Source organism: Musca vetustissima, unplaced genomic scaffold (assembly GCF_032173495.1).
Source record: "Musca vetustissima isolate MV318-11 ecotype Yass unplaced genomic scaffold, APGP_CSIRO_Mvet_v1 utg11591, whole genome shotgun sequence".
NCBI lineage: Eukaryota > Metazoa > Arthropoda > Insecta > Diptera > Muscidae > Musca > Musca vetustissima.
In genome coordinates this window covers 376-144,554 of record NW_026873785.1, presented here as the reverse complement: position 1 = coordinate 144,554, position 144,179 = coordinate 376, and the positions used below count along the sequence as shown (strand labels likewise).

General features: G+C 33.4%; 3 protein-coding genes across 3 annotated transcripts in view; 1 reads left to right on the top strand and 2 right to left on the bottom strand.

The window, feature by feature from the left end:
• The window catches only part of LOC133328070 (uncharacterized), a 12,697-nt gene extending 5,859 nt beyond the window's left edge, over positions 1 to 6,838 (bottom strand). Inside the window, 4 exon segments of the mRNA XM_061536621.1 lie at positions 3,471 to 3,605; positions 3,919 to 4,010; positions 6,299 to 6,493; positions 6,693 to 6,838. Coding sequence (XP_061392605.1) covers positions 3,471 to 3,605; positions 3,919 to 4,010; positions 6,299 to 6,493; positions 6,693 to 6,834 — 564 coding nt within the window. The 5' untranslated portion in view covers positions 6,835 to 6,838.
• A 39,693-nt stretch (positions 6,839 to 46,531) lies between these two features.
• Positions 46,532 to 114,805, top strand: LOC133328060 (estradiol 17-beta-dehydrogenase 11-like). Its single transcript, XM_061536610.1, has 8 exons — positions 46,532 to 46,736; positions 90,133 to 90,286; positions 95,064 to 95,188; positions 110,453 to 110,563; positions 110,864 to 110,989; positions 111,189 to 111,310; positions 114,392 to 114,508; positions 114,577 to 114,805. The coding sequence occupies exons 1-8, from the start codon at positions 46,554 to 46,556 to the stop codon at positions 114,803 to 114,805; spliced, it is 1,167 nt and encodes a 388-aa protein (XP_061392594.1). The 5' UTR covers positions 46,532 to 46,553.
• Positions 114,806 to 121,833: 7,028 nt separating this feature from the next.
• On the bottom strand, positions 121,834 to 134,205 carry LOC133328050 (integrin beta-nu; the record flags this gene model as incomplete). Its single annotated transcript, XM_061536602.1, has 7 exons — positions 121,834 to 122,197; positions 122,258 to 122,826; positions 123,981 to 124,156; positions 124,217 to 124,412; positions 124,643 to 125,393; positions 129,812 to 130,001; positions 134,129 to 134,205. Coding segments are annotated over 7 exons (2,321 nt in total), but the record flags the coding sequence as incomplete, so codon positions are not given.
• Between the last annotated feature and the right edge of the window lie 9,974 nt (positions 134,206 to 144,179).

Here is a 144,179-nt window from a genome sequence, read left to right as displayed (position 1 = left end):
TTGGTAGCCCAAAATGTCGAAGATATCTCAGGTTTTCCCATTCCTTGTTCTTCCACAAATGTCATCACAACGTATTTTGGACAAAGACTAAGGGCCTAGAGCTTATAAAGTTCAGTAAACACAAAAACCTCAAGGTGAACGTCAATCTACAACGTCGTGTCTTTGATGATTGTGTTCTTAAAATTTTTACAAATTATGTTGAGGCTCCATCGGGAAATTACCTTGATTAATGAAGCCTATTTCAACCTCTGTGTCTAGTTCAACAAGCCAAATTGCCTAATATGGGACTAGAAACCCAAGCCTCGCATTCTGCAATATATGAATGTATGGTCTTCTTTATGGTACGTCAGAGTCAGAGGACCGTATTTTTTACTGGGGTTGGGCCAATATATACGAATAATGGATTTTTTCTCTTAAAAGTGGATTAATTTTTGTTGGTCAGAGTTTTATTGGTGTAGCCAAAAAGACGGCGCTCAGACACAAGTAGAGAGAGAGGAAACCAGTGTGCGGAAAAATATATCGGACTAGGCCGACTATAATACCCTACACAACTATTCCAAGCCTTTTTATTCCAAGCCTTGGTAACATTACGCAGGATTTTCACTCAATTGACCGATTAGAAATTAACAAATCCTAATAGCCTCTTTCCAGAATCGCGTTTTTCCGGAGAAAAAATTTACTCTATACAATTCAAACTTTGTTATCTTATACAAAAAGTTTCGGTTAATTTGACCCGCTTAATAAAGACAGTTATACGAATTAGTTGGTCAAATCGCCTGACCTGTGTAAAATTTGTGATGATCGAATTATAATTGTGGCCTAGACTAGAAAAATAGACAGAAGTAAAGTTTTCTGTTCATTTCATCCGCTAAATATCATCTGATGATCATCGAAAATTATAGTTGTTGTCTTGACCATAAGCGGAACCTTAAGCAGTATTTCTTAGCCATCAGCGCTACATTTCCACCCTCTAATGTGGTAATGGTAATACTAAATCATATCGGAATACGTAGATCACCTTTAATATTTACGTATAAGGGCAACCACTCCTCTTCAATATACTGTCAACTTTTCTGTTCTATGTTTTTAAGGTGTAAATATATTCCCCATAGATGACAAACTTTTCACGCAAAAGTCAGGGTCCATTTGACCCGCTAAATATTGACGGATCTTTATCAATACAGTCACGGTTATTCTTTAGCCTGATTCCCTTCCTCGTGTAAAATTTCGTGATGTTCGGGTCATAATTGTGATCTCTAGGGCGACAAAAAATTAAGTTTTTGGTCTATTTTAAATAAATATTGAATTTCAACGGATCATTATCTAAAACAATAGAGGTCTTATTTGGTCCGAACCCATCCTACATGCCAGGGACGTACGCAGGGGGCGGCCCGGGGGGCCCAGACCCTTCCCGAAATGAATTTTTTCACCGTAAATTTATGTTTGCAAGAGCGAATTTTTTCATTTTGTACTACCGGGCCCCCACCCAAAAGAAAACCTGTGTACGTTGATGCTACATGCAATATTTCGTGACGATTGTTCCATAACTGTGGTCTGTCGAGTGTTAACGAATTATAATAGACAGACGGACGGACTCACATGTCTAGATCGACTCAGCTAGTTGACATATGAGGATCGGTATACTAAAAGGACAAAGTTATAATATTCTGACCACATAGTTGTGTGGGGTATAGAAACCATAGCTTTATAGTTCTCTACAAAATATGCTTTAAAAATACTTAATAATTCGTAATGCTTCCAATATACTTTAAAATCCACAATAGCAAAAAAATGTTTTTTAAAAATCCACATTTACAGCCTTCGTAATTTTTCCAAAAACTATATTTTAAAAAATCAACACTTTATCCATGTAAATACTCAATAAAAAATCCTTGATAATAGCCTTCGCAATTCTTATTTCCTTCCAATAATGTCCTTTAAATGTTTATACTAATAGTCTTCGTAATTCTACCAAAAATATCCCTTTAATAATCCACACCTAAAGCCTTTGTAGCTCTTCCAAAAATATCCTTTAAAAATCCACGCTTGTAACCTTCGCAATTCTTCAAAATTTCTCATCTAAAAATACACACCTTTTGCCTTTGTAATTCTCTTTTGAAGATTATTCTCCTAGAAATTATCTTCAAAAATCCACGCTTGTAGCCTTCGTAATTCTTCCAGAAATATCCATTAAAAATCGAAATCCTTCCAAAAATATCCTTTAAAAATCCATCGCAGTTCTTCCAAAAATATCATTTAAAAGCCCCTCAGATATCCTTCACAATTCTTCTCAAATTATTGTTTAAAAATTCACCTAAATATCCTTTGCAATTCCCCAAAATCCTTTGTTAATCCACACTTATTGCCATCGTAATTCTTTCAAAAATTTCCATTAAAAATTCACTCTTATAGGTCCCGTAAGTGTTTCAAAAATATCCTTTAACCGTCCACGCTTGAGCCTTAAAAATATCCTTTAAAATCTGCATAAAAATATCCTTTAAAATCTGCCTAAAAATATCTTTTAAAATCCAGGCTTATAGCTATTTGATAATTCGGCTCAAATATCCTTTAAAAATTGAAGGCTTTATATAGCTAATTTAAAAAAAAAATATATTATTCAACATCCACGCTTATAGCTTTTGTAATTCTGCCTAATTTTTCTTCCAATCTTCCAAAAATATCCTTTAAAATCCACTCCTATAAATGTGATAATTATTAACGTATATCCTATTGAGGTCCATATTTATAGCCTTGATAATCCCTCAAAAATATCCTTCTATATTAAATCCTTTATCCATTAAAATTCATCAAAAATTATCGTTTAAAAATTCAATTTTTAATATTGGCATTTCTCCAAAATATATCCTAGGCTTATATATTTCGTATTTCTTCGAAAAATATCAATTTAAAATCGACGCTTTTTTTTGATAATTTTTCACTTATTGAGCTTTTAAATCCCTCTGAAAATATTTTTTGAAAAAAAAATCACGCCTATAGCCTTCATTATTGCTGTCCTTTGAAAAATCCTTTATTGGCGTTTTATCCCATTTCTCCCTAAAATATCCAAAAATCCTCGCTCAATTAAAAATACGTTTTAATTATTTTTGATCTGAAAAGTCCTTTTGAAATTTGTCCACGATTATTGTTTATTTTTAAAAATTTCCATATATAAAACTTAGTATTTCCCATTCACACCAATTATGTGTACAATCTCTGAATTACCACATATGCTATTTTTTCCGGCAACAACAACTACAACAACATTATTTACACAAAAGAATTCAAATAAATAAAAAACTAAAAGAAAAGATTTCCAAGTGTCCTTTCGTCAACTGCAAGTGAATAGTGCTGTTTCTTTGCGTAAACACTTCACTTGCACTATGGCGAGCACATGAGAAGTTCTCGCTGCCTGCTTATTTATTTAGAAAACACACACACACATACAGCAACAAAAACAATATAATACATACACTTTTGAAACCACTCGGCTGCAATAGAGTCTCATGCCAAGCGATAGCATCGCCATTCCACCAGCCAACGGCACTTAAAATGGCATTTAAACCGAACATGGCCAATGCCATTATAAAACTGAATGCCTTTGAATGCTATAAAAAACACGAGGAGAGAGAAAAGGAGAAGGGAGAAGACAGTACGTGAGATTAAGTAGAATAAAAGAAAATAATATATAGAGAAAAAAATAGATGTATTAAAAATTCATTCACCTAATAAATAAAATATATTATGAAAATTCACAAAAAGCGCCATCACCAACCATGGAGATCAAATTGTTGGCCACTAGGGGGCCTTTTCTATTTAGTTTATCTACACCCGTTGGGGGTAAACTACGGTCTCCATGATTACTGCAGTAACTAATAAAAGTATGCCGAGACGAAAAAGAAGCAGTAAAGTAATACATACCTCTAGGCCTAACATAAACATGCCGGTCACAAGAAATACCACAGCTACTCCCAAGACATCTGGCCAGGGTTCGTTGGCTGGTGAATTACGGCCTAAAAGTATGCAAAGAAAAATAAAAATTTATGTAAGTAAGTCGAATGAATGTTTAGTGGGTTACAAAGATTTCAATAAACCCTACACCATTATATATACCCCAAATAAAAAATATTCTTAAATTTAAAAAAAAATATTCTTTAAAAATCCACGCCTTGTCTAAGGTCTTAAAAAAATATTCTTTAAAAATTCACGCCTAGTCTAAGGTCTTAAAAAATATTCTTTAAAAAGCCACGCCTTGTCTAAGGTCTTAAAAAAATATTCTTTAAAAATCCACGCCTTGTCTAAGGTCTTAAAAAAATATTCTTTAAAAATTCACGCCTTGTCTAAGGTCTTAAAAAAATATTCTTTAAAAATTCACGCCTAGTCTAAGGTCTTAAAAAATATTCTTTAAAAAGCCACGCCTTGTCTAAGGTCTTTAAAAAATATTCTTTAAAAATCCACGCCTTGTCTAAGGTCTTAAAAAAAGTATTCTTTAAAAAATCCAAGCCTTGTCTAAGGTCTTAAAAAAATATTCTTTAAAAATCCACACCTTGTCTCAGGTCTTAAAAAAATATTCTTTAAAAATCCACGCCTTGTCTATGGTCTTAAAAAAATATTCTTTAAAAAATCCACGCCTTGTCTAAGGTCTTAAAAAATATTCTTTAAAAATCCACGCCTTGTCTAAGGTCTTAAAAAAATATTCTTTAAAAATCCACGCCTTGTCTAAGGTCTTAAAAAAATATTCTTTAAAAATCCACGCCTTGTCTAAGGTCTTAAAAAAATATTCTTTAAAAATCCACACCTTGTCTCAGGTCTTAAAAAAATATTCTTTAAAAATCCACACCTTGTCTCAGGTCTTAAAAAAATATTCTTTAAAAAATCCACGCCTTGTCTAAGGTCTTAAAAAATATTCTTTAAAAAATCCACGCCTTGTCTAAGGTCTTAAAAAATATTCTTTAAAAAATCCACGCCTTGTCTAAGGTCTTAAAAAATATTCTTTAAAAATCCACGCCTTGTCTAAGGTCTTGAAAAAATATTCTTTAAAAAACCACGCCTTGTCTAAGGTCTTGAAAAAATATTCTCTAAAAAACCACGCCTTGTGTAAGGTCTTAAAAAAATATTCTCTAAAAAACCACGCCTTGTCTAAGGTCTTAAAGAATATTCTTTAAAAATCCACGCCTTGTCTAAGGTCTTAAAAAAATATTCTTTAAAAAATCAACGCCTTGTCTATGGTCTTAAAAAATATTCTTTTAAAAATCCACGCCTTGTCTATGGTCTTAAAAAAATATTCTTAAAAAAATCCACGCCTGTTGTAGGTCCCTGAAAAAATATTCTTTAAAAAATCCACGCCTGTTGTAGGTCTCTGAAAAAATATTCTTTAAAAAATCCACGCTATGTATGGATGCTTGAAAAAATATTCTTTAAAAAATCCACACCTTGTGTAGGTCCCTGAAAAAATATTCTTTAAAAAATCCACACCTTGTGTAGGTCCCTGAAAAAATATTCTTTAAAAAATCCACGCCTTGTGTAGGTCCCTGAAATTATATTCTTTAAAAAATCCACGCCTTGTGTAGGTCCCTGAAATAATATTCTTAAAAAAATCACGCCTTGTGTAGGTCCCTGAAAAAACTATTCTTTAAAAAATCCACGCCTTGTGAAGGTCCCTGAAAAAATATTCTTAAAAAAACACGCTTTTTGTAGGTCCCTGAAAAAATATTCTTTAAAAAATCCACGCCTGTTGTAGGTCCCTGAAAAAATATTCTTTAAAAAATACACGCCAAGGATGGGTACTTGAAAAATTATTCTTTAATAAATCCGCGCCTTGTGTGAATCCTTGAAAAATATTCTTTAAAATATTCGCGCCTTGTGTGAATCCTTGAAAAAGTATTCTTTAAAAAATCCGCGCCTTGTTGGGTCGTTTTCAAAAATATTCTTTAAAACATCTACGTCTTTTGTGGGTCCTTTTCAAAAATATTCTTTAAAAAATCCACGCCTTGTGTGTATCCTTTTCAAAAATATTCTTAAAAAAAATCACGCCTTGTATGGATCCCTTTCAAAAATATTCTTTAAAAAATCCACGCCTTGTGTGGATCCTATAAAAAAATATTCCGTCCTTTACCTCTGATGGTCATTGAAAAAATATTCCCTCCATTTGTCCTTTGTCCATTGTCCTTCTCAAATATTCAGACACGGTGTAGGGTACATTATTGCCTTTAATTCCTTTGAATATTTTTGGGGCATCATCTCCCTACTTATCTCCTACTTAAATGCATATGTGTGTTTGTATGTGTTTTTTTGTACTTACCCAAAATCATAATACGTGCCAAACCACCAGTCATGGCATCCAAACACATGCTCAGCGTTCGCGTCAGTGCCCCACAGGCACACAACACCGACAACATTTCCATCCATGTGGCCAGAAAAAGGCAACCGAAGTCAAATTTATTACTGGCCCGTATATAAGGCATTTGTAGGGATCTCAGACTTGTTTTGCAGCGTGCTGGAGGCGTTTTAGAAAAATTGGAAGAGAGTGAAAAACAAACCATAATAATTTAAGTATGTGTAATCGCGCAGTGGTTACAAAAAATTCATGTAAACATTAAGTAATTGAGGTGGTTTTTCTTTTTTGGTATGGGAGTGTGGGAGATGGGTGGGTAGGTAGGTTAGCAGACATGACTAGATTTTTTTTGGATATTTACCCGCCAAAGCTGCATACATTGTAGCGGCCATGGTGGCCAAAACCACACATGGTGCTGTCGTTTCATTGTAGGCAATCAAATAGACTAAAACGGCAGAACCCAATGTCAGACGAGCACCATTGCCATTTGAGAATGAGTCCATAAGAAAACTAGAAGAAGAAGGAAAGAACAAAATGTAACACACTATAAATTTATTTTCTTGTTTATGTATCAATAAAAATGGAACCGAAAAAATGCTTAGTCATTTTTGTGTAAGAGGACATGAAAAAATTCTCCCAAAAACTAATGGCAGAACTATGATATCATCAAAGAATAATCAGATATTGGAGAAAAAAGGCTAACACAATAATTCATAATAAAGACTCTTTACGGAAAATCGGTCTTTATTTGCGATCTGATGGTCAGGAGATCTAAATAGTCGTGCAGAATGGCAGGGAGTCTTTAAAGAAGAGCTGCATTTCGAGAGTCTTCATAGGCGAATTGAAGCCAGGAGAATTTTTCTAAAAGAGCAGAAGTTCAGGGAATCGTTGTAGACGAGCTGAAACTTAGGAATCCTCAAGGGGCCCCTAAAGGCGAGATGGACCTTTGGAAGTCGTGGTAGGGAAGCTTAATTTAAGAAAGTCTTTTTAGGCTGAATGGTGTCATTATAGACTTGCTTAAACTCAGAGAGTATTTATTGGAGAGCTGTAAACTGAATATCAGGGAGCCTTTATAGGGAGTGTTTATAGGGGAGATGAGGCCTTTATAAGGGAGATGAATCTGTATGGACGTGCTGAAGCTCAGGGAGTCTTTATAGGCGAGCTGAAGCTCAGAAAATCTTTGTAAATGAACTGGAGCTCAGAGAATCTTTATAGGCGACCTGAAGCTCAGGGAGTCTTTATAGACGAGCTGATAGGCAGGGAGTTTTTATAGACGAGCTGGACCTCTGGGAGTTTTTTTAGACGACCTGAAGCTCAATGAGTATTTATAGACGGGATGGCGCTCAGGCAGTCTTTATAGACGTGTAACTCAGGGAGTCTTTATAGGCTTGCTATAGCTTAAAACCCGGCGCTTAAAGCTCCAAATATCCTTGATTATTCTTTAAATAATCCAGAACTTGTCTATAAAAATCCAGACCTTCTTTAAAAACTCCAGACCTTAAAAAACATTGTTTAAATAATCCAGGCCTTGTCTAAGGCCACCAAAAAATATTCTTTAAAAAGAAACAGAACTTGTCTAAGGTCTAGAAAAATATTATTAAAAAAATCCAGACCTTGTCAAAAACCCTCTAAAAATTTTCTTAAAAGAAAATCCAGGCCTTGAAAAATTTTTCTCTAAAAAATTCACGCCTTGTCTAAGGTCTTGATGAGCTGCAGCTTAAAAACCAGGCTTGAAAGACTGAATGTCCTTGAAAAATATTTTTTAAAAAAAGCTTTGTCTAAGGTCTTGACGAGCTGTAGCTTAAAAAAACAGTTTTAAAGGCCTGAATGTCCTTGAAAAATATTCTTTAAAAAATCCACGCCTTGTCTAAGACCTTGACGAGCTGTATTTTAAAAAACAGGTTGAAAGTTCTGAATGTCCTTAAAAAATATTCTTTAAAAATCCACGCTTAAAGGTCTAAATGTCTTTAAAAATCCACGCTTAAAGGTCTAAATGTCTTTAAAAATCCACGCTTAAAGGTCTAAATGTCTTTAAAAATCCACGCTTAAAGGTCTAAATGTCTTTAAAAATCCACGCTTAAAGGTCTAAATGTCTTTAAAAATCCACGCTTAAAGGTCTAAATGTCTTTAAAAATCCACGCTTAAAGGTCTAAATGTCTTTAAAAATCCACGCTTAAAGGTCTAAATGTCTTTAAAAATCCACGCTTAAAGGTCTAAATGTCTTTAAAAATCCACGCTTAAAGGTCTAAATGTCTTTAAAAATCCACGCTTAAAGGTCTAAATGTCTTTAAAAATCCACGCTTAAAGGTCTAAATGTCTTTAAAAATCCACGCTTAAAGGTCTAAATGTCTTTAAAAATCCACGCTTAAAGGTCTAAATGTCTTTAAAAATCCACGCTTAAAGGTCTAAATGTCTTTAAAAATCCACGCTTAAAGGTCTAAATGTCTTTAAAAATCCACGCTTAAAGGTCTAAATGTCTTTAAAAATCCACGCTTAAAGGTCTAAATGTCTTTAAAAATCCACGCTTAAAGGTCTAAATGTCTTTAAAAATCCACGCTTAAAAATCCACGGTCTAAATGTCTTTAAAAATCCACGCTTAAATGTCTAATGTCTTTATAAATCCACGCTTAAAGGTCTAAATGTCTTTAAAAATCCACGCTTAAAGGTCTAAATGTCTTTAAAAATCCACGCTTAAAGGTCTAAATGTCTTTAAAAATCCACGCTTAAAGGTCTAAATGTCTTTAAAAATCCACGCTTAAAGGTCTAAATGTCTTTAAAAATCCACGCTTAAAGGTCTAAATGTCTTTAAAAATCCACGCTTAAAGGTCTAAATGTCTTTAAAAATCCACGCTTAAAGGTCTAAATGTCTTTAAAAATCCACGCTTAAAGGTCTAAATGTCTTTAAAAATCCACGCTTAAAGGTCTAAATGTCTTTAAAAATCCACGCTTAAAGGTCTAAATGTCTTTAAAAATCCACGCTTAAAGGTCTAAATGTCTTTAAAAATCCACGCTTAAAGGTCTAAATGTCTTTAAAAATCCACGCTTAAAGGTCTAAATGTCTTTAAAAATCCACGCTTAAAGGTCTAAATGTCTTTAAAAATCCACGCTTAAAGGTCTAAATGTCTTTAAAAATCCACGCTTAAAGGTCTAAATGTCTTTAAAAATCCACGCTTAAAGGTCTAAATGTCTTTAAAAATCCACGCTTAAAGGTCTAAATGTCTTTAAAAATCCACGCTTAAAGGTCTAAATGTCTTTAAAAATCCACGCTTAAAGGTCTAAATGTCTTTAAAAATCCACGCTTAAAGGTCTAAATGTCTTTAAAAATCCACGCTTAAAGGTCTAAATGTCTTTAAAAATCCACGCTTATAGGTCTAAATGTCTTTAAAAATCCACGCTTAAAGGTCTAAATGTCTTTAAAAATCCACGCTTAAAGGTCTAAATGTCCTTAAAAATTCACGCTTAAAGGTCTAAATGTCCTTAAAAATTCACGCTTAAAGGTCTAAATGTCTTTAAAAATCCACGCTTAAAGGTCTAAATGTCCTTAAAAATTCACGCTTAAAAGTCTGAATGTCCTTGATACAATTTTCTTTAAAAAATGCACTCTTAAAGGTCTAAATGTCCTTAAAAATCCACGCTTAAAGGTCTGAATGTCCTTGATACAATTTTCTTTAAAAAATCCACGCTTGTAGGTCTGAATGTCCTTGAAGAATATTTTTTTTATAATCCACGCCTAGAAGTCTGAATGTCCTTGAAGAATATTTTTTTTTTATAATCCACGCCTAAAAGTCTGAATTTCCTTGAAGAATATTTTTTTTATAATCCACGCCTAAAAGTCTGAATGTCCTTGAAGAATATGTTTTTATAATCCACGCTTAAAAGTCTGAATGTCCTTGAAAAAATATTCTTTAAGAAATTCACGCTTAAAGGTGTGAATGTCCTTGAAAAAATATTCTTTAAAAAATCCACGCTTAAAGGTGTGAATGTCCTTGAAAAATATTTTTTAAAAAAATCCACGCTTAAAGGTCTGAATGTCCTTGAAAAATATTCTTTAAAAAATCCACGCTTAAAGGTCTGAATGTCGTTTAAAAAAATATTCGTTAAAAAAATCCATGATTAAAGGTCGGAGGCTCCTTGAACAAAAAGTCTTTAGAAAATCCAAAAAAAAAAAAATTCTTTAAATGCTCTTGAAAAAATTTGTCAAGCTTATAGGTTGGAATATCCTTGAAAAATAGTTTAAAAAGTACAACCATATAGGGCTGAATATCCTTGAACAAATCATGCTAATAAATCCAGGTTTATAGCTCGGATTATCCTTAAAAATTTCAGGTTTATAGCTTTGAATATCTTTCAAAGAATATGATTTCAAAAATCCACGCTTATAGCACTAAATATCCTTTTTTTATAGAAAAAAATATTAAACTTTTATAGACTGTCTTAATGTCCACTATATATCACCTCTATTAAATCTCCTTATAAAGCCTAAATAAATTATTTGCTTCTTCTTCTTTTTCGTCCTGGCATATTAACATTCTTGCCAAAACCAGATTTCGTAATTGTTTGTGAAAGTCCTTAGCAAAAAAAGAGAGAAGAATGTTTATTCGCTGGCATCATAAAAAATTTATAATTTTTTTTTGCTTGTCAAAAAATGTTTACATAGTTTTGAATTGCCGATGTTGTTGTTGGTCTTCATTTTCGTTGCTCCAGCCGCGTTGTCACCGTCATCGCCATCATCATCATCAGTTTAGTGGTGTTGGTTTAAACGAGAATAAGGACATTATTTTATGTGCACATGCCGTGAACATTGTTGAATGGCTGATGGTAGGTCCGTCCGTCTGTCTGTCCGCCTGTTTGTTTGCTTAGTTAAATATGTACATTCGCATATATGTAGGTGGTGGTGTATGAGTGTGCGTGCCTGTGTGTGTTCGACATCCGGTTTGTTTATTCTTTCTACAACAATCTGTGTAAATGTTCATTCCCTCACAATATCCTGTTAACAAAGTTATGTCTCGGTGTACGAGAGGAAGTGAAGGAAGGTTTGTGTGTGTGTGTGGGTATATTTCTGTGTGGGTGTTTGTGTGTTGTCTTATTTAAATGTTTGATTTGGCGCCATTTGTTGTCATTTCGTGAATAACTTTGTAGCTTTTATGTGTGTGTGTGCGTTCGTGCATTCCTAATGTATGGACTCGTGGGTAGTAGATTTCTTTTACGATTGTTGTTTTGCTTGAGTATCCCTCTTGGTGTGAGTGTGTGTGTGTGTGGGTGTTCCTGCCTACATGTTTCGTTGCCATTGTTGTTAATTGCCACTGTTTTATGGGTGTCAACAGTGTAAACCCTTTTGTCTTCGAATGGACACGCATTAATTTAGCCTCATTAAAGCACTTCTAATTGCTGCAGTCTCTTTTCTATCTGTCTCTATCTGGCAGAGATTAGTTGTGATATCATTTACATGATTGTGATTACGTTTCCTGTTTGTCTATGTCTACATTAACAACTATACAAACGGTTAATTAACATCGTCTAGATGGACAAAGTAGAGGAGGATTTGAATAGAAAATACGACATAATAAGTTCATTTTGAATGAAATAGATTCTTGAGGAAAAAATAAATAAGTTTAACAAATTCCAAGAGATTGTTGTCAGGGATTTAGTGAAAGCAATCAATGTTAGACATGCTTGATATAAAGAAATAAATTATTTCTTGGAAATGTTGCAATCTGCCTTCAATAAATGTAGATAATATAAAGGAAAGCATTTATTAAGAAATTTTGTTATAAGTGGTCCTTAGAGGAAAATGGTCCTACAAAGAAAAATAAATTCCTAGAAACCTGATACCTGGGAAAATAGAAGAATTAAATTCAGGTGTTTATAATGGACTTCTTTTGAATATTTTGGAGACAATTTAAGAAACAACCTATCATGGTTTGATTGGAAGTGAATGTAGAAGCATAGAGATTTTATGAAACTTATTTTCGTTAAACGGGAAAAGGAAACATGATTTCTACAAATAAAACATTGACAAGTTTTACAAGGCCTTGGAAGATATTATTCAAAATAGAGTAAAATTTCCAAAGATAAACCAATAGGTGTCCAACTCTATAGATGGAACCAGTAATGATCCTCGATGAATTTGCAGAAAATATCAAACAATGTATTAGAAACCCCAAAGCAAATATGCAATGTATGCCAGGTCCAATGGTAAAATATATGACAGATAAGCCTCTAATAAGAAAGAGATTTCAGGCCCTTCCATATCCTCTTTAAAAACAATTTTGCTTAAAATCGTGCACATAAAATCGAAAAAATCGGTGATATAAATAATCCATAAATCTAAAATCAAGACAAACAAACGGTCTTTAAGGGAACGTTCTTTATGAACTTGCAAATTTGAATTTAATTGGTAAAAGCGCTACTGCACTTATCATTGAATTGTACCATTACACTAACGAACAAAGTCTAAAAAATTATAAAAAAATATTTTCCAACTTCGGAATCGGTTATCGAAGATCGTAAAATTCCAATTTTGGTCCTAATCCTCTTTCCAGGAAAAAGGCAAGTGCAAAAACAAGTACAAAAATGAAAGTCGGCGTTGCCGATAAATATATGCTCTCAGTCTATGGTTTGGGAGGTTTTTAGAATTACACACAGGTTTTATTATTCGCTTTATATAAGATATATTTCTTATCCAAAAGGGTTCCGGATTTAATGTCGATCAAATCTTATATTCAATTCGCTTCACATTAACTTTAGAAGTTTATAACATATTGCCCATTTGTTAGGGAGGTACCAGAAGGAGTGCGTCAACTGGTCCCACCTTCGGGCTTAATGTAGGCTTGGTAAAGATATAAGGTTGTACGAAGTTTGGTTCAAATCGGATAGTCCGTTCGCACGATGTTATGAAATTGAGTTTTAGCACAATTTTAATCATTTTGTGGGGGAGGTACCTGAAGGAGAGAACCAACGGGTCTAATATTCGGACTTAATCTAGGCTTGGTGAAGATATTAGTTTATCCAATGTTTTGGTTCAAATCGGATATTCCATTCGCATAATATTGAAATTATAAATATTAAACATTTTGACCATTTGTGGGAGAGCACCAGAAGAAGTGGACCAATTAGTCTTATATTCGGACTTAAGCTAAGCTTGGTAAAGATAATAGGTTGCACAAACGAGTTCCACCTTTGGACTTGATCTAGACTTGGTAAAGATATTTGGTTGAGCAAAGTTTGGTTCAAATCGGACTTTAAATTTGCATAATATTGGATTTATAAATATTTAAAAAATTGACTATTCGGGGGGGGGGGGGGGGGGGGGGGGGGTAGGTACCAGAAGGAGTGGACGAATTAGTCCTATATTCGGCCTTAAGCTAATATAGGTTGTGCAAAATATGGACACTTTGTGGGAGAGTTACCAGAAAGAGAGGACAAAGGTTTTAACCTTCGGACTTGATCTTGGATTGGTAAAAGTAATAGTTTGTGCAGAGTTTGGTTCAAATCGAGCATTATATTCGCCCAATATAACATTTATAAATATTAAAAATGTTGACCATTCGTGGGGGAGGTACCAGGAGGAGAGCAAAATGTTGAACATTTTGTGGGGAAGGTACCAGAAGGAATGGACGGAGTATTTTTCTATGGTATTTGTTTCATATACTCGCCAAGGTCTTTCATCCCCAATAGGAATTTTCCACCACCCGACCATGGCTTCAAGTTTGTCTCACAGTGTTATAAAGATTCATCCGCGTTCCGATCGCCGATAAATACTCACGACACTATGCTCGTTTATAAAGAATAACAACTTCTAGTCCATCCGGTTGTTAGTTTATAAAGAGTTCATGCTCTTTAGAGTTCAAAGGTTCCTTGCCTTTCAGTTCAACTCTAAATCCTGAGCTTCAGCAGAATTATAATGGCTTCCTAAACTTCACTTCGTTTCAAAAACTTCCAACTTTCAGCTTTTCATTCCCTTTTACTAAGATTCATTCCTTTACCTAAGATTCACTTGGTCTGTAAAGAATATCTGATAATCACCTCGTCTATAAGGAATACTTAATTTCCAACTCCTTTATAAAGATTCCCAGAGATCCAACCCTATTTATGAAGGCTCTCTGATATTGACCTAGTTTATATCGACTGTATGTTTTTCAGGTCGTCTGAAAGGCTCGGTGACCTTCTCGTATATATCTCGTATATAAAGACCACGTGACCTTCTGCATATACATAACGACTCTCGGAGCTTCTGCTCATCTAAAAATACTCCATTTTGGTGTATGATTTGAGTCTGATCATCGGCTCGGCTATAAAAGCTCTCTGCCTTTCAGGATTTCAGGTGCTGCAACACACCTCCTGGTATATAAGACGTTCTGTCTTTCACCTTATTTATAGTAACTCTGTTGTCTTCAGCAAGTCTCTAAAAACTCTCTAATATTTAGTCGTCTATAACGACTCCCGGGTCTTTAGTTTGATTCCTGAGCAATGCTTGTCTATAAAGAATCCATACAGGGATGCAAAATTCAGTACAATAGTACTTTTTTCTGTACCTTTTTACCCAAAAAATACCGTAGTACCCCCGTGACCATTTCAGTGCCATTCCAATCCTCCATTAAAACATGATATATATAAATTTTTTTGGATTAGAATTTGTTATGGATTTGACCTGCAAAAGTATTGCAGATAAATATATTGATGTGATTGCAATATTCTTCTTAAAAAAATTAATGGGTTTACGACTGACTTTTTTTTAAAATATGGTGACTTTTTGTACCTCATAGAATTACGTTTATTATAAAAAATTCACCAAATTTAGAAAAAAAGTGTCATTAAATGCACAGTTGCGCTTGTACTTGAAATTGGAAAGCGGTCAAAATGACCGCCTTCGGCGTCTAGTGTTAATTAAACAAAAAATTTAGTAGCATTGTCGGTATTTTTACCATTTTTGTTTAATAACAAATATGCATTTTTATTTATTTGTATTTTTACCCACCACCCACCTGTCTAGTCTATTTGTTTATTCCCATTAATTTCAATAATACCATATTAACTCTATTTACATTGTTTTTGTTTTATAGTAGAATATATAATATATTAAATACTATTAGACATATGTTTTACTACTTCACCACAAAACATTGACATTTACAGACACTGTGCGGTAAACTGCACTAGGCACGCGATGCATGTGGTGCCACAGTGCCACACAAAACTGCCACTGCAAATTTTGTTTTATGGCCTACTTGGCATGCCTAGGAAAATAAAATGAAAAACCAAAAAAAAAAAAAAAAAACAAGAAAAAAATCATACCGACCAAAATAGAAAATAATGAACAAATTGAAACAAAAAACGAACGGAAAACAGAAATATAATATATAAACATAGCGAGCAGATACGAAATTAGCGCAAAGAGAAATTTAAGAGAGGAGGGTAACTGAACTATTATTGAATCAAAAGTACGAGCAAATAAAATGGGTCGTTCGGTTTAAAATATAAACATAATAAATTAAAAACTTCGAAATATATTGAAATAAAAACGGTTGTTAAAAATCTATTTCTTTATTTTTAATTTTGAACCAGTGAATCAATACTTATTTTAGTAACATATGATTTTTAGTAACTAATTCTGATTCAGTCGTATCGAATTTTATGAAAACATATACGTTAAGATTTTAACCATATTTATTTTTACGGAACACCCCAATATATTAAACTGCCGTTGAAAATATCTGACTACCCCCATACAGAAAATTGAAAAAGTTCTATATTATTATCCATACCATAAGAAATGACTGTAGCTGACATTTAGACATTTATTTTTTGCGTCAAGAATTCTTTTTTGACAGAGGAGACAAAACGGGACTTGTATATAAATTGTTATTAAATTTAACATCATTTATATAAACAAATTGAAAACAAAAATTAAAATTTCCTCTGTAATCTGCATTAAAAATTAAATATATCTTAAAAATAAAAAATTGTATTTGGTTGGTATTACATATTTTTTTTCCTATTTTCGATTCCTATTTTACTGTACGTTTTTAATCATGTCATTCATTAAGTCCCACATTGTGTATTTCAACGTGTAATCAATATATTGATTACATGTTAAAAATATATATGTGTGTGTTCGCGTGGTGCGTCGAAGGGTTGAGATATGGCAAGTGGTTGGATATGCTCGTATGAATATCAGTAATCAGTAAATATTGTGAGATATTTAAAGCAAGCATGTACTTTATATCAGTAATGAAATTATTTCATAAATAATTGTCAAATAATTAATGAAAAATAATAAGTAACATTGAGCTATAATGTTTTAGTGTGTGGAAATTTCATTGATATCCTTAAAAAAATAATGTTTTTACCATAGGCTTAAACGCCAATCTGCCGAAAGAAATAATTGTATTGTGACATTTCAGACTTTTAGTATATAACAAATATCTTCATATGAGCTGTTGAATATACAGGGGCGGAAAAGTAATAAAATGTAATTTCTTTCCACTACTGGAATGCTTCAAGCTTTTTTTTACTAAATGTTTCTTATTGGAAACCAGCGTATATTTTACATTTTTTAATCTAACGGTATTTAATAATTTGTTCATAGTTCCATTTATTGTCTGATAAAAAACATTGTCTGAAATTTCGATATTTATAATTTCTAATAAGGATTTATATTGAGGTTTTGCTTATATTTATACCCTGACAACACAACTATGTTGTCAGGGTATTATAGCTTTGTGCAGCCCCAAGAGTTTGTAATGCCGCGAAACATGTGTTTCCGTCCGTCCGTCTGTGCATTATAATTTGTAAACACGATACAGGCCACAGTTATGGACCAATCTTCACGAAATTTTGTGGACCAATCTTTACGAAATGTAGGATGGGTTTTGGCCAATGAAGACCCCTATTGTTTTTGGTAAAGATCAGTTAATATTTAGGGGATGCAATTCTTAATTTTTGTCGTTTTTTCTGGTTGCTCCATAGACCGAAATTATGGCCCGAATATTGCGAAATTTTACATGTTGAAGGGGATCGGGCAAACGAATAAGCATGCCTGTTTTGATAAAGATCAGTCATTTTTTAGCGGGTTAAATGGACCCTGAATTGTTTGTGAAAAATGACAAAATTTGATTTCTATGGCGTATATATATATATATATATAATTAGTATTTAAAGGTTCATAATCTTTGGTACTTCCTTCACAGACTCTCATAATTTGCAAAAATTGTAAATTTGTTAAAAATTTCCTTCCATAAAGTTGACTTTCGTAAACCAAAATAGCATACACATATTAATCAAATATGGTTCTAATATGAATCCAGTAAATTCGGCCAACATTGACCAACCAGCACCACCTGGATCTATACTATAACGCAACGAATGATTTTGTAATTTATATCAAACATTTCCATGTAATGAAAACATCGAGGGATCCGAAAGCACCGTGGAACTACATAGAAAATTTTGATGAAAAAGTCACTTGGGTAGTATTTTTTAACCATGAACCAGTATTAATTTTGACGCGAGAGATTTACTACCCCCTCAGAATCCAAAATAACAATGTACGATGAATTCAGTTGAAATTCGTGTAAAATATCGTCGGAAATTCGAACAATTTATAGGTTTATGCTATAATAAAGACTGGGTTAACATTAATAATTTTTGGTAGGAAACTTTTTTACCAAATATATCAAAATACAACGAATTCAGTTGAAAATGTGTCCAAAATTGCAGTATAACTGTATGTGATGCACTGCCATGTCGAATCATATTATATTTCGTAGAAAAGTTTGGTTAATATTTTAAAAATACATACTCAAGGGATGTATGGGGAACCACCTCATCCTCGGTTTCAAAAAATTGAATTTTGTTTTTTATTTACTTCAAACTTACATCAGTTCAGGAATGTCCCGAAAATATCAACAACTCTTAATGATATAGCCGAGTTATTGTGTTAGCATCAAGTGACTGCAAGAGCGTTTTTTAAGAATGGCGGGCACGATAACTCTAGAACTAATAAGCCCATCGCTTCCAAACATTATTTGCACGTTATTCTATACATACCATCGCATTTAGTATGAAATCGGCCAAGATCTTCCCTATTTTCTAATTTGGTTTTAGTCGAATATAGGGCATTTTTCAAAAATCCGCAATTTTGTTCATGTACAGAGATGTACTCTGTACTCGCCATCGAAAAGAAGGACTTTTATTTAATTACAAAAACATCTACAAAACAACAATATTTTGTCAATAAATTTTCTTATAATTTAAGTCTTTATATGCAAAATTAGAAGTCTTCAGTATAATCCACCTTCATTTTCCTCCCGCTTGAAAATCTCCGAAATTTTATCTTCGCATTTGACTTGACTGTAAAAATGCGCTAAGCATTAAAAAGTACACACTTTGTTAAACCTTTAAACAAATAAAATAAACCAGTAAGGTATCGTCGTACATAGGGGAAGGATACAGGTATTGCGATATCACTTTTTCTCTGTTGCAAAAATAAACTTTTTGTAAGAAAAAACTAATTTGGGATGAAAGTTAGACCATCTGGATTCAATTCGTTATGATATGCAATTTTTTTTGTTTACCAGACAAATTTTGTATATGAAACGATTCAATAGAGTTCATCCAATGAAATGAGCATTGTAATATTTCATCGTAAATATTAATTTTGATATTTTGGGTTCATACTGTCTAGAAAATGTTCCGGAGTATCCCCATATAAAACCTTGAGCTGGTTTTTCAACTAATCAGCTATGATTTGGTATTTTGGGTTCGCACTAGGTAGAAAATAGAAACATTATGTTGTAGCTCCCATATAACGGTACAGATATATTTTCGGTATTTTAAAGGCTTTGGCCGCATTTTTCCACTGATGTGGTTGTAAATTGTTTTAAAGGATACATAAAGACTGACAAACATATACACAGAAAATTACACATACAGGTTCGTGTTTCCCTATATACGGGGTAGATCTCCATTGTCGGCATTTTTAACGTTTTAGCTGTGTTTTCTCATTGTAGTGTTAGTAATTTAATATTCCCTGATATTGAAGATTGTCTATATAGGTCCCAGATTTCAATATTATAACGGTTTACCCATTTTTTTTTAACGAAGTGGCTATAATTTTTTTAAAAGAAAGTTTTAAAAGACCGCCTATACGAATGTACCGTTTACTTTTTGGTGTGTTGAAGTTCCTTCACCAAGTTTCCAACCTGAGTTTCAGATTTCTCTAGAAGTGTAGAACTATATTATTATATTTATTATCCGAATAAAATGAAATTTGGCACAAATCATTTATTTGTCCCAATGACGAACCCTATTGAAATTATAGATATAGCTCCTATATATATTCTCGTCCGATGTTAAGTAAATGGTGCACCAAAAACTCAAAATTAGGCCGATTGGTACAAAATTTTCCACAAAGTACTGAATTTAGTATAGTCCAACGTGTGTCGAGCTTAAAATCAGTACAGATTTAAATATAGCGATTTTATGTAAAAGGTTAAGATATAGAATAGCCCCATAATTATATTCGCCCGATTTAAGTTAAATGATTAAATTAAAATTGGTTCAGATTTTGATATAGCTCGCATATATATTTTCGCCCCATTTTAAGTACATATTGCTCCATAGACTTAAAGTTTGTCTGATCGTCATATCATTTTGCAGAAATTGTCCAAATGGTTTAAACGCCGGGTAAGTTGGGTTGAAATCGGTTCAAATTTAAATATAGCTCCCATATTTATCTTAGTCCGATTTTATGTACATGGTGTCTGAAGTATCCAATGCTTCTCCCATTGCCCCTAAATTTTGCACACGGTATAAAACTGAGCCTAGACTATTGCGTTCTATAAAAATTGTTTTTTCTAAATTAAAAATGATTTGTAATACGTTTTTATATAGAAACTCTTGGCTGACTTGAGTATATAGCTGAATTGCAACTAACATTAGAAAAACTTCGCTGAATCGTATTTTTGGACAGAAATCCTCTGCTAAAATGTGATTTTCAATAGAAAAATCGTAGCTGAATTAGTGTCTTTGTTAGAAAACTTTTGCTGAGTTGCGGTTATCTGTAGAACATTTTCACAAAAAGAAGATTTTCTTATAAAACTACTATTCTAAATTTCATTTTAATAAGTAAACTTTGGCTGACTTGTTAATCTGTATTGGAAATCGGAGCAAACTTATAATTAACATTAAAACTACTTTTCTAAACTAAGGTCCTAAATATAAAAATGCTGCTGATTTACGTTTTTCCATAGAAAATCGTAGTTGAATTGAGTATTTCTAATGACAAATCTAGCTGAATTGAGATTAGCATTAAAAACATTTCGCTAAATTGATATTTTTAATGGAAAAAATCTGCTGTATTGTGTGAAAAAAACATTGCTGAATTGCTACATTCGTTAGAAACACTTTACAATAAATATATTTTTAAGAAAAAGTTACCAGAATTCATATTTTCATTTTAAAAATTTAGCGGAATTAATGGTTTCTATAGAAAAATAGTAGCTAAATTAAGGCAAACATTAAAAAACATATCTGAATAGAGGTTTCGTATAGAGAAACTCTGCTGAATTGCGATTTTCAATTGTTGTTTTAATTAGAAAAATGTTGCTAAATTATGTTATTCCATACAAAAAAATTTCCAGAAAGAAATGTTTTTTTTTCGGTTCAAAATTGACTTTAAAAAAGCAATGACAGTTTTTTATTTTATATTTTTAACAAACAAAGAAGTCCATAATTTTTTTATTTTTATCTTAAACTGCCTATATTTATAATATTTAAAAATTTGAATTTTTTTTGGGCCACAGTATGTAGTATTCAATTATTTTTCTACCAACTCATAATTTACACAATCGGATGTATTTATTTTCATGGAATTTGATATGACTTCAATGGTATCAAATATGTGTTGTTGTCATAGTTATATTTAATAGTATCCAATTTACTTCGATATTTCTTTTTAAAGTGCTTGTTACCTAGAGTTACACACTTTTAAAAAATTATAGAAGAATACCCCCACCTAACAATTTACACATTAACAACATTTACATCATTGACTTCAGACGCTTTCCCTAAAAATAGCTAAAATCATATTTGAACCTCCCAAAAATATTATGATTTAGTTTTCAGTTTGTGTGTAAATATGTGTGTATCGAAATTTTAGGCATTTTAACGACATTTTATGGTATCTACCCGCCCCAAGCGTATAGTAGACTAGTTACGATAATGTTTTCAATTGAAACCCACAAAGGTCATGTCTCAACGACAAACATTTATGTGATGGTGGTTAAAATGACAATTAGCCATTGGATGTGTATATTAGGGGACTTTGGAATTGGCTATAAAAAATACAACATATTAATAATATAGGCATAGGGCAAAGTTTGATGTATCGAGCTAAGCAAAGACATAAAATAAAAAAATATGTAAATTGTATTTGTCCCATAGCAGCATACAAACCTTGTTGAGGGCATTTTTCTAGCAAAACCAGTATTAGCAGGGGCAACGGCAACAGCAAGAATTGGGACAGATGACAAGAATTCGTCTTAGGTTTGAGAGAACAAACCAAAAACACAAATTTATTGGCTTTTATCCAAATATGGATTTTTTGATCTGTTGTTGGTTGGTTGGTCGGTCGGTTGTCAATATATATATTATTAGAAGAAGGGGATTTTTTTATTTTATTTTGAACATAGTATATATGATAATATGTTACATACATATATAACCGAAAACTTAACAATTCACATGGTATTTTGTGTGTGTGTGTGTCATCAAATTTATGAAATCACATGGTTTTCCTCTTTTTTATTATTTTTATTTTTGTTGTTGTTTCCTTTTTTGTTATTTTCTTTATCGCTGTTATTAGTTAGTTGCTTGTTTTTATTTATTTTGTTCCATTATGGGGTTTCGTTTGATGTTATATTTCGAAGTGGGTAATAAAAATATTTTCAATAACATTTCATTTCCAAAAACCATTTACATTTCCTTAATACAGGCAATGGCTCCATTTCCCCTCCAAAGTAAAACACTAGAACAACAAAAATAACAACAACAAGAACTCAAATTAAAACGACCGAATACACTTTTAGGTTTTCAAGGGGTACTCATACCGCCCCAATGCTCTCCCTCATACACTTAATTATGTTTAATGATATCGCTTTGCCAACACATACATACATATGTTTTCTGTTGAGGTACCTTCAAGGTGGTCGTAATTTTTCTATCCTCTTTAATTTTTTTGTGGTTGTTGTATTATTGGTTGCACTTTTTTCCTTTTTTCTTTATTATTACTATTTGTTATTGACCTTTTTTGTGCCACCACACACCCATTCCCCACTAAAAATGGCAACGGAACAACAGCAGTATTGGCAACCCCCCTGCAATTGCTTATTTGTTTACCCCTCACTTCATTAGCCACACGGTCACGCTTTACATTTAATGTTAGCCACTTCGGACGCTTTGAATTTCCTTCGTGTTAATAAATCCGTTTCGACCAACAAACAAATAATAACTAAATACAAGTTAAAGGTTCGGTTCGGCTAAAAGCTTTAGGGATTGTGGACAAAGCTTTATGGGGGTGACCATCACCATCAGCTGTTAATTTGGAGTATGCGCCCATTCGCAAATCGGGCTCTCTGTTTATTGTGCATTTTTTTTTGAGATTTGTGTGGAGGAAAAAAGCGCCAAAATTGGCTTTTGTTTACTTATTTGATTTCGTTATATATGTATATGGAAGTGGATGAGGAGAGGCCACTACATGTGAAGGACTTTAGGAAAGGAAGAAGGATTTTTCAAAAAAGGAATGATGAGAATTTAAAAATAAGGGCAATCTCAAGAGGCGTGGATTTTTTAAAGAATATTTTTCTTAGGGCTACAATAGGCGTGGATTTTTTAGAGAATATGTTTCCAAGGGCTATAATAGGCGTGTCTTTTCAAAGAATATTTTTCTTAGGGCTACAATAGGCGTGGCTTTTTAAAGAATATTTTTCTTAGGGCTACAATAGGCGTGGATTTTTTAGAGAATATCTTTGAAAAGGTTTCATACAAAGCTTGGATATTGTCAAGAGGATTTTGAAAAGAATCCAAACATTGCGAGGATTTTGAAAAGAATCCAAACAGGGCGAGTATTTGTTTTTTCAGGACCTGGATTTTTATACTCTTCACCACACTGTGGTACAGGATATTATGTCTTTGTGCATATGTTTGTAACAGGCAAAAGGAAAAGAGATAGACACATGGTTCCTTTTGAGAATATACATAGGATCACTTTCTAAGTCGATTTATGCATGTCCGTCCGTCCGGCTGTCTGTCGATGTTAAATTGTAAACAAAGTACAGGTCGCATTTATGATTCCAATTGGATGAAATTTGGCATAGGTAATTTATTTGGCCCAAAGACGAACTCCTTTGAAATTGAAAAATCGCTTCAGATTTAGATATAGGTCCTATATATATTATTCGTCCGATCTAATGTACCAAAGTCCCTATATACAGGGTTGCCCATATTCGACGGACCCATGTTTTTTTAAATCAAAGAAAAAAAAAATTGGCGTTTGGCAATGTTAAGCATTTAATTTGTTCCAAGTAGATTTGTTTACATCAATTTTTGAATATGATATCTCTCAAATGGTCACCTCTGGCGTTGATGACGTATTTTGCCCTTTTTGCTTCATTTTCCATCGTTTTTGCCAACATTTCGGCCGGAATAGCGGCTATTTCTTTTACGGTCCTTGGCTTGTTAACGTAAATCTTTGACTTCAAATATCCCTACAAGAAGAAGTCAGGCGGCGTCAAATCGAGCGAATGCGGTGGCCAGTCCAAATTACCAATTTTCGACATCAAACGGTCCGGAAACAAATTCTTCAGAAAATCGATTGTTATACGACTTGTGTGCGGTGGAGCGCCGTCTTGTTGAAACCAGAACTGCCTCATACGCTTTCGACGAATAATTGGCATCACAGAATTGGTCATCATGTCGCGATAACGCTCCTGATTGATGGTAACATCATGGCCGTTTTCATTTTGGAAGAAAAACGGCCCAATGACCATTTTCGCACTAACTGTGACTTTTTCGTCATGAAGAGGCACTTCTTGAATCTTCTGAGGATTTTCAGTGGCGTAAAAACGGCAATTTTGCTTATTTACGGACCCATTCAATGTTAAATGGGCTTCATCGGACATGATAATTTTGTTCCAAAATTGCTCATCTTCGGCCATTTCGATGACTCTTTGGGCCCATTCCAATCGACGAGGCTTGTCCGCAGGCAAAATTCTTTGCGTCAATTGATTTTTTTACGGGAACAAATGCAAATCAATGCGAATAATCCGTTGTAAAGAGGACCGAGCCATGCCCAACTGCTGAGAACGGCGTTTTTGGGATGTTCTTGGGGACCTCTCAACACTGGTTCGTACGGCAGCGATATTCAGCCGATCGCCTGGTCGACTTTTATATGGCCTCTCCGGATTAGAAAGAGCCTTACCAATCGAAAATTGTTCGTATAAACGCTTAATTTTTTTTTAAAGCACGTTGAGTTTTCACAATTGACTTCTTCTGTTGAATGTAAATTTCAACTATTTCAGAGAGCTCGCGTGGCGTTTATTGGTTCATGGTGAAAATCTGCTTGGACTGACGCTTCAAACGCTGTATGTCATTAAGCGATGTGACATCTCTGTCAAAAGTTATGGCGTTGCCAGATGGGTCCGTCAAATATGGGCAACCCTGTATCTTCCGATTTGCACAAAATTTGGCATAGCGTACTGAATTGAGTGTAGAATGTTGTGTGTACAATTTCTTGAAAATCGTTTCAGAATTAGATATAGCTCCCATATATATGCTCGGCCGATTTAATGTAAATAGTTCACCAATGTCCCTATATATCTTTCGATTTCCACGAAATTTGGCATAGCATAGAGTCTAGAATGATGTGTATAAATTTTCTTGAAAATCGGTTCAGATTCAGATATAACTCCCATATATATTTTCTTCCGATTTAATGTAAATGGTGTACCAAAGTCCCTGTATATCCTTCGATTTGCATGAATTTTGGCATAGCGTACTGAATGAAGCCCAGAACGATGTGTGTTAAGTTTCGTGAAAAATGGTTCAGATTTAGATATAGCTCCTATATATTTTCGCCCGATTTAAATCTGCAGGAAATTTGACAAAGCGTACTGAATTGATGGTGTGTGTTAAGTTTCCTGAAAATTGTCCGATTTTAAAACCCAAAGTTAGGCCGATTGCCACACAATTTTGCACAATGTTCTAAAGTTCGGATTTAGATACAGCTCCCATATATATTTTCTTCCGAATTTAAATGAATGGTGCACCAAAGACTCGAAGTGAGGCCGTTTGACACAAAATTTTCCACAACGTACTTAAGATAGTAGAGCCAACCGTTTGTTAAATTTTGATGGGATCTGTCCAGATTTAGATATTCAACGGGTGCCCGATTGATATTTGCTTTTAATCGATTTACATAATTTTGTCCCATTATAACAAACGAATGACATTTTTTATGGATTGATCTAAGCCGATTCACATTTAGATAAAGGTCACATATTTTAGTTCATTCAATTAATAGCCCTTCTGTTGCATCTTTTTAATATACCCAAAGTGGTGAAGGGTATCACATTGTCGGCCCGGTCGGCCTTTACTACTTTCCTTACTGTTTTTAAATAATATTTGTTCAAGAACCCAGACAAGGTGTGTATATTTAAAAGATTATTTTTTAAATGTCTTTTTTTAAAATGAATTTTCTATCACCCCAAAATAATTTTAAAATTCACCATTCCCTAAAGCATTCACCGACATTCGACAAACAAAAAAGGCTAAAAATGAAAAATGAAATGGCAACAACGTGCGTTTGTGTGATATACAATGTGGACCATGTTGGGTCGCAACCAAATCCCCATGCTTGTGTATTTGCGGATTTGACGGATTTACTTTTGTTGCTATTATTTTTTCGCTTTTCATTCGTTGTTTGCACATCAAATGCGTTGCGTTGTTTGCTTAGAAAAAATCTTCTCCCTCTCTCGGAGATGTGAATGGGCCACTTAGTCTGAATAGGTTTACGTTTGTTTTAAGTAACAAATACAAGGAGCTGTTTGTTTATACAGTTTATTGTTTGACTTTTGTGTTGTTTGCTCTTCTAAACCTCCCTCCTTTAAACCTAAACCTCGACAGGTATTGAGCGGAGTGTTTGTCCATTGAATTTAATTAAGATTTTAAGGTCAGGTAAATACAATGTAAAAAAGGCAATAAGAACCAGTGAGCGGAGCAGTATAGTCGGACGGGGCCGATCATACGATACCCTACACAACTTCCATGAAAATCTAACTTTCTGTGGTTCTATATTCTGAGATTGGGCAATATTTCGCGATATTTGCACACTTTTGACTGGATAGAGGTCAGCAAATGTTACTAATAATCAGTACAGCCCCTCTAATTATTTGTCCAGATTTCCTTCACAGTGGGTTGTGTTGTGATGTTCGGCTTTCGACACGAAAAGTACAAATAATTAAGTTTTCGGTCCACTTCATCCGAAAAATTATTATCTGATCATCATCTAACATTTTAGGCATTGTCCTTGACCATAACTGGAACCTCATGGAAGATTTCAAAGCGATCAGAGCTATACTTCCGCCCTCCAGTGAGGTAATAGGTTACTAAATAATATATGAATACGTAAGCATATGTCAATATTTAAGTGTGACTCCCGCATCCGAGTACCTACGACTATATAATTGGTATCAATTTAAAGGTCAACCACTCCTCTTGGATATACTATCAACTTCTCGGGTCTATGTTCTTCAGTGGTAAATATATACGCTATAGAATACAAATTTTGTCATTTTTCACACAAAAGTTAGGGTCCATTTGACCCGCTAAATATTGACCGATCATTATCAAAACAGGCATGCTTATTCTTTGGCCCGATCCCCTTCTCCATGCAAAAATTCGCGGTGTTTGGGCCATAATTGCGGTGTTTGGGCCATAATTCGCAGTGTTTGGGCCATCTGGAGCGACCAGAAAAACCGACAAAAATAAAATTTTTGGTCCATTTCATCCCCTACATATTAACCGATCTTTTCCAAAAACAATAGGGGTTTCCTTGGCCAGAACTCATCCTACATGCAAAATTTCGTGAAGATTGGTCCATAACTGTGGCCTGTATCGTGTTTACAAATTATAATGGACAGACGGACGGACGGACACACATGTCTAGATGGACTCAGCTAGTCGAGATATGACGATCGGTATACTTAAAGGTGGGTCTAGGACCAATATTTCGCGGCGTTACAAACTTTTGGGGCTGCACAAAGCTATAATACCCTGACAACATAGTTGCGTAGGGTATAAAAATATTAAATGGAAAATAAGGTAGGTCTATGAACTGTAGAAGCTTTTTTTTGAATAAATTCAGTTAAATATTTTTTGCTAATGAAATGTGTATATCTACAGGACAAGAGACGAGCTGAAGGGTGTCTTTATATACGAGCTAATGAAGTATCAATAGACTGGAGCTCAGGAAACTGAACCGAGCCTTCATAGACGAGATCAAGGCAGTCTTTATGTAAGAGCTGAAGTCAATCTCTATAGACAAGCTGAAGGGAGTCGATATAGGTGAGCTAAAGGGAAAACGCCCCGTTCAGTTTGTCTGTTTTAAAACTCCCTTCAATTCGTCTATAGAGACCATCTTCAGCTAGTCTATAAGTCGGTTCATCTCTCTATAGATGGTCTCTATAGACGAATTGAAGTGAGTTTTAAAACAGACAGACTGAAGGAAGCTTTTTATAAACCAGCTAAGGGGGTCGCTATAAACGAAGTTTCTATAGATGAGGTGAAAGGACTATCTATAGCCGATAATGAGTCTAGCTGAGTCATTGACAATTTGTTTTTTTCCTTCTTTAATAATAAAATTATTACATGTTAAGTCGTTATAATTCATTTAAATAATTTTTAAAAAATTTAATAATTTTTCTTTTATTAAAACAATTACTTAAGCTCTTTAAATTGTTTTTAATATTTTTTTCTGTCGACTCTGACCTGTCCATTAGAATGCTTTGTTAATGGTTGCTGCTTAAAAAAAATTCATCGGAAATAGTAGCAGCAATAATAATTACATGTATATATATGTATATTTGTCTGTGTTAAAATAATTAAAAATACTGTCTTAATTATCGTGATAATAATTAAATTATTATCTCTTTAAGAATATTAACGGCAATTATGTATTTTTTTATAATCGTGTGCGATTGTGTACTTCCCCCTTATTTGGGGATCAGGAAATATACGATTTAGAATATTTAAATAATTTATATCGTATTATATGGTGAAATTTGATAAACTTGATACAGGGTATACCAAATCTTGGCGATATAAATGTTAGGTCCCAGTTTAACAAATACAACATTTCCAGACCTAATTCATTAAGCTATGCCAAATTTCGTGTAAATCGAAAGATATATAGGGACTTTGATGCACCATTTACATTAAATCGGACGAAAATATATATGGGCGCTATATCTAAATCTAAACCGATTTTCAGGAAACTTAACACACTTCATTCCAGACCTAATTCATTAAGCTATGCCAAATTTCGTGCAAATCGAAAGATATATAGGGACTTTGGTGCACCATTTATATTAAATCGGACGAAAATATATATGGGAGCTATATCTAAATCTGAACCGATTTTCAGGAAACTTAACACATCTCATTCTAGGCCTAATTCATTATGCTGTGAAAATTTCGAAATCGAGATATATATAAGGACTTTGGTGTACCATTTACATTAAATCGGTCGAAAATATATATGGGAGCTATATCTAAATCTGAACCGATTTTTCCCATTTTCAATAGGGTTCGTCCTCGGGCCAAATAAGTGACCTATGCCAAATTTCATCCAAATCGGATCATAAATGCGACCTGTACTTTGTTAACAAAAATACATGGACGGACGAACATGCGTAAATCGACTCAGAAAGTGATTCTATGAATATTCTAAAAAGGAACCATGTATCTATCTCGTTTCCTTTTGCCTGTTACAAACATATGCACAAAGACATAATACCCTGATCAACAGTGTGGTGAAGGGTATAAAAAATAATAATAATTACAGCACTATTCGTGTTAAAAAATTATTTTCCAAGGACTAAAATAGCTCAAGGCATTTTGGATTTGTCGTGGCTAAAAACCACAATTAGAGAACATTTTCAAAAAATTATCCATATTTTGATATAGCTTCCATAAACAGGTCCTGATAAATTTTACGTATTTTGTTGATGCTAGGTGGGTGCATCGAAGAGTCTGTCATTTTTATTTCCGAGTATTCAAACTTATTCGTAGAAAATTATGAATATACATCAATATTTCGATATAGCACCCATTAAGAGGTCTTGACCGATTTGAGGTGTCTTGGAAGACTTTAGACTAATTTTTCCATCTTATTGGCAATAATTTGCTATATCGGGTTCTTGTCAGATAATACCATCAGCTTGTTCTTTTTGTCATTTACTGCCAGTCCCACTTTGGCAGACTTTTTTTCAATTCGTTCATTATGTCGATGACGTCGGCGTAGGAGAGTAGCATATGCTGTTTCGTGTACAGAGTGCATCTCTTATGATCTTTGACAGCAGGATGTTAAACAGTTCATACGACAAACTGTCACCTTGTCTGAATCCTCGTTCGGTATAGAAGGGCTCCGAGAGGTCCTTTCCGACTGTCCTTGTGCTAGTTAATGCTATCCTACATAGTCGTATTAATTTTGCAGGAATGCCAAAGGCAGACATGGCTTTAAACACCTCTGAACGGATAGGGCTGTCGAATGTGGCTTTATAGTCGACGAATAGGCGGAATAAGTCTATATGTTTTTCATGGGTCTTTTACATGATATTTCGCAGAGTGTAAATCTGGTAAATGATGGATTTGCCAGGTCTGAAGCCACATTGGTATGGTCCAATAATGCGATGGGAAGGAGACTTGTTCCAATATAATTGCACATATCATCTTGTCTCTTTGTTCCAATCATTGCTAATCAGATGGTGCATGCTCATGACCAGTATCTGACCACCATTCTTAAATAGTTCGGCTTGTAACCCATCGACTCCTGCTGGTTTATTGTTCTTAAGCCGATTAATTGCTTTTATGACCTCATCTTGGCTAGGTGGTATACAAACTATACCGACATCTCTTATTGGTTCTGGGGTATCTTCTTGACCGCCACTATTTCATAACAGAAGATTTTCAAAATGATCCTTCCAGATCCACAACAGGCTATCTGTACCTGTCACCAGTTTTTCATCTTCATCTCTACAGGAGGATGTGCCTGCACCAGAGACCTTCGACACTCCTGATCGTACCACGGTTTTCTTGATGGTGGTCTTTGGTACCCAAGTGTTGCTTTTGCTGCAGTTTGCCATTGTGCTTCTGTATTCATATCGGGACCAGCAGTGCAGGTGGGTAAGTTGAGTGGGGTAGTGTTTGCATTTTTTCGACGTGGAGTTTCCGTGTTGCGGGTGCGAACCTTGGCTGCCTCGGATCGATCGAACGTCTAAAATACTGGATGAATGCCTTTCGTGTATCACAACATGATCGATTTTATTTTTCGTTGCTTGATCCGGAGATATCCAGGTGGTCTTGTGTGTATCGAAGTCAATCAACCTCATGCCGTTTTCGGATGTTTCTTCGTGGATGCAGAATTGTTCGACTATGGGACCAAAAATATTTTCCCTTTCGATTTTTGCATTAAAATCTCATGGCCAGGGCAGCGCTCATATGTTGTTTCTAGGCGCTCGTAAAATTTGACTTTGGTATGTTAATCTCTCTGTTTTGTAGAAGAACTTCGTTTTTATACGGATTATAGCAATTCGCTCATGAGTCTGAAAACGAGGTATTTTATTCTCCTATTAATCATAAATCCGCCGCCAAGGCAAAAACTGCGCCTCATTGTGCAGACTCGCAGGTCGTGGTCCTTAACACTAGAACGCCGAAGGCGGTCATTTTGACCGCTTTCCAATTTCAAGTACAAAAGCAACTGTGCATTTAATGACACTTTTTTTAAAATTTGGTGAATTTTTTATAAACGTAATTCTATGAGGTACAAAAAGTCACCAAATTTTAAAAAAAGTGTCATTAAATGCACAGTTGATATTGTACTTGAAATTGGAAAGCGGTCAAAATGATCGCCTTCGGCCATTTTTATGGCTTTTTAAAGTAGATTCCTAGGGTGATACCGCGGGGAGGTCAGTGTCAACATTTGAGATAAAAGAGGGACCAAGAGCCGTTGCTTGGTATCTATCATCGCTAATTCACCCATGAATCCAATATTAAAAGAATGAAATGTTCGATTTGAACCACACTTTCGCCATCTATTATCTTTACTAAGCCTAGATCAATTACTTCTGGTACCAATGTTTGTTTTCTTGTTTGACAAACTAGTATTTTTTTACTCTTGAAAATTTATCGAAGACCATTTCTCAAAATTGAATAACAACAAAAACAAATCAATAGAGTTTTAAAGAACCTATAAATAATGCAAATTATAATAAAAATTAACATATGTAAAATAATTAAATGCAGACAAAAATCTTCTGTTTGGCTCATTTAATATTGGGAATTGTTGTTGTCTCAATCATGGGTCGTGCCTCAAACAAAAGAATTAGCAAACCGGATAAACCTTACCTTCAATCAATAAAACGCTACGAAAATAGTTTATCACACAGAATTAGAATGGCCAATAAAAAAAACAAAATTAACATCTTGTGATATTGTTATCATTATGGTATAGTTGTTGTAGTTGTCTTTGTCTCATTTTAATTGAGACAAATTCATGGTCAATGTTAAATATTGATTAGTTATGTGCATACGTTTTTTGACGACAATAACTGCCACCACCTATAAACCGTACGACACACACAATAAACTTTATAGCCCATTCAGACAGACTAAATAGAAATATTAAATATGCCTGTGATCAGTTTGAGGGACCAAAACATATTGTGCATAATTTTTGTTTTTTAAAACACACAGTTATGTTTAATTAGTTTGTCGAGAGTGGTGATAAAGATTGTAGCTGCTGGTAGAATTTACTAAGAACTGTTTAATTGATTCATCTGATGTGGAATTTTTCGTAAATGTATTCTATAAACAAGGCCTTAAAATGCGGCGTGTAAACATATCTCAAGGCAAAAGTCATTTTTATTACAGAAAATTTGTGTTCTCAGGGTCAACAAATTATTTAAATATGTTATTTGATACACAATGTTTGAGATTCAGATCTTAAATCATAATTTTATTCCAAACGTTTTGAACAAAACTTGATTTTACTTCAATGCATTGGCATATATAATTGGTTAGCAAATTTCCCTGCTAAATTATGAATATTTTATTCATAATTTCTGGGATTTTCGAAACGAGATTTTTTTAAAGAATATGTCTCCGATGCCTACCATAAGCTTCAGTTGTTTTAAACACATTGGTTCAGGTAGATTGGATTTTTTAAAGAATAGGTTTTCAATGGCCATCTAAGGAAACATCGGTTTTTTAAAGAATATTTTTTTCAAGGACATCTACAGACTTGGATTAAAAAATATCAGGAATTATAGTGGTTAAAGAATGCTTTTTCATATCTGTCAAAAATTGTTTAAAACCATTAAGGAACGTAGTAAAGTCGGACTGGACCGACTATATGATACCCTTAACACTTTGGGTATGTTGTACATGTGTATCCTTACAATTGCATGTCACTGTTGCTTCGAAGGAACATGCTCATGTCTTTCTGCAACCTATGATAAATTTAATTTCATTGGGGCAGACTGGTGCATCTGCACCAATTTCAACAAAACACAATAACGTCGTTCAAGTCCCAATTTGATACGTTATGCGAAATTTCGTGTTAATTGAACAAACATTAGGAGTTTGGTGCACCATTTATGTAAAATCGGCTGAACATATTTACATATGTTGGAGCTATATCGAAATCTAAACAGATTTTCCCGAAACTTAGCACTCATCATTTTAGACTCAATTCAGTACGCTATGCCAAATTTTGTGCAAATCGAAGGATATATGGGGAGCATGGTGCACCATTTACATTAAATCGGACGAAAATATATATGGGAGCTATATCTAAATCTGAACCGATTTTCGCGAAACTTAACACACAAATCTCAAGACTTCATTCAGTATGCTATGCCAAATTTCGTGCAAACCGAAGGATATATAGGGACTTTGGAGCACTATTTACCTAAAATCGGACGAACATATATATGGGAGCTATACAGAAATCTGAACCGATTTTCCCGAAACTTACCACTCATCATGTTAGGCTCAATTCAGTACGCTATGCCAAATGTCGTGCAAACCGAAGTATATATAGGGACTTTGGTGTATTATTTGTCTAAAATCGGACGAAAATATATATGGGCGCTATATAAAAATCTGAACCGATTTTCCCGAAACATACCACTTATCATTTTAGACTCAATTCAGTACGCTATGCCAAATTTCGTGCAAATCCAAAGATATGTAGGGACTTTGGTGCACTATTTACCTAAAATCGGACGAAAATATATATAGAAGCTATATTTAAGTCTCAACCGATTTTCACGAAACTTAGCACACATCACTCTAGACTTAATTTGGTAAGATTTAACATGGACAGACGGACGGACATGCATAAATCGACTTAAAAAGTGATTCTATGCATATTCCTTTTGCTTGTTACAAACATATGCACAAAGACATAATACCCTGTACCACCGAGTGGTGAAGGGTATAAAAAGGGGATTTTGTTGTTGTTGTAGAAGAGTGTTTTTTTAAGAATATTTTTCAAGTACCCTGCTAAGAGGCAAGGATTTTTTAAGAACTATTTTTTAAGGGCCATCATAAGAGGCATGCCCTTTTTAAAGAACATTTTGTAAGAACCATCTCTTCAATAGTCTTGGATTTTTTGAAGGACTGTCGCGCGTAATTTTATACCCCACACCAACAAGGTTGTCAGGGTATTATAGCTTTGTGTGGTCCCAAGAGTTTGTAACGGCGCGAAATGATGACCCTAGATCCACCTTTAAGTATACCGATCGTCATATCTCGACTAGCTGAGTTGATCTAGACATGTGTGTCCGTTCGTTTGTCTGTCCATTATAATTTGTAAACACGGTACAGTTCACAGTCATGGACCAATCTACACGAAATTTTGCATGTATGATGGGTTCTGGCCAATGAATACCCCTATTGTTTTTGGTAAAGATCGGTTTATATTTAGGGGATGAAATGGACCAAATACCTAATTTTTGTCGATTTTATGACCAAACATCGCGAATTTTTACGTGGAGTATATATAGAGTATATATTTACTCCTGAAGGACATAGAGCCGATAAGTGTATAATATTTCCAAGAGGAGTGGTTGGCCTTTACGTTGACACCAATTATATTGTCGTATGTGGGAGTTACGCTTTGAAATCTTCCATGAGATTCCAGTTATGATCAATGACAACGCCTATAATTTTCGGTGATGATCAGATAATAATTTTGGGATGAAGTGGACCGAAAACTTAATTTTTGTGTGTGTGTGTGTTTTTTTTATTTTTTTTTTTTATTCTATCTTTAGGCCACAATTATAAGCCGAACAACAAACGGTGATGGGAATATGGACAAGTAATTAGAAGGACTGTACTGATTATTAGTAATATTCGGAAAATACGCCCGTGTAAGGAAGAGGTGCTGTTGACCTCTAATCAGGTATTATGCCTTTGTGCGTATGTTTGTAACATGCAAAAGGAAACGAGATAGACACATGGTTCCCTTTGAGAATATGCATAGAATCACTTTCTGAGTCGATTTATGCATCTCCTCCGTAAGCAAATGGTGCACCAAAGTCCCTGAAAATCATTAGATTTGCACGAATTTTTGCATAGCGTACTGAACTAAGTCTAGAATGACGTGTGCTAAGTTTCGTGAAAATAGGTTCAGATTTAGATTTAGCATTAGGAACAAAACGTGCTGATATTAGTATAACCTAATCTGTGACAAGTTTCGTTGAAATCGGTTCATATTTGAATATAGCTTCCGTATCTATATTCATCCGATATTAAGTAACTGGTGAACCAAACTCCTCATGTTTGTAATATTGACATGAAATTTTGATTGAAATTCAGTATATTGATATTTGCTTTAAATCGATTTACATAATTTTGTCCCATTATGACAAACGAATGACATACTTATAGATTGATCTAAGTCGGTTCACATTTAGATAAAGGTCACATATTTTAGTTCATTTAATTTCATGTTCAGTTAGGATGCATTCGTTAAATATACCATAGTGGTGAAGGGTATCATATAGTCGGCCGTGTCCGACTTTACTACTTTCCTTACTGGTTTAATTACTGTCTGAGGCGTGGATTTTTCAAAGAATATTTTAAGTATCATTGCCTAGGTCAAATAGCCACAATTAGGATACCGTTATTTGGTGGTTGTACTAAAACGTAGACTGATCTTAAAAATTTGCTGTATCAATATCTGACATCTAATGAGAAACTAGAATATCAAATTATTGTCAATTTGTGTGATAAACCCAAACTGCTGAATAATGGGTTGTACTTGGATCTACCATGAATCCTGGACAAATAATGATATTTTTGGTAGGAAGATTTTGTGTTCAATAAGCAAGTTATCAAACTAACTACAGCCTCTTTGTTTGAAAATAGCGACATTTTATTCTCTCTCATGTCATTCTCAAGAACTATAGGACCAGAGCCTGATTATTTATAATTTATAATGGATAGATGGATGGGTGTTACACCGGAACCCATATGTATACTTATGTTTCCTTGAAAATATTTTCAAAATCTTCTTAAACGGCATGTACACTAGAACTTTTTCACCGGGTTAACCTACTTTATGAGGTTTTATTTGACATATATGCAAAGGAATTGACAATTGAAACCCACTGGGTTAACGAAATCCGGTTAAATGTAAACGTACTATTAAATAACGGCTTTCAAAAAATTTCAATTTTGGACTTCAGTACATATCACAGTTGACTATTTTCGTATTACTACTACTAGGGGTAGTGTTACTACTACTTTTTCATAAAACGGATCCACCCTTATGCTTCATCCCCTAAAATCGTAAACAACAAACTGAAGAGGGTATCTTTCTCTTGCACACCGAAGCAACATATGATATGGCTCATAACAAATCAATGCGCAGGACCAACAAATGTCAGTTTATTCCTGAGAAATCTGGAATTCGTTGCTGTTTATCGCCAAAAAATATCTATGTCGCTTAAGTTGCACATTCTTACAAACAAACAAAGTGAAAAGTTCGTAGTGAAAATCACCGGCAGTAATAATTATTAAAACAAAAATAAATTGAATTAATAGAAACAAATTAGATTTTTGTGAATTTTCTAAAAGCGGAAGTAAATCGAATATCAATTACAAGAATATTGGTGAATAAATACATGAAAAAAAAACAACAACGCAAAAATATAATATAGCGGATAATCATTATTAGTGACTTGCTGGATTTTAAGTAAATTCCCTTTCGCATTGTATGTTGTTGTTATTGTTTGTGTGTGACCTTAAAAATATTGGAAAGAAAAAAAAAAACACACACACACAAATCGCAAAACAAATTAAATTTTGCGGCTGTCAGAATTTAACAAATGATTATTTTTAACAATTCTAACTAAATATTCTAATGATTGTTTTTATATGAAATTGTATATGTGTGAGTGTGTGTGTGTGTGTTTATACTATTTTTTGCTAATTTCGTTTTTGTGAATACGTATAGAAAACATACGAGTCTGCAATTATAGTAGGAAAGTGTTCTAAGCCATCGGACCGACCCTCATTTCCTGTTTTCCTCTATTTTATTTTGTTCTATTCTATTTATCAAATTCCGACTTGGCACCTTATTTCGTCATAGAAGTCTGGCGCTATGCCAATACCTGTGTTGTATCACGTTTTAGTGTGTTATTATTAATAATTCGTGTGGACTTTGTATTTTCATTTTGTTTTCGTTTGTGCCTTTTTATCTTCCATTTTGTTTAAATGTTCTGTTCGTAATATTAGTGATTTCTAGAGATTTTTTTTTAATTTTGGACATCTGATTATAAATATGTGGTATCCGCAATAAGAATTCAAAATATCTATAATATACCAGGACATTTATATGGGGTCTATGTCAAACAAATGCATACTTAGCTGGCTTGTGACAGAACGGTTGTTCCATAAGCCGAGCATAAAAAATTTCCTAGCGCGTCGGTCTTCTCTCTTCTCCAATTTGAATCGATCTTCTCCAATTTGAAAGACCATATTCCGTGATGTTCTCTTTCACTTGATCTTTCCATCTAATTCGTGGCCTTCCCCTTCTGTGTGAACCATCTATAGGCTCGCTTTTGTATGCATTTTGATATGGGGCATTCTCATTCATTGGCACAACATGGCATAGCCACCGTAGACGCTGTAGCTCGATACGACTTAATTTATCGTTGTCTGTGTATAGATTGTAAAGCTCGTGGTTCATTCGATACCGATATGCACCTTCGACGCAGATCGGCCGTAAAATTTTTGGAGAATTTTTCTCTCAAACTCATCTGCTTGCCCACGCTTCAGATTCATATAACAGCACGGGTAGTATTAGCGTCTTGTAGAGTTTGAGTTTTGTCTGGCGGGAGGTGGCCTTGTTTCTAAACTGCTTATTTAGATAGTAGCATCTGTTGGTCATCGTTCATCGTTCACTACCTCGAAGCTCTAGTTTTCAAGTTCCACAAGTGGTCCGAGTCTACTGGACGTCATGTGCGTTGATACCATCAGATTGGTCTTTTCGTCATTTACTGTCAGAACCACTTAGACAGACTTGTTCTTAAGGCAGCTGTTACCGCTCGCAAGGTTTGACTCATTATTTCGATGTCATCGGTGTAGGCGAGTGGTGTACAGAGTGACATTTCTTTTCCAGCAGGATTTTAAAAAGATCACACGACAAAATGTCACCTTGTCTGAATCCTCGTTCGGTATTAAAGGGCTCCGAGAGGCCCTTTGCGACTTTAACTGCTGACTTTGTGCCAGTTAGAGTTATCCTGCATAGCCATATTCATTTTGCAGAAATGCCGAACGCAAACATGACTTTAAACACCTTTGAACGGATACGGCTGTCGAATGCGGCTTTATAGTCGACGAACAGATGGAATGTGTCGATGTGTTTTTCGTGAGTATTTTCCAGTATTTGGCGCAGAGTGAAAATCTGGTCAATGGTGGATTTACCAGGTCTGAAGCCGCATTGGCATGGTCTAATAATGTCATTGACAATTGGCTTCAGTCGTTCATACAGCACGCTGGATAGCATTTTATATGCGATGGGAAGGAGACTTATTCCTCTATAATTGGCACATGTCGTCTTGTCTCCTTTTTTGTGCACGGGACACAGAATGCTGAGGTTCCAATCATTGGGCACGCATTCCTCTAATTAGCTGGTGCATGCTCCTGACCAGCATCTAACCACCTGTCTTGAATAGTTCGGTTGATAACTCATCGGTTCCTGTTGCTTTAATACTCTTCAGCCAATTGATTGCTGTTCTGAATTCATCCTGGTACCAGAAGATTTTCAAAATGTTCCTTCCAGATCCTCAACGCGCTGTCTGTATCTGTCACAAGGTTTCCTTCTTTATCTCCACAGGAGGATGTGCCTGAACCAAAGCCTTCGGTTTAGTGCTTTACACGTTGGTAAAATTTTCGGACTTTGTTCTTACTCCTGTACATCTCGATATGTTTCCGCTCACTTTTTCTTGTTCTCTCTCATTTCTCCCGATAATTCTTTCTAGCATTACGTGTCTGGAGGGGCATATACGCTGCGTTTTTCATATCAGAAGCATTACGACACTCCTGATCGTAAAACGGGATTCTTGATGGTGGTCTTTGGTACCCAAGTGTTGCTTTTGCTGCAGTTTGTAGGGTGTATGCAATTCTTTGCCCACACCCTACAAATGCTCAATGCTTCTATACTATTATCGGGACAAGAAGTGCTTTCGTCAAGCAGGTGGGTATGTTGAGAGGAGTACGCCTCTGCTACCTGTTGTGTTTGCCGCTTTTCGACGTAGAGTTTTCGTGTTTTGTGAGATCGCACCTTTGCTGCTACATTAAGACGAGTCCAAACGTTGGCTGCTACAAGGTAGTGGTCCGAATTGATATTCGCTCCTCGAATCGATCGAAGGTCTAAAACACTGGATGAATCCCTTCCGTCTATCAAAACATGATCGTTTTGATTTCTCGTTGTTTGATCGGTAGAAATCGAGGTGGCTTTGAGTATATAGAGATGCTTGAATATGGTGCTGCATACTACCATTTTTTTGCTGCCGGTAGTCAATCAACCTCATGCCGATGTCTGATGTTTCTACATGGAGGCTGAATTTTCCGACAGTGATGCCAAAAATATTTTCCCTTGCGATTTTTGCATTAAATTCTCCTATCAGAATTTTAATGTCATGGCCAGGGCAACGGTCATATGCTGTTGCTATGCGCTTGTTAAATGTGTCCTTGGTTTGATTTACTTACGCTATTGCCTTTCCATCGCATTTTCTGCAAGGCAATAATATCGGCTTTGTACTTCCTGAGTACATACGCCTTTATACGATTGCGGATGTCGTCAACATTAGGGGGTTGGTTTTCTATTTGTTGATTTTTCGTAGTAGGAGGGGTTTTCCGCGTGTGGGCAACTAACCCGACGCCTCAACCCATTTTTTATAGTTCTTATGGGTGAACTCGAGGAACATATCAACGGGTGATGAAAATAGCTACCCCAGGTGACACCATGGGGAGGTTAATGTCCACAATTGATATGGAAGAGGGATCAAGATTAGCCTGGGCTTCGCCATGTTAAAGTCAATCGGAGCCATTCATTACAAATGTATGAAAATCTTCCATTATTTTTCTAGCGTATTTTTAAAATCATTATAGGTGATCGTTAGAAAAATAATGGAAGATTTCCATACATTTCTAATGAATGGTTTATTTTTTTCGAAATGTTTGACCTTCTTTATCATATTCTCCCTTGAACTGTTCTGTTTATATTTTATCATCTTTTTCTTTGGCATATTATTAAAAATATAAAAAATAAACTGGTCAGAATTTTTATTTTTTCAACATAAAACAAAGTCCATAATTTCGTTATTAAAACAAACACTCATTAACCTTGAACTATTATAAAATAAGGAAACTGTCAATGTGTGTTTGCTTGTGTGTGCGTGTTTTATTTCTATTTCATAAAACACATCACAATTATTATAGATGCTTATTGTAGATCTTCTTAATGTGGAAAGAAACAATCCACTTAAACAGGCCAGCTGTTGGTCGTTTATAAATTATCTGGTTATTAGATGTTCTTTTGAAAACCTGCAATAATTGTTTGCTGATGACCCGGCAAAATTTCGGAATTTTGTTTGGTTGGTTATTATCTTATCAGATATCGTAGTTGGTTGATGTGACGTATGAAACCAGTTTCTGTTTGCATAGCTTCTTCCTCAATGCATAATTAAAATATTTTCGGTTTAGATACTGCATTTTGAAAGTTTTGAATTTTGGTTGAAAATATTGTTAATAAAATTTTTAGAAATATGGCCCAAACAAAAAAATAAAATAAGTCCTCAAATTTGACGTACATACCCAAAATTGAATGTAAACCAAATACAAATTTCAGCAATTTGTAATGGATATTTTTCCTAAAAACCCCAGAAAGTGGTCCGATATTGACGACGCAAGGTAAGGTGCAATTAAGAGGTCTCCAAAAGGCTGCAATTAAGTGGTCACAGTTATATAAGGCCATCACCAATATACACAGGTTTTATTTCGGCCTAATTGAGAACAGATATAGCTCTATTTCGAAATTAACATTTTTGCATCAGAATACATTTCTTTACGCTAAATGTTAAAAATACTAAAAATCGGTAGGTATCATTATATGGGGGCTAGGCCTAAATGTATAGTCCAACGTTCTCGATATCCTCCGCAGGTGAAATAATTACAACATAGTCTTAGAACCAAACCCAAAACGCGGAACAAATCAAATAACTATTTTAATATAAAAAGGGGGTTATATGGGGACTACTCCTAAAAGGGGGTGAATATTAATATTTTTTGGTAGGGAGATTTGTTACCATATACGACTACAAAATACCAAATTTCAGTGAATTCGGATGAAAAACGCGCTTAAGAACCTCAAAATACCGAAATTTGGGGGTACCCTTATATGGGGGCTACCAGAAAAAATGGACTTATAATTACAATTTTTAGTGGAGATATTTGGTACCCAATAAGAACCCAATGTACCAAATTTCAGCGAATTCGGTTGAAAAAGTCAGTCTGGCTATATCGTCATAGAATTTTACGCTGATCAATAATATATATATACTTTATAGGAAATTATTATTTCGATGAGTTACAAACGGAAAAACAAAATTAATATACCCTCCATACTATAGTGGATGGTATAAAAAACGTTCCATTTGACTCCAAAATATCAGCCATTGGGTTGAGTATTAATTTTTCTTATTGTTTCTTAATAATTTCCGAATTTTTAAGAAATGAAATATTAAAAATGAGAATTATTTCATTTTTAGATTTTCGGGAGTTTTTTCATAATGAAATAACTCTCCAAATTTTAAAATAAAATAAATCCATAAAAAAATTAATAAGTCCCCACATATTGTTTTTTTTTTTTGTTTTGTGTATAAACACAAGCGGGAAGTTATTACATTTTTTGGTTTGGGGACTTATTTCGTAACGCCCACCTATAGGAATCGTCATATATTGACTAGTTGAATCGTGTGTCAATTATAATGGTATGGACCAGTTTATTTTTAGGGGATCAAATGTACCAAAAACTTAATTTTTTGCATGGTATAGGTGTCAAAAAATGTAATTTACTTTTTTTATTTAATTCGAATCTACAGAATGTCCCTACAAAATTTCAAGTGGAAATCTCAAGAACTCTTGAAGATATAGCAGATTTATTGTGTCCGATTTATTGTGACGGCAAGAGTGAATCTGAAGCTTTAAACGCATTTTTCTCGCAGCAGTGTTTTTACGAATGGCAGGCACGATAACTGAAAAACTAATAATCCAATCGGTTCCAAATTTTGACACGTTTCTCTGGAAGTGTATAGCTACCGTATGAACTAGGCTTTATCCTAGTGAAGAACTTCCTTATTTATTAACTTAGATTGTGGTAAAAAAAAATCAAAGGTCCGCCATTTTGTTAATTTTTAGGCGAAGTTAATAAACCTAGTTCATACGAAAGCCTGACATGTACCCTTTCTAACACCCTTAGAAATCCCGATGTTCCAGTGAGGAGGTATTATGCCCGCCATCAAAAATAATGACTTTTCTTTAATCACTAAAAACAACAACAACTAAATTTTGCAAATTATGTTTCTTCTCCTTTAAATCCTCAATTGTATATGTGTAATGTTAGAAACCTTAACACGCATTGGTATTTATTTACCAGTCCTAGACTGAGCCGTTCGTACCTCCATTTAATACGGAGGCGGGAAGCATCCGTCCATTTCTTCTGGTATCTCCCCACAACGAGTCAACATTTTGAAAATATTTAAATAAATATATAGCAAAGGGAATTTCCGATATGATGCAAACTTTGCATCGTAGATTAAGACAGAAGATGAGATCTATTGGTCCACTATTTCAGGTACCCTCTCCACAATGGGTCAAAACATTATATAAACCGAGTCGTCAAATTTGTGTGGTCTACAGCAAGTACATTTTAATATTTATATTAGAAATAGATTTTGTGAACTATCGGATACAAAGATAAATTTTATATATAGTTCCCACATACATTTTCTTCAGAGACCCAGAGTTAGGCCGATTAACACAATGTACTACAGTTAGTATAACGTAACGCGTGCAAAGTTTCGATGAAATCGGATCAGATTTAGATATAGCTTCCGTATATATATTCGTTCAATTTTAATAAATAGTGTACCAAAGACACAAAATAAGTATAGGCTCAACATTTTGCAAAACGTACTGAAGTAAGTATAGCCTAACGTATGCCAGGTTTGTTGAAATCGGTTCATATTTAGATGTAGCTCTAGTTCATATTTAGATATAGTATATTTTTCACCGATTTTAAGTAATATTTTGTCCGATTGCCACAAAGTGTTGAAAAAAAGTGCCGATGTTAGTATAGCCTAACGTATGTCAAGCTTTGTTGAAATCGGCTGAGATTAACATATAGCTCCCACATATATTTTCTTCCGATTTGAAGTAAATGGTGTACAAAGCCCCGAAATGCAAAACGTACTGATGTTAGTATAATCTAACTTGTGGCAACTTTCGTTGAAATGGGTTGAGATTTCGATATAGCTCCCATATATATTTTCATCCGACTTTACGTAAACTATTGTTTGTCAAATTGACACAAAATTTTGAACAGTGTATAAAAATGAGGCTAACATTGCGTTATTGCGTTGTAGAAATTAGTGCAGATGCATATTAATTGTGCACCAAATAATCAATGGGTGTCCGATTGATATTTGCTTTAAATGGACGTTCATAATTCTGTTCCATTGTAAACAAACGACTTTAAATCTGTCACCTGTTGATTCTGCCTAAAGTGGTAAAGAGTATCATATACTAGTCTCGTTTCTGCTTTTATTGTTTTTATATCCGTCTCCACACTGTGGTACAGGGTATTATGTCTTCGTGCATATGTTTGTAACAGGGAAAAGGAAACGAGATAGACACATGGTTCCTTTTGAGAATATGCATAGAATCACTTTCTAAGTCGATTTATGCATGTCCGTCCGTCCGTCTGTCTGTCTGTCCATGTTAAATTGTAAACAAAGTACAGGTCGCATTTAGGATCCGAATTGGATGAAATTTGGCATAGGTCACTTATTTGGCCCAAGGACGATTTGAACGAACCCTATTGAAATTGGAGAAAAATCAGTTCCGATTTAAATATAGCCCCTATATATATATATATATATATATTTAACCGATTTAGAATTACGTAGTTGCATTTTCTAGAAGTACAGACATAGCCCAACGGATGACCTATTTATATTTGTTTGAAGTCGATTTACATACTTTATGGATAGATCTAGGTAGATTCACATTTAGATAAATATCACATATTTTATTTCATCCAATTCCATGTTAATAGTCCTGTTTAATATACCCATAGTGGTGAAGAGTATCATATAGTCGGCCCCGTCCGACTTTACTACTTTCCTTACTGGTTTTTTTGAGACATTAGATTTTTCAGAAACTCACAGACCAAATTTAAGGCCATCCTTCTATTATTTGATAAATGAAACATGGAAATTATGGAACTACACTGTAGAATAATACATACCTACAGATATATACATACTTGCTTAATTTCCAAATGTTAGCTCTATTTGATCATAATATGTGAATTCCAATTTTTATACATATTTAGTACGATTTGTCCATGATCTATAATCGATCGATCACCGATCACTCAATACAAATGTTACCATTGACCCTTTTTAAAAATGTCATGATTTGAAATAGGGGAGATTGGGGCACATTCGGCACTTTTTGTTTAGAGCTCTATATCTCAGTAATTATAGTTTTTTCTATCGCATTTTCGTCAATAGAAGCACGTTTGCTCTTATATATGTAATTTGGAGCCATATTAAAGAATTATTTTTAAAGATAAACGCAAAAACATGTTAAGGAAATAATTTTGCACTATCTGCATATGAGCGAATGTGCCCCACATTAAAATGTCGAATGTACCCCGAAGGTACTTTTTATAGATATTTTCATTTTCCCTATCAATCTTCTAAAAACATTATATTTGTAATTATTTTTATAAGTCGTGGTAAATAGCGATGTACTATATCAATCCATGAACAGACCACAAATCGTACTCTTTAAAACTCCTAATAGAAGTCAATAGTCTTATAACTATCCAAGTCCTAACCTATTTCATTTTGTACCAATTTTTCCAAACTATCCAAATCCTAACCTATTTTCAACCAAATTTGCCCAACTATATCAAACCAGTATGCAATTGACCGCTTAAAACCACAATTACAAAATAATAAAATAGGCCAATAGCAAATAATGAAAACACAACTAAAGAAAAAATAAAAATAAAAGAAAATGCAAAAAGCAAAAAGCTAACTCAACTGTGGCGGCTGCATGTTATGAAAAATAAACCTGTGATACAATGGTCAGTTGAAGAAATTGAAGGTCTAGTGTGAAATAAAAGCATTTTCTTGTTTTGTTTTCTTTTTGGCCATTGTGGTAGTCTTGTGAAAACTGCACACACTCAAACACACACATTGTGTGTTTTCTTCTAATATGCCCACAATCAAACCGTGCCGTATTTGAAAGCATTTACATTTAATTAAAGCTTTACACAAACAAGAGCTTAAGTTATGACGTCACAAACACAACCTGGCTGGTAGTAAAGCTTCAAATAAGCCACACGATCAGGTAGCAAAAAATCACTTTCAATATTAAGCGGCAGCAACCAAATACTGAAAACAAACACACACATACGCATACAGGTGCAAAACCATCATATTAAAACCAGACTTAATACGTTTTAGCCAGACAGCCAGTGTTTTGGGGGTTTTCAGTTTTGTTGTGATTTTTTGTGAGGCTGCTTTTTTGCCATTGCTTTTTCACTTTTTTGTGTTTTGTTTTTGCTGCCTTTTCGTCTTTTGTATTTTGCGTTTGCCATCTGTGTTGCTGAAGTCGAGAAGGCTTTGCATTTTGTCTTAACAATCACAAAAGTTTTTTACGCTCATGAGAGCGGACGTGTAAACGCGGCTAATAGCAACCCAACAAAACATATCCAACCCCCTTGGTTTTTTTAAGAAAAATTACAACAAATTATAAACATCGTTTTTTCAACGTGCAATTCGATTATTTTTTTCTATTCTAATGCAAACAACAACACCAACAACTTAATACAATTTTTTCGAAATTACAACAAAACTAAGAAAAAGAAAAAATTAACAACGTTAATTGTTTTAATGTTGCAAATAATTTAGAAAAAGAAACAAAATATTAAAGTGAAAAAAATTACAAAAAAGATCTAAAATAACACAAAACAAATTAGTGTGAGAAAAAAAAATTATTAAAAATTTAAAAAAAAGCGAAAAAATATATTTTTTTTTAAAACTTAAACCCCACAAAAATTCCTCCAGAATCTTTCATCATGGTTGAAGAAAATAACAACACAAAAGCTTCAGAAAATGGCCATTTGGCCAATGCCGCCACTCCATTGGCGATGGCCGGCAAGGCTACTCCTTTGACTTTCTATGAAAATATGAAAAGTTGGGTGGAAGCCATTGCCGATGTAATGATGTTTATATTATGCTCCATTGGCTTTATTTTAAAGGTGAGTAATATATTTCGAGTGTGTGTTTTATTTCAAATGAGTTATATATTAATTTGATATTCATATATGTTGAAATATCGTCTGACCATAAAAAAACTGTCCGAAAATGGTGTTGTGCCATTCGAGTTGGATTTTATTTTTATAACCATTTGACTACACTGAGCCAATTATAATTTTATAAATAGCCATCACACTTGAATTGTAATGTTAAACTTGTGAAAAAAATATAATAATATACACAAGATAAAACCTTGACATTTAGCAACTTAAAAAAGTCGGTTATGAACATATGTGATATACACCGAAACAATGAAAGGAATGGAAATGCACTAGGCTTAAGTGGGGAATTTTTGCATGTAAAAATTATTCTAAAAAATACATATCGAAACACTCCTTTATGAAATTATGCGAAAACTACCCCAAAACACTCTGAATATATCTATAATTTAGTTTTTATACCCTGAGCCTTATAAGCTAATGAGGGTATATACGCAATATTGGTTTTAGATTCCATGTTTCTTTGGACCAAATCCATTTCAGAAAATTTGGATTCGAATTACAAATGTTCGTCCGTCTGTCTGGCTGGCCGGCGACACGATAAGTTCCACTTCGTAATATTTTTATCAAATTTACCTCCTTTTGGTACCTCCCCACAAAATGGTAATTTTGCTAAAGCTTAATTTTATAATATCAATCGAACGGACTATTATGTTTGACAAGCCTAGATCTATTAAGGTAAGGTCCATCTATTAAGATGGGACCTTATCTGTTATCTTTATCAAGCCTAGATCAAATTCGAAGATGGGACCCATTGGTCTACTTCTTCTGGTTCCTCGCCCAGAAATGATCAACGTTTTCAATATTTATAAATCCAATATTAGGCGACCGAAATGTCCAAATTGAAACAAACTTTGCACAACCTGTAACCTTTACCAAGCCTAGGTCAAGTCCAAAGATGATATCGAATGGTCAAGTTCTCTCCTAGAAAGCATCAATATTTTATAAACTTACAAATTTTATGAAATTGTGTAGCAAATTAAATAACCGATTTGATCTGAAACCTCTTAAAAAAAAAACATACCATATGTAAAGCGATTAACAAAACCTGTGTAATTCCGAAGACCTCCGTACACCATAAGCTGATGGTATATATCTGTCGCCAACACCAACTGACACTTGTTTTCTTGTTGTAATAGAAAGTTAGGAAAGAATGTCAAAACCCGATGTCAATGTAAATGTAAACTTAAAGTATTTTACCATCTGAGGAGATTACAGGTTGATCCTAAAATTAACATTTAATTCACCTTATTAGTACCTTAGATAGAATTATAAATTAAACATGAATTAATCGGGGCTGCATAGTCCTATTATATTACTGCATAACAAAAACCAGTAAAAACAGTAAAGTCGGACTGGGCCGACTATATGATACCCTTCACCACTTTAGGTATACTCTACACATGTATCCTAACAGACGTCGCTTTATCGAAGGAACATTGTCATGAAATTGAACGAACTTAAATATGCGATCTTTATCAATAAGTGAAACGACAATCAAACAACAATCCATACACATGCCTTTCTGCAACTTATGCTAAATTTTATTTCATTCGGAAAGATTTTGGGTCGTTTTCGTACAATGGGAAAAATTTATGTAAATCGATTTAAAGGAAAGTTGATACACGCTATTCGTTATGACGCACAATTTACATAAAATCGGACCAAAATTTATATGGGTCCTATATCTAAATCTGACCGATTTTTCCCAATTTCAAAAGCTGTGCCAAATTTCAATTCAGTGCACTATGTGCAAATCGAAAGATGTATAGGGACTTTGGTGCACCATTTACATTGTATCGGACGAAATTTTATATGGGTGATACACCTAAATCTGGACCAATTTTTTCCAATTTCAAGAGCTGTGCCAAATTTCATCCAATTTAGATCATAAATGCGACCAGTATTTTGTTTACAATTAAACATGGATGGACGGACGGACATGCATGAATCGACTCAATATGATCAATTTCCAATACCAGTAATGATAATATGTCCATTTTTTAACTAATGACAGAGCAGTATAGGCGGACGAGGCCGACCATATGATACCCTACATAATTATCACTGAGCTCTAAACTTCTGCGGATCTATATTCCGAGCCGGGCAACATTTCGCTATATTTGCACTCTCTTGAGCGACTAGAGTTCAACATAGGGATACGTAAATTGATTTTCGAATAGTCTATAAATCGACTTTTTGCATTGAAAAGTCTAAAAGTCGAAGTCGACTTTTGATCTTTGAGGAAATCGCAGGGTCGAATTTCTCTTCGAGAGTTATTATCTCAAAGCCGAATTACTCAATAATTACACTTTGTAATTTATCTGTTGACAATAATTAATTACAAAAATTAAATTTTTAATCGATTTTGCATTGGTCGTAAAAGTCAAAAATCGAAGAGACGATTTTTAGTCGAAGCCAAATATCGAAAAGTTTAAAATTCGACTTTTTAGTCAGCGAAATCGAAATGTTCAAAAAAGGACTTTCGTCCTCGACTACGTATCCCCACTTCAACGGCTTCTCCGCAGGATCATTTCATTCCTGAAATATCAACTGATACTTATCGAAAAGTATAGGCGCCGTTCATGCAAAATTTGGTAGCCCTCTAGTGTGGTAGTGGTAATACTAAATAATTTCAAAAATACATAGACACATGTAAATATATAATTTTAACCCCAAATACAAGTACATACATCAATATAACGGGTTCAAACTTATCCTGCCTACGTACTTGGTAAATATATATTCCATAGAACAATAATTTTGTAATTTTTACACAAATGTCTTGGTCCATTTGACTAGCCATACTTGTTCAGATCCCCATACTCCATGTAAAATATTGTGATGTTCGGGTCATTGTTGTGACCTCTAGAGCAAAACAAACCAAAAATATGGGTTTTGTTTCATTTGATCCCCTAAATGTATAAATGTCGACTTTGGTTACCATCGAATCTACATTAATTTTTTTTGACGAACGGAACTACATACAAATTTCACCTCCATAACTGCGATATATAATTTGATTACAAGTTATAATGGACAGATGGGCGGACACACATAGAGGTCGGTGTACTAAAGGTTGGGTCTAGGACCAATATATCTTGAGACATACATAGCAATAATATACGCTTTAAGACCTTTCACCTGGAAAAGGCTTTTTATAAAGACGGAGGATTGTAAATATCAAAAAACACGATTAAAAATTACAGTAAAAAAATATTTTTTTTTTACTTTTACGTTTAACAGTATCCATTTGGGATAATCACGATTTTGGTATATATGTCAAACTTTGCTCTTGATGGTGTAAAGACTTCCTCGCAGAAAATTGTTAATATCAGTCTATTCTTCTAAATATTTTGTATTTATTTCCAAATTATGTTGTAAAAAACGTAAAATAAATTTCCCGAAGTGTACCAATTCAAATTATTCTGTAGCCAAATTAGAGCTGTCATATCATATTCGAGAGGAGTTACGGCAACCCTGTCGGGAAACCAAATAAAAGATATTTAATCCGTAACTTAGTCATTTCTATTTAAATGTATTTACAAATTTTATGCTAATTGTTTTGAATTCATTTTCCCCAGATTCATACACTTTCTTCACAACCTTTTTGACTATCAGGAATGGATGCTGCCAAAATATTTGCATTTCGAACTAATGGTACTATTTTTGCAAAGTTATGTATGATTTTTTTTCATCTGATTAAAGCCCTTAAAAAGTGTGGACTAGAACTCTAGAACTGTGATACCCTTACTGAATTGTATGAAAAGAGTAAAGAGTTCATACAATAAGTCCAAATATCCAATACAATATAGGATAACAACTATGATTAAGGGCTTACTCACAATTATTGAGAGGACAAATGATTTTTTCCGAAATTTGATTAATAATTCTCTAAATGGATAAATTAATAGCTACTAATATACTAGCCTCAAGCCAATACAATGGAACAACAAACCTCCTGGCGTAGTGTACGAATAGAACAAATATAACAAAAACAAATCAAATATACAGCAGCTCAAGCATAAATGTTCTACAAATAAACAATCACAATTAAATATTTTTATTCATTAATACATCTTTTTAAATTCTATTTGTTTTTTTAACAACAATTGTTTACGTTACTCAAACATAATAAAATAAAATTTCAATTAAGCGTAAATACAAATTGCAGAATCAATTAAATATTAAACAAAATATAGATGTTATGATGGAACAATGACCTTCACAATGAAAGACTTAGAAAACAAACTTTGTTGTTCTTAGTTCCGAATAAGAAAAAAAAAATTAATAGCCATTAATGACGACACTGTCTAGCGGGTTGAGTTACTTCCTTAAAAATAAAAAAAAAATATAAAAGAATTTGGAATCAAAAATGAAGAGGTTCTTGTGAAATCATATATATATATATATATATATATATTAATATTTGTTTGTTGTAGAATCTTAAATATACATATATTTTTATTGACATTTAGTTCTCATATTGATTCATATTATATAGATTTTTCTATTTTTTTTTTCGTTTTTATCGTTCCTTGTTTGAACTTGAATATTTCTATGAATTATGTATTTTACCATAGTCAAGATGATCGGATTGTTGACCTTCAATTTTTTTATTTCTAATGCCCACAAAGCGTTATATTCCTTTGGTTGGACAAAAAAACAAGTTAAATTAGCATAATATGTTAATTGATTCTCTAAATTGATTAATACACTAAAATAAAAAAAAAAAAATAAATTTCGATTAATCTAAGACTCATATGATAACCATACGTAACTTTTAAGTTAGACATATTTAGCAGATTTGAATTTTTAAAGAACCTATTGGGCACAGGGAATATTAAAACCGTGATTGTTCTAACTTCTCTCGTATTAATATTCATTATGGTGCAAAGACTAATCCCGCTCATTTTTAGGACAGAAAGAAATGCCAAATTACGGCCATTCAATAGGCGTGGATTTTGAAAAATATTTTTTTCAAGTCTTTAATAGGGCTGGATTTTGTGAAATGTTTTTTTTCAAGTCTCTAATAGGCTTGGAATTTGTAAATTTTTTTTTAAAATCTCTGGTGGTACTTGAAAAAATATTCTTTAAAAATCCACGCCTTGTATCTCTGGTGGTATTTGAAAAAATATTCTTTAAAAATCCACGCCTTGTATCTCTGGTGGTATTTGAAAAAATATTCTTTAAAAATCCACGCCTTGTATCTGTGGTGGTATTTGAAAAAATATTCTTTAAAAATCCACGCCTTGTATCTGTGGTGGTATTTGAAAAAATATTCTTTAAAAAATCCACGCCTAGAGCTCTGATGGTATTTGAAAAAAATATTCTTTAAAAAATTCACGTCTAGAGCTCTGATGGTATTTGAAAAAATATTCTTTAAAAAATCCACGCCTTGTATCTGTGGTGGTATTTGAAAAAATATTCTTTAAAAATCCACGCCTTGTATCTGTGGTGGTATTTGAAAAAATATTCTTTAAAAATCCACGCCTTGTATCTGTGGTGGTATTTGAAAAAATATTCTTTAAAAATCCACGCCTTGTATCTGTGGTGGTATTTGAAAAAATATTCTTTAAAAATCCACGCCTTGTATCTGTGGTGGTATTTGAAAAAATATTCTTTAAAAATCCACGCCTTGTATCTGTGGTGGTATTTGAAAAAATATTCTTTAAAAATCCACGCCTTGTATCTGTGGTGGTATTTGAAAAAATATTCTTTAAAAAATCCGCGCCTTCTGTGGTTGGTAGTTTGAAAAAATATTCTTTAAAAAATCCACGCCTTCTGTGGTTGGTAGTTTGAAAAAATATTCTTTAAAAAATCCACGCCTTCTGTGGTTGGTAGTTTGAAAAAATATTCTTTAAAAAATCCACGCCTTCTATCTGTGGTGGTATTTGAAAAAATATTCTTTAAAAATCCACGCCTTGTATCTGTGGTGGTATTTGAAAAAAATATTCTTTAAAAATCCACGCCTTGTATCTGTGGTGGTATTTGAAAAAATATTCTTTAAAAATCCACGCCTTGTATCTGTGGTGGTATTTGAAAAAATATTCTTTAAAAATCTACGCCTTGTATCTGTGGTGGTATTTGAAAAAAATATTCTTTAAAAATCCACGCCTTGTATCTGTGATGGTATTTGAAAAAATATTCTTTAAAAATCCACGCCTTGTATCTGTGGTGGTATTTGAAAAAAATATTCTTTAAAAATCCACGCCTTGTATCTGTGGTGGTATTTGAAAAAAATATTCTTTAAAAATCCACGCCTTGTATCTGTGGTGGTATTTGAAAAAATATTCTTTAAAAATCCACGCCTTGTATCTGTGGTGGTATTTGAAAAAAATATTCTTTAAAAATCCACGCCTTGTATCTGTGGTGGTATTTGAAAAAAATATTCTTTAAAAATCCACGCCTTGTATCTGTGGTGGTATTTGAAAAAATATTCTTTAAAAATCCACGCCTTGTATCTGTGGTGGTATTTGAAAAAATATTCTTTAAAAATCCACGCCTTGTATCTGTGGTGGTATTTGAAAAAATATTCTTTAAAAATCCACGCCTTGTATCTGTGGTGGTATTTGAAAAAATATTCTTTAAAAATCCACGCCTTGTATCTGTGGTGGTATTTGAAAAAATATTCTTTAAAAATCCACGCCTTGTATCTGTGGTGGTATTTGAAAAAATATTCTTTAAAAATCCACGCCTTGTATCTGTGGTGGTATTTGAAAAAATATTCTTTAAAAATCCACGCCTTGTATCTGTGGTGGTATTTGAAAAAATATTCTTTAAAAATCCACGCCTTGTATCTGTGGTGGTATTTGACAAAATATTCTTTAAAAATCCACGCCTTGTATCTGTGGTGGTATTTGAAAAAATATTCTTTAAAAATCCACGCCTTGTATCTGTGGTGGTATTTGAAAAAATATTCTTTAAAAATCCACGCCTTGTATCTGTGGTGGTATTTGAAAAAATATTTTTTAAAAATCCACGCCTTGTATCTCTGGTGGTACTTGAAAAAATATTTTTTAAAAATCCACGCCTTGTATCTCTGGTGGTACTTGAAAAAATATTTTTTAAAAATCCACGCCTTGTATCTCTGGTGGTACTTGAAAAAATATTCTTTAAAAATCCACGCTTTGCATCTCTGGTGGTACTTGAAAAAATATTCTTTAAAAATCCACGCGTTGTATCTCTGGTGGTACTTGAAAAAATATTTTTTAAAAATCCACGCCTTGTATCTCTGGTGGTACTTGAAAAAATATTCTTTAAAAATCCACGCTTTGCATCTCTGGTGGTACTTGAAAAAATATTCTTTAAAAATCCACGCGTTGTATCTCTGGTGGTACTTGAAAAAATATGCTTTAAAAATCCACGCCTTGTATCTCTGGTGGTACTTGAAAAAATATTTTTTAAAAATCCACGCCTTGTATCTCTGGAGGTACTTGGAAAAATATTTTTTAAAAATCCACGCCTTGTATCCATGGTGGTACTTTAAGAAAAAAATAAAATATTTTACAAATATCCATATTCCGCTCATAGTTTTTTAAACCAATTCAAACCAGATGTCTGTGATCTGAATTCAACATTCCAGAAACTTCCGCAAACCATCCAAAACAGCATTCGTTTAAATTGATGTTTTACACATCTTCTCCAGCTTGAGGCTGACACTATTTCCTCCTCCCTCTCTCCCGTTAAACAAAAGACCACAATACAAATCCATAAATTACTCAAAAAAGCATAAACTAATATATTTTATCTTATTTGATGCTTACATGCGATTAACTCCAGTTAAAGATGCTGTTTTGGTACGCCTTCAACATAAATTATAAAAAAAAAAATAAATGAAACAAAAAAACGCAGACACCAGAAAACAATCAAACCTGTCGAACATCCACTAAAAATAACCTACAGTAACCGGTAACTGGTTAGGGAAGGTCAGTGATGGTTTGAAGAAGAAAAAAATACCAAAATGCTATACAAAAACAAAAAAACAGTAACAAGCAGCTTCGTTTGGCTACTTTTCGGCTATGGTTAAGCTATTAAGCATCTTGACAGACAAACAAACACAAATGAAAAAAAAAACAGCTAGAAACATATTTATTCTTACATTTGTCCAATCTTCTTCTTTGATGCATTGACCATCCACTAAACGCGCGTGTTGCATATAATTAAAATAATTTCAATAATTAAATAAAAAATTGAAACGTTTTTAATGACAAACAAAAGAAACCACCGACCGCACCGCCAAGAAATTTTCCATATCACCGTCTCCGACTCATCATCATTGCCAAAAGGGCCAAAATCACCAACAAGCATCTAAAACCCCCCATTATTTTCAAGATACCCAAACTGATCAATTAAATTAATGATGCTCTCAGTCATATCAACACCTAAAGGGGAATCCAGTAAGTCGAGATGTATTACCAGCTACGTAAAGAAGTGAAGTAGATAGCAAGCAATGTGCATAAAAAACAACAACAACGACAGCCAACTGCTAATGACAGTTTACTAAAGTACATAATGTTTCATTTATGAAAATATAATTTACTAAACAGCTGTTGTCGCTTCTTTTTTTAGAGTTTTTTCTGTTTCATTTTTGTGCTGGTTATAGCAGACCATAATTATGTTTTTAATAACACAAGTTTACAAATATTTTGAAAATAAAGCAAGATTGGAAAAACCCCGCCATAGCCTGATCTGCTGATTCTTCTTAAAACAAATGTGAGTAAACCCCACGCTATCATAGCTGATAATTCCTGAAAATTGTTAAAAGCCGCCTTACAAAAACCTGCATCGTTATAAGAATTTGGTCAGATTCCATTAGGCGTGTAAAATATGTGATATTCTGCATATAATAATGGCCTCTAAAGCGACTAGAAAATTGAACAAAAATAAAGTTTTCGGTTCATTTCAACCCCTAAATATAATCTGATCATATAACCGGAACTCATGCCCAATTTCATAGGGATTTCATTCGCACAAAAGTCTGAGTCCATTGACCCATTAAATAGTGACCGATATTTATCAAAACATCTAGAACGACTAGAAAACAGACAAAAATAATTGTTTTGATGCATTTCATTCTCTAAATATTAACGGATAGGGGCCAGAACCCGTCCTAGGTGCAAAATTTCGTGGCTATTAGTCCATAACTGTGGCCTGTATCGTGTTTACAAATTACAATATACAGACCAAGATGTGACGACCGGTAGATAGGACCAATGTTTGGCTGCGTTACAAACCCTTGGGGCCACACAAAACTATTATACCCTTACTTAAGATAATATTTTTAATAAATCTATGGTAGATCAGATCGTACTTAAAAAAAATATTCGTTGAAAAGAAAATATTTGTTTAAAACCCCACGCCTTTTAACTCTGGTGGTACCTCACAAAATATTCTTAATAAATCTACGCCTACGTTGGGCCTTGAAAAAATAATCTATATAAAATCTACGCCTACGTTGGGCCTTGAAAAAATAATCTATATAAAATCTACGCCTACGTTGGGCCTTGAAAAAATAATCTATATAAAATCTACGCCTACGTTGGGTCTTGAAAAAATAATCTATATAAAGTCTACGCCTACGTTGGGCCTTGAAAAAATAATCTATATAAAATCTACGCCTACGTTGGGTCTTTAAAAAATAATCTATATAAAGTCTACGCCTACGTTGGGCCTTGAAAAAATAATCTATATAAAATCTACGCCTACGTTGGGTCTTGAAAAAATAATCTATATAAAATCTACGCCTATGTTGGGCCTTGAAAAAATAATCTATATAAAATCTACGCCTACTTTGGACCTTGAAACAATATTCTTTATAAAATCTACGCCTACTTTGGGTCTTGAAAAAAATATTCTTTATAAAATCTACGCCTACTTTGGGTCATGAAAAAAATATTCTTTATAAAATCTACGCCTACTTTGGGCCTTGAAAAAAATATTCTTTATAAAATCTACGCCTACTTTGGGCCTTGAAAAAAATATTCTTTATAAAATCTACGCCTACTTTGGGCCTTGAAAAAATATTCTTTATAAAATCTACGCCTACTTTGGGCCTTGAAAAAATATTCTTTATAAAATCTACGCCTACTTTGGGCCTTGAAAAAAATATTCTTTATAAAATCTACGCCTACTTTGGGTCTTGAAAAAAATATTCTTTATAAAATCTACGCCTACTTTGGGTCTTGAAAAAATACTCTTTATAAAATCTACGCCTACTTTGGGTCTTGAAAAAAATATTCTTTATAAAATCTACGCCTACTTTGGGTCTTGAAAAAAATATTCTTTATAAAATCTACGCCTACTTTGGGTCTTGAAAAAAATATTCTTTATAAAATCTACGCCTACTTTGGGTCTTGAAAAAAATATTCTTTATAAAATCTACGCCTACTTTGGGTTTTGAAAAAAATATTCTTTATAAAATCTACGCCTACTTTGGGTCTTGAAAAAAATATTCTTTATAAAATCTACGCCTACTTTGGGTCTTGAAAAAATATTCTTTATATAATATACGCCTACTTTGGGCCTTGAAAAAATATTCTTTATATAATCTACGCCTACTTTGGTCCTTGAAAAAATATTCTTTATATAATATACGCCTACTTTGGGCCTTGAAAAATACTCTTTATAAAATCTACGCCTACTTTGGGCCTTGAAAAAATAATCTTTATAAAATCTACGCCTACTTTGGGCCTTGAAAAAATACTCTTTATAAAATCTACTCCTACTTTGGGCCTTGAAAATATACTCTTTATAAAATCTACGCCTACTTTGGGCCTTGAAAATATACTCTTTATAAAATCTACGCCTACTTTGGGCCTTGAAAAAATACTCTTTATAAAATCTACGCCTACTTTGGGCCTTGACAATATATTCATAAAAACAATCCACGCTTTCTTCAGTCAGTGAAAAAAATATTCTGTGCAAAATCTACGCTTTAGCATTCTGTGCAAAATATTCTTTAAAAAATCTACACCTTGAATTGGTCCTTGAAAAAATATTTTTTGAAAATCTCGCCTATTTCAGGTGCTGAACAAAATAAAGTATTCTTTAAAAATTCACGCTTTGTATTGGTCCTTGGAAATTTTTCTTTAAGTGATTTTCAATGGGCTGGTAAATGAATACAACTGCTTGTTAAGGTTTGTAACGTTGCACGTATATAATTGAAGATTTAAAAGAGAAGAAAAATAATTTACAAAAAATTTTAGTTATTGTTTTGTTGCTGTTTTTTGTAATTAAAGAAAAGTCCTTATTTTTGATGGCGGGCATGATAACTCCTCACTGGAACATCGGAATCCGAAAATTCCAACGGTGTTAGAAAGAATACATGTCTGGCTCTCGTATGAACTAGGATTATTGACTTCGCTCTAAAATTAACAAAATGGTGGATCATTGAAAAAATATTTTTGGAAAATCGCCGATTTTTTACCAAAGCCAAGTTAAAAAATAAGGAAGATCTTCACCGATTGGCTTTATCCTAGTTCATACGAGAGCTATACACTCCCAGAGAAACGTTGCAAAATTTGGAACCGATTGGATTATTAGTTTTTGAGTTATCGTGCCCGCCATTCGCAAAAAAATGTTTAGAGAAAAACGCGTTTAAAGTTTGAGAAGCCCTTCAGCCGTCACTTGATGCTGACACAATAAATCGGCTATATCTTCAAGAGTTCTTGAGATTTTCAAATTTTGTAGAGACATTCTTTAATCGGTGTAGATTTGAATTATATCAACAAAAATTTTGACCCCCAGAATGGGGGGTTCCCTTAAACAATTTATTCTTGGAGTGGTCCTTAAAATATTTATTGTAAAAATAACATTTAACGCATTCACGCCATCCTTAGAGAGTCCTAGAAAAAATTGTTTTCAAAAAATATCTCTTAGACAGTCCCAGGTCTTTTAGGTCCTTAAAGATATGGTTTTCGGAAAAATAATCTTTAAAAATCCACGGCTGTGATGAATGGTCCTTGAAAATATATTTTTTAAAAAATCCTCGCTTCAAAAAGTCCTTGAAAAAATACCCTTTAAAAATATTCTTTAGAAATCCATGCCTAATTTAGGTCCATCGCTATTTCAGTTCCTTGAAAAAATAGTCTTTAAAAAAATCCACGTTTATAGGTATCATTGGAAACATATTTTTTAAAAATCCACGATTCTTAGGGCCTTTGGAAAAATAATTTTCAAAAATCCACCCTTAAATAGTCGCTTGCAATGGCCCATGAAAAATATATTAAAAAATCTACGGTTATTGGTTAAAAACCTCCGTTATAGAAAAAAATATATTTTTATAAGAAATCTACGATAATCTTGAACATTTTTTTTTACATCCAAACTTGAAAAATTTTTGCACGCATATAATAGTACTTAAAAAAATATTTTCGAATATTTAAGCTTTTTTTGTCGGACGGTCCTTGAAAAATATAATCTGTACAAATCTAGACCTTATAATTCTTAAAAATAGATGCTACTAAACTCGATACTTTCCCTTGACAATAAGCTCTACCGGCCTTTGAAGACTATATTAAAAAATCCACGCTTATACTCTAATGGTTTAAAAAAAAACATTTATTGAAAAACCATAGTTGAGACTACGGTGGCCTTTCAAAACTTTAACATTAAAAACTTGTCGTCTTGTGTAAAATTGTTGTTGCCATATTACCTTAATCATATCGACGCAGACGCTGGTAAAGTCATGGGTTTTGATGAGTTTTGCCGCCTTTTTTTATTATTTTTTCGGTTGGACCAACCAGTTGAATTGGTAATGCAAAAATTATGCGCGAAGGTTTTTTTTATAAAAATTCGAATATTTGTGAATGCATAAATTCGGCATTTATCAACAGAGAAGAACGTAGCAATGAAAATCAGCATTTTATGGCCGGTAAGAATTGTTACGAGTTGCCTTATGTTCTTTTATTGTATTTTTTATTTTTATTTTTGGAGGATATCACGTTTCACTTTAACGTTGCACCTGAAATTGAATATGTTTTGTAATATTTTATTATTTTTTATAAGATTTTAAGGAAATTCGATAAAAATCTGCATTCATATGAAGGAAGGGACATATTTCCCTAATGAAGTTCGTTTCTTAAGTCTTTCGATTTGAATCCAAATATTTGTCGTTAAGAAAGAAATATCGTAAATTGAATTTTAAAATTTTTGTGAACATATTTCTTTAATTATATAATTCTAAGAAATTTTTATAAGAAAATAAATTTCAGAATAAGCTTTCTGAAATTTAATATTTAAAAAATTATAAAACACAATAGGCTTCCTTTAGATTTTATACAAATAATTTAAATAATAATACCCTCCCAATTTTCTGTATCAAAATATATGTCCTTGACCCCAATTGTCACTTGTTACCACGTACTTCCACAGTACGTCAAAATAAAAAATATTTTAAATTCATAAAATTAAATAATCAATTCAATCATTTCCTCTACCCTCCCATTTTTATCATATTAAATATAAACATATAATTTACTATGAAAAAAACATTATCGGAAACATGTAATTTTAAAATATTAAATTGTATTAAAATTAAATTTAACATAGCCGGCAGAAACTTCCAAAAAAAAAACCATAGCAACCTAAAACCTGATTGATTCCCATCATAAAATGCAAAAACACAAGACAACTGATTCATTGATATCCCCATAATCATCGGACGGCTATTCATCGACAATACCTCCGGCCCTAACCACCAGTGCTGTTAATAAATCAATTATTATTATGATAAAAAACAGAGATATGTTGGGCCAGCGTTCAAAATATCTATAGCATATTAAAAAATATTAAACAAAAACACAAATTTTGAGATAATCAGGGTGAACTGGTTTTCTTTATATCAAAGAAAAACAAACACAATAATTCAATGGTGATTGATAAGTGTTATTTGATACAATGTTGCCGGCTTTTATGGGAATTTTGTTAGTTATCATAATAACAAAAAAAAACTTGTCGACCTTTTGGTGAGTTCATTTGTTCGATGCGCGATCGAATTTTAAAGGCCTATGCTGTTAACTCTTCAACCGCAAGAAATCAAAACTTTCGCGTACAAATTTTATAGGATTTGTTTGTACTTCCGAGACCCAAGGCATCATAGGGAAGACCTTGGGGATGGTCTCAGATGTTTAATTCTTGAAATTCTTCAATAATTATTTTATTCATTAGGAATTTTTTTTGTACAATTTTTATTACTTGCGAAAACAGAATTACAACGCAAAAAAATACTGTCATTTGAAAAATATAAAATCAAGAAAAGGCTATTATGTATTGACTTGAAACTACTTATACATTTTTCTTTTGGAAATGCGTTGCGATTTCCAACGAAGAGCGCGCAATCCCAGTTTCTAAATCTGATATACATAATTGCAGGTCTAAAAAATAATAATTTTTTCAGTAAACATTCTTAAGCTTTTTCCGAATTTTGAGAAGTGTATTATTGTAGATCTATGAATTTATGGTTAAAAAAAGGGAAATATTCCATGGAATATTGAATTTATTATTTCAAATTATTATCTTTTCTGTCACTATACAAATTTATTAATTTTTAATTATTTGTTATTTTCTTTACAGGTAAGATTATGAACAATTCCTATGTATATATGTAAGTATGAGGCATTTTTCAATGTGAATATATTTTTATACACTTCGCGTTAATGAGGTTGGGTGTATAGACAGTCTGTTACTATATAAATATGCCATTCGTTTTAGACCCTATGTCTCATTTGACCGATTACGTTTGATACAATTTTGAATCGACTTAGTAATGACCGTCTGTCTGACTTGTTGACTGGTAGAATATTTCATGAAGGGAGTTACCGATTTTTTTTATCTAAATTATGCACATCATAATATTTCATCCAAACTAAGAATAATTTCGAAGATGACCGATTTCGAAGATGACCGATTCACCTTTTGCATCTTCTCTATACAATATCATGGAAACGGAGTATCCAATTTCATCCAAACCTTCGCAGAAGTTATTATTCTTACCACACTTACAATAAGTACGAATATGGAATATATTGATCGAACCCTTCTGCTATCTCTCGCATAAAGGGAACCTACATGAAAGTTTGCATGTAGGTTCCGTTCGGGCCAAAGAAGATCCCTATTTTTGGTAATGAACGGTTAGCACTTAGGGGATGAAATTGACCAAAAATATTATTTTTGTCTGTTTTTCTGTTCGCTAGAAAAAAGGGGTCTGACCATATAATTAGTATAACTGCTTTGATGAAGATCGGTCAATATTTATCGAGAAATTACAAAATTGTTATGTTATGCTATGAAATTTTATATATTAGGTTTCGGTTATGGTCAAGGACGCCGCTAATAATTTCCGATGATGATAAGATCATATTACGGGGATGAAATGCACAAAAAACGTTTTTTTTCTGGTTATCTAGTTGCTCTAGACGTCACAATTACAAGAACATTACAAATTTTAGTTTGGGAAGGCTCATCTAACTTTTGAAGATATGCATAGAATCAAATTCTGCGTCGATTTGTCCGTATTTACGTCCGTACATCTGTTCATGTGTTGTTGTAAACGAAGTGCACATCGCATTTATGATCCAAATGAATGCTGACATCACATTTACATTCAGATTTAGATTTAGCTCCCATACATAGTTTCGTCCGATTTTAAGTATGCGACCCAAAGTTAGGCCGATTGCCACAAAATTTTGCACACCGTACTGAAGTTAGTGAAGTCAGATTTGGGTACAGCGTTCGTCCGATTTTAAGTAATAGTTTCGCACAACGTACGGAAGTAACTATACAGGGTTGCCCATATTCGACGGACCCATCTGACAACGCCATAACTTTTGACAGAGATGTCACATCGCTTAATGAAATACCGCGTTTGAAGCGTCAGTCCAAGCAGATTTTTACCATGAACCAATACACGCCACGCGAAATAGTTGAAATTTACATTCAACAGAAGAAGTCAATTGTGAAAACTCAACGTGCTTTTAAAACATTAAAAAATGTGAGAAATGCACATTCTAAGAACACCATTAAGCGTTTATACGAAAAATTGTCGAATCCGAAGAGGCCATATAAAAGTCGACAAGGCGATCGGCCGAGAATATCGCTGCCGTACGAGCTAGTGTTGAGAGGTCCCCAAGAACATCCCAAAAATGCCGTTCTCAGCAGTTGGGCATGGCTCGGTCCACTTTAAAACGGATTATTCGCATTGATTTGCATTTGTTCCCGTACAAAATTCAATTGACGCAAAGAATGTTGCCTGCGGACAAGCCTCGTCGATTGGAATGGGCCCAAAGAGTCATCGAAATGGCAGAAGATGACGAGCAATTTTGGAACAAAATTGTCATGTCTGATGAAGTCCATTTCACATTGAATGGGACCGTAAATAAGCAAAATTGCCGTTTTTACGCCACTGAAAATCCTCAGGAGATTCAAGAAGTGCCTCTTCATGACGAAAACGTCACAGTTTGGTGCGGCGTTAGTGCGAAAATGGTCATTGGGCCGTTTTTCTTCCAAAATGAAAATGGCCATGCTGTTACCATCAATCAGGAGCGTTATCGCGACATGATGACCAATTTTGTGATGCCAATTATTCGTCGAAAGCGTATGAGGCAGTTCTGGTTTCAACAAGACGGCGCTCCACCGCACACAAATCGCATAACAATCGATTTTCTGAAGAATTTGTTTCTAGGCCGTTTGATGTCGAAAAGTGGTGATTGGACTGGTCACCGCGTTCGACCGATTTGACGCCGCCTGACTTCTTCTTGTGGGGATATTTGAAGTCAAAGGTTTACGTTAACAAGCCAATGACCGTAGAAGAGCTCAAGGACAACATTCGTGAAGAAATAGCCGCTTTTCCGACCGAAATGTTGGCAAAAACGATGGAAAATACAGCAAAAAGGGCACAATACGTCATCAACGCCAGAGGCGGCCATTTGAGAGATATCATATTCAAAAATTGATGTAAACAAATCTACTTGGAATTAACATTGCCAACCGCCAAATTTTTATTTTTTTCTTTGATTAAAAAAAAAAAAACATGGGTCCGTCGAATATGGGCATCCCTGTAGTATAACGTGTGCCAAGTTTTATTGAAATCTGTTCAGATTTGGACATAGCTCCCGTATATATTTTTGTCCGATTTTAAGTAAATGATGGGCCAATGACCCAAAACATGGCCCATAGGTACAAAACGTACCGAAATTAATATAACCTAACCTGTGACAAGTTTCATTGAAATCGGTTCATATTTGGATATAGCTTCCATATATATTTGTGTCCTCCTCATGTTTGTCAGATTGACATGAAATTTAGTACAAAATTGAGCATAGAACGACGTAATTGCGTTTTGTAGAAGTACATACATAATCCATATATATTTCCGACCGACTTCATCCTAATTGGGATCTGTCCCATTGTAACAAACGAATGATTGATCTAAGTCGTTTCACATTTAGATAAAAATCACATATTTTAGTTCATCCAATTTCATGCGACGTCTGTTAGGATGCATCTTCATCTGTGGTGAAGGGTCCCGTCCGACTTTTTTGCTTTTTTTTACTGTTTTTTTTTTTTTTTTTTTTTGTGAAAGACTTATGGTTCCGTCGATTTATATATACCCGGATAAACGGCATGACCCACATACATACCATATGGTCTGACCATGTTTAAAAATAGTTCTGTAGTTCATTATATGAGGATCCAGATATACATATTGAAGGCTTGTAAAATCTGGATATTCAAAGAATATTTTATAAAGCATAGATTTTAACTAATATTTTTAGGGACTATCAACGCGTGATAAGAACTATCATAACGTTGATTTTAATTTTTCCCTGGACTGCCATTGTCTTGATTTGTTTAAATATATTTATCGTGCCCTATAATGATAAAAAATATTATATAATAATCCAATAGCTAGGATATATAGATTGGAAGCCATAAACCGGCAATTTTTTCCAAATACCAACACAACCTTTAGCTGAAAGTTTTAAAACCGTATATGTTCATAAACATAATTTATAAATACTTATTTCTTATATAAATATTTTTATTATCATCGCAATCATATTTATTTTTAGAAGTGACAAAGCATTACTTTTTCTGTCGATATAACTGATTTGATGTATTTAAGAACTGGTAGTAGTATAAATTTATAATATGTCATTTAAACATCATTATTGTTAATAGACACTCTATGAAGATTTTTTTTAATGTTTAAAAAATTCTATTAATTGAATTCATTGAGACCTCAAAATTTTTCATATTCTATATAATACGTTTCTGTATCATTATTGTGACAACAATGTCATTAGCTCCTAAAACAAAAGAGTTAAGAAATAAGCACAAATACACATTGAGAATCAATTATGACTGGATAATAAAAATTAAATAATTAAAAATTATAATAAAAAAAATTAAATTACATTATAGTAATATTTATACAAAACCCCCTATAAAAATCCAATAACAAACTACAAAAGTTACATTCAATCGCAATTGCCAAACAATTTCAGATAGTTAATAAAGATAAGACTTTAGCAAATAATTGTATTAGTAGCACATTAAAGTCATAAATATCAATGACTGCAATTAAATGTAATCAATCGACAAAAATATGAATGCCAGTAACAACAACAACAAATACTTGCAGCGCACTTCAAACCCATTGAAATCATACAGGCCATGTAATTTGCCATAACCCAGCCAACAAACAATGCCAATAAAGCGATTATGAAGCATAACAGCAAAAAAGGAATTTTGTATCTGTCATTCAACATTTCGGGCAGTTGTGTGTTGCAAATAAATAAAAAAATGATACAAAACTGCAACACCGAAAATAATATACCTATGTCATTGTTTATTAAAGTTCATAATTTTATTTACAACTGACAACAACAACAAAACATGATCATGATGATGACTTGAAGTTTTTTTGTCTGTTTTGTTTGCTTGCAACTTTGAATTATAACAATGAAGGCAATTTCAATACAAAGACCGCGCATACTCCATACATGAACAGAGTGTTCATTGTATATATCTGATTACAAATCCCTTTAAGAAATGCATACACGTTTTTAAAAAAGTTTTTTTTTGTTCATATTGGCTTTCAAAACCGCCATGTCATGATAATGCACGTTTGCACTTTGTTTTTTTTTTTTAACAATAACGACCCCTTCCAACACAAAAAACCTCAACATGACATTATAATTTTTGCATGCAAATGAACGGTTTGGCGTCTATTCTTATTTTCTAAAACAGTTATTTTTCTCGTTAAGGTTAATTGTTGTTTGAAAAAAAAATTGATTTTTTTATACCCTACACAACTATGTTGTCAGGGTATTATAGCTTTGTGCAGCCCCAAAAGTTTGTAACGCCGCGAAATATTGGTCCTAGACCCACCTTTAAGTATACCGATCGTCATATCTCGACTAGCTGAGTCGATCTAGACATGTGTGTCCGTCCGTCCGTCCGTCTGTCCATTATAATTTGTAAACACGATACAGGCCACAGTTATAGACCAATCTTCACGAAATTTTGCATGTAGGATGGGTTCTGGCCAATGAAGACCCCTATTGTTTTTGGGAAAGATCGGTTAATATTTAGGGGATGAAATGGACCAAATACTAAATTTTTGTCGGTTTTTCTGGTCGCTCCAGAGGCCGCAATAATGGCCCGAACATCGTGAAATTTTGCATGGAGAAGGGGATCGGGCCAAAGAATAAGCATGCCTGTTTTGATAAAGAGCGGATAAAGATTGGACCCTGACTTTTGTGTGAAAAATCACAAAATTTGTATTCTATAGCGTATATATTTACCCCGAAGACCCGAGAAGTTTATATTATATTCAAGAGGAGTGGTTGACCTTTAAATTAATACCAATTATATTGTTGTATGTGCTCGGATGTGGGAGTTACACCTAAATATTTACAGGTATATCCGTATTCGTATATTAGTTAGTAACCCATTATCACTGTAGAGAGCGGAACTATAGCGCTGATCGCTTTGAAATGTTCCATGATGTTCTAGTTATGGTCAAGGACAACGCCTATAATTTTCGGTGATGATCAGATAATAATTTTGGAATGAAGTGGACCGAAAACTTAATTTTTTGTGTTATTTTCGAGTCGATCTATAGACCACAAATGACAGCCGAACATCACAATACAACCCACGGTGAAAGAAAATCTGGACAATATCTGTACTGAATACTTGTAATATTCGGAAAATAGGTCAGTGTGAGGAAGAGGTGCTGTTTATCTCTAATCGGGCAAGAGGGGGCAAATATCACTAAATATTGCCCAGGCTCGGAATAAACATCCGCAGAAAATTTGAGTTCCGTGGTAGTTGTGTAGGGTATCGTATGGTCGGCCCCGTCCGACTATACTGCTCCGCTCACTGTTTTTTTTTAATCCACGGCTTGAAAGACCCAAAGGGCATAGTCCTTAACAAATCAAAGCCTGTTGTTGTTCTTCGTAAAAATTGTTTAAAATCTATATGATTCTGTGGTTCAATCGCTCAATTCTTCGAAAATTATTTTTTTTTTTAAATCCATGCCTATTTGATGTACTTAAAATTTATGTAAATCCATTTATAGCACACTTGATACACGCTATACGGTATGCCGCACTGTTTAAAATTTAATCTCAATCAGACACCCGTTCGAAATATATATCGAAGCTATTTCTGCATCTGTACCAATTTCAAAATAACGCAAAACGTCATACTAATCTCAATTTGATACGTTGTGCAAAATTACGGGTCAATCGGACAAACATTAGGAGTTTGTTGCACCATTTACCTAAAATCGGCCGAAAATATATATGTGGGAGCTATATATAAATCTGAACCGATTTCAACGAAATTTGATACAGATTAATTTAAATTAATTTCAGTATATTGTCCAAAAGTGTGTGCCAATCGGACAAATTCCGGGTCTTTAGAGCACAACTTACATGAAATCGGACGAAAATATATACAGGAGCTATATAAAAATCTGAACCGATTTTCTCGAAACTTAGCACGCACCATTCTAGATTTAATTTAATACTCTATGCCAAATTTCGTGCAAATAAATCGGGTGAAAATATACATGGGAACAATATCAAAAAATCTGAACCGATTGCTGTGCCGAATTTCGTGCAAATCGAAAGATATATAGGGACTTTGGTTCACCATTTACATTAAATCGGATGAAAATATATATGGGAGCTACATCTAAATCTGAACCGATCCATAGGGTCCGCCCTTGGACCAAATATATGAGTAGTGACAAATTTTATCCAATTCGGATTATAAAAGCGACCTATACTTAGTTTACAATTTAACATGACAGACTGACGGGTGGACATGCATAAATGGACTCAAAAAGTGATGATATTCTCAAAAAGAACCATGTGTCTACCTCGTTTCCTTTTGCATGTTACAGACATATGCACAAAGACATAATACCCTTTACCACAGTGGTGAAAGGTATAAAAATCCACGCTCTACGGTGGTCCATGAAAAATATTCTTTAAAATTCAACGCCTCATAAGGTCCTTGGAATGATATTCTTTAAAAATCCACACCTCAGAAGGTCCTTGAAAAAATATTCTTTAATTAATAAAAATCCACGCCTCAGAAGGACCTTACAAAGACATTCTTTAAAAATCCAAGCATCGGATAGTCCGTGGAAGGTCCTTGGAAAATATTATATTAAAATCTACGCCTCTGATATTTCTTGAAAAAAAAATATTTAAAAATCCGCGCTTTTAATATTTCATGAAAAAAATATTATTTATAAAATTCTCGCCTTATAAGGTCCTTGAAAAAATATTCTTTATAATATACACGGCTTAGAAGGTCCTTAAAAAGCTAGCTTACCTAAAAAGGTAAACACACATCCCTACAAACAAATGTCACACTGAATCTAGTCCTTTAAAAATTACTTTTTTAAAAACTTTACACCTAGTATTGGTTCATGAAAAATTTGTTTTTTTAATAATCCAGGCCTCTAGTAGTCTTTGAAAAAATATTCTTTAAACAGTCCACGCCTCTAAGAGGGTCCTTAAAAAATATTCTTTACGAAATCTACGCCTTGTATCGGTACTTAAAGAATTCCACGCCACTTATAGTCCTTGAAAAAATATTTGTTTACGAGATCTACGCCTTGTATGGGTACTTGAAGAAATCCACACCACTTATAGTCCTTGAAAAAATATTCTTTACGAAATCCTCGCCTTGTATCGGTACTTGAAGAAATCCATGCCACTTATAGTCCTTGAAAAATATTTTTTAAAAAATCCACGCCTCTTACTGTCCTTGAAAAACATTCTTTACGAAATCCACGCTTTAGAAGTCCTTGCAAAAGATTCTTTACGAAATCCACGCCTTGTATCGGTACTTGAAAAAATCCACGTCCGTGAAAAAATAATCCTTGAAAAAATATTCTATAAAAATCCACATCTCTTATAGTCCTTAAAAATTATTCTTTAAAAAATCCACACTTCTGATAGTACTTCATAAAAAAACGGTCAAAATGACCGCCTTCGGCAATCTAGTGATAAAAAGCAAAGCCTGTGTTTGGTGCTCCTGAATAGTCTTTCATAAAATATTATTTAAAAAGTGTAGCTTGTGTTGCAAAAAATATTCTTTATTTTACAAAAATTCATTCTTTGATATGCCTTTAAAAATTATTTCTAAAAAACCCACAATTCTTCCTTTGGAGCCACTCTGTCCAACACCTACAACAATTAGCCAACAACACTAAAAGTAAATTTTTACAACTAATTAGCAACGTATTTTGCAGTACCATAAATAAGACATCACTTAGCAGTTTATGTTGTTTAAACACTCCAACAGCAACAAAAACAAAACAAAGGTAGTAATAATTGAATATTTCACATACGAAAAAAAACTATGTGTTGGCAATCATGCAGGTAGTTATGACAAACGTTGCATACAACAGCACCAACGTTAAAACGATGATTCCCTTTTTTATGTCGCTTCTACAAAAACAAAACAAAAAACAATTGCATTTTTCCCTGACATGACAACACCGTTTTTTGCTGTAAATGTAGTTTTTATGACGATGGTGTTGGTAACGCCTCTACCACATCGCAAAGCAAGAAAACAATTTAATTAAACAAAAGACTTAAGAAACATACACGAAATATTTATGTGGGACCATAATTTTCTGTTGTTTTTTGGGCTTTTAAAAATGGATGGGGGTTGTTGGCTGAATGTTTTCAGTGCTAAAGGGGGAAATTTAGGATATGAGTTAAGTAAATTAATTTAGAATAACATTATGAATAGTGGGAATTTTAATTAAATGAAAAATTGATTCTTGATCATTGGTCTGTATATAACCCTAAAAAATTTATATTTTTAATACTTTATTCTTTCCAATTGGTCGCCTGGAGTAACAGTGGCATGAAAATATCTTAATTGTTATACCAAGAATCAGTAACAAAACTGGCAAAAATTAAGCAAGATATTCACCATTTGGCTTTAATGATAGACTCTTTTCCACAAATAAACATCAAGTGATTTTTCCATTTGGATTAGCTCATATAAAATCTAGCCACTAATGCTTTATGCCACAAATTTCCTTCCTCCCCAGATGTTCTCTAAAATCTATATTTAATAATAACAATAATAGCAAATCATCACAATTAATCAAGCACGAGGTGTTTAGAAAATATTGCATACAAACAAATTTTGTTTTGATTTATTTAGCCACTCGCGTCAATATCGTGACTAGCATGAGAAAGAACAAATCACATGTCTTAGCTCAGAGATTCATGACAATGATTTATTGATATTTAATAGATATTCTCTCAAAGAACAATTAAATCGATGCTTAGCGATTTACTATAATGGAAATAATAGCTCGTGGTATATAGATGTTTCCGTTGTTGCTTAAAGAAATAAATTGACGGAAATTTGAAATTAAAAACTGTATTATTGTATTGTGATATAAAAAAAATAATTATTTATTTTTTTTAATTATTGTAAAAAATACATAATACATTTTAAATGTAGTTTTTAATTTCATATCAGTAATAATGATTAATAAAACAATCTATATTTTTTTTTATATTTTCAGGTAAATTAATATATTATTATGTACACAAGTAAGTAATTGTACGCAATGACGAACAGAGGAAAACATATTCACTGACCATTCATATAATCAATGATATGAAATGTAATATCAGGACCATATTGACATTATAATTGTTGAGTATTAAGGGATTTATTAGATTCTATATAAGAGAATTAATAATATTTATCATTGAGGTTGTAAAATAACAGAAATATATGATTACAAATATCAAAAACACCCAAAAAATATTATTATAGACCAGATAATAAACAGTGTACTGAAATTTGTATGAAAATCCATAAAATATCCACCAAAAAATTTCGAGAAACATTGGTTTTGAAATTGAAAGTCATACGTGTGGAAAGTTCCAAATATGTCTATACCAAAACCACATTTTTAAATTCTAGACTATTTTCAAGATCATCATTTCGGAGTTTATCTTAGTATTTTAATTTTAATCCAAATTTAATTTCAATCAATTCGAAATCTCCATATTCTGTAAAAATGCCACGCCTATTACTGACACTTGAAAAAATATTCTGTTAACACTAGATTACCGAAGGCGGTAATTTTGTCCGTTTTTTTTAATTTCAAGTACAAAACAACTGTGCATATAATGACACATTTTTTAAATTTGGTGACTTTTTGTTTATTAAAAAAATCGCCAAATTTTAAAAAGCTGTGTCATTATATACGCAGTTGTTTTTGTACTTTAAATTGAGAAAGGTCAAAATGACCGCCTTCGGCAATCTAGTGTTAAAAATCGACGCCTTTTATTGGCACTTGAAAATATTCATTAAAAATTCACGCATTATAATGGTACCTGAAAAATGTTCTTTAAAAAAAAATACACAAATACACCCACAGATCTTAGAAACACTTCTAGAAACATGCTATTTGGTATAGTAAACGGCACTTGCTTCGAATATTCTTTTAATTCCGGTATCGGTATCAGTCAGGTCAATAAACGATGTGTGGTGGTGTGTTATAATGGTGCACCAGCCATGATTAGGATTTCCAGAATTCTGAATTGCTTGTCGCAAATGGCTCATTATTTCAAGGACGAATTTTTGATGCCGCACACCATTTGTGCATTAAACCAGTTATACCACAATTGAACTTGTGTTTTGCACATAGGAGGCCCGTCAAATGCCACAGCCAACATTTCCAATGTCCTTTCACATTTAATTTAATTTTAACACAAAATATAATACAATGTCTTTGCCCCATGCTCATTTTCATATAGATGAAAATCGAAAATATATATGGCAGCTATATCTAAAGCTGCGTCACCTCATTCTACTCATAATCGGACAATCCTACGGTCTTTGGTGCTCCATATACATAACATCAGACTGTATGTAAATCAGGGCAGATTGAAGAAAATTTGGCACACTTCATTCTACACTAATTCGATATGCTCTGAAAAATTTCGTATAAACGCCGAGTCTTAGGTTCATCATGATTTGTATAAAATCGGTCGTAAATAAAGCTTTATCTAAATCAGAAGCGATTTTAATAACTGTTTTCATTTTATACTCATATCGAATTCATATTCCGGCCTATGAAGACCCTTATTGTTTTTCACAAAGACTGTTAAAAGTTTAAGGGAATAAGCATGAACCTTCTCATGTTAATCGTTCAATATTTAGCGAGTCAAATAGACCCAGATTATTGTGTGAAATATTACAAAATTTGTATTCTTTGGCGTACATTTTTTCTGCTCAAGGACATCGACCGTAGAAGTTGACAATATATATATATATATATATATACAATATATATATATATATGTGTACTCGGATGTAGGACTTATAGAGTTCAGTGGTAGTCGGCTCGTCGGACTGTACTGCCCCGCTCACTGATTTTATTAGCTTTATTTTACATAGCTGCTATTTTATAATAAAACCGAATTCAAGTAATACGAAGCTCCTAGCCTCATTTCTCAACAAAAATTGACGTAGTTTGACATAACTTTTAGAAGAGAATTCTTTTTTAATTTACATACCTTCCGATTTGGTTTCTTTAAGGGATGTAGCCATAGTCGGTAAAAAAACATCCTAACAAAGCTCTTCAATATAGATCCAATGTTTGGCATAACAACTATAACGTGCTTAAAATCTATCTAGCCGGTAATCTCTAAGCGTAGATCTAAAACATTGATTTCTATGGATAAGAAAGAGTTAAAGATGACAGTTGGGACATCACAGATCATTGTGATCAGGTTTTTTTTAAGTGGGAAATTAATGTTGGAATATTGCCGTTTATGCTAGGGCGAAGATGAAAAGAAAAGGATAGAACATCTACTCTGTCGAATCTCCGTGCTTCTCAACAGAAGATATTTTATATTTGATAGGGAGATATACACTTTAACCTATTTCTCCGAGACAAATAATTTTAGATTTTTGAAAAAAAAAACACTTGTCTCTTCCTGTTTATCACAATGGAGAGACTGTTTTAAGGCAGTGTAAATTGTCTATCCTGACATGACCTAAATTCGGATTTTAATTTGGTCTTCTAATTAATTAGAACCAACATTAATTTAAGAAGAAATTGCGAGCACGATAACTCAAAAACAAATAATTCAGTTTCTTCCAAATTCTAACACGATATTCTGTAATCATATAGCTATCGTAGGAACTAAGATAAATGCAATCGGTCAAGATTTTTCTAATTTTTCAACTCGGTTCCTGGTAGAAAAAAGTTAATTTTTCAAAAAAAAAAAAATCATATTTTTTATTAAATTCTCTTTCGAGATGATCGGAGTTGCAATGGAAAGGAAAGCCAGAGAGATACTACATTCCCACCATTATACGACGCGTTTCGCCGTTGGTTAAGCGGCTCATCAGGCATATTGGGCAATGAGGCTTACAAATGTATTTACTTGATAAGTTGTATTTATGTCGACTATTGTTGCGAAATTGCATCTACGAATTAAATTCAACCGTGTCAAGGTTCGGACATTTGGCATCACACCAGAACATTCCTTTTCAGAGCAGATTTTTCTTGTAGTGACGGACTTTTTGTCCATACAGACTACAATATTTTTCTTCAATGTTATGCAACTGCATATTGTGCAACCTTAGGAAGATAAGGAGGTGGCTTTGAACGATAAGGCGCCGGACAACAATCAGCAGATGTCATTGGAATCAGGGTTCAAATCCCAGCCGGGCTCATGCTGATTTTTTTGAGTTTTATACCTTTTTAGGGCGTAGGATCATTCATGTAAATGTTTTTTATTAATTTCTCTTTCGAGATGAGCTATATAATCGGAGTTGCAATGAAAATGAAAGCCAGAGAGAACCCTGGTTCAAAATACAACTTATCAAGTAAAGACATTTGTAAGCCAACGGCGAAACGCGTCGCATAATGGCGGGAATGTAGTATCTCTCCGGCTTTCCTTTTCATTGCAACTCCGATCATGTAGCTCATCTCGAAAGATAAACGAATAAAAAACATTTACATAAATGATCTATCGCCCTAAAAAGGCATAAAACTCATTAAATTTTATATGTTCGCCATTTTGTTAATTTTCGTGCGATGTTAATAATCCTATTTCAAAACAGATCCAGACATGTACACTTTCGAATATAGCTGGAATTTTTGGAATCGGACGTTCCAGTGATCGGAAATCATTTTATCCCTGCGGATAAAAGGGACTTTTCGTTAATTACAAAAACCCCATTTGCCAGTGGCTTGAAAATAATAAGAAATTAAAATCGACAATGGTGTGGGGCAGCAACGTACACAGGATTTCATTTCGGGGGGGCCCGGTAGTACAAAATGAAAAAAATCGCTGTTGCAGACATACATTTACTGTGAAAAAATTTCATTTCGGGGGGGGCCCGGGCCCCCCGGGCCGCCCCCCTGCGTACGTCCCTGGTGTGGGGGTCCCCTTTATTGAATTGGAATTTATCCTGTAAAATTTGTAACCGGTCACATCTTTGCTCAAACCTTGTGGGTTGATTTTTCCAATATTTTAAATTTTAGGTATTATTGCTTTGGCATTCATCTTTTTCTAAACCTTTAACTTAGTTACCATAATTTCATTTGTTAAATTTCGAAACACGTTTTTATTATATTTCTTATGCTTATCTGCGGACATTTAATGTCGGTCTGTCTTTATGCTAACGATCTGTTCTCAATACCACTGATTGTCACATTCAAACACAAATGTCACAGTTCTAATACCAACCAACCGACCATATGTATGTTATTCGATTATGTTACGAAGGCTAACTAGAAAATTTCAAGATTTAAGATTTTTTGATAGTATTAGCACAATTATCTAAGCTCTCTGCACATATATAATATTACAAATGTGTACGACGAAACCATAGGCATTCACCATTCTACAAATACACGGCACAGTTGTTCGTTTACATTCTTGCTGACTTCGATGTTGGCAAATAGACCAGTTTCAAGTCGGCTAATAATACAGAGCGTTTGTCAATAAATAAACAAGTTTTTCTTTGTGGTCTATAGAACAATTTGTGAGATATAAAATTGAAAATCATGAAAAAGATGTTTATATTGAGATCATCGATGGCTGGATGTAGTAATGTAAAAATATATGAAAGCTTTTAATACAGAAATAAAAAAAATATAATATTTATTTATTCAATCAGATAGGCCTTCAAAGATAAGATAAGAAAGATAGGCCTTCAAAGTCTTAAGAAAAAATGAAGTGGATATTTGAGGACATTATTTAACATCAGAACATTGGAGAAGTATTCCTCGGATCAAATTCAAATCATTCACTGACTCCAATTCTCTGGTCAATAAATTTATATTTGTCTTCACTTCTTAAAATGTTTATTTTTATTAATTTTGTATATTTGATTGTATTTCTTTTCCTAGTTTTTTTTTCTTTGTTCCTCATTCATTATAAAACTTGTATAATAACTGCAGTTATTAATGCTATTATTAGTTACACATCGTTGCATTTTAAAACATGTCATAAATTTCATTGAACCTTATGATGACACCTACATAGATATAGCTACCAACTATTAGCGACAACAACAAAACGAAGCGTAACGCGCTATACAACTACAACAAAAATATACCAATGTGAACTTTGAAAACTTATAAACACAAAATGTCAATAAACTTTTGAATTGTCCAAAAATTGTTGATTTTTCCCTAGCGTTTGAGATTGATAAGAAGAGAAAAAAACAAAAGACTTAAGAAACAAGCGATAATATGTTTGACCTATAGTAACCCTGGCTTAGTTGGTCATTTTCAATACACATTGCCGATGATGTAGTTTTCTTGCGCTTCGTTTGAGAATACCTAAAAGTCATTGACATTAAAAGCTGCGATGAAGTCAAAGTTCACTGCTATGTATATTTTTAAATCAATATTTAAATTTGTCTAAATTTGAATCTTATAAAATGTCAGAAAATTGTCTCAATCTAATGGCTAGCTGGAATTGAAGTGAGATATTTGTGTGAAGACTTTTTTGGACAAAATGATTTCATAAAAATTGTCCGCTACTTCGTATGCGGATAATATTTCATACGGAAATCGTGAATACTGTATAATTTTTTGTACTATAGTTCTGAATTCCACCTCTATTCCTAAATCTAATATCCAGTTTATTGCCATAAGTACTCTTCATACACATAAGCACTATTTTTCAAAATCTATTTCTTATTTCCATTACACAGATTTAGAATAGATCAGAATTCCAATTATATATTTATGTACAATTTCCACATCTAGCTAGCACTGGAATTGAAGAGAGATATCTTTTGTGTGAAGATTTTATAAAGACTTTTTTTGGAGGACCAAAACAGGCGTAGATTTTATAAAGAACTAGCAACGTGTCCGCTACTTCGTATGCGGAAAGAAAATAATATTTCATATGGAAGTCGTTAATTCTGTATAATTTGTTGTACTATAGTTCTGAATTCCACCTCTATTCCTACATCTAATATCATGTTTATTACTATTTAGTACTCTTCATACACGTGAGCACTATTTTTCAAAATCCATTTCTTATTTCCATTACACAGATTTAGAATAGATCAGAATTCCAATTATATATTTATGTACAATTTCCACATTTAGTACTTTTCAAACACATAAGTACACATTTTCAAGACTACGTCCGTACCACAACCACTAAATTTAGTACCAAAAACCCTTTAGTATTTCCTTCTAACTCTCCGTCAGTGACCCACATACCAAAATTTAGGTTTCCAGCTCTCTACGTTACCCAAATCCAAATTTAATACATTTTCTGTTCTATTTACTGTTCGTACACATAAAGTCGAATTTCCAAAGTTGTCTACATAGCTCAATACTACACATCAAGAGTCATCTAAATTCCTAATCTCAGGATTCAACGAAATCCAAATTGTTCCAAGTTTAGCACCATTTAGTAATTTTTATACTCATACTAGCGGGCTCGACAAACGTTGTCTTGCATAGCAACATTGTTGATGTATTTGGTATTGAAAATGTTCAATATTAGTTCACTATTTATTCTCTAGATTTAAAATTATTAATATTGGCCAAAGTATCCGGGAAACCCCCTAATATTCAGTATTTGACTGTAATTTTATATTTGGGATGATTATTGAGTAGAAAGTGTTCCTAACAAAGTTCGCCCTGAAAAGCCTCCATATAATGACACTTCACATTATACGATCCTTTAGGGATTTGGGCACGTTTTTCAACATAATCAGATCTAATTTTTTTATTGGACAGTATTAATCCTACTAAAATTTGTCAATATTGGTCCACTCTTCTGTATTTTGGGGGGTTTGGTCACGTGTTTCAACCAAATTAGCAGTAATTTTATATTTTAGATGATCAGTGAGTACAAAATTTCCTTAACAAGAATTGTCAATACTGGTCTAAGTTCCCGGGTATCTCTCATAATTTGTCATGTGGTGTAAAATCTTCCTACATAAAATTAATATATCTCCATTCCGATTGTAGTAGCTAAAATATGTCTTTCCGGGATATAGGGGGAAGAGACACATTTTTGCGAAAAATTATCTATTTAGGTTTCAGTTTAGATTTAGTAATATATACAGGTCTCGACCAATTTTCGGTATTATAAAGACATTGACCGAATTTTCTCATAGAGTTGGCTATAATTAGACATAACGGATTCCGGTGAATAAAAACATCATCCCAGAAATCATGCACTATATCTTATCGTTTACCAACCTGTGTGTTATCGGTAGTTGGCATGTTCAATACGAATACGTAACATCGGACGGAGGTTTTGGTATAACCTTTGAATTAGATATTACGTCTTGGTTATTTTGTCTAATATTGCTGGTTTTTTGTTAGTTGTTCTCCTTCCAGCTGAGGTTAATGATAGATTTTTGCAAAGAAAATATCTCGTATATTAGTTTTCTCCGTGATACGCATTGTTGGTATCGGATATATGCGAGCTTTTCTGTTTATATGTTCAAAGATATTGAAAAACGATTAGGTATATAAACACCTGGTTTGATATTTCCCGTGGCATATCAACATTTCAGGTACTTTAAGGAAAAACTTGTTCCTATTATTATTATTTTCAAACAAATTAATCTAGGACATGGATCTTAGAATCCGAATACCCTGAATGGACACGAACTCGATTCTGAATCTTTTCTGATTTTCCATCCTTGCATTAGTCCCAAAATGTACGTGCATTCTATGGAAAACGTATACATACAATGATCGAGTGTACTTTCAATGATATACTTCTCAATTATTTTTTTTGTATTCTCCCAAAAAATGTTTCAATACGATGTCAATTCAATTGAAAAAAAATTAAATATTTTGAAAATTTTCAATATTTGACAAATTTAAGCTTAAAGGAATGATACGCTATAAATTTTCGCCCAAAATATCTCAAAATAACAACTACGACGTGGTGCTACCAAAATAGCTCGATACTAAATTCGTGGAAATGCAAATAGGCTGTTAAATATTTTTTGCAGATTTTTCGCGATTTTCAAATTTTTCTCACCTTTTAAACCTTCCCTGGAGCTCCACGAACATTTCAAGACTAATATAAGAAAAATCCGTTCAGCCGTTCTCGAGTTTTAGCGAGACTAACGAACAGCAATTCATTTATATAGTATATATGGAAGATAGAAGATAGATATAAGAATTTCTAAACCTACATCAATCCTACACTCTAAAAATAACCTTAATTCCACCAAAGTTCAAATTGTACCAAATGTAGTTCTTTTTAAGTACAAGTTTCCAAAGTACCTCAATCCTGATTTTAAATAGTAATCGTAAGTCCAAATTTAAAAATTCCAGCTCTGTATGTTTTCGTAGCCATATTCCAAACCTGCTTTTAAATAGTAATTGCAAGTACAAATTTAAACTTTTCAGATCTGTCTGTTTACGTAAAGCCAATTTGTACCAGATTTGGTACCATTCTGTACTTTTCATATTTATATTGCAAACCTATATCAATCTAACCATAAGTACGAATTTCCAAAGCTACCTCAGTCCAGCTCTATCCGTTCACCAAACTTTCTAAAACTTCCTCAATTACACATATTTCGTACCACTTACTACTTTTCGTACTTATGAGTTTGAATTCCCAACACTGTCTCAATTCTGTACAGTGATTTTATTTTCAAACATAAGTTTTCCATTTCTATCCATCACTCTAATCTAAATTGTACTAAACATTTTCAAAACTACCTTCATGGCTCATCCTACACTCCAACCGTAATTTTAATTCCAAATTTTAGGTTTCCGCTCACACAAAACGAATTGTACCATATTTAGTACCATTTAGTGCTTCCGTAAGTATGAAATTCCAATACAACCTTAATTCTGTAATTTTCATTTCAATTGCAAGTTTTCAATATCTATTCGTTCGCTTAAATATAAATTTTACCAAATTGTACCAAATAGTACCATTTAGTACACATAAGGACGAATTTTCAAAACTTCTGACATATCTTAATCCTGTACTCCAACTCCAATATTATTTGAAAATTTCAGCATCTCATCCCTATCCGTTCATGCAAAAACAATTAGTAAACTATTTGGTACCATTTAGTACTTTTTGTTTTTATAATAAAGAATTTCCCATTTGTCAATCCTACACTCCAAAATAAATTTTAATTCCAAAATTCTATCCGTTCAGTTTTATCCGTTCACACATAATCAAGTTGTACCAACTATAGTACAATTTAGTACACATAAGTAGGTTTCCAGCTCTCTCCGTTCACCCAAATCCAAATTGTACGAAATCTATTGCCGTTTAGTACATTTTGTACACATAAATACGAATTTCCAAAGATGTATCTATAGCATAATCTTCAATAGTAATCTTAATTCCAAATTTCAGGTTTTCAACTCTATCCTTTCAAGCAAAATCCAAATTGTACTAAATTTGGTACCATAATACTTTTCGTAACAAACAAGTTCGAATTTCCTAAACTACCTCAATATAACACTCCAAATCAATTTAATTCCCAATTTTAATACTCCAGCTCTATATATTCACCTAAATCTAACTTGCACCAAATTTAGTACCATTTAGTACGATTTTTAAAGCTACCTCAATCCTGTACTACCATAGTAGTCCTAATTTCGATTTTCAGGCTTCCATCTCTATACACACAATTAAACGCAAATAGTACTAAAGTTAGTAACATTTTGTAGATTTTATATAAATATGTACTAATTTCATAAACCATTTCCATACATCAACACCACTTCCCAACCTTTATTCCATATAACATTTCAAGATTTTTAAAATAATATTTTTCCAAGCACCAGTATAGGCGCAGACTTTTTAATGAATATTCTTTCAAGGGCCAAGGGCTTTTTCAAAGAATATTTTTTCAAGGACCAATACAGTCGTAGATTTTTTTAAAGAATATCGAGGACCAATTTTTGGTTCATTTCCTTAAATTCCACGAAATCCTATCCAATGGCATGTAAACAAAAGACTTAAGACACGAACTTGATTTTTTTATGTAAACACAAAATATGTCAGCATTGCCTCCAACAAAACAATTTTTTCACAATTTTCTTTGATCAGGTCAAGATAAAAATATTACGCCAATAAAAACAACAAAAATCAACCATAGAAAACTATGTGTGATACTAGTTTTTCTTCTTCTTCTCTTTATAATGTATGTAAACATTAGTGTAAACAGCTAAATACCTTGATGGCATATCATCACACAACACATTCATTACTGCACACCAACATTAAATGATGCAATACAACCCCTCCCCCCTTGAATTGTTTAGGCATTACCCAAATTTCAAATGCAACATATCAAAGCCATGTATTCATCCAGACATACAACCACCCGGCCTGTCAGTCACTCAACAGACAACCAATGCTACCACTTCCACAAGAAGAAAAAACTTGGAAATTAATTCGGTTACCACTTGTTGCAAGTGTTTTGCTGTGGAACTCAAAGGCGTTAAGCAGGGGGCGAGGGGGGTTTCTTATCAATTACCAATCATTTTGTTAGCCGCCATGAGCAACAACAAAAGCAGCTACGGCCATAACTCGTGATACACGATCCTCGTCGAAACGCCAACAAGCATCTCGCCGTGCCTAGACCAACTCCAGTCTAACCACTTTACTGACCTTCTTCAAGACGTCTTGAAAAAAAGTGAATATTGCAATTTTATTTGGTTGTCTATTGAGGCATGCTGAATATATGTATATAAATTGTATACAATTATATATATTTTATGTGATTGTATATACATATTTGTATTAGCCACAATATCAACAATTACAAACAAGTTATTATTCTTTTTGTTCAAAAATACAAACCGAACAAAAAAAGAAAAGAGCTTTTGTTTTTGCAAAACCCTGTGAGTGCTTTTGAAGTGCCACAACAGAAAAATGCCGGTAGCAAATGTTGTGGTTGTTGAATATTTAACCAAGTTTTTTTACACACAAAAATCGAGGTTAAATTAGCTTTTTGTTTGTTTCTAAATCTTGAATAATGCAATGGGGTTTAATCAATAATGGTACTTGTTAAATGAAGGAAATAACATTTTTATCACAAAAAAGGCTACGAATACAACGGAAGTAGAATTACAACATTAGGCATATGGTGTAGAAATAATGGAGATATAGGTACTTGTGAAACGGAAAATAATGTTTGTATGGAAATAAATATATAAAAGGTTTTCAATGTACATCAGTACAACCAGAGACTATGCCTGACTGACATTAGTGACAGAAGAATAAAATAAACTCTAATTTGTTCTTTTTTATTTTTTTTTTAAAGAATAACACACATTTGAGAATTACATATTATTAGGCGTGTATTTTTAAAGTTTTTTAAGGCTTACAAAATCATTAATCTTAGATTTATTAAAATCGAAGCTTAGCAATTATTGAGCATACATTTTTAGAATAGGATTGTTAGCTGACTATTAATTTAAAATTGTCCAAAAATATTTTTTTCTACGTTATTTTTTTCTTAAGTTTAGACGCTGAAAACTATTTTTTGAAGCTTAGCTGATCTCAGATGATTAGTAAATCATCGAGCGTAAAAATAATTTTTTGAGACTTAAGGGAACCCCCCCATTCTCGATTTTAATTTTTCAAGATTTTCAATGGGCTGGTAAATCAATACCAATGCTTTGTTGAGGTTTGTAACTTTGCACATATATATTTAAAGATTTAAAAGAGAAGAAAAATAATTTACAACAATTTCTTGTTACTGTTTTGTTGCTTTTTTTTAATTAAAGAAAAGTCCTTATTTTTAATGGTGGGCATGATAACTCCTCACTGGAACATCGGAGTCCGAAAATTCCAACGGTCTTAGAAAGAGTGCATGTCTGGCTCTCGTATGAACTAGAATTATTGACTTCGCTCTAAAATTAACAAAATGGTGGACCTTTGAAAAAATATTCTTGGAAAATCGCCGATTTTTTACCAAAAACCAAGTTAAAAAATAAGGAAGATCTTCACCGATTGGCTTTATCCTAGTTCACACGAGAGCTATACACTCCCAGAGAAACGTTGCAAAATTTGCACACTGTGGTGCATGGTAGTATGTCTTTGTGCATATGTTTGTAACAGGCAAAAGGAAACGAGATAGACACATAGTTCCTTTTGAGAATATGCATAGAATCACTTTCTGACTCGATTTATGCATGTCCGTCCATCCGTCTGTTGATGTTAAATTGTAAACAAAGTACAGGTCGCATTTATAATCCGATTTGGATGAAATTTGGTACTACTCTTTTTTTGGTCCCAGGGATGAACCTTATTGAAATTAGGAAAAATCGGTTCAGATTTAGATATAGCTCCGATTTTTCGATTTGCACGAAATTTGGCATAGCCTATTGAATTGAGTCGAAAATGATGAGTGGTAAGTTTCGGGAAAATCGGTTCAGAGTTGTATATAGCTCCCATATATATTTTCGAACGATTTTAGGTAAATAGTGCACCAAAGTTCTATATATCCTTCGATTTGACCGAAATTTCGTATGGCGTACTGAATGAGTGATGTGTGTTAAGTTTTCTTGGATTTGCACGAAATTTGGCATAGCATACTGACTGAAGTCTAGAGTGATGTTTGTTAATATATATTTTCGTCCAATTTTATATAAATGGTGCACCAAAGTCCCTATATATTCTTCGATTTGCATTAAATTTGGCATAGCGTACTGCATAGAGTCTAAAATGATGAGTAGTAAGTTTCGAGAAAATCGGTTCAGATTTAGATATAGCTCCCATATATAGTTTCGTCCGATTTTTTGTGAATGATATACCAAACTCGCTATATTTGTCCGATTGAGCAAAATTTTGCATAGGGAATGTATTTGAGGAAAAAATTATGTGTGAAGGTTTGTTGAAATCGTTTCAGATTTTGATATAGGTCTTGTATATATTTTCGTTCGATTTTATATAAAGTGTACACCGAAATTTAGATTTACATGAAATTTGGAAAGTTTAATTAAATTAAATATAGAATGATAAAAGAATAAATGGTGCATGCAACGGTTGCTCAATTAGGTCCACGTGTTTCTATATAGGTCCCATACATCATTTTACTCGATTTCATACAAATGGTACACTAGTCTGCCCAAGTCTGCCCGTTTAACATGCAATTTTTCATTGATTTGAAAATGGTTCAAATATCTATCTAGACAGCACATTTAATTTCGCCCGATTCCATCTCAATATCCTGTAGATAGAACAGACATAGAGTCTGTCAGGATATTGTAGATATTAACATTTCTTGTATGTACCCAAAGTGGTGAAGGGTATCATCATAAAGTCGGCCTCGTCCGACTTTTGAAATTTCCTTACTGTTTTTCTATAAAAAATCTGACCTCAATTTCTAGGGTATTTTTCTATATAAAAAAATGGGACTTCTGTTTCTTAGGTTTTTTTTCTATAAAAAACCTGAAGCCTCAATTAATGTGGTAGTCTTTTTATATAGAAAATATTTAGATCTCAAAGTCTAAGGTATTTTTGTTTCTATAAAAATCTGAAACCTCCGTTAATAAGTCGTTGTAATGCGAATTTTTTTTCTATAGAAAAAAAAACTCAGAGAGGACTTAATACGGCCATGGAAAAAAATGTTGATCTCAATTAAAAAAATAGAATTAATGAGGCATTTTTTATTTTATTTCAATTTTTTACAATTTTCCTTTCGACTTAATTCCACCAAAGAAAACGGAAGTAAATTGGGTCAAAAATAATTATTTCTCTCATTAAATTAATTTATTTGAATTTTTATTTTTTTACAAACCTAACTGTCACGCACATACTACTGGCAGATTTCCCAAAAATCTGAAAAGCTTTCTGAGATATAAATACAATTCTCTCTCATGAATTTTTCCTCTCTCCTTCTCTCTTGTGGTTTTCCATTTTTATTTGGCTTTTTAATTCACTTTTCAAATTGAAAATGAAATTGTTTTGGTTTGTTGTTATTTTTTTTATTATTATTAGCACCGGGCATGGATGTTAGAGACCACTTACCGAATATTATCTATGGCTATATTAGCTTTGGATCTTAGCCTTTAAACAGGCTCTGTGGCTAAGACAAACATAAAAAGCCGGTGAAATAAACAAAACAAAAAATCTGCAAAAGCAACAACGCCAACAACACACACACATAAAGTTGAACTAGGTCAACAAGCAACTGGCCTAGTGTTTTTTTTTCGATTTATATGCGATTGTGTGGATATTTGTAAATCTGGCTATAAGTGTTCATTGACTAGTCAGTCATCCAGTCAGTCACTGTGGCAGTAACACCGGCAGTTAGCATTACATAGTATGAGTCAATATGATTTCAGTGGTTAGTGTTGGGATTCTTTTTGCACATTTTTATGTGTGTATGGTTGTGGGGTTGGTTATGGTATGCCGATAGCTGGTTGGCTTGGTTGTCTTTTTGTGTGTTTAAAAGCCACTGCCAAGTCAGTGGCATAATACGGTGGAAGTAACTTTGATGCTGAAAGCAACAAAAACAATGGCAACAATTTACCTATGCGATTGTTTTGTTTATTTTCAACGGCGTTTTATTTGTTATTGTTTTCATGTCACGTTTAAGATACGCGCATCTTGACACTATGACATGCATTCGCTGTGTGTGTGTGAAAGGCCGGGAATGCCCGACAGTTTAAAATGCCTGAAAGAGTTTGAAAGAAACAGAGTGTAAGGAGGAGTATGAATGAAATGACGGCCACATATGATATATGGATAAGGTTGTTAATCCATTTTGTTGTTAAGTAATTATTGTCGGATTTTATTGTAAACCAACAATAAAACGCGGACACGGTAAAAATAATTATTTAATTAGATGGGGGATTTTTGACGGATTATTATTTTTCAGGCCTGTGCCAAATTATGGGAATTAGATAAAGTTTTTTTTAATGTGTAGGTGGTATAATTTGAAATATAGCCAAGAGGCATAACAAATTTATATAATAAATTATCTGAGGCCTATTTTTTATATAAAAAACATTTCTCATTTACTGAAGGCTGATTTTTCTTAAGAAAACTGAGGTCAAATGAGGCACATTAATTAAGGCCTCAGATTTTTGCTATAGAAGAAAAGAAGACCTGATTTGTTTCTATATTGAAGAAACTACCTGATTAATTGACACCGCCGATTTTTTTATACCCTTCACCATACCATGGCACAGGGTATTATGTCTTTGTGCATATGTTTGTAACAGGCAAAATTAAACGAGATAGACACATGTTTCCTTTTGAGAATATGTATAGAATCACTTTCTAAGTCGATTTATGCATGTCCGTCCGTCTGTCTGTCCATGTTAAATTTTAAACCAAGTACAGGTCGCATTTATGATCCGATTTGGATGAGATTTGGCACAGGTCACTTAATTGGCCCAAGGTCGAACCCTATAGAAATTGAGAAAAATCGGTTCAGATTTAGATATAGCTCCCATATATATTTTCGACCGATTTAAGGTAAATGGTGTACCAAAGTCCCTATATATCTTTCGATTTGCACGAAATTTGACATAGCGTAATGAATTAGGTCTAGAATGATGTGTTTTGAGTTTCCTGAAAATCGGTTCAGATTTAAATATGGCTCCCATATATATTTTCGTCCGATTTAAGGTAAATGGTGTACCAAAGGTCCTACATATCTTTCGATTTGCACGAAATTTGGCACAGCGTACTGAATTGAGCCTAGAATGATGTGTTAAAATTTCTTGAAAATCGGTTCAGATTTAGATATGGCTCCCATATATATTTTGTCCGATTTGATGTAAATGGTGGCATAAAGTCTCCATATATCTTTCGATTTGAACGAAATTTGGCATAGCGTACTGAATTGAGCCTAGAATTATGTGAAAATTGTGAAAATCGGATCAGATTTATATATAGCTCCCATATATATTTTCCTCCGATTTTAAATAAATGGTGCACCAAAGACTCATAGTTAGGCCGATTGACAAAAAATTTTGCACTTAAAATAGTGTAGCCAAACGTGTGTCAAGTTTTGTTGGAATCGGTCCAGATTTAGATATGCTCATATGCAATTCATCCAATTTAATGTTAATGGCCCTTCTGTTAGGATGCATTATTTTAATATACCCATAGTGGTGAAGGGTATCATATAGTCGGTCCCGTCCGACTTTACTACTTTCCTTACTGATTTCTATTTAAAATAATGCTTCAGATGAACCGAGGTTACTGATTTTTCTATAAAAAAATACCTGATAAATTGAGATCTGAATTTTTTCTTTGAAAAATCAATTTACGAGGTCCGATTTTTTCTATAGAAAAAATACCTCAGAAAATGAGGTCTGTTTTTTTCTATATCAAAAAATACTTCAAAAACTGAAGTCTAATTTTTTCTCTAAAAAATACTCCAGGAAGCTAATTTTTTCTTTAGAAAACTATACCCCAGAAAGGGAGGTGTGATTTTTTCTATACAAAATACCACAGATAAATTGAAGTCTAAATTTTGATATATATTCATCTTTTTCACATATATTGCATTTCAGGCATCAACCAATTACCTCTTCAAAAAATTACCACTTCGAAAAAACAATAAGACAAATTTTCTCCTTAGCATCTTCTTAAATTCCACGCCACCACAGAAATAACTTCAGGCCACAAAAATATGTTGTTGACAATTTCCATTAATTATTATTATGTTTATAAACATTGCTGTTGGCATTTTTGTCGAGCTTCTGCTGTGAACTGCAAAATCTGTCATTAAGGTAACTACAAAATGCCATTATTTTAACATTAACATGATTTACAACAGCCACAATTACACCTTGTTTTTATGGCAATGCGTTATGACTCTTTTTTGTTCGATGTGGTTGCTTCTTCTTGTTCTTCTTTGTGGACAACAATTCAAGTTACTGACCCTACTTAAATATTCACATACAAATAATAAAAAAATAAATTGCCAACTTGTGACAGTTTTGCAAAAGGAGTTTGTCACTGCCATCAGCTACAAGCCCAATCGCCAAAAGTTTGCTGAATAACCACCCCGAGTGAATGGCGGGACGATAGTTATCGTTGACAGATTACAGGTTGAAATTTAATGCACTGCACTTAAATGTCATCGTATTGCAAAGTACTTGCCTACCTACCTGTCACCTCTTTCGAGTGATAAGTTTTTTTTTCCAAGGTCATGGCAATGCCAGGGTATACTTTTTGTTTTAAATGTGCTCTGGTTTTTTATGTAAATTGTAGAGTTTCAGGTGATCGCATTTGATACTGGAAGTGCAAAAGCAGACTGGTATGGAAACAATATTGTTTTTCACTGTGAAGGTCATGTGGGCTAAAATGTCATTTGGTATTCTTGTCACCTTTATTTATTTTCAAGATAATCATAAAGGATTGTTATTTATTTTGACATATATGTTTTATGCAACAAAGTAATGCATTTTAATGTAAAATGAATGAAGATTTTCTATAGAAAAAAAGCTGAGGCCTCTGGTGAAGAGCCAATTTTTTCTATAGAAAAAAATCTGAGACCTCAGTTCATCCGAGGCATTTTTTCTATAGAAAAAAATCTGGCAAGTTTCCTTGAAATCGGTTCAGACATATAGCATAGCTTCCATATATAATTTCAACCTATTCGTGTTAATTGTTCACCAAATAATCAATGGGTGTCTGATTGAGATTAAATTTTAAACAGTGCAGCATAAAGTGCAGCATGTGTCAAGTTTGCTTTAAATCGATTTACAAAATTTAGCATAGGTTGCAGAATAACATGTGTAGGGGTTGCTGTATGTCGGTTTACATAGCTGTAGATAAATATCACATGTTTATATTCGTTCAATTTCACATTAATGCTCTTTCGAAGAGGCGACGTCTGTTAGGATACATATGTAGAATATACCCAGAGTGGTGAAGGGTATCATGTAGTCGGCCCAGTCCGAGTTTACACCTTTCCCTACTGATTTATTATAAGGGATATTTTGTGCTTTTCATGCTATGGCGTACATTATATCTCCAAGAAAACAGGTTCTTGAGAAGGCAGTAATATGGTTTTCGACTTCTGGGAGAATAAAATATCTCTTCCAGACAAGTTCAAAAGTTTTATTTCATTTTCCAAACGAAGAAGTTGTAATTTTAAATTTATGCTTGTGATATGGCAATATAATTCCTAGCTGATAATTTGGTATATAGGAACTTTTTTATACAGACCCCAAAATATCGTTTCAGATTTTAATGACTGTAATTACGGAATTTGGGCTCCCAGATCAATCTTCTAGAAAAGAACATTTTCATTATAAACATTTACAGATTTTGTTTTGGTTCCTTGTTCAAGCATTTTCTCAAAAGAAGGAAATCAGTAGTTTCGGATGAAATTCACAATATTTCAAAAAAAAGGGCGTACCGTTATATGGGGTTCATAGCTAAAGATAGATCAATGGTAATGATTTTTCGACGGAATATTTGCAATCCAATGATATTCGAATATATCAAATAAGACCAATTCAGTTTTAAAAAACTCTCTGAAATCGTCAGAATTACGAATATTGGCGTGTATCGATATTTGTGTGATATAACTAATTTCAATTCAAACGATAGCTATTGGCATTATGTAGACATAATGATGTCCATTGACCTTGACCATTTTGCAACCTTCTTAGGTTTTATTATTAATTATCTTGTCAATTGAATAGGAAATTATGAATTATAAGCTTTTTTACTCATTATCAATACAAATCCAATGGGAAAAATATAAAAAATATATAATACTTCAATTAACTAATATTCTTTATGCGAACTTATAACTTACCCCGTGATCAAGACATATTTAATCTATTTAACGATAATTAAATAAAAAATAGTTTGATATTTTCCAGACATGCAATTTATTTTGATTCCCCTCATTTTAATAATGGATAATTGTTAAAATACCCTATTTATATTGTTATTGTGCACTTTGTGAATGGCGTCGAAGATTTTTTTTTTTTTTTTTTGTAAAAACAAAATAATTTCCATTATGGAAGATTTTTTAATGAAAACATACAAATATAATTAAAGCAATATAAATAAAACGTTAAATTATGCGACCGCCGATATATAGTAATAATAAAAGAAATCAACCTAAATAAGTCTCATCTTGAGTGGCAACATCACATACCATCTCCTTTTCTGAAATTGTATAATTATTGTATGTAATAATTATATGAAACACCTCTCCCTTGAACTTGTTATTTTGTATGCGCACATTCCATTGCGTACTTAATTAAGATAATAAACACAAAAATATTTCAATTTAAAAATTCTTCTTATTAATGAGACATTTTTGATTTTGTTTTTATTTTTACTTACAGGATCTTTACTACATCGCATTTGGCTATCCCGAAAAGGAATTAAATAATGACATTGCTTTGGTGACTGGTGGCGGCAGTGGTTTAGGTCGTTTGCTGTCGGTACGTTTAGGCAAAATGGGCACCAAAGTTGTCGTCTGGGATATCAATAAACAAGGTAAGTTTATGAAAAATAAACAAACGTTGGAAATTTATACAAAAATATATGAGGATGCGAAACCTTTATTATTTATTTATAAATTTTAATGGAACATAAATGGTTTTTTGTGTAGGGAGTCCACTATCGGAAGTCCACTATTAATAGCTGACCTCATTACTAATTAGTCCTTATTATAGAAGATATAATATCATCCAGATATTAATAACACAATATCTGGTATTTCTAAAAAGTCTTTTAAAATGTTAATCTTACTATAGTTTTATTTGACATGAAAGATCCTGGTATGCCACTGGAAAACGAAAACAAAAATTATTACAAAAAAAAAAAACATTTCATTGGGACACCTACACTAGAATCAATAAAAAAAGATGACATCAAGAGATTGTAGAATGCAGCTCTGTGACATATTTTCATGAAACAAGTAAAAACGGTGTTAAGTTTGGCCCAGCCAAATTGTTTATGCCCTCTACCATGGGGATGACATTCAAAATATCTGTAATTAATGAGGAGCTTCTAGCAGGATAGGACTTTGAATATACAGAAAAAGGTGTGAGAAAAATATGATTTAAATTCTCAAAATGCCTAATAGTGAAGTTACAGTTTTATATGCCAAAACGGGGATCTATATTAATAATTTTTGGTAGTAAAATTTGTCGGCCAAATGTTGAAAAAGGTGTCCAAAATTTCCAAAATAACGACATGGGCCAATATTCATAATTTTTAGTACGGAGATGTTATGTGTGGGCATCCCTAGATAAAGGATGAGCTCAACAATGAGAACTCAAAATACCAAATTACAGCCAATTCGATTAAGAACGTGTTATAAATCCCCAAAATACCCAATATTAGGGGGTACTATCATATGAGGCCTACACCAAAACGTGGACAGATATATCCCATTTGCAATATCAAACATCCTAAGAGTACTAGCAATTGGAATTTTTAACTGAACGCTATTAAAATATAGATCCATGTCAATGACTGTACTTTAGATATGTAATGAATGACTGTAATTTGTATAAAAGAACTTAACATAATTTTATATCTACTACACTTTATGTTTTGATTGATTTGACCCCGATCATCATCTAAATAGCCGTTGTAAGTATTTGAGCAGATTCAATTCACCCTGTAAAATTTGTGATGTTCTGTCTGTAATAATGGCCTCTGGAGCGACTAAAAATCTGACAAAAATAAAGTTTACGGTTCATTGTACCCCCTAGATAATACCTTAACATCGCCGAAAATTATAGACGTCGTCCTTGACAATAACCGGAACTTCATGTAAAATTTCAAAGCGATCAGCGCCACTTTTTCCGTCCTTTAGTGGGGATTGCCCCCTATTTAATAAGTAATACTGAACAATATCATAACACATAGACACAATCACCAAATATTAACTGATAGGGGTCTTCATTGGCCAGAACCGTTCTGCAAAATTTCGTGTCAAGTTATAATGGAACATCTACACTTGTAGTTTCGGCGAGGCCACTTCTGGGGTAACTCGGCATATAGAATTTTTAAAGACAAAAATGTACTTGCTGTATGGAAATACTTATTAATATAGGTCAAGTTTCGCAAAAGGAGTTTGTCTCTGCCATCAGCTGCAAGCCAATCGCCAAAAGTTCGATGTGTAGCCACCCTGGTGAATGGCGGGAAGATAGTTATCGTTGACAGATAACAGGTTGAAATTTAATGCACTGCACTTAAATGTCATCATATTGCAAAGTACTCGCCTGCCTGCCTGTCACCTTTTTATAGGAGTAAGTTTTTCCAAGGTCTTGTCAATGTCAGGGGTCTTCATTGGCCAGAACCCGTCCTACATGCAAAATTTCGTCTCAAATTATAATGGAACATCTACCCTTGTAGTTTCGGCGAGGCCACTTCTGGGGTAACTCGGCATATAGAATTTTTAAAGACATAAAATTAACTTGATGTATGAAAAAATACTTATTATTATAGGTCCATGTTTTGATGTATCCTCAAGAACATATATGTCGTGGTCCCTGGTCCTAGATGTACTTTCCAACCGAAAGGAATGTAATTTGGCATATTGAGAAGTGGTTGCAATATACAGATCCTTATATTAAATGTCGACGTGAATTTATGTTTCAAGATTTCCCCCCCTTAAACGTTTCTGCCAATTTTATGTATTTTCTGAGGTGATCCTATATAATTGTCCATACCAATTTTCGTCGGCGTATTTTCCAACCTAAGACTCCATAGTTTGGATAAAAACCCCCATGTAAAAAAATATTTAATATAGACCGATATTTGAAATCTCCCAACCTGTCTACGGTGTATAGAAAATCTTGTGCATATATGGAAGATTATTTTTTAGTCTCAAGTACATCGAGGACCTTTTGGGTATGTCTATTGATTCAAGATCGTATACGAGCACTACTAACATTATGGTGGCATTCTTGGTATTCTAAGGGGTTTGATAAGGCTCGATCAAAAGCTTGAGTTGCGTAGATCGTCCAAAAAGTCCGTTGTGCAACAGAACGTATTGCGTGTTTCTTTAACAACACTGGTCATATTTCGCTTGAACAACATAGGAGGTCAAATATAGGTGATACACCACATACTTTTGCCTGAAGAAGATATTCGGAAAAAGAACAAAGGAATATGAATAATTGGGTACACGGCAAGGCGAGTTCTAACACATCAGCTTAAATTAGTGCCAACAATACAAAAAGTAGAAATTATGGGACATCAGCAGTACTTCAAGAAGAAAACCTCGAAATATACCCTGGAGATTCCATTCTCGATCAGAATAAAACTATAAGTCAATTTAGCCACGTTTTTATACCCTCCACCATAGTATGGAGGGTATATTAATTTTGTCATTCCGTTTGTAACTCACCGAAATATTCATTTCCGACCCTATAAAGTATATATATTCTTGATCAGGGTAAAATTCTAAGACGATCTAGCCATGTCCGTCCGTCCGTCTGTTGTAATCACGCTATCTTCCGAAGGAATTTAGATAGGGTGCTGAAATTTTGCATAGGGTTGTCTTTTGTCTGCAGGCAGGTCAAGTTCGAAGATGGGATATATCGGTCCACGCTTAGGCATAGCTCCCATATAATGGTACCCCAAAATTTTCGGAATTTTGGGGTTCTTGAGCGCGTTTTTCAACCGAATTCGCTGTAATTTGGTACATTGGGTTCTTATTGGGTACTAAATGTCGCCACAAAAAATTATAAATATAGGTCCACTTTTTCTGGTAGCCCCCATATAACGGTACTTCCTAATTTTCAGTATTTTGGGGGTTTTGGTCGCATTTTCCACCAAATTGGCTGTAATTTAATACTTTGAGTTCTAAATAGTTTTCAAATCACTCCACAAAAATTATGAATATAGGTCCATTTTTTCTGGTAGCCCCCCATATAACGGTACCCCCAAATTTCGGTATTTTGGGGTTCTTGAGCGCGTTTTTCAACCGAATTCGCTGAAATTTGGTATATTGGGTTCTTATTGGGTACCAAATATCTCTACTAAAAATTATAAATATAACTCAATTTTTTTCTGTTAGCCCCGATATAAAGGTACCCCCAAATTTCGGCATTTGGAGGTTCTTGAGCGCGTTTTTCAAACGAAATCACTGAAATTTGGTATTTTGTAGCCGTATATGGAAACAAATCTCCCTACCAAAAATTATTAATAGTCAACCCCTTTTAGGCGTAGTCCCCATATAACCCCATTTTTATATTAATATAATTATCTGTTTTTTCCCGCGTTTTGGGTTTGGTTCTAACATTCTGTTGTAATCATTTCACCTGCGAAGGATATCGAGATAAAAAACTAGAACGTACGGTTCGATAATGAACTACATATGAACTATAACCCGTATTTAGACCTAGCCCCTGTGTGGGAGGTACCAGAACGAGTGGACCGATGTTCCCCATCTTCGAACTTGAACTAAGTTTGGAAGATGGCCAAAGTTTGGATGAAAATTTTCTGAAACAAATTTGATCCAAAGAAACATGGACCTAGAACCATTTTAACCGTGTCAAAGTGTATATGCCCTCATTATCCATAAAGCTGAGAGAATAATTGTCCATTAAAAATTTCTGAAATTTGTTTTATATTTTACATTGTGGTTTATATAACCGGTTTGTGGAAATGTCGATATAGGTCCACTTTTTGGTATTTTCCCTATACTTGTATTTCAAGTACCTGTCAGTATATATATGGTGGAGGGTATCCAAAGTTCGGCCCGGCCGAACTTAACGCTTTTTCACTTGTTTATATTACGAATACTGATCCACTTTTTTGGTTAGCTCTCATATAATGGTATCTCCCAAATTTCGATATTTAGGGGAGATATTGTAAATCTGGCCTGGCTGAAAATTTTTTCTTGATAATGATAAATATTGCAGTTTTAGTATTAATAGCACTCGTGAATTTTGATCATAGTGAAATTAAATTTATTCCTAATCGTCTGCTTTTTTAAAGCACAATAAAGCTTCAAAAATTTGCACATACATACAATACAACACTCCAAGGATTTATGATATTTGGGACATATCGGTCCACTCTTAGGATAACCACCACCCCATATAATATCCGCAATTTTATATTTGGGTTCTAAATTCATAAAAACCTCCTAGCAGATAACGTTGGAATTTATATGTATATATATATATATACAATGCCACCTATAGGTCTCATAAATAGATCTTCACTTATAATTTTTGTATTGAAATAAATAATTTGCTTATTTTTTCCATTCTCTGATTTTTTTGAATTTACTTTTTTCTCTTTCTAGGCATTGATGAAACCGTCAAAATGGTTCAAGACGCTGGCGGTTACTGTAAAGGTTATGTTGTTGATATTTCACGCAAAGAAGAAGTCTATAAAGCGGCGGAAGTCTTAAGACATGAAGTTGGTGATGTAAGTATATTAATATGTAATAACAATAATAATAACTAGTCATATTTTCATGATCACACAGACATACATACGTACATATGTATTTATGAATGAACTACATATGACGATGGCATTGTTAACCTTCTTAAGAAATAACATAAGTGCTCTTATTATTTATAATATTTTTAGTTTTGGTCTTTCCTCATACACCAACCAAGCAACGAACAATTATGTTAAGACATCTTTATAAAAAATAGCAAAAACAACAATTTCATATCATGTTATACATGACTTGATTTATAATCATAGTTACGACTAGTAGGTTATTACCGAAAGTAATAAGTTTCCCTATCTTGCTTGAGATATATGCTCATGCATATACTCATATGCTCTAAGTGCAGCAGCAAAAAAAGCAACAACAATAATATTATTATGATAAAGATTAATGTATATCCATTTAAGACATCAAGTCTTATTTTCATGGCATGACAACATGAAAAATGTCAAAGTCAACATGATATGTATGATAGGTTAGGTAGGCAAAATATGAAAAAAAATCACTTTAGGACAGACTTAGTTTTGTAAAATATAATTTTTGCGCCACAATAATAACAAGAAAATGTGAAAATAATACATCTTATCACGCAATCTGATGGGCTGTGAAGTTCCGAAAAAATAAAGCTTTGTTTAGCACATATTCCTCTTTAAACCGTGTGTGTAGATCTTTTTTAAAAACATATTCCTGTTTGGCAATACCTTGACCTAGTTTCCAACTTCTGATTGTCACGCTCTGCCTCCTTCTCTCTCTTTCATTCTTTCTTTTTGGTGGAAGGGGAGAATATCAGATTTTTTTAATTCAATTAAAAACGTATTTGGTTGATAATTATCTTTATTTGCTTATTAACATGATAAGTTTGTGAACTAGTTTTAAAGAAAGAAAAAAATCATATGTGATTTATTAAGGCTGCAACATACACCTTTCATTCCTTGAAGGGAAACTTGCAGTCAGGGAAGAAGCCTTCCAGTGAAGGGAACCTTATTAAATAAAACAACTCATTAGTCACAAAATAAACCAATTTAACAACAATCTTGATGAAGGCATCCTGCCATGGAATGTAAACATGTCGTGCACAGATATGTTAACAAAGGAAACGAAAGACTTAAGTCACAAACTCTGTTGAATACACAGAGAAGGGAAGAATGCTAATGTCCATATGGATATTTTCATAAGCTGAACGATGAAGAACAGAATATAATATTGAGTTTAAAAATTCATGGAAAGTCGGAGCTTGCTAAGTAAGAAATCCATGGCAAGTTAGTACACAAATTTTATTTTAAAAAAATATATATTTTTATACTCTACAAAACAATGTTGTAAGGATATTATAGCTTTGTGTGACCCACGAGTTTGTAACGCCGCGAACTATTGACCCAAGACATACATTTAAGTATACCGATCGTCATATCTCGACTAGCTGAGTCAATTGAGACATATGTGTCCGTCCGTCTGTCCATTATAATTTGTAAACACGATACAGGGCACAGTTGATGGACCAATTTTCAGTAAATTTTGCATGCAGGATGGATTCTGGGCAAAGAATACACCTATTGTTTTTGATAATTATCGGGTAATATTTAGGGGATGAAATGGATCTAAAACTATTAGAGACCACAATCATGACCCGAACACCACGAGAATGGGCTCTAGACTTAGAATAAGCATTGACAATTTTGATCAAGATCGGTCAATATTTACTAAATTTGTATTCTGGGGCGTATATCATAAACACGAGAAGTTGATAGTATATTCCAGAGAAGTGGTTGGCTTTTAAATTGATACCAATTATATGTTGTAAGTACCCGGATGTGGAAGTTGTACGCAAAATATTTAAAGGGGTCTATGTGTTATGATATTGTTTAATGTTACAATTACCCACTAGAGGGCGGAAATGTTGCTCTGATCTCTTTGAAATTTTACATGAAGTTCCGGTTATGGCCCTGGACGACTCCTATAATTTTCGGTGATGTTTAGATGATATTTAGGGGGTGCAATGAACGGAAAACTTTATCTTTGTCAGATTTCCTAATCGCTAGAGAGACCATTATTATATGCAGAACGTCACATATTTTACACGGTGAAGGGGATCTTATCAAATACTTAGAACGGTTGGTTAGATGATGATCGGTCAATATTTCGATGGTCAAATGAACACACATTTTTATTTAGGTAGTTAATATTCACCTCGGGAGAACAAGATTTGGCAAATATGCCAGGGCTAGATAGTGAAGCTTTTGACCTATAATCAGTCAAGGGGATGGAAGTATCGCCAAATATTGTCCAGGCTAAAAATATAGAACCGCAGAAAGATAGATTTTCTTGGTATTTTCATATAGTCGGCTCTGTCCGACTATACTGGCTTATATTCCTATTAAATGACTATTATTGTTTCGCTTTCAAGGATAGCCCCCGTATAACGCTATATCCTAAATTTCTGTACTTGGGTAAAGTTATTCAATTATTCAATGTCTTGGAGGGTTTGGATACGTTTTTAAGCTGATTTTTCTTACCGATGTGATTTTAATTTAATATATAGGGTTCTTGAAGGCTGTCATACACATATAAAGAACGTTATGTTTTGGTATAGTCCCATTTTCCCATGGAGGTAAAAAAATGCGGAACATTTTCTATATTGCTCCCAGTTATGATGTAGCCCCCCACATAAAGGTCCCGCTCCATTTTTGGCATTATTAACATTTTAACCAAATTTTAAAATAGCATTCATACAATTCTCCCATTTCATTACAAATTTGTTGTAGTTCCTACCCCAGTTTTCAAACCTGAGTGTCTGCAATTTGGAACATAATTTCTTTCAGAGCATGAATGACCTATTATCAATATATTGGTCCCGACCAAATGAAGAAATATTGAATAAACAACAAGTGGTGTTGGATGTAAAAAGATGTGTGTAAAATATGTTTTTCTACGATATTTTCAAAAAAACTCTGATAACATAAGAGCCGGACTTTCCGACTAATAAGCTGGGGTTCCATAACATTTTTTTTTCAACCGATCAGTGTGGCTTTTATAAGGAATATTTTTTCAAGGATAATCCTACCAATAAGCTTAGATTTTTTAGAAATATTTTTTACGAAATAGTATATTTATCCAACATTCATTAAAAATCTTTTTTCAAGGGTCATCCGACCTATAAGTGTGAACTTTTTTTAAGAATATTTTTAAAGTACCTTCCGATAAATAAATTTAAATATTTGTAGAATTTTGTTTTCAATGGTCATCCAACAAACGAATCTTTTAAATATAACAATCGTTAAAATAAACCACAAAATTTAAGTGCTACAGAATTCAACCGAAAAAGCCAACGACCCACTAGCATGTGCATTTTATTTAAATTTTTCTTTGCCATGTTTGTAACTGGTTTATTTTTGTAAAACAAATGCATTAAACAGAACACGAGCTGTCATTAAAAGCCAAATTATATTGGTTTTATATTTGGTGACAAGTATAAAACAACAACAAAACTCAGCACAGATGCAAACCACACCTTAATACTAAATTGTAACAAGCAACAATGAGAATATTTAAACGACATACTTAAACAATTGTTTAAAAATAAATTTTAAATGTTTTGAGGTTTCAAATTGATACCTCAGCTGCATGTAAAACTTTAAAAATATTTCAAATGAAGTGATTTCACCAAGTGATTTTACCAACATAGGTCCTTTCCTAATTTAACTGCTGACCTTGTGCCACATAAAGTTATCCTGCATAGCCGTATTAATTTTGCAGGAATGCCGAACGTAGACATGGTTTTAAACGCCTCTGAACGGATAGGGCTGTCGAATGCGGCTTTATAGTCGACAAATAGGTGGTATGAGTCGATAGGTTTTTCGTGGGTCTCTTCCAGGATTTGGCGCAGAGTGAAAATCCGGTCAATGGTGGATTTGCCAGGTCTGAAGCCGCATTGGTATGGTCCAATGATGTCATTGACCATTGGCTTCAATCGCTCACACAGCACACTGGATAGCACTTTATACGCAATGGGAAGGAGACTTATTCCTCTATAGTAGGCACATATCGTCTTATCTCCTTTTTTGTGCACGGGACACAGGATGCTGAGGTTCCAATCATTGCGCATGCATTCATCTAGCCAAATTGTACTAATTAGCTGGTGCATGCTCCTGACCAGCATCTGGCCAACAGTCTTGAATAGTTCGGCTAGTAACCCATCGGCTCCTGCTGCTTTGTTGTTCTTGAGCCGATTAATTGCTTTTATGACCTCATCTTGGCTAGGTAGTATACACTCTATACCATCATCTCTTATTAGTTCTGAGGTATCTTCTTCAACGCCACTATTTCATACCAGAAGCTTTTCAAAATGCTCCTTCCATATCCTCAACACGCTGTCTGTATCTGTCACCAGGTTTCCTTATTCATCTCTACAGGAGGATGTGCTGCACCAAAGCCTTCGGTTTGGTGTTTTATTCGTTGGTAAAATTTCAGGACTTCATTCTGACTCCTGTACATCTCGATTTGCTCACGCTCACATTTTTCTTGTTCTGTCTTCTTTTTTCTGAAAACACGTTTCTCCTCTCTCCTTTACCCCCTGATAATTCTCCATCACGTTACGTGTTGCTACTGTCTGCAGGGTTGCGTTTTTCACATCAGTAGCATTACGACACTCCTGATCGTACCATGGGTTTCTTGGTGGTGGTTTTTGGTACTCAAGTGTTGCTTTTGCTGCAGTTTGTAGGGAGTAGGCAATTCTTTGCCATTGTGCTTCTATATTGTTATCGGAACAAGAAGTGCCTTCTTCAAGCAGATGGGTAAGTTGAGCGGAGTAGGCCTCGGCTACCTGTTGTGTTTGCAGCTTTTCGACGTCGAGTTTCCTTGTTGTGTTAGATCGCACCATTGTAGCTACATTAAGTCGGGTGCGTAACTTGGCTGCCACAAGGTAATAGTCTGAATCGATATTCGCTCCTCGGATCGATCGGACGTCTAAAACACTGGGTGAATGCCTTCCGTCTATCACAACATGATCCATTTGATTTTTCGTTGCTTGATCAGGAGAGATCCAGGTGGCCTTGTGTATATCGAGATGCTTGAATCTGGTGCTGCTAACTACCATGTTTTTTGCTGCCGTGAAGTCAATCACCGTCATGCCGTTGTCGGATGTTTCTTCATGAAGGCTGAATTTTCCGACGGTGGGGCCAAAGATATTTTCCCTTCCGATTTTTGTATTTAAATCTCTTAGCAGAATTTTAATGTCATGGCCAGAGCAACGGTCATATGCTGTTTCTAGGCGCTCGTAAAATATGTCCTTCAGGAATAAATATATACGCCCCAGAAGAATGGGTCCATTTGACCCGCTAAATATTGACCAGTCTTCATCAAAACAGGCATGTTTATTCTTCGTTCAGATTCCCTTCCTGTTCGGGTCATAATTGTGGCTTTTAGGGCGACCAGAATAACAAAAAATATAGTTTTTGATCTATTCCATAAATATTACCCAATATTTACCAAAAACTATTTGTCCACAACCGGTCCTACACGCACAATTTCATAAAGATTAGTCCATAACGGTTGCCTGTATCGTGTTTACAAATTATAAAGGACAGACGGGTGGACACATATGTCTATATCGACTCAGCTAATTGAGATACAATGTCGGTGAGTCTAGGACCATTATTTCGCGGCATTACAAAATCTTGAAACTGTACAAAACTATAATACCCTGACAACATAGTTTGTAGGATGTAATAAATTCTGCGTTATGAAGAACTATTGGATTTATTTGAAATATTTATTATAAATAGATTTCATTATGCTAAAAAAGTAAATAAAATTTATTCACCAGAGACAGATAAAGATCGCAACATTTGTTAATTGGATTTTCAAATAATAAACCCAATTCTTGTACCGATTATAATAAACCGATTAATAATGATAGTGTCTGCTTACTTTACATTGGCTTACATCTAGAAATTTATAAATTACTAGCGGGCCCGGCAAACGTTGTCTTGCTTAGCAATATTATTGATGTATAATTCACATAACGATAGCCTAAGTTATGTTTAAGAAAGTGATTTAAGATAGTGCTCTGAAATTTGCACATACATTGCTACTATTCGTTGGATATTTGGTATTGAAAATGTTCAATATTATTTCGCTATTTAGGGTATATGATAAGTTTTCATGATTTTTTCAACAGAATTGGTTAAAATTGCGCAGAAAGTGTATGTACGAAATATTATCAATATTGGCTCATGTTTCGGGGTACCGCCCATATAATGGGATTTTAATTTAATATAGGGGATACTTATTGAGCAGAAAATATCTGTACTTAAAATCCAAATATCCAGGTAACCCCTTAATACTCGGTATTCGTCTATAATTTTATATTTTGGATGATCATTGAGTAGAAAATGTTCCTAACAAAATGGAACTCCACATTATACGATGTTTTGGGGATTTGGACATGGTTTTCAACCTAATCAGCTGTAATTGGTTGTTTTATTTGGTAGCATGATTCAGCATGACACATTTTTAGGAAAAATTATCTACTTATGTCCAAGTTTTTATATAGCATCTACATACTGGTCCCGCCCCATTTTCGGTATTATCATTGACCGAATTTTCTCATAGATTTGGCTATAATTAGGCATAACGGATTTCTGTGAAAAAAAAAACATCATTTCAGAAATTAGGCACTACAGCTTAACGTTTTCAAAAGACGTCATAATTATTTCCACTTCAATTTTCGGTATGTTGAAGTTCTTACCCCCGTATGCATACAATGATCGCGTGTACTTTCAATGATATACTTCTCAATTATTTGTATTTGTATTGTCCCAAAAACTTTTTCAATACAATGTAAATTCAATTTAAAAAAATTTGAATATTTTGAAAATTTTCAAAAATTTCAAAAATTTTCGCCCAAAATATCTCAATATAAAAACTACGGCGTGGTGCTATCCAAATAGCTCGATACTAAATTCTTGGAAATACAAATAGGCTGCAAAATATGTTTTGCAAAATTTTAGCGGTTTTCGATTATTTCTCACCTTTTTAACCTTCCCTAGACCTCCACGAATATTTCAAGACTAAGATCAGATAAATCCGTTCAGCCGTTGCCGAGTTTTAGCGAGACTAACGAACAGCAATTCATTTTTATATACATATATATATATATATATAGATAGATTTATTTATAGAATATTTGATATCGTCTATATATAAATGACTTGTTATGATTTACTTTTAAAATGTCGTCTCTATATAGAATAAATTTCAAATGTGTTTTTATTTATCTTCAATAGATCTAACATTCACCTCAGTAGTTTTCTATTGAACTTTTTACCTTTATCTTTTATTAGGCATTATTTCCGTAAAATATCTCTAGAATGTTGTTGATATAAAAACCTCCAAAACTGTCGTCAATTTTTTTGATGACCTTTTTGAGTTATTCTAGAATAATGATTTCTCTCTGTAAACATTTCCACTGACAACAACGCAAAAATATCAAACATTTCAAAACAAATTATAAATAGTTCAAGACCTTTTTTATACTTTGTACAGATTTCGACTTTATTGCCATTTCAAGCGAAAAAATATAAAAACAAAACATTAAAAAAATTGTTAAATATTATATTATTATAGGCACTTAATTATTTCGACGTTGGCTACCAATTTTTACAACGTCATATTTTGTTTGTTGTTTCTTTTTTGCAAAACACAACATTCCAGTAGTACTCGATGTGTTGTTGTGTTATTATTTTTACTATTGTTTGGCCTTTTGTGATCTTTTAACTTTTTTTATTGTCTAGCAGATTGTGTCTTAATTGTAGGCAAATATTCGTTCGACGTCTTTGTTTCTTTGTTACGTCGGATTGGTGAGTGTGTGGAAGTGTTAATCTACAGCTGGCGTATTTAATGTGTTATTTAGCACATTCGCGGTAATGCGATCACAGATAAGACAATGGAAATGTGTAGCATGGCATTGTGCCATTGTCAAAATGTTAGGTTGTTGTTGCTTTTTAAGAAGTAAACAAAGTAGGAATACAGACATAAACATTAAAAATGTAAAACCCTAAAATAATTACATTCTAGTAAACTCAACGATATTAAATGACCACTTATGGGATGATGTATGAAGCAGATTTAAATGTGGTTATAAATAGAATACCGACATAATGTTATTTATTCTGTATTATTTTTATGGCTTAATCTCGTCTAAGTACTTGAGCAAATACCTGAAGCTGTAATCCAACATTATTTCACTCTGTTTTTAATTAGAGTACATATTTGTATGGGTTTCAATCATTATTTTTCTTTAAAAATTTTAAAGTACTTACAAGGTCTCATAATTATGCTTAATAATTTCCGACAGCAAATATGCAAAATAATATATTTTTTCTTTAACTACCCACAAAAGCTAACTCATTGTATATGCATAATTTTTTTGCATGACAAAGAATATATTGGATTTTTAAATATATATATGGGCAATATTGCCAATTTTTTAACATAGCTGAAGCGGAGGTTCACCCCTTTATAAATCAAGAACTACTTAAGTATATGAAAAAAAGTGAATAGTTTTGGGTTAATTGATCTGTCGTTGCAAACTGTTCATGATACTGACCTCCAAACTTTATTTTGGTGGAAGCTGTGTTTACTTTAATATAAAAAAATGTGTAAAAACAGGTTGAGGCAAACCAGTTTTTTTATGTTCTCTATCGATTTGTGACTAAGCCACTCATTGCACGGCCTTCGTGTCAAAATAAAACTAGAAGCCAACAAAATGGGGACTACACCCCCTTTGTATCATTTTACAAAATTTTAACTGCATCTACCTTTAAGTGATGCTGACATTTTGAAGCTCGATTTTGAGTGTTTTTTTAATTTTACTTCTAGCTTTAATACGCCAACAGGAATTTATAAAAATCGATTATAAGATTATTGTATTCGCGAATCTGCGTAATTTGATATGTATTTTGTGTATGTAGTATGCACAGCTTCAGAGTAATACTCATCCGAAGGTGCGAATTTTGTGCGATCAAATTTCTAAAAAACCAATTTTTCGGGCCAAATTTTTAGATCTGTCAACTGAATGATATGGGTACCCGCGATCAATAAGGTTTTTTACGTTTCGAATGATATAAAATCTTTTTCGTGAAAATCCATCTACTAGAACGGCGGGAACTGACCTTCCAAAAACACGAAATTTGGCAAAAAATGTTTTTGAAAATATCGCGGATTTATTTGCGTTTTCTGTGTATCATTTCCGCTTCAATAAATGACCTCATACGGATTTTGATCTTATTCGAAAAGAGAACTTTAAAAACTTCAGCCGAAAGAGAGATGTACGCAATTTATCTCAAAAATAGATTGTGCTGGCACATCCATGGTTCTTAATGGACCACATTGAAATCGGTATAGATCGATGTATTTTTTTAGGGTGCACACCGAAATCGGATGCGCGTTAATGCCATATGGAGTTTTCGGAAATTATTCGCGTTTTACGGTTTTTTGGGTACTTCAATGTAACGTGCGGCACATCTTAGTCGTCAAATGAAATTTCGCAAAATATATATGGATTTGAAGATAAACTTCAGTACTTCCTGGAAACCGCATGCGCATCAAATGATTTTGAGAATTACGCGATTTACACGCAATTTAAAATGTATATTTCATAATATTATTTTATTTTAAGATTTATTCCTATTTATAGAATTCTAAGATTTATCGGAAAGGTCTTGATATAATCCGCAAGGCGTATACTTACACACAAAAAGTGATTATTAATATATATGCCAATTTTTCGGCGAAATTCGGGTAAAATAGCAGAATAACCCCAAAATTTTTTTCTGAATTTTCTTGTATAAAAAATTAAAAAAATAAATATGATGACATTATTTTTTCGAACCAAAAACAAATATTTTTCCTCAATATATTGTTTTGTTGTCTCTGTGATTTAGAAACCGCTACACGGACTTGTATGATTTTGATATCATTTGATTCATCATGGTGTTTAGATTATGTAGATATTTTTAAATTAATTTTTTGGTGTGTGTATGTCATTAATATAATGAAAATATTGACGTAATCTCCTACATTTTTATTATTTTTCTCATATTTCGCGAAGATGTACAACTTTTTCGCGATTATTATAATATATTCATATTCTTATTTTACGGAGGAAGATATATATCAACGTTTTTGGTCAATATAATAAACGGCGTAATTTTAAGATTTTTTTCTTATGCCCAAAATTAAAACCTCGATAACTTTTGCGCGCATCAACCAAAAATTTGATCGCGAACGGTTTCGGAGTCAGAACATTTTTCTCTATATGTGTACCAAAAATCATTGATGTGCCACAAAAACAAAAAAGCTGATTTTTTGAAAATGGAATATTAAAAAATTGGCAATATTGCCCATATATATATTTCAATATCAACCGTTATCATTAAATTCAATAATAAATCGTATCTGGATTATAAAATTCAAAAAGTAACGGTTAAGGAAATTAATTCAATATTGCAGTCTAAGAGGTCTACCCACACGTTTGTTTCTTAAGTCTTTTGTTATTGACCAAAGAAGGGCACCAGCTGCATTAATTAATAAAGTTTCTATAGCTCTCCAATGTCAAAGTATTCTTTCAGAATTTAAATTTTTTATGCATTTTTAGAAGATAATTTCAAGTGGAAATTTATTTCCTATTGTACAATATTGAACTAAAACTGATTTGAGGTAATATAAGGAATACCATTACAATTAGAAAATATTTTCGCATTATTATTACTATTTACTTTATGCATATTTTTGTTTAATTTAACCAACACTATGACCTTGACCTTAATTAAGTGTTTGTTGATATTGTAAACTATGCAAGCAAATGTGCATGATGGGTTTGGCAAATTGAAATTTATAAATTTGTTCACACAAAAGAAAACGAAAAAATGCAGAATTAATATACAACGAAAGTGATAGTTACGTTTTTGGTTTACTCCACATGCAGATTTCTTACAAATTATGCATTCTACCTAAAAATTCCGAAAATTCAACATTTTAAAAAAATATTTTTAGCTTTATACTAAATCTATAATCATGTTTCCTTAACAAAAGAGAAATACTATTGAAATAAATATCTCATAATACTTGTGTTTACAAATTGTTGTAATACAGCGGAGCATAGAAATTGGTCCTGGGTATTGGATATCTAATTAATATAAAAATATGTTGCAACGTTTTAATAACCAGTCAAAAAGTTATTTTATTTGGTAGGTTTGAACATTTTGTTATAAATAAAGTAAAATCTGCAAAACATAAAACTTCTGGTGGTACCGTTTCAGCAGTTTTTACCAAATGTAGGCTATAGTGAACCCAAGATAACCAAAATATGTATGAACTAAATAGCAACAAAAATCAGAACCAATTTAATCAAACTTGACTTAATTCGGTAGCATATGGTAATTTCCGCAAAAGATAAAGTCGATTTTTATTATAATTGTTGTTTTTTTTCATCTAGTTCTTAGGTTACATATTAATTAAATGAGAAACTGTAGAATAAAAACTGCAAAATTAAAATTTAGTTCGTATGACTCCTTCCTAAAAATGACAGCCCAAATTTTTAAGTTTTGAAATTGATCATAAAAATCTTTCAAAATTCAAAAAATTGGCACAATTTGCAGAGTTTTCCCATTATTAGCAATGATGTTTAAAGTCATGTATTTTTGAAGTTGCATATGTGACCGCTCTTATGTTGCTTTTATCTCAAAAGATAAAAACCAAAGGCTCTCACTTTTTTACCACTGATAGTGCACCTAAAGTACTATAAAAAGTATCAAGGGTGAATGTAAAACATGTAATTGTTTTTGAATTTTTAACATTAAAGTTTTATTTTGCCTCCGAAAGTCGTGTAAGTGATCGCAGAAGAGCTCATATGCAAAATGACGTGTCAAACGGGCAAACGTAGATTTTTTGGTCATCCCATTCAAAGCAAAAAACTAAATTGATAACAATCGTACAAGCGTTGGTTCGTTGGTGCGCCATTTACATTCCTGATCTACAAAATCACTATCTACTGTCGAGGTGGCTCAATTTTTATATCCTACACTACTATGTTATAAGGGTATTATAGCCTTTTGTAGTCCCAAGGGTTTGTAACGCCGCGAAACATTGATCCTAGACCCACCTTTTTGGTATACCGATAGTCATAATTCGATTAGCTGAATTGATCTTCACATATGTGTCCGTTAGTCTGTCCATTATAATTTATAAACGCGATAGTTATAAACCAATCATCACGAAATATTTAGGGGTTGAAATGGACCAACAACGTTTAATTTGGCCACAATTATGAGCCAAACATATGACATGGCCACAATTATGACCCAAACATCGCGAAATTTTACACAGAGAAAGATGTTTGACCATGAAATACGCATGACTGTTTTGGTGAAGATTGATCAATATTTAGCGAGTCAAATGGACGCAAAATTTTGTGTGTGGCTATATAATTACTCCTGAAGGACATAGCCCGGAAAGTTTATAGTATGTCCAAGAGGAATGTTTGACCAGTAACTTGGTATCCGTTATAGAGTTATACTCATATATAGTTATACTTCATCGAGGACTATGTATTCTTAATTTTTTTAGTATTACCATTACCACCCTAGAGGGCGAAATTGCATGAGTTTCAGGTTAGGGTCAAGGACGACGCCTATAATCTTTGATGATGATCAGATCATATTTCGGGGATGAAATGTACCGAAAACTTTGTTTTTGTTTGTTTTCTAGACAATTATAAGCCGAACATCACAAATTTTCCATTGAGCGCTCAGTGGTAGTTTTGTTAGGTAACATGAAATTGGATGAACTAAAATTTGTGAAAATATATATGGAAGCTTTATCCAAATATGAACCAAATATGATTTCAACGAAACTTGCCACAGGTTAGGTTATACTAATTTCAGTACATTTTGTTCCAATCAGCCATATATTGGTTCCTTTGTGCGTCAATTACTTAAAATCAATCGATAGTATATAAAGGAGCTATATCTAAATCTCAACCGATTTTCACGAAACTTGGCACACATCGTTCTGGACTAAATTCAGTACGCTATGCAATATTAGAACTTTGTTACATTATTTTCATAAAATCGGACGAAACTATATATGGGAGCTACATCTAAACATGGGCCGATTTTCCGAAAGATGGCAGACATCGTTCTAGGCTCAATCCAGTAAGTTATGTCAAATTTCGTGCAAATTGAAAGATATATAGAGACTTTGGTGCACCATTTACATTAAATCGGACGAAAATATATATGGGAGTTATATCTAAATCTGGACCGATTTTCACGAAACTTTGGAGACATCACTCTAGGCACAATATATATGGACGAAAATATATATGGGAGTCAATATATACCTCAAATCCCATACTTTGTTCGATGTCAGTAAGCTTTAGAACTCTTAAGATGTAACTGTATCGAAAATTGGAAGCGACGGAGCTGACTATATGATACCCTTCACCACTTTGGGTACATACAAGAGATGAGAGATGTAGAAGAGACATTGCATCTTTGGAAGACCATTGAAATGGAATCGGGACCGATTTCAACAAAAATACACAGACATCAAACTGGACCTAATTCAGTACGCTGTGCAATCGGGCAAACCTTGGTTTAGTGCACCATTTACATAAAATCGAACAAAACTATATTGGGAGCTATATATAATCTGAGCCGATTTTCTAGAATTTTAATAGGGTTCGTCCTTGGGCCCAAAAAAAACCTCTGTGCCAAATTTCATCCAAATCGGATCATAAATGCGACCTGCACTTTGTTTACAATTTAATGTCAACAAACGGACGGACTGGCATGCACAAATCGGCTCAGAAAGTGATTCTATGCATATTTCCAAAAGGAACCATGGATCTTTCTTGTTTCCTTATGCCTGCTACAAACATATGCACAAAGACATAATACCCTGCACCACAGTGTGGTGGAGGGTATAATTATCAGGAAATTGCAAAAGATTAGGAAAGAGCGTCAAAAATAGAAAATACGTGTATCGGTGTTTTGAAAGTTTACGTCGTGAGGTAACCTAAAAAGGGGGACAATATTTTTCAAGATTTTTAAAAATATTCGGATTACTTGTTTTTGAAATTCTTAACAAGAAGAGGAATATTTTTGTCATTAATGTTAACCTTTAATCGGCTCTTTTCGGTTCCCTTTTTCAGAAATTATTGAAAACTCACTTAAGTCGGTGTTATAGCAGTTCAGAATATTCTGCAATAGTGTTCACCATACAATAGTGTTCACCAAAATAGATCAAAACTCGAAAATCAGCCTAAACGTCAAAAATCTTAAAAATATGTAAACTCACTTTAGGGCTAATGCCGATCTTATTCCGAGTTTGTACCAATTTTTCCCACTAGAAGTCGTTTCAGAAGGATGGTGTAAAGAACAGAAATATTCTCCATCAAATTTTAATATAAATGACTAATATATATACCGATAATATGGATGTCAGTTTAGGACAAAAAATTCCAAAACAATTTAGCAATTTTTGTCATAGAAATTTCACTCTTTTCAACAAAAGTAACATGAATCTTCATTTTTCGTCTAAAAATTAAATATTATACATCAAATTTCACTATAAATCTCAAAACAAACTATATATTTCAATTGAATAGGATTTTAGAAATTTGTAATATAATATCAACTATATTGACAAAAAATTCTTTGTTGACATCAGATAGTGTTAATTCCACAACTGTGTTAACCATTACTGTTAATACATTTTCGTCTTGTCATACCTCTTATCTCTTTGTCAGATTTTGATTTATAGAACAATTTTCAATTAAAAATGTATATCAAGAACCACATTCTTTGCTATAAAAGGAATCGTATTATCACACCTTTAAAAACTATTAAATTAATATCCGGTTGTTAAGAATGCCAAAAACTGCCACAATTTTCCTATCAAATGCCACCGAAACGCTTGTGTCTTAAGTCTTTCGTTTTATTTACCAAAAATACCATATCTGGCAATAAGTTATAATCAATACATTAAATGTCGTAACTGTTCTTAACAAATTGCTGCAACACCACCAATACTTAGCATGTCCATTTTGTAAGACATTTTGAAATATGTTTTTTTGACCATACTGATTACCAAAAATTCTTGGTTGCACAAAAACCCCCCAAAATAAATATTTCAACACTATTAATTTTTTGTTATTTTTTTCTTTGTAGATTTCATTGCTGATCAACAACGCTGGCGTTGTGTCCGGTATGCATTTGTTAAATACACCCGATCATTTAATTGAACGTTCGTTCAATGTAAATGTTATGGCTCATTTTTGGGTAAGTTTATGTTTAAATCAGAGATTGTGTGTGTGAGTGCGAACGCAGCAAGTTTGGTAAATTTTTGTTAGTTATACAAACTCACACACAGAACAAGTTGTGGTAGAGACACTGCTGCAACGCACTCTAAATTATTCTTGTGTTGCAACATTACCTTCAACGAACGAATGAACGAACCTCAACATTTTGGTTCTTGTCGTTAACCTTGCTGTGTTTAGTTGTGTGTCTCTCCTTTAACCAGGTTTTTGCAAAGTAAATTTAATATTTTTTTTCTTCTTCTTCTGTTTCTTTGTCTTGCAGACCACCAAAGCTTTCCTACCCAAAATGATTGAGAACGAAAATGGCCATATTGTAACCATAGCTTCATTGGCTGGTCATGTTGGTATAACCAAATTGGTCGATTATTGTGCCAGTAAATTTGCTGCGGTAAGTTGTTGTTATTTGAAATCTTGTTTTTTTTTCCTGCACTTCTATGATTGAGAATTTTTTTTTTGAAAAGAAAATTTTGCAATACTCACATGCCTACTTTGTGTGTGTGTGTGAGTGTCTGCGTAAAAATGTGGTTTTTATTGGTCAATTCTGATTTGTTTTTCTCGTTTGTTTATTTTTCATTCTTTCCACATAGGTTGGTTTCGATGAAGCTTTACGCCTAGAACTGGAAGTCCTTGGTCATACCAATATCCAAACCACCTGCGTCTGTCCATTCTTTATCCAACAGACTGGCATGTTTGACGATGTTAATGCCCGGTGAGTTTGAAACGTATAAAGAACATAATTTAAATTCTGGTTTTGGAATTGAATTTAATATTATTAAATTTAATTTTTATATAATAATAAAAATTAAATGGTTTATAAATCAATTGCCACGTGAAAAGGGAAAGTAAATGGGAATAATCATTGGACGTTTATCAGAGCATGTGGCATATAATTATTTATTTAAATATTTGAAACATTTGTAACGTAATTTACTTCAATAATTTCGAACACGTTTCTAAAAACCTGTTTAGATTGATTAGGTGATTTTGTTGGAATAAAGTTTAATGACATTCACCGAGGAGATTGACATTAACTGGGGAGAATTTAATTTAACACGATATCTATATCGATATAGTCTCTGTGACACTAGGAGTGTTTTTCTAATAAAAATACCTCTGGACCCCAAGAGGAGTTTATTCGATTTTAAAATCTTCTGGATCCTGACGAGAGTTTTTTATAAAAAAAAATGTTCAAAATCCTGAAGTAGGGTTCCTTCTATTGAATCTCGGATAAGATTTTTCTTATTTTGAGGTGAGAAGTCTTTTTATTTTGTGTTCCCCTAGACACCTGAAGAGGTAAAAATCGTCAGGTCCCTGAGGAATGTTTTTTTCTACAGAGAAAAATTTCTCAGGAACCTGAAGCCTGAAACTTCTTTCCTTATAATATAAATCCTCAAGACACTGAGAAATGTTTTTTTCTACAGAAAAAATCCTCAAAACCTTGAGGATTCGTTAGGTGCCTGCGAATTATTTTTCTAAAAAAAAAATCGTCAGATTCCTGAAGAGTATTATTCCTATATAAAACAAATGCCTCAGGTCCAAAAGGAGTATTTTGTCTATAGAAAAAAGTTCTCCAGGTCCCTGAGGCTTGCTTTTTCTGTAGAAAAAAATCCTCAGGTCTCTGATTATTATTATTCCAGTAGAAAAAAATCCTCAGGACCCTGAGGAGTGTTTTTCTATAAAAAAAAGTTCCCCAGGTCTCTCAAGAGTGTTTTTTCTGAAAGAAAAACTCCTTAGGAGACTGAGAAGTGTTTTGTTTCTATAGAAAAAAATTCTCACGATGCTGAGGAGTGTTTTTCTATAGAAACAAATTTAATCAGCACCAGAGGTGTGTTTTTGTATAAAAAATCCTCAGGGCCCTGAGGAGTGTATTTTCTATAGAGAATAAATTTCTGAGAACATGAGCAGTATTTTTAATAGAACAAAAATTAGTTAGGGTCCTGAGCAGTGAATTAGTTAGGTTCCTGAGCAGTGATTGTTCTATAAAAGATTTCTCAGACCTCGAGGAAACTATTTTCTTTAGAAAAAATCCTGAGGAAACTAAGGAGTATTCCTTCAGGAAGCTTATGACGATGAAGATAATTTTTTTATAACAAAAAAACTTCTCAGGAACCTGAAGAGTGTTCTTTGTTTAGCCCAAAATTGCTCAGGACCCTGAGAATAATTCTTTCTACGACAAATCCTCAGGACCCTGAGAAGTGTTCTTTCGAAACAAAAAAATTCCTCAGGACCCTATAAACATTTTTTTCAGGACCCCGAGGAGTTTTTTTCTGAGAACCTGAGCAGTACTTTTTTAATAGAACAAAAAATTACGTAGGGGCCTGAATACTGATATTTCTATACAAAAATTCTCAGTAGCCTATGTAGATTTCTTTGCAGAAAAAGCAACTCAAGACCACGAAAAAAGATTTTCTCTCTAGGAAAACAGTTCTCAGGACTAAGAGGAGATTTTTTCTCATGTCCTGGAGAAGTACTTTTTTCTATACAAAAAATTTGCTCGAGACCTTAAAAATCAATGTTATATTTTTATAGAGGACCTCATCGATACATAAAGCACATCGTCTATAAAAAGATGACCTCCTTTATGTATAGGAGACCACCTCCATAATATGAGGACCTCCTCTATGTACAGGAGACCACCTCTATTTATAGTGGACAACCTCTATATATAGCGGACCCCCTCAATGTATATTGGACCTCCCCTATGGATAGAGGACCTGCTCTATGCATAAGGACCTTGTCTATGTATACAGTATATGTATGGAGGACATCCTCTATGTATAGAGGACATCCTCTATGTATAGAGGACACCCTCTATGTATAGACGACACCCTCTATGTATAGAGGACATCCTCTATGTATAGAGGACATCCTCTATGTATAGAGGACATCCTCTATGTATAGAGTACATCCTCTATGTATAGAGGACATCCTCTATGTATAGAGGACATCCTCTATGTATAGAGGACATCCTCTATGTATAGAGGACATCCTCTATGTATAGAGGACATCCTCTATGTATAGAGGACCTCCTCTATGTATAGAGGACCTCCTCTATGTATAGAGGACCTCCTCTATGTATAGAGGACCTCCTCTATGTATAGAGGACCTCCTCTATGTATAGAGGACCTCCTCTATGCAGAGAGGACCTTTAAAAGACCTCGTCTATGTGTAGAGGACCTCCTCTATGCATAGAGAACCTTTTCTTAGTATAGAGGACCTCTTCCATGTATTGAGGGCATTCTTGAAGTATAGAGGAATTCCTATTCTATTTGTTTAGTGAACCTTTTCCAACCATATGGTAACTCCTTTGTACGTTATCAATAACAAATCTTTTCAGAAATATTAGGCCTTACTTTCTATTAACAATACATAGATGACCCTCCTACGGATAGATGTAATCTACTATGGATAGATGTGATCTACAATACAGGCGTTTTATTCCACCTCATTATTGTGTACACCTTATAGGGTCCTTCTCTATCTCCCAATAGAAGAACGTTTCTGTTAAAAGGCGGATTCATCTGTTAATAAAAACCTCCTCTATTTATTGAGAATATTTTATGAATAAAATAACTCTCGTATTGAGATGATCTTATTCAGCTATAGGGAACCCCCTCTAACTGTATATGCTCTATTATTAAAGGATTTTCTCTACATATAGAGAATCTCTACTAGCTATATATGACCTCATCTATATATGACCCCATAGAAAATCCGTTTTTATACCGATCATATATAAATATTTATTTCTTCATGAAATTAATTTCTCATTTTTTGTTCCTTTTTGTAGATGGGTGCCAACCTTGAATGCCAATGATGTTGCCGATCGTGTCATTACTGCCATAAAGAAAAATGAAAAAATTGCCATAATTCCAGGATACTGCAAATTCCTATTGTCCCTTAAATGGTATGTTAAAACTCAAACTCCCTCAAATAATTACGATTCTATATAATTTTTTATTATATTTTTTCCAGGACCTTCCCATGGGGCTGTGTTGGTGGTCTGCTCCGGCGTCTGGTGCCCGATGCATCACCACATGGTGTTGCCCAGAAATCCCTACTAAATGTTTACAAAAAATTATCCACATCTGCAGCACCGGCAGGCATTACAGATTTGTCTTCAGTTTACAAAGATCCGGCCCTTACAAAGGCGGGAACACTGCTAATAAAACGTTCTCCCTCATTGGGTGAAAGAGTATTGTAAATTATGAGAAAAAGTCCATTTGATTGTTTTCATATGCACGCACGCTAGCTTGTACGCCCGCCCGCCGAAGACAGTCATATATAAAAATTTAGTCTAGTAAAACCTAAGAGGTCTTAGCATTTTAAGTATTTCCCCCGATCCATTATTTTGTTTTTTTTATAATGCTTTTAATTTATTTTTTTAAAGCGAAAAATATTGGCATTTGTTAACGTTTTGATTTTTTTAATTAATTAATTAATTAATAATACAGTGGGTAATGGTTATGACGACCAAAAATAAAAATAATTAAAATGAAAAAAAATGCTTCTAAAGAGCTATAGAGACAGAGCGATATTTAGCGATTTATGAATATTTCTAAAATTGTTCGTTATACCATTGCTCCACTGTATTTTTCTTTTGTACCTAGCCTAAGTAAGTGTTTTTTCATATTTTTGTAGTATTAGTTGTAGGTAGGCGAAATCAATACAAAATTTAAAAAAAAAATGTTTGATGTAAAAAATAGTGCTCAAAATGACTTCCACGTAAGAGAAAGAATATCATTGATGTATTTAAGGTCCAGGAGACTGATCCATTAGCTCCAATATGTCGGGAAGCTGATTCCACTCTGGGGTAAATATACAGTCGAAATCACTTATAACGACGGTCAAGAAACCGGCCCAAAAGGTCGCTTTAAGCGATATGTCGTTATAAACGATATCAAATAAAGAGAAAAAAGTTTCTCGAGACTATAAATACAGACGTCATAACCGATATGTTGTCATAAACGATGTCGTTATAAACGATGTTGACTGTAATACAATTCTCGAATTAATCCTTTCCACATCAAGTGAATGAGGCAGCCAAAGCAATTCTTCAAGAATTAGCTTTGCTTTATTATTTTTTTAATTAATTGCCAAACATTTTTTTACAAAATTTTAAAGCAAAATACTTTTAAGTGATATTAATTATAGTTATAGTCTTAGTTGTAATTGTTTATTAATAACTTTAATTGAACAATCAGCAAAATCAACAAATCAGGGTTATATTTTCAATTTTATTTTCTGTTATATTTTTCTACAAAAACATTTCATAATTTTTATAAGTCGGTATATGTTGCAAATTGTGTATAAGCAATAATTGCACCTAGGGCACTGTTAACACATTTATCCCACATGCATTATAAAATTCCCCAACACATAATTTTCCCCTCCTCCATAATTCCAATTCTCACCATTTGGACCAGCAGCAAAAAAATATTTTCATAAAATCCCCAATCCCCAAAAATAATTTCCCATTTCAATTTTCTATTAATTTCTACCAAAGATGCCTTCTAACCAATTATGTATCGTTCTCTGGCCTGGATCAAATCTTAATCTTCAATAATATTTTTCTAAGAGATTTATTGCCTAAATACTCAAAATTCAGTTTTAAATTTAAATGTTTGTTATAGAAATTTAATTTTTTGCCATACTGGTCCAGATGCTTTCACAACCAATTACATTTTTATCCTTATACCCAAATCCACTTCCCAATTCCCCATCCACCATGCATCGAATGTTTGTTCCTACATCACAATTCAATACAATTTATTCTTTTTTATATCTTATCTAGCAATTTTCAATATCTTTGTTATTTTAGTTTCAAACTTATTACTTATGTAAGACAGAAGTATTTAGAAAAAAAACGTATAAGTAAACAATAAACATGAATAAAATATATACAAAAAATATATTCGACATTAAAAATTACTCTCTTTCTTGATGTTTTTGTTTTTGCTGAAAGACTGAAAAAACTGTCCGGGGTTAAAATAAAAATTGTTTTTTTCTGAACTCTGTGCCTTTATATGATCTAAAATACCAAATTTTAGATTTTTATTCCGACAAACAATTTTTGACACTTAAAGGGTTAAAGGATGATGCTAAAACTCGATTAAAATCAACTTGTCTAGGTTTTATAAGTTTGCAGCTAAAACTCCATTCTAGGTCTTTTTAGAGTCCTGTTAAAAATCTTTAAAAACATCCACGCATTTAGGCATTTGAATGGTGATACTGAAACTCGTTAAAATTTCACGCCTGTAGACTTTTTTATGGTCAAGTTAAAACCATTCAAAAAATCCAAACATAGAGCAATTTTAAAAATCTTATAAAATCCAAGCCAAATCAAATCAAATAATACACGCCCATCGGCTTTTGTATGGTTCTGGTAAAAAATCCAAAGAGACAAAAAATCTGCGTCTTAAAAAATACACCCTTATTGATTTAGAGTTGTTAAAAATATGACGATGTGCAGAGCTTGGGTCAATTCGGGTCATTCCATTCGCTTAATATTAGATTTATAAACATTTTAAATTTTGATCCATTGAATATGAAAAGGTTGGTTCAAATCGGACGCATGCTATTAAATAAACTATTTTTTCCTTAGATTTTCATTTTGTTCGGCTCGAGGTCAAAGGTCAACGAAAATCACATAAAATTAAAAAAAATATGTACAGCAAAATATTGACAATTTTTATTATCTTATGTGTAATTATAATTTAAAAACCAGTTAGCGGAGCAGTATAGGTGAACAGTGACGACCATATGATACCCTACACAACTACCACTAATGTCTATGTTTCTGCGGATCCGAGCAAGGGCAATATTTGCACTCTCTTGGTTGATAATAGGACAACAGCTCCAATTTCTGGCATATTTCCCAAATCTTGTTGTCCTAAGTCGAATATTTACGCCATATAATAAAAATTTGGTCACTTTAGGTTTTGGTTGATTTGATCCTCGGACCGATCAACATCTAAACAGTCGTTCTAAGTATTAGGTTAGATTCCCTTCACCATGTGAAATATGCATGCAATGATGGCCTCTAGAGCCTCTAGAAAATCTGAAAAAAAATAAATATCATCAAAACATCACCGAAAATTATAGGCGTCGTCCTTGATCAAAACCGGAACTTCATGTAAAATTCCAAATCGATCAGTGCGACATTTCCACCCTCTAGTGGGGTAATATATCAGAATACGTAGATCCCCGTAAATATTTAAGTATAACTCCCACATCCGAGTACATACAGCAATATAATTTATATAAATTTAAAGCTCAACCACTCCCCTTAGATATACTATCAACTTCTCGAGTATATGTCCTTCGGGAGTAAATATATACGCCCAGAATAAAAATTTTTTCGTTTTTTATCTTTTTTGGCAAGAACCATTCTAAATGCAAAATTTCGTGAAGATTGGTCCATAACTGTGGCCTGTATCGTGTTTACAAATTATAATGGGCAGACGGACGGACTCACATGTCAAGATCGACTAAACTCGTCTAGGTATAAAGATCGGCACACTAAAATATGGGTCTAGGCCAATATTTCGCAACATTACAAACTTTTTGTAATGTTGTTATACACTTGTGTAGTGTATAACAAAAAGACGAATATATTACGAAATAGGTAGGCTTCATATCATAACGCCAAAATCGAGTCAGTAGTTCAAAAACCATGAGCCAAAAACTGGAACATTAAATTTTCATTTTCGCCATTTCAATAGATGACGGTGCGATCGCCAAAGTGACAAGTCGTTACGGAAAATCAAGGCATTAATAAAAAATGAAGTGATTTTTAAACGATTTGTGATATAAGGATAATTTGAACGGTTATGAACAGCTTAAAGGATCTTATTTCGTGCGAGGAAATCACATAGAAAGTTTTCTATTCACGCTGGACATAATTCTATAACACTATTAAGTATTTTACTTTCATGATAAGCATTTTTTTACAACGAAAGCACGCATTTCTAATTTTTCCATTGTCAAAAATATGAAGGAGTTGCCAGATTGAAACAAAATTTAACATGTATTCATTACAGAGATGGCTGAGAACTGTGAAAAATTAGCTTTAAAATTATCACTTTAAATAAATTTTCTAAATAAAATTTGTCGATTCTTAACACCTAGTTTGTGTTTATAGAGCAAGTTTTTTTTTAAATGTTACTGCCATCTGTCTGGCTGGTGCTCAATAACTCTCGAAAGTAGTAACTGATTTCATAAAAAATTGCATTACATCTTAATATTTCTTACAAACTTAAATCAAGCTTTTTCTGGTGGCTCGCACACAAAATGTTCAAAATTTTGTAATATTATTCTAATGGACTATCCGATTTGAAGCAAAAACCAGTAAGGAAAGTAGTTAAGTCTGACGGGGCCGACTATATGATACCCTTTACCACTTTGGCTATATTCAAGAGATGCTTCCTAACAGACCTCGCATTTTTGAAGGACCATTGACATGAAAGTGGACTACTTACATATATGATCTGTGTTTATATGTGAACCGAGCGCTGTTGAAGATATAATCTCCAGTTCATCCACAATCATCAGTTCATTATTTAGTGTACCCTTTAATTCTTTGGTGCACAAATTGTGGCCTACATACATATGCACAAAGACATAATACCCTGTACCACAGTGTGGTAAAGTTTATAATTACAGAAGATGGAAGATGGGACTTATAGTCCAATTCCTTTTAGTACCTTCCCCCAAAATTATCAAAATTTTGAAAATTTGTTAATCCGATAACTATCGGATAACAAATAGGCACATTGTTATATTTCCTCCAAACGTAAATCAAGTTCGAAGATGCGACCCATTGGTCCACTCCGTCTGGTACCTCTCTCGCAATGTAATATCCAATACTTTATAAACCAAATCTTAAAAAAAAACCTTATTTAGATTAATATTCAACTACCTTCCATATGACATCACTTACATTTGAATACCATCAACACGGAAAGTTATAGCAAAAATAAATGAGATATGCCAGTTTAATAAATCCGTCGTCAGCGCCATCTAATGATGACCATGATAAAAATCATGCAAATCAGTTTTCAAGTCCGTCCTTTCAAGCGCATATTTTTTGAGTTTAAAATCGCATATCAAATATGAAAGAGTAAGTAGTCCACTTTTCCACTTTTTAAAACACACATATTACCGAGAGAAATTAAAGAACAATTTAATAAATCGATTTAAAGTCATAATTCTCAATTTGATACGCTGTGCAAAAGATCGTGTCAATCGGACAACCGTTTTAGGTGTTTACCTAAAATCTGACGAAAATGTATATAGTAATAATATCTAAATCTTAGTCGATTTCAACGAAACAGGCCAGAGATCAATTTATTTTAACTTCAGTACATTTTGCAACATGTTGTGTCAATCGGACGGAAATATATGTTTATGATAGCTATATGTACATCTAAACCGATTTTTACAAATCTTGACATACCTAAGGCTATATAAACTTGAGTACATTGTCCAAATTGTGTGCCAATCGGAAACTTTGGTTTTTAGTGCACCATTTACAATAAATATATATCGACGCCTCCGAACCATAGTATGCTAAGTCTGAAAAGTGAGTTTTTCAGTAGTAGCTTTCAAAGTATGGAAGTTTCTTTAATCGTACGTGCAATGCTAAGTAAATTTTTGCTTATAACTTTGGTTTTGGTTTGGCCGATGATTACTAAAATTTCAGTGAATTTAAATTAAGGACCGTAGTACCTAAAAACGTAAAGAACTTTAAAACATGCAAAGTCGACTTAGCATACTATGGTTCGGAGGCGTCGATATGACAGCTATACCAAAATCCGAACAAATTTTTACCAATTTCAATATGGTTCGTCCTTGGGCCAAGCAAATCAACTGTAGCAAATTTTATCCAAATCGGATAATAAATGCGACCTGTACTTTGTTTACAATGTGACATGGACAGACCGGCGGACGGACATGCATAAATCGACTCAGAAAGGGATTATATGCATATTCTCAAAAGGAACCAGATTCTATCGCGTTGCCTTTTGCCTGTTACAAACATATGCACAAAGACATAATACTCTGTACCACACTGTGGTGAATGGTATAAAAAGTTGTGGCAAAAAATTAAGTGTGTAATTTCCCTGAAGCCGTCATCAGCGCCATCTGTTGATTGAAATTGAAAATCAGATACATCATACATTACGAAGCGTATAACTTTTTAATAGTTTATGGAATTTCAACGAATCTAATATCATATAAATGCGTAAATAGACTAATTTTACTATGACCAATTTGCATAACAAAAATAACACCGAGGGAAATTAAATAAAACTTCAATTCTACATTTCATATTCAAAAATATAAATGATTGAATGTTTGTAATGTGACCAGAAACTATAACATTTTACCTTTCATATGATACCAAGTTCATAGTAATATCTCAATAGAGCGAATATTATGGGGAAAATGTATGAGGTTTTAATATTGGATGATCGATTTGGGTCCCACTCCCAATAGATGGCTCTGACGATAAGCGTTTGACAGTGTTGCCATGTTAACAGAAAATCACAGACAATTTAGATTATCTATTAGTTTTGAATGTGTAAGGATAATCGAATCTATCAATATCCATTGAGAGATTCGATTATCCACCAGCTTACGGATTTACAAATATTGCCAGTGTTGCCATGTTTCCGCAAATTTCAGCTTTTTGGGATTCTTTAAAACTTTTGAACGCGTAATTATACAGTTACAAATCAAACGTGTATTTATACTTTAGAATAACTTCTTTTAATTGTGTTCAAGGGTATTTTCGGGAATTGTCACGATAACAGAAAAATCATCAGTAGTTAAGACAAGTTATCTAACCGTATAACTTCTGAAAATGGGTGCACATCGTAATATTTTACCAAACCTACTCTAAATTCAAAGTCTATAGGGCAACATCTTCTAGTATCTCTCCGCAGATGGTCAACTCTTTGACAAAAATACATACCTTTATAAAACTCCTGTGTATAATTCCGTAGACATACGCGAACCATCTGCTGTGGGTATATATCTGTAGGCAATACCGACTAAAACTTTATACTTATTTTTTTTATATCTCGTCTTACAATAAATGTAAATTTAATATAATTATTTTGAGTTGCAAATATAGTACACATCATCATACAAATACTTTATTGAATACTTATTGTCATTTCATTCCTTAAAAAAAATTCTTATAACCTAATTAATATTTGTTCTCTTAACTACAAAAATGGATTGCTTTGTTTGCGATTAATTTCTTTGGGTACAACATATTTTCTAACTGGATCCTTATAAATAGGACTTTCCATCAAATAACTATTTTTCTTATCTGCCTCAAAACGAGCATATTCTCGGGCATCTTTGGCCCGTATACAACCCCATATAATACAGATGATAATGAGTCCTAAAATAAATGTGGCCACCGATACAAATCCAATAACAGCCATATAATTCAACGGTTCGCAAGTATTGATTTGTATTAGTAGATAATTTTCCAGATGATCCATTATTTTATAGGTGAAATAATGATCGCATTTAATACCGAATTCATTTTCCACGCGGGCCAAGCAGCGGTTTTCGATGTCTATAAAGAAATGCCAAAATTGTGAATATGGATCTTAAATTCTGCTATGGTGGTACTTACCCAACTCCTCATTAACATATACCGTGGTGAATCTTTCATGTTTCTCCAGTTTCCCACATATATCCGTTACATTGCCACATCTACCCGTTGCCGTCTTCTCCTCAATCAAACAACTAACACATGGCTCGAAGAATGTACAAAATTTATTATCGGTCTCCGAACCGATTTCACAATATCTGCCCACATATGGTTCGTCGCAGACACAACTGCCACATTCACAATATCCCCGATCCGAACATATTTCACCCATTGGCCCAATACATCCATCTGTACTCTCTTTACAATTACACCGATTGCCAGACCAACCATATTTACACACACACTGACCGCATACACATTCCGCCCGCTCCAGATCACAATCGACATCACATTCGGGGCATTCGCAAAATTTGCCCTCATATCCAGGGAAACAATAACAGGTTCCACAATCACATTCACCACGATTCGAACATACTGGACCCAAGTCCTCGGGATGTAAAGCATCGTAAGGTTTACGACACAAACGTTCAATGGCTTCGGTGCTGGTGGCATTTGTGGCATCCGTGGGGCAGGTACAGAACGTCCCAGTCCTAAAAAATAAAAGTGCGGATTTTTATAGAATATTAATTCAACGGTCAATAAGAGGCGTGGATTTTTTAAAGAATATTTGTTAAGGGTCAATAGGAGGCGTGGATTTTTTAAAGAATATTTGTCAAGGGTCAATAGGAGGCGTGGATTTTTTAAAGAATATTTTTCAAGGGTCAATAAGAGGCGTGGATTTTTAAAGGAATATTTCTCAAGGGTCAATAAGAGGCGTGGATTTTTTTAAAGAATATTTTTTCAAGGGTCAATAAGAGGGGTGGATTTTTTTAAAGAATATTTTTTCAAGGGTCAATAAGAGGCGTGGATTTTTTAAAGAATATTTTTTCAAGGGTCAATAAGAGGCGTGGATTTTTTAAAGAATATTTTTTCAAGGGTCAATAAGAGGCGTGGATTTTTTAAGGAATATTTTTCAAGGGTCAATAAGAGGCGTGGATTTTTTTAAAGAATTTTTTTTTCAAGGGTCAATAAGAGGCGTGGATTTTTTTAAAGATTTTTTTTTTTCAAGGGTCAATAAGAGGCGTGGATTTTTTTTAAAGAATTTTTTTTTCAAGGGTCAATAAGAGGCGTGGATTTTTTTAAAGAATATTTTTTCAAGGGTCAATAAGAGGCGTGGATTTTTTAAAGAATATTTTTTCAAGGGTCAATAAGAGGCGTGGATTTTTTAAAGAATATTTTTTCAAGGGTCAATAAGAGGCGTGGATTTTTTAAAGAATATTTTTTTCAAGGGTCACATAATGGCGAGACTTTTGTAGAATATTTTTTTCAAGGGTTAATAAGAGGCGTGGATTTTTTAAAGAATATTTTTTCAAGGGTCAACAAGAGGCGTGGATTTTTTAAGGAATATTTTTCAAGGGTCAATAAGAGGCGTGGATTTTTTTAAAGAATATTTTTTCAAGGGTCAATAAGAGGCGTGGATTTTTTTAAAGAATATTTTTTCAAGGGTCAATGAGAGGCGTGGATTTTTTTAAAGAATATTTTTTCAAGGGTCAATAAGAGGCGTGGATTTTTTTAAAGAATATTTTTTCAAGGGTCAATAAGGGGCGTGAATTTTTTTAAAGAATATTTTTTCAAGGGTCAATAAGGGGCGTGATTTTTTTTAAAGAATATTTTTCAATGGTCAATATCGTTTCGATAATCTTACCATGCTGTATCACACTGGCACATGCCGCACTGCAGATAGCCATTATCGTTGCACTGAAAGCGTGAGTATTCATCATTGGGATCAGCTTCCTCGACACATGGGCATGGTTTTTGAATTTCCACCTCAATTTCCATGAAGTCATTTAACGCGGACTCCTCAATGCGGATTTTGTGATTCTGAAAAATCAATTAAAAAATAATTAACCCAAATAATTAATTGAAAGTTCACACACTTACATAGACCCCATTTTTGGGAAAATCTGTTAGGGTCAAGTTGATATAAAAATCGACAGTGGTGCCCTGGGCCACATCGTTGCAGTAATTGCGTTTCAACAGCGTTGGGAATTGACCACCACAATCTGTTTCATATTCCACTTTTATGAAATCGGGGCTGTTGTCCGAAAACTGGGTTCTCTTGATAAAACTTTCATAACTGCAAAGAAAAAAGAATAAAAATAAATGCGAGTTTTTAATAAATGGATCTATTTGATATCTATCTCCGGGGGCTCAAAGGAAGTTATAGCTTCAATTCGGAGATATTCGGACTTATTTTGTCGGAGTCCAATCGGAAAAAAATACTTCCATTCTGGTGTCTGACTCTAGCCAAAACTTGCTGCCCTCTTCAGGCTTGATCCCTCAGCACTCTCCATGTTTTATGCTTACCTCTTCTTAATCAATTCCAAAATATTCGATGAATCCGCACTCAATATCTCCACATTACTAATTTCCTTCATTAGCGAACTAAACTCACGATATGTCGGCACTACATCTTCCGTCACCGCAAATATCACACTTATTTTCCGTTTCAATAGCTCACGATAGATTTCTTCCAAAGACGGGTAATCATAGACCAATGAACCCAAATATTCTCCCTCACTATTCAGATGACATTTTTTATCATTCTTCTTGGTTATCCCTGCCAACAGACCATCACCAGCAAAATGCATAAAACCATCCGTAACCAAAATAACCACTTTACGGGCATCTTCCTTCCAACCGATTTCTTTTGGGCACACCAAAACTTGCATAAGAGCATCCAGGCCACCCTCGAGATTATCGAGATTTCCCGTAACTTTACTAGCATTAACCGAACTAACGAAAAGTTTTTCATCCTCCGTTAGGGCTAGATGATGCCGGTAACCATAGGTGGGTTCACATACTTGCCGCTCTTTGGCACATGGGTTATCTTTCAGCTGTGGCATTATCATTGGCATTTCAGGTTTATCGGCAAAGCTTCCGAAACCCAAACGATAGTTGGAGGTTAGGTTCCGTAGCGTGGTTGCTAACTCGTAGCCGAGTTTGACTAGCGTTTCACGATCGTCCTTCATTGTCCACGTAAGATCCATAAGGACGTATAAGTCTAAGGGATTGTTGCGTGCTGGACGATAGGACAGTTTGATTCGTTCCGGGTGAGCTGAAATAAAGAATGACAATATAAGACATTGTTTTCAAAACGAAGAGTTTAAAAAATATCTAAACTTTTGAGGACCAATAGACCCGTCGTTTAAGGGACCCCACCCATTTACGATTTTAATTTTTCAAGATTTTCAATGGGCTGGTAAATCAATACCAATGCTTGTTAAGGTTTGTAACTTTGCACATATATATTTGAAGATTTAAAAGAGAAGAAAACTAATTTACAAAAAATGTTTGTTGTTGTTTTTTGTGATCAAAGAAAAGCCCTTATTTTTGATGGCGGGCATGATAACTCCTCACTGGAACATCGGAATTCGAAAATTCCAACGGTGTTAGAAAGAGTACATGTCTGGCTCTCGTATGAACTAGGATTATTGACTTTGCTCTAAAATTAACAAAATGGCGGACCTTTGAAAAAATATTTTTGGAAAATCGCCGATTTTTTTACCAAAAACCAAGTTAAAAAATAAGGAGGATCTTCACCGATTGGCTTTATCCTAGTTCATACGATAGCAGTACACTCACAGAGAAACGTGTAAAAATTTGGAATCGATTGGGTTATTAGTTTTTGAGTTATCGTGCCCGCCATTCGCAAAAGAGAAAACGCGTTTAAAGTTTGAGAAGCCCTTCAGCCGTCACTTGATGCTGACACAATAAATCAGCTATATCTTCAAGAGTTCTTGCGATTTTCACTTGAAATTTTGTGGGGACATTCTTGATTTAGTGTAGATTCGAATTAAATCAAAAAAATTTTGACCCCGAAAATGGGGGGTCCCCTTAAATAAATATATTTTGAAGGGTCAATAAGTGGTCTGTATTAAAAAAAATGAGGATCAATAAAGGCGGGGATTTTAAAAAAGTATTTTTGCAAGGACTATTTGAGGCGCAGAATTAAAAAAAAAAAATTTGGGATTTTTTTAAAGAATATTTTCAGGGACGTGGATTTTTTATAAAATGTTTTTACAAGGACCAACAGAGGCGTTGATTTTTTTAAGAATATTTTTTCAAGGACCGACAGATGCATGGTTTTTAAGGAATTTTGCAAGGACTATTTGTGACGCACATTTTTTAATGAATAGTTTTCAAGGGCTATCTAAGGCGTACATTTTTTAATGAATATTTTTTAAAGGCTATCTGAGGAGTGTATTTTTTAAAGAATGTATTTTCATTTGAAGCGCAGATTTTTTAAAAAATATTTTTTTTTTATTTTAAAGGTCGCATTTTTTAAAGAATATTTTTTCAAGGATTATTCAAGGCGCAGAATCCTTAAAAAAATATGTTTCAAGGAGCGTGGATTTTTTAAAGAAAAATTTTTTAAGGACCATACGACCAAGAAGCGTGGATTTCTTAAAGAAAAAATTTTTAAGGATCATCCGATCAATAAGCGTGGATTTTTTAAAGAAAACATTTTTAAGGACCATCCGACCAATAAACGTGGATTTTTTAAAGAAAACATTTTTAAGGACCATCCGACCAAGAAGCGTGGATTTTTTAAAGACAAAATTTTTAAGGACCATCCGACCAAGAAGCGTGGATTTTTTAAAGAAAAACTTTTAAGGACCATCCGACCAAGAAGCGTGGATTTTTTAAAGAAAAATTTTTAAGGACCATCCGATCAAGAAGCGTGGATTTTTTAAAGAAACATTGTTTAAGAACCATCCGACCAAGAAGCGTGGATTTTTTAAAGAAATTTATTTTTTAAGGACCATCCAACCAAGTAGCGTGGATTTTTTAAAGAAAAATCTTTTCAGGACCATCCGACCAAGAAGCGTGGATTTTTTAAAGAAATTTATTTTTTAAGGACCATCCAACCAAGTAGCGTGGATTTTTTAAAGAAAAATCTTTTAAGGACCATCCGACCAAGAAGCGTGGATTTTTTAAAGAAATTTATTTTTTAAGGACCATCCAACCAAGTAGCGTGGATTTTTTAAAGAAAAATCTTTTAAGGACCATCCGACCAAGAAACGTGGATTTTTTAAAGAAATTTATTTTTTAAGGACCATCCAACCAAGTAGCGTGGATTTTTTAAAGAAAAATCTTTTAAGGACCATCCGACCAAGAAACGTGGATTTTTTAAAGAAATTTATTTTTTAAGGACCATCCAACCAAGTAGCGTGGATTTTTTTTAAAGAAAAAACTTTTAAGGACCATCCGACCAAGAAGCGTTGATTTGTTAAAGAACAATTTTGTAAGGACCGACCTAGAAGAGTGGATTTTTAATGAACATTTTTTTAAGGACCGACCTAGAAGAGTGGATTTTTAAAGAACATTTTTTTAAGGACCATCTGACCAAGAAGCGTGGATTTTTTAAAGAAAAATTTTTTAAGGACCATCTGACCAAGAAGCGTGGACTTTTTAAAGAAACATTTTTTAAGAACCAACTGACCAAGAAGCGTGGATTTTTTAAAGAAAATTTTTTTAAGGACCATCTGACCAAGAAGAGTGGATTTTTTTAAAAAAAATTAAGGACCATTCAAAGCGTGGATTTTTTAAAGAAAAAAATTTTAAGGACCATTCAAAGCGTGGATTTTTAAAGAAAAACATTTTAGGGACCATTCAAAGAATTTTTAAATGATGTTTTTCCAAGGCGTGGATATTTTAAACTGTATTATTTTAGACCCTTCAGGTCTGGGAATTTTTATAAAAATATTTTTAGGTCATCCTGGGCTTGGAATTTTTATAAAAAAATATTCTTAGGTCATTCTAGGCAAGGATTTTTTAAAAAAATATGGTTTTTCGGAACCAATCAAGGCTTGGATTTTTTAAAAAATATTTTTTTTCAGGACTGGGTTGTTTAAAAAATATTGTAGGCCAGATTTATGTTGGGATGTTTTAAAACACATTCTTTCCAAGTTCATTCGGTGCTTGGATATTAAAAATAATATATTTACTAGGACCATTCGAAGCGTGTATTTTTTTTTTAAATATTTATAGACCATTCTCGACCTTGATTGTTGAAAATTATTTTTTTCAAAAACTATTGGAGGCTTGAATTTTTTTATAATATGCAAGAACTGCAAGAATCTAAAACTTTTTACTACGATAACGAATTTTCATTAGTAAAATCTAGTAGATTCTTGCAGTATGGGAATATATTTTTTTAAGGATCACTAGGGACTGTGGATTTAAAAAGATTATTTTAAGGAAAATTTTTACAGATGATTTAATAAAAAATACTTTTAATGACCTACCAAGGCTTGAATTTATTAAAATTCGCATAGTTCCGCAGGTCCATTTTTTTATAATTTACAAAAATAAACGTTTAATAGCCCCAACATTTCCCCTTAATGCATACAAATCTCCCGCATATGTACATTAATTAACAAAAAATGCTTACTACACTTTTTTCTCATTATCTGATAAGATTTCTAATCATGGTAATTATTTGCTACATTTTCAGACCCCTTCCCCCCACCCTCTCATCAGCTCCCTATTACAAACATTATTTCGATGTGTGTGATTCAAAACAAAACAAAAAAAAAGAAGTGTCAAAATTATATCCAACTTAATCACAAATGTAAACAAACAAATGTCAAATTAATAGGTGACATAAATACCGCACAATCTCAGCTCTCTGATCATCAACAACAACAACAACAATAAAACACAACATTGAGAATGACAAGAACATGAACACGAACAGCCAGCCAGTCATTGGCAACGGAATGGAACGGTAGGCATTGTTTTAACCGACAACAACAGAAATACAAATAACAACAATAACAAATAAATAGACATAGGAACTCGATCCAAAACAAACCTCATTTCTATAAAAAAGAAGGTAGAATAACTGAATAAAAAGTGGGACTATAGCACCCCCGAAAACTAACTCTGATAACAACCTACCGTAAATAAAATCTATACAACAACTACTATCAGCAAATACTACATAACAAGGTAGCTCCTCCAATCCAAACCAAAAAAAAATATTAGATAACATTCTAGAGGTCTTATCTACAAATACCCCTAGAACTTAGCCCCATTTGTTTGAAATTTCCAAATACTATTTTCTATAAAAAAGACAACAACAATTTCATAATTAAAAATATATCGAATTATGAATTTTTGTTATCACTGACCGACCGGCTGCACGTCTTTGCAATGAACAGTCATTCTATTCATTGACTCATAATGATGGTGTGGGCAAATGATTTTTTTTTATTTATTGATGTTTTATAGCCAAAGTGACGACTGACGGACGGACAGTGTCAACCAACAAAGCAATTTACATTCATTGTTTTATTGTTATTTGTTTTAAATAGTACCTCAGACCTCAAATGCATGATTTTTATAAAAAAAATCTAACACCTTTATAATAAAATTGCACTTCAAAAAATTCTATATTCTGAGATAAATATTTATATATTTTTATATATATTTATTTTGTACATATTTTTACTAATTACTTTTACTTACATTTCACCAACTTCACGTAGACCCGTTGCGGCTGTACTTGCACCGCTCGATTATTGCTCAATTTATAATCCTTAAGGGGTGCATCGACGAGGGTGTGAAACTCCGGTTCATTTTCGTAAATGAAATCAGGTCGACAGCCATGCTCTAATAGTTGAGTGCGATTAAGGCAGCGATAACGTAACTCAAATAGCTGTTAGATTAGATCAAATGTTAGGTTTGTTCGGTGGTTACGATATCAATCGATGACGAAATGTGGTATTGCACGAGGATGGTATGATAAGTCGATTGGACGAAAATGCAGTGTAAACAGAATTGTAAAGTTGAAACCAAATCCCATTTAAACCAAATCCCCACAGTAAAAACATTGTAAGAAGGGTGTTAACTCCTACTTACTTACTTAGCTGGCTAATGACAGAACGGTTGTTCCATAAGCAGAGATTTCTAGGCGCGTCGGTCTTGTGCGCATTTCATCCAATTTGAAAGACAATTTTCCGCAATGTTGTCTTTTACTTGATCTTTCCATCGGATTCGTGGCCTTCCCCTTCTGCGTGAACCATCACTTGGTTCGCCTAGCCAACTTAGTAGCTGCAGTTCGATCCGTCTGACTACGTCAATGTCCGAGAATAAATGGTATAGCTAATGGTTCATTCGACGGCGATATTCACCATCGATGCATATCGGCCCATAGATCTTCCTGAGAATTTTTCTCTCAAACACTCCAAGAGCTACCTCATCTGCTACCGCAAGTACCCATGCTACAGATCCAAACAACAGCACGGGTGGTAGAGTGTGAGTTTGGTCTGGCGAGAGGTGGCCTTGGTTTTGAGTTGCTTACTCAGACCATAGTAGCATCTGTTGGCCAACAATATTCTCTTCCGGATTTCAAAGCTGATACTATAAATTTTGTTTATGGCGGTACCGAGGTATATGTTCGACCCATTATGTCGATGTCGTAGGTGTAGGCGAGTAACATATGCTGTTTGTTGTACAGAGTGTAATTTCTTTTCACATTTGCATCTCGTATGACCTCTTCCAGAAGGATGTTAAACAGGTCTCACGACAAAGTGTCACCTTGTCAGAATCCTCGTTCGGTATTGAAGGGCACCGAGAGGTCCTTTCCGACTTTAACTGCTGACATTGTACCAGTTAAAGTTATACTGCATTGCCGTATTAATTTTGCAGGAATGCCTAACGCAGACTTGGCTTTAAACGCCTCTTAACGGATAGGGCTGTCGAATGCGGCTTTATAGTCGACGAATAGATGGAATGTATAGATGTGTTTTTCGTGGGTTTTAACTCCATTATACTCTAAATGAAGTAAAAACTTACATAAGTTCGGCCGGACCAAATTTGTATACCCCCATCCATAAGATGAACATTAAAAATACCTAAACCCGATCGAGACCTTTATATGAGGGCTACGTCATAGTAAGTTCCCTGCAACAGTTACGGGCATAATTATTATGTCAAAATTTATGAGACAAAATTGAGTATCATAATCGGGGGATTTGAAAATTCTTTATGTGTATGAAATAATGGTGTGGGCTCATATTGTTTTTAAGTTACGACGTGATGAATTTTTTGCTCAGTACTTTAAAATGGATGAAGAAAAAGCTTGCAAGATGTCTATCATCGGATCCGGAGATTAAAGATTCCGATTGTTTAGCATGATCGAATATAAGTTTCTTGTCTCGTGGACCCTTATCTAACTTTTTTTAGCGACATTTTTGTAGAATATTTGGAAGTCACAAAATCTCATATTGAGGTACTTAATGATTAAATAAAGTAAAGTCGATGTCATCTTCCGGGATCGTAATATATTTCAATATTTATTTTCTTTTGGTCAGAATACAATTACGTCGATTTATGGTCATGTCTGTTGAACTCACGATAGAGCTGGCAATATTACAGATAATACTCTACTTGGACACACATGTGTAGATCGACTCAGCTAGTCGAGATATGACGATCGGTATACTTAAAGTTGGGTCTAGCACCAATATTTCGCGGCGTTACAAACTTTTGGGGCTGTACAACGCTATAATACCCTGATAACATAGTTGTGTAGGGTCAGAGCTAAGTCGACATAAAACTTTAGTCTGGTCTCCAATACTTCGAATATTAATTGTTTTAAAATTTACATTCAATGCCCCAAAAAATTGGGGTTTCAAAAACAAAATCGAATAATTTTTTTTATAAAAATTCACAATTCAAACAAGTTAAAATGTGTCAGTCGGTGTTGCCAACAGATTTATACCCTCAGCCGATGGTTTGCGGAAGTCTTCAGAATTACATACAGATTTTATTATTAGCTTTATATAAGAAATATCAAAGAGGTTTGAGTTTAATGTTGATAAAATTTTATAAAATATTGACCATTGGTGAGCGAGGTACCGGAAGGAGTGGACTAATGGATCCAATCTTCGGAATTGATATAGGGTTGGTAAAGATAATATGTTGTACAAGTTTTGGTTGAAATATGACATTCCATTCGCCTGATATTGGATTTACAAATATTAAAAATGATAATTTGTGGGGGAGGTACCAGAAGGAGTGGACCAATGGTTTCCATCTTAGGACTTGATCTAGGGTTGGTAAAGATAATAGGTTGAGCAAAGTTAGGTTCACAGCAGACATTCCATTCGTCTGATATTGGATTTGCAAATATTGAAAATTTTGACCATTTGTGGGGGAGGATTGGACCAATGGGTCCCATCTTCTTAAAATTGGATAGTCCGTTTGCAAGTTATTATTAAATTAATTTTAGCAAAATTTTGACATTTTTGTGGGTGATACCAGAAGGAGTGGACCGATATTCCATACTAAGTTTGGAAGAAATATTAAGATGTACAAAGTTTGAATGAAATCGGTGAAAATGTGCCTCATCGAAATATTGATTTTATACCCCATGTTTCTTTGGATCAAATCCGTTTCAGAAAATTTGGAGTCGATTTACAAATTTGGCACACCGTACTGAATTGGGTCTAGAATGATGTGTTGTAAGTTTCGGGAAATTCGTCCAATTTTACATAAATGGTGCACCAAACTACTAATGTTTGTCCGATTAACAGGAAATTTTGCACAAGGTATCAAATTGAGACCAGAATGACGTTATTTTAACAGTACGGCGTACCAAATAGCGTGTATCAATTTTACTATAAATGGTTTTCCATAAATTTGTCTCATAGCACGCAGACGACTCTAAATCCACCCGAATGAAATTAAATTTATAGGTTGCTGAAAGACATGAGTACGTTTCTTTGAGGGAACATTGACATGCAATTGTAAGGATACATATGTCCGACTTTACTACTTTCCTTACTGGTTTTACTAATACTACATCTTGTTCGAAGGTGGGAATTGTTGGTCCACTCCTACTTCGCACAAAAGTGATATTTTTAAAAAATATATCATATTACGAGAGCAGTTCGGAAAGTTATTAGCCTAGCACAAAAAACGCAGTATGAAAAGAAAAAAGTTAAGTGTTTTGGAAACTTCCATCCGTCTTATGAACACATGTTAAATTCTGTTTCGATCTGCCAACTTCTTCACATCGGAACAGGTGTTCAGAAAAGGACTCATCCCTCGTATATCTGCTGATGTAGCGTATCGGCCCACTGCTTCTAATAACTCCTCAAAGAGGCTAGAACTATAAAAATGCAAAATCCAAGTAGATTCCGAAAATGGTTCATATGCATTCCTTCTCTTATGTACCTCCTCCACAAATTGTCAACATCTCAACTTTTTTATATTTTTAGTCTTAGTTTCATAACCCACTTGCTAACAGAATGTTGCCAAGACCTAATGGGACTAATAATTTTCAAAAAATGCTTAACTTTACCTAACAAGTATACAACGTTCAATAATGGGTATACAACATTCTGCGAGGAAGGGGAACAGGGTCGTATACAGGATTTCAATTTTAAAATGAGTCAAATTGGATCAAATCTAGTGTTAAAAAAATCACTCTTGATGGTATTTGAAAAATCCTTAAAAAATTCACCATTACAAAAAAAAAAAAAAGATGTAGCACCCTTATTATTTTATGGTACATTTAATGAAACCTTCCGTCAAATATAATATTACCTATCTATTTGTTATATACCAACGTCATAATTTTCTTTATCGCTCCGAAATGTTAAATTTTATGAATTAAAATTGGGTGTTGATATTGGAAATAATTTGTTCCGGTTTTTCGACTCTATACACTTTTAATTTCTTTTGCTTATCAACTTTCAATACCGGGCTAAAATTTTTATTTCACTTCAATTTTCATCCGACATATCATACCACATTCAGTTGCCACTTCACTATTACCTTATCCGTGCACCAAGCGCAGGATATGTCAGCACTTAAACATCGTTCACAGGTATCCTCGAACATGCAAGGGTTATCTGAATAGGAATGAAAGGGGAAGCACCAACATATTTTTTATTATTTTACATTTTAAAATTATTTTATTTTTTTTTTCAATATTTAAATTTAAACACAATCACACACACACCTGCTTTAATTACAACCACATTTATACAAATTATGTAAAATATCATAAATTTATATAATTCACACATTTTGCTTTTATTTTTATTTTTAATTCTTATTCGTATTTCATTTGATTCATAAATATTTTTTTTCTTTCGTTGGTGTTGGTATTACTATTGTTGTTGTTTATTTCCGACTTTATATTATTTTATTGTTGTTTATTCAAACAAAAACTCCACATAGTGTCGCGGCACATATTAGCGTTCTTAATTAACACGGCTAGGTGGCATAATAGCCATGCTCACGTTACCATTATTTTAACCGAACTGAACGACCGACGACGACCATACCGCAACACTCACCACCCATTGGAAATTGTTAATAATACTTTTTAGTTTTTGTTTTATTTTTTCGTTTTTTTGCGTGAGTGGGCTTTGTGTTGTTCTATTCTATTGCTGGAATTTGGTTGTTGTTGCTGTTGTTCGTTCTTTGCTTATCAAAACTTTGATAAACAAACGGAGAATTTCGTTTCGTTTGAAATTATGAATTTTTTTCGTGGAGCAGCGGGGTTAAGAGAAACACCACCGAGTGACAAAAGGGGTTGTGTTGCTTGCAGTTGGGGCATACAAAGCATTGTCGAGCACGTAGTGGATAGTAAAGAGGTGAAATAATGAATGTAATTTCGATAATTCATTGGAAATTGAATATTTGTTTTTCTGAACCGAAAAAGTCGTTACATTTATTTGTTATAATAACAATCAGTATTTAAAAATTGCTCTCAAAGAGAGTGCAACTTTTAGAAACATTTTATCATAGATCTCATAGACAAGGCGTGGATTTTTAAAAGAATATTTTTAAAAATACCTTAGACAAGGCGTGGATTTTTTAAAGTATTTTTTTGAAAAGGCCTTAGACGCGGCGTGGATTTTTTAAAGTATTTTTTTGAAAAGGCCTTAGACGCGGCGTGGATTTTTTAAAGTATTTTTTTGAAAAGGCCTTAGACAAGGCGTGGATTTTTTAAAGTATTTTTTTGAAAAGGCCTTAGACAAGGCGTGGATCTTTTAAAGTATTTTTTTGAAAAGGCCTTAGACAAGGCGTGGATTTTTTAAAGTATTTTTTTGAAAAGACCTTAGACAAGGCGTGAATTTGTTAAAGTATTTTTTTGAAAAGGCCTTAGACAAGGCGTGGATTTTTTAAAGTATTTTTTTGAAAAGGCCTTAGACAAGGCGTGGATTTTTTAAAGTATTTTTTGAAAAGGCCTTAGATAAGGCGTGGATTTTTTAAAGTATTTTTTTGAAAAGGCCTTAGACATGGCGTGGATTTTTTAAAGTATTTTTTTGAAAAGGCCTTAGACAAGGCGTGGATTTTTTAAAGTATTTTTTGAAAAGGCCTTAGACAAGGCGTGGATTTTTTAAAGTATTTTTTTGAAAAGGTCTTAGACAAGGCGTGGATTTTTTAAAGAATTTTTTTGAAAAGGTCTTAGACAAGGCGTGGATTTTTTAAAGTATTTTTTTGAAAAGGTCTTAGACAAGGCGTGGATTTTTTAAAGTATTTTTTTGAAAAGGTCTTAGACAAGGCGTGGATTTTTTAAAGTATTTTTTTTTAAAAGGCCTTAGACAAGGCGTGGATTTTTTAAAGTATTTTTTTTAAAAGGCCTTAGACAAGGCGTGGATTTTTTAAAGTATTTTTTTGACAAGGCCTTAGACAAGGCGTGGATTTTTTAAAGTATTTTTTTGAAACGGCCTTAGACAAGGCGTGGATTTTTTAAAGTATTTTTTGAAAAGGCCTTAGACAAGCCGTAGATTTTTTAAAGTATTTTTTTGAAAAGGCCTTAGACAAGGCGTGGATTTTTTAAAGTATTTTTTTGAAAAGGCCTTAGACAAGGCGTGGATTTTTTAAAGTATTTTTTTGAAAAGGCCTTAGACAAGGCGTGGATTTTTTAAAGTATTTTTTTGAAAAGGCCTTAGACAAGGCGTGGATTTTTTAAAGTATTTTTTTGAAAAGGCCTTAGACAAGGCGTGGATTTTTTAAAGTATTTTTTTGAAAAGGCCTTAGACAAGGCGTGGATTTTTTAAAGTATTTTTTTGAAAAGGCCTTAGACAAGGCGTGGATTTTTTAAAGTATTTTTTTGAAAAGGCCTTAGACAAGGCGTGGATTTTTTAAAGTATTTTTTGAAAAGGCCTTAGACAAGGCGTGGATTTTTTAAAGTATTTTTTGAAAAGGCCTTAGACAAGGCGTGGATTTTTTACAGAATATTTTTGAAATTTTTTAAAGTATTTTTTGAAAAGGCCTTAGACAAGGCGTGGATTTTTTAAAGTATTTTTTGAAAAGGCCTTAGACAAGACGTGGATTTTTTAAAGAATATTTTTGAAAAGGCCTTAGACAAGGCGTGGATTTTTTAAAGTATTTTTTTGAAAAGGCCTTAGACAAGGCGTGGATTTTTTAAAGTACTTTTTTAAAAAGGTCTTAGACAAGGCGTGGATTTTTTAAAGTATTTTTTTGAAAAGGCCTTAGACAAGGCGTGGATTTTTTAAAGTATTTTTTTGAAACGGCCTTAGACAAGGCGTGGATTTTTTAAAGTATTTTTTGAAAGGGCCCTGAAGTCTTAAAATAATTTTCGAGGCATGGGTTTTTTAAAGATTATTTTTTTAAGTCATAAAAATTTTCTTTGAACGCAAGGGTTTTATAAAAATTGTTTTTTAAGTCTTAAAAATTAGTTTCGAGGCGTGAGTTTTTTTAAATTTTTTAATCTTAAAAATATGTTTGCAATATTATGTCTTAAACAAATTTTAACAAGTCCTGGGGTTTTAAAGATTATTTTTTTATGTTTTAAAACATGTTTCTTCAAGGCATGGGTTTTTTTAAGAATATGTTTTTAAGACCTAAACATTTTTTTTTTCAAGTTGTGGGGTTTTAAAGAAAATTTTTTAAGTCTTAAACAAATTTTTCAATGTATGGATTTTTTAGAGAATATTTTTATACCCTTCACCACACTGTGGTACAGGGTATTATGTCTTTGTGCATATGTTTGTAACAGGCAAAATGAATCGATATAGACCCATGGTTCCTTTTGAGAATATGCATAGAATCACTTTCTGAGTCGATTTACGCATGTCTGTCCGTCCGTACATGTATTTTTGTTAACAAATTACAGGTCGCATTTATGATCCGATTTGGATGAAATTTGGCACAGTTCACTAATTTGGCCCAAGGACGAACTCTATTGAAATTGGAGAAAATCGGTTCAGATTTAGATATAGCTCCCATATATAGTTTCACCCGATATAATGTAAATGGTGTACCAAAGTCCCTATATGCCCTTCGATTTGCACGAAATTTGACATACCGTACTGGATTGAGTCTAGAATGATATGTGTAAAATTTCTTGAAAATTGGTTCAGATTTAGATATAGCTCTCATATATAGTTTCGCCCGATTTAATGTAAATGGTGTACCAAAGTCCTTATATGTCCTTCGATTTGCACGAAATTTGGCATACCGTACTGGATTGAGTCTGGAATGATATGTGTAAAATTTCTTGAAAATCGGTTCAGATTAAGATATAGCTCCCGTATATAGTTTCGCCCGATTTTAGGTAAATGGTGCACCAAAGTGCTTGAAAATCATTCGATTTGCTCGTAGTTTGGCATAACGTACTGAATTAAGTCTAGAATGACATGTGCTGAGTTTCGTGAAAATCGGTTCAGATTTAGATATAGCTCCCATATATAGTTTCGCCCGATTTTAGGTAAATGGTCACCAAAGTCCCTGAAAATCATTAGAGATTCGTCCGATTTTATCAAAGTGGTAAAAGGTATCATATAGTCCGACTATACTACTTTCTTTACTGGTTTTAAGGATTTTTTTTAAAAATATTTTTCAAAGGCGGGAATTTTTAAAGAATATTTTTCAAACTCTTAGTTATTTTGAGTTTGCTTAGATTCTGTCCGAAGATGCTAATTCTCTAGCACCCTCTGACATAAAATGCGCGAACTACAATTTTGGTGTTTCGGTTGTTATCAATGGTACCACAATTCCTTTATCCATCCAATACACGAATCAAACGTTGACGCCTAAAAGTATGTTCATGGTATACTTAATTTTTCTATGCAATCAGTTGCCGAAATATACATTGCAATCGGCCAATCGTTTTGTGGGTTAAAATTATAAATTTCAAAATAATCAGTAGATGGCAGGCGTGTTGTTGAGTGGACGAATATTATAAGTGTTAAAGTCTAAAAGAAAGGCTTTCTGTCTGATGCTTAGTTAGTGTTATGTTCGTGGTTTCCGGTGAATATTTTGAGGTGTTGCAAACGGAATGACATGTGTAATATTTACTCCGCTTGATAGTTGAGGGTATGATGATACACAGTTTTTCATGTACGTATCGTGTGCCAGATGTTTTAATTTCAATTTAAATCATTTGAAGAAGCTTCGAATAACTCGTTTCAATCGCTCAAATTCCTATCTCAGTTACTTCCTCCAGAATCCCTTAAAAATAACAGTCTACAATTTTCTAATCCCATTCAATTGAAACTCCAATAGCAAACGATAACAACCAGGCTTCCAATTGGAGTATTGTTATCGTCACCCCTTTGTAAACAAAACGACGCTTACCAACACTGACCACCAACACAGGACGAATAAACAAAACAAAGCAAAATAGAGGAATTTGTCGGCATTTGTTAGTCGCAAAAAATTGTGCGGTGGTGGTAGCGCGTAAAAAACTCGTTGCAAGTGCAAATGCAAATACCGCGGAAAATATTCTAAATTATTATCGGATTTTAAGTGAAAATTGTGTGCAAGACTTCAGTGATATGAAATTAATAGAAAATCAAGTGAATGTGTTAGAAAAAAAGCGAAGAAAATTCACTCAAAATATCAGTCGGCTGGCAAACAAGTGAATTTTCCCCAATCAGACGCAAGTGGTGAGAGAGAGCAGCAAAAAAAGAAACGGTAGTCAATAACAGAAAGAAGTTGTTGTGGTAGTCTCGGGCTCGTTTACTTTATGGTAAATACTTTATTAAACCATGGCAAAAGTGTCAAAAACCTACAAAAATTTATTATTGTTGAAAAAATATTTAAAAAAATTGTGAAATTATTTGCCTAAAATCATTGACTTCATATCTAAATAGAATCCAACCAAAGAAGTCGCATTTTCTTGCATTTACCGTGTTTGTGTGTGTTCGTGCGTGTGTGTGTCGTGTTGTTTAGTGTTTATCGTCGGTGTTTTTTTCTCGATTCGTTTGTTGTGTCTATGAAGCACTTCGTTGGAGACAGCCAGAGACTCCCCAAAAGGCAACTCTCTGTTGTGGCATTCATTGTTGTTTGTGCAAAATATAAAAACAGAGAATAAAGAAAACGACTCTCCCGGCAAAACAAAACAGAATTCTCTGTCGGCTCTTCGTCGCGAGTGTAACAAAAACAAACCGTAGCTTCTCTTCTCCCCAAACATGTGCATTCATGGTTAACTCCCAGAGAGCAGCGGAAAATAAATGCTAACGTCTCTGTTCAGGCTCTGCTGCAGCGATATTAGTGGAATAACAACAAAATGCGTGGACATTATTGTGCGTGTAAATAAAAAACAAAGCAAATAGATTATTTAAAAAAGAATTGCATGAATTTTAAAACATTTAAATAATATTAGTGATACGAATTACGATTTTATTAGTGAATTAAACATATCAGTTATATTTGCGTGGATATTTAGCAAAAAAACTCAAGGAACATTAAATAAACAGGAAATTTATTGCCGGCAACTGAAAAGTAAGTTTGTAAACAGTTATTTTGAATTTTGTCTGTCATAATTATTCCAAATTTAATGAATGGTAATTTTAAATGAAATATCAAATTTAAATCAAATTAGAATTTTTTGATTGATTTTGCATTTTGACAGTAGTAGTATCTAGTTTTAAATATTTGCTAAAAATTTCCACCAACCATAGCCTTGCCATCCGCTGCTGCGCTGCCACTATTATAACAGCAGACGTGTGAATATTACATTTAGCAGCAGCGCTGCTTTTAATACTTTTTCTGCCGTATTATTTGTTTTGTTGTTTATTTCTTCTTTATCAAGTACCTTTTATTTTGATTTCTAATTTGTTGTTGTTTTCATTTCTGTTATAGTTCTGGTTGTCTTCGAAATCAATGAACCTGTCACGCATAGGATTTGCAAATTGAAAGGTAAGTGTAAATTAAAGAAGTAAAAACAAATTCAATCGGATTGGCAGACTGGTTAATATCGTAAGTGTTTGACCACAATATTTCTTCAATTTTTAAATGGAATCCAATCTACAAAATTGCATTGACTTGGGTCATAATTTTCGATGTTCTAGCTGTTGTGTAACCCCAATGGTTTGTAATGCCGCGAAATATTGGTCATATACCCACTAGTACGTCCGTCCTTCTGCCCACAGTTATGGACCAATCATCACGAAATTTTGTATGTAGGTTCTTTTTGCGTCAAAGTAGACATTTGGGTTTATTTTAATAATGATTGGTTAAATATTTAGAACATGAAATAGACCAAAAAGTTATTATATTATTTGTGACAGCCTGGCTGGATTTGACAGTATTGTCCAGCTGTTTATACCCTTCATCACACTGTGGTACAGGGTATTATGTCTTTCTGCATATGTTTGTAACAGGCAAAAAGAAAGGAGATAGACACATAGTTCCTTTTGAGAATATGCATAGAATCACTTTATAAGTCGATTTATGCCTTTCCGTTCGTGTCTGTCTGTCTGTCCATGTTAAATTGTAAGCAAAGTACAGGTCGCATTTATGATCCGAATTGGATGAAATTTGGCATAGGTCACTTATTTGGCCCAAGGACGAACCCTATTGAAATTGGGAAAAATCGGTTCAGATTTAGATATAGCTCCCATATATAGTTTCGTCCGATTTTAGGTAAATGGTGCACCAAGTCCCTATATATCTTTCGATTTGGCATAGAGTACATAATTAGGTCTAGAATGATGTGTGCTAAGTTTCGTGAAAATCGGTTCAGATTTAGATATAGCTCCCATATATAGCATTGTCCGATTTTATATAAATGGTGCACTAATGTAGTTATATATATTTCGTTTTGCTCGAATTTTGCATAGTGTACTTAATTGAGTCTAGTATGACGTGTGCCAAGTTTCGAGAAAATAGTTTCAGATTTATATACAGCGCTTATATATATTTAGTCCGATTTAAGGTAAATGGGGCTTTCACGTCCCTATATATCTTTCGATTTGCACAAAATTTGGCATAGGGTACATAATGATGTGTGTTAAGTTTCTTGAAAATCGGTTCAGATTTAGATATAGTTCCTATATATTTTTTTTCTTTAGATTTTATGTTAGTTGTGCACTAAAGACCCTATGTTTGACCAGCTGCCACACAATTTTGTACAATGAAGTTAATATAAATTAATCTCTGGTTAATATAAATTAATCTCTGGCAAGTCTCGTTTCGTGAAAATCGGTTCAGATTTAGATATAGGATCAGATATTTATCCAAATAATCAACGGGTGTCCGATTTATATTTGCTTTAAATTGATTTACATAATTGTGTTCCATTTTAAGAAGAAACTATATATCTGACCAAATGAAAAATTTAGTATAGGTTGCAGAATGACATGTTTATCGATCCAATTTCAATTTACTGGTCCTTCAAAAATGCGACGTCTGTTAGAATTCATCTGTTGAATATACCCAAAGTGGTGAAGGGCATCATATAGTCGGCACCGTCCGACTTTACCACTTTCCTTACTGGTTTCATGCTTATCCAGTGTCAAACTGCAAACATTTAATTTTTCCAGTTAAATATAATTTTAATTTTTATAATTATATCCTCTATCATAAGGTCAAGTATACTTAATTTTGTGATTCTGTTTGCAACACCGCGAAATATTCACCGGAGACCTCACAAAGTAGGGAAGAGGGGAGCACCTTTGAACAGCGTTCATAAAATCTTGTTTTAAAAAAAGGTTTGAACACTTTGACTTCGTCCATTAAAACAGTAATAAAATATGTATATCAAGCTTAAAGTATGTCATATGTTTATTCATTGTAAAGGTAACATATGTACCTATTAGTTAAAATTTATAAAAAACCAAAAATTATAAAATAAAAAATTTTATGAGGCTTGAAAGAAAAAAGTGTTCAAAGGTGCCTTCCTCTCCCCTATATATATTCTTGATCAGAATAAAATTGTATGTCGATTTATGCGTCCACGTTTTTGTGTAGTCCCGATATAATGTTACTCCCAAATATTCGGTATTCAGGGGATTTTGGACACGTTATTCAACCGAATTGGTTGTAATTTTTTATTTTAGTTAACAAAAAATTTTAATACTGACCCAAGTTTTTTGGATAGCTCCAGATCGATTGGATAGCTCCATAAATCATCCGAATCAGCTGTAATTTAGTATTTTGGGTTCCGCACAAAAATGTTTGATATTGACCCAGAGTTTTAGAGTAGCTCCCACACAACTGTATCCCCCAATAATCGGTATTTAGGTTATTTTGGGCACGTGTTTTAACCGAATTGGATGTAATTTTGTATTTTAGGTTCTCATTGTATATCACATGTCCGTACAAAAATTATAAATATTGTCCCAAGATTCAGGGTAGCTCCTATAAAATGGTACCCCCCAATATTTGGTATATTTGCGATTTTGGACACGTTTATCAAACGAATGGTTATAATTTTGTATTTTGGGTTCTAATTTTATAGCATATCATTGTTCTAAAATTCTGTATTATTGAACCTTGTTTGAATGTAGCCCCAATATAAAGGTACTCCCACATTACTGTACTATAAACTATTAATATTGACCCATGTTGGTATTATAGGAAATTTTAATACATTTTTTCAACCGAATTGTCTGTAATGTGTATTCTCATTAGTTCTCAAATGTCACTACTCAAAATGATCGCTATTGTTCTCCACTTTGTTATATTCCTTGTTCTCACCTCTTTTTCGGTATATTGAAGATCCTATCATAACATTAGTTTTCTCCTATAGCCCCCCATTTATTTGACCAAATTTTGAATGTTATCCTCATGGTGGAAGGTACATTAATTGTACACGGAGAAAGGAATCAGACCAGCGACTAAGTAAATGGATCCTGACTTTCGTGTGAAAAATTATAAATTTGTCCTTCTATTTTAACTCCTGAAGGACATAGACCTGATAAACTGACAGTATATCTGATATTTCGAGCTGATGAAATAAAATTTATACAATAAATATATTAATTTATTATTTAAAAATATATAATATTACCATTGCCATAAATCCAATATTTCAAAGATGTGCCCTTTAATACCGTCAGGACGACTTGACTTTTTCCGAAATATCAAAGAAATTAGATTATTCGGGAATAACGTCCCAAGGGACATATCGATTAAAAGTGATTCTATTTCAACTGCACCAAAGATATGGAAACATTTCCGCAGACACAATAAAAATACTGATTAAGAGAAAATAGCTTGTTTGTGCGCAATGCCAGGCGTATTCCACATGTGGCCGCTATTTTTGCCAGGTCCTTGCTTAAAAATTTACGCCTTTGGTTTGTCCTAAAGAAAATAGTTTAAATATCCACTCCTATCATTGGCCTTTGAAAACCACGCCTTTGGTTAGTCCTTTAAAAAATATCGTTTAAAAATCAACTTTTTTTTGGCTAGTCCTTTAAAAAATTGTTTAAAAATAAAAAAAAATCCATGCCTTGGTTTAGTCCTTTAATCAATACTATTCAAAAATTCCACGCCATTGGTTAGACTTTGTTGACTAAAAATCAAAGATTGGTCCTTATGAAGAAATCCACGTATCTATATACTTCTAGAAAAGATTTGGATCTTACAAAAATAAAGAGCGAATTTTTAAAGAATTTTT

What these genes read in the sequence shown, in the direction of transcription:
- LOC133328060 (XM_061536610.1), top strand. Translation starts at nt 46,554, where the DNA reads ATGGTTGAAGAAAATAACAACACAAAAGCTTCAGAAAATGGCCATTTG. An exon ending in CTGGGATATCAATAAACAAG is followed by an intron (nt 90,287 to 95,063) that starts GTAAGTTTATGA and finishes TTCTCTTTCTAG; the next exon opens with GCATTGATGAAACCGTCAAA. An exon ending in TTTGACGATGTTAATGCCCG is followed by an intron (nt 111,311 to 114,391) that starts GTGAGTTTGAAA and finishes TCCTTTTTGTAG; the next exon opens with ATGGGTGCCAACCTTGAATG.